Genomic DNA, 139,663 nt, shown 5'->3' with positions numbered 1-139,663 from the left:
GTGACCAATGGCTGTTCAAGTCAGTTGTGGGTGATCATGGCTCTTTATTTCCTACTTGTGGCCCCCAAGGTGCAGGTTAGGAGGGCTTCAGGACACTGGCTGACCCCAGAGGACCCTGGGAGGGCTCCAAGCACCTTGAGTAAGCCCTTGCAGAGAACTGGGGTGGAGGCAAGGATTGTGCTACCCCTCAAAACCTGAAGGGACCCTCTTCTAATTAGTTTATAAACTTAAGACAGGCGTGGTGGCGCACTCGGGAGGCAGAAGTAAGAGCATCACTGTGAGTTCGAGGCCACCCTGAGGCCATATAGTGACTTCCAGGTCAGCCGGAACTAGAGTGATACTCTACCTCGAAAACACAAAAAAATCAAATGAAGGAAAGTTTAACTACGGAGCCCCTGGCACACGCAGATGATGGTGGCTGCTCGGTGGCGAGAGCTCTCCTGGCATGACTGGGTTCCATCCCCAACGCCCCAGAATTCATGCGTGCGTACCTACATGCGTACACGCACACCTTCACACTGCTAACCGTACCTATGCCGACCAGAAAGACACGGCTCACTCCTTTGCCGGGCGGATATGGCAGTGGCACCCCCCCCCCCTCATCGCTGCACAAGCCGGCCAGGTCAGGGCCCTTCCCTGTCAGCAGAGGCTGGTGCCCAGAGAAGCTACCTGCTTGGACATTGGGAGGAGACCCATTAAGAGATCCCAAGGCAGGAACAGGATGTCAGGTGGCAGGGGGAGCTTGTCACAGAGGCAAGGACGTGGGTGGGAGGAGCTGGTATTTTTCTGCAAGGCCAGGCGGCAGACGAGGCCTGGGGTGGCCTTGGGATGCAGGGCAGGGAGCCACCAGGAGCTCTGGGTGCAGAAATGAACTCCTGGGCTTGGTTTGAACTGCTATGGTGGGCAGACACTCTATGGGCACCGGACACATGTTTCCTCTTCCAGAACCTTCTGTGACTCTATACAAGGGACACCAGAAGCCCTTGTGTGGCTGAGACTGGCAGAGCCAGGGTTTGCTTGACCCTGTGACCCTGGAGCTGGCAGGCTGTGAGCTCCCTGTGACCAACCTGGGAGGCAGCGTCTTCTAACCATGGCTGCCTGCCCCAGCCGGAGCTTGGCAGGGTCTCACAGACTCCCATTAACCGTCAGGCAGCTGTCACCTCCTGGGGGCAGGCCTGGCTATGAGGGGACACCAGAGGACCCCACCTCTAGATGCTGGCTCCATTGTCCCTCCCCTGCCTCACGGGTGGCCTGTGGAGCCCGCAAGTCCTGCAGAGCAGCCATGCATGCGGGGCTCCTGAGATGCTGGGAAGCCCTGCGGCCCCGGGGTTCACTCTGTGGGCAGCAGCCTGCTCCGGGCACAAGGACACTCAAGCAGCCTGGAGACAGGCTGGGCACCTGCCTTTCCCTGCACCTGCATCCCAGCCTCACCTCCACACTGCCAGGGGCCTTGGCAGAGAACTTCAGGCACTCAGCAGGCCTGGAACTGAAATTCCTAGCCAGCTCTGCCCACATCCACAGGGAAGCCAGGTACCCCTGGCCTGCACATGGGGGCGTTGAAAGGAAGCTCTGTGCTCTGCCTGCTTTTCACTGCCAGGGCTGAGGCTCAGTTGGTAGAGTTGCTTTCTTAGCTTGCATGAAGCTGCAGGTTCGATCCTCCACTCTGCATAAACCTCAGGTAGGCCAACCCTCTAACTCTCGCTCCGGGGAGGTGGACGCAGGAGGATCAGAAGTTCAAAGACATTCAGCTATACAGTGAGTTCCAAACCACTGTGCACTGACACCCTGTCTTTTAAAAAATGGTGGTGGTGGTGGTAGGGCTGTAGAGATGGCTTAGTGGTTAAGCGCTTGCCTGTGAAGCCTAAGGACTCTGGTTCAAGGCTCAATTCCCAGTACCCACATAAGCCAGATGCACAAGGTGGTGCGTGTATCTAGAGTTCCTTTGCAGTAGTGGCTGGAGGCCCTGGTGCGCCCATTCTCCCCCCCCCCCCCCCCGTCGCTCTCAAATAAATAAATGAAAATAAACAAAAATTAAAAGTAATTTGTTTAAAAAGTAGCATGGGGTCAGGCATGGTGGCACATGCCTTTAATCCCAGTACTAGGGAGGCAAAGGTAGAAGGATTGCCATGAGTTCAAGGCCAGACTGAGACTACAGAGTGAATTCCAGGTCAGCCAGGGCTCTCTGTGTGTCTCAAGTAAATAAACTTTTTTTTTTTTCTAAGGCAAGGTTAGCTGGGTGAGGTTGCCCACACCTTTGATCCCAATACTCAGGAATGTAGAGAGCTAGGAGGATCATTGTGAGTTCAAGGGCAGCCTGGGACTACAAAGTGAGTGCCAGGTCAGGCTGAGCTAGAGAGAGACCCCAACCTCAAAAAACACAAAACAAGCCAGACATGGTGGCACACGCCTTTAATCCCAGCACTCCACTTGGGAGGCCGAGGTAGGAGGATCACTCTGAGTTCCAGGCCAGCCTGGGCTAGAGCAAGACTACCTTGAAAAACAAAAAGCAAATCAAAAAAGACAAACAAACAAAAAACCTAAACAAACAACAATAACAAATTCATGGCTGTTTATGCCCCTAGTCCTAGTAGCTCAGATGCTGGCTGACACAGGAGGACTGGTTGAGCCCAGGAGTTTGAGGTCTGCCTGGACAGCCAGGAGCCTCATCGTATAGATGGGCATGGCGGTGCACGCACCACACTCCCATCACCCGGGAGGCAGAGGTAGGAGGATCGCCGTGAGTTCAAGGCCTGAGACTACATAGTGAATTCCAGGTCAGCCTGGACCTTTGGAAAAACAAAACAAAACAAGAGAAAAAACAGGCTGGAGAATGGCTTGGAGAGACGGCTTGGCGGTTAGGTGCTTGTCTGAGAGACCTGGCCCTCGCGCTGGACTCTCCAGATCCCGTGCGAGCCACGTGCTCAAGGTGACAGAAGGTCGCACATGTGCACAAGACGGTGCATGCGTCTAGAGTTCGACTGCAGTGGCCAGAGACTAAGGTGTGCCAGCTCTCTCTCTCTCATAGAAAAGACCAAAAAACGAATGAATCAATCAAGACTGTCTTGAAACAACATCCTCACACCCTGCCCCAAATCCTTCACTTGCCAGCGCTTGGGAGGCTGAGGTACTGAGACTACATAGTGAATTCCAGGTCAATCTGAGCTACAAGGGGATGCTACCTCGAAAAAGAAAAAAAAAAAAGAAAAAAAAAGAAAAAAAAAAAAAAGGGCTGGAGAGATGGCTTAGTGGTTAAGGCTTGCCTGTGAAGCCTAAAGATCCAGGTTTGATTCCCCAGGTCCCATGTTAGCCAGATACACACATGGTGGCACGTGCGTCTGGAGTTTGTTTGCTGTGTCTAGAGGCCCTGGTGCTCCTATTCTCCCTCTCTCTCGCTTCCCTCCCTCTCTGTCTCTAATAAGTAAAAATAAATTATAAAAAAATTTTTTTAATTTATTTGAGAGAGAGAAAGCAGATAGAGAGATCAATAGAAAGAGGGAGAATGTGTCTTCACTGCTAAGCCATATCTCTAGCCCCCCCCATAATATTTTTCCGTCTTTCTTTTTTCTTTATTTATTAGAGACAAACAGGGTGAGAGAGAATGGGCATGCCAGGGCTGCTAGCCACATCAAACAAACTCCAGATTCATGTGCCACCATGTACATCGGCTTATGTAGGACCTGAAGAATTGAACCTGGATCATTAGGCTTCCTAGGCAAGTGCCTTAACCAGTAATCCATCTCTACAGCTTCATAATAATTTTTATAAAGATACATTTGGGGCTGGAGAGATGGCTTAGTGGTTAAGATTCTTGCCTGCAAAGCCTAAGGACCCAGGTTTGATACGCCAGGATCCACGTAAACCAGATGCACATGGTGATGCATGCATCTGGAGTTTGCTGTGGCTGGAGACCCTGGCACGCACCCTCTCTCTCCCTGTTCTCTCTCAAGTAAATAAATAAAGTATAAATTTTAAAAGATACATTTGGGGCTGGAGGAATGGCTTAGCAGTCAAGGTGTTTGCCTGCAAAGCTAAAGGACCCAGGTTTGATTCCCTAGGATCCACGTAAACCAGATGCACAAGGTGGAACAGGCATCTGTAGTTCATTTGCAGTGGTTGGAGGCCCTGTTGGCCCATTTTTTTCTCTGCCTCTTGCTCTCTGTCAAATAAATAAATAAGCCGGGCGTGGTGGCGCACACCTTTAATTCCAGCACTCGGGAGGCAGAGGTAGGAGGATCTTCGAGACTGCGAGGCCACGCTGAGACCACATAGTGAATTCCAGGTCAGCCTGAGCTAGAGTGAAACCGTACTGTGAAAAACAAACAAAGAAACAAAAACAACAACAAAGAAAACATCAAATAAATAAATAAAAATGTTAAAAAAAAAAGATACATTTGGCATGAAATCCTAACAAAATCCCTCCCACATGGCATTCCTCCAGTAGTGACTGTCCAATTGATATCTTTCTTTAGGATTCATCATGGTGACTTAGAACTAAGTTGGGAGAAAATCAAAGCTCTGGGGGCGTGGGGGGGGTCTCAATCTCCGCTGCCGGTGTTTACCTCAGGTCCATGAAGGGAGCACTGTCCCATGGGGACAGCTCTGAACCCCGGCGCACAGGGACTGCTGGGTCCCCTGCCTCACCCCGCCCTCCCCCAATTAGCTGCTGAGAACTCAGTGTTTATTAAAGAGCAAGTAAAAAAAAAAGTGTTAATGTGAAACTTATGTACGAATTATTAAAAGCCAACTGCACGAAGCGGTTATTGAGGTCTCTAGCCACTGAAAGAATGTGAGGAGGAGGGCGCTGCTTTCTTGAAACTGAGCCTGGACAATAAGGCAGGCTGGCTGTTAGCTGGTGCTTGTTTTTTTTTAAGACAGACACAGACCTTGAACTCTGGCTCCTCCTGCCTCTGACCCTGGGCGCTGGGATTACTCACTCAGGGCCACTCTGCTGTCCCCTGGGAGGTGGGGGCCCCATCACTCGCTGGGCTGGGCTCTGACCCCCGACCCCCGACCCTTTCTTCGGCTCAGCTGTGAGTTGAGTGTGCTTGTGCTGTGACTTGTGTTTCCCAGCTGACTGGGCTGTGTGCGTGGACAGTGGTCACAGCTGTACCCAGCTCCTGGCAGAGGAGAGCATCTCCGTGTGGTTGAAGCAGTGGGCGCGGAGTCTGGGCACAGCATGGCCAGTGACAGGCGCTGCGGTCCTCAGCTTATCGTCCTGAGCCCAAGACTTGCCAGGCAGGTTCAAGGCCAGCAGAAGCTGCCTCTTGCAACATTCATGGCTCTGTTTGGTCTAACCACATCTCCCTCAATCTCTGGGGAAGGGCTGGAGAGATGGCTTCGCGGTTAAGGCGTTTGTCTGCAAAGACAAAGGACCCCTGTTTGATTCCCCAGGACCCACGTAAGCCAGATGCACAAGGGGGTGCATGTGTCTGGAGTTTGTTTGCAATGCTGCAGGCCCTGATGTGCTCTTTCTCTCTCTCTTTCTTCTTTCTCTGTCAAATAACTAAACAAAAATACTTAAATATCTGGGAAAGAAGTCCTGTCTATCCCAACAGATCCCACCTGGAGGGGCTGGAGTCACACTCGTCTCTAGGAGATAATAAACACTCCTTTATTAGTATTAGGTGTTTGTTTGTTTTGGTTTTCCAAGGTAGGGTCTCACACTAACCCAAACGGGCCTGGAATTCACTATGTAGTCTCACAATGGCCTTGAACTCACAGTGATCCTCCTACCTCAGCCTCCCCGGTGCTGGCATTAAAGGCGTGTGCCACCATGCCCTGCTTGGCATTAGTTTGTCAGTATCTAATGCACACCACGCACATGGTTGGTTTGTAGTAGCTGTGACTCCCTGGGGAAGGAGGGCTGGGGGGGCTTGTTCCAGACCACACGGCAGTAACAGCAGAGGTGGCTGCAGTGCATGACCCTGCCCTGTGGGTGACTGCTGCTTCCCAGGACAGGGATTGTGGGGGGTGGAGGAGCCCCTAGGTCAGGGGTGGACTGATTTAGCCTGGCCTTGGCCCCAGCCTGCTCAGCTTGGAGGATCTGACTTCAGGTCAGGCTTGAACTACGTGGCTGGGGGCACCCTGCCAAACAGTGTTCAGTGTGTCTTTCCTTTGACGAGGTGAGGCACCATGGGTGGGCAACGAGGTATGGGTGAGGACACCAGTGCCAACCTGGCCACCAGTGAGCCCTGTAGCCTGGACATGGGGTTGTCCCACAGGTGGGCAGAAGGTTCAGCCCTATTATGATCAGAAAGTTGACCTCGGCAGGACCAGGGCTGTCCTGGGAAGACCCTGCCGCGCGAGCGCCTGCTGTGACTTCTCTGCTGGGTTCTAGTCTCTTCCAGGGCCCGGGGACAACCAGCACCTCGGATGCGGAGACGAGCTGGTGGGATGCTCCGGGCCTGTCCCCTGGGAGTGGCGCGCAAGGCAGAGCGGGACCGGCTTTGGCGGGCTCGACCCGGCGCAGGGCGCTGCCGCCACCTCGTGGTCGTGGCCGGCGTTGCCGCGGCTGCTCCGAAAGTGACGCCGGTCCGGCGGGAGGGACAGGTGCAGCTAGCTTGGGCACTTGGGTTGACGAGATCCCACGATGCTCGCGACTTGGAGAAGAGGCCAAGGCTCCCTGTGGCCTGTCCGAGCCACGGGCTTGGAAGGAAGAAGGGAGTGGAGGAGCCCAGTCTGGGTGAGGTAGGGGTGGGGGTGGTGAAGCTGTCTCTGGCCTCCGGACACCCAGGTATCCAGTGTGGCTCCGTGTACCTCCCATCAAATCCTGGTCTCCGAGGTCCTAACTCCTGCCGAGGACTGAATGCTGAGTGACCAGGGTCCGAGACAAGCCACCCCGCCGCCAGCGCGCTCCAGTCCTGCATCTCGGCAACAGGGAAGGGGCAGCAAGAGGTCAATGGCCCCAGGACACCTCCGGGACCACGCTTTGATTAAGGCAGTCCAGGGCACAGGGCAGTAGTGCAGGGCACTTTGGATCCCCAAGGACCTCCTCCGCGGGGTTCCCAGGACCCTTCGCAGCAGTTGCTGGGGCTGCTCTGGTGCCCTCCACCCCAGAGAGGGATAGTGGGCCTGGGTGATCCCAAGTGGAAGGTGGCGGCATCTGTTGGTCTGTAGGTTAAAGTCCATGTCCCCTGCACCAGCTGCCTTCTGCTGCCCCCCACCTCTGGGCCGTTCTCTCTGTCAGCCAACGATTCTGGATTTGGAGCACTGCTAGTTCAAAGTCAGTCTTGGCTACACAGTGATACCCTGTCTTAAAAAGAAAGAAAGGAAGGAAGGCAGGGAAGGAGAGAGAGAGAGAGGGGGAGAGGAAGACAGGGAACCCTGCCTTAACGGTTCTGGTGGAGCAGATCACCTAATGGCCTCTGTACACTGACCTGTCCCTTGGGTCTGGCTAATGCAGGGGCCACGGGTCAGGGCTGAGGTTCCATCCCATATCCATCCTGCCACTCCAGACATGCCTCCCCCCACAGGGCAGTGGGGGCTGTGCCACATGTGCAGAGGCTCTGAGGATGCCAGCCTGTGTCCTCCCTCCCTCCAGGCTGGTCTGCACGGGTTGAAGATCCCCAGAGCCCAGAACTGAACTGGTAAGAAAGGGTTTTGAAGTGGGACGTGGTGGTGCATGCCAAATCCCAGCATTCGGGAGGCAGAGGTAGGAGGATCACCATGAGTTCGTGAGTTCAAGACCGCCCTGAGACTACATAGTGAATTCCAGGTCAGCCTGAGCTAGAGTGAGATCCTACCTCAAAGAAACAAAACAAAAACAAACAATAACAACAACAAAAAATCAAGCCAGCCTTGGTGGTACCTTTAATCCCAGGAAGCTGAAGTGGAGGCCAGCCTCCTGAGTGCTGGGATTAGGTATGTGCCACTATGCCAAGCTTTAAAATATATTTTATTTTATTTGGCGATCTTCCTACTTCTGTCTCGTGAGGGCAGTTATTAAAGGCATGTGCCACCATGCCTGGCTTAAAATTTTTTTTATTTCCTTATTTGCAAGTAGAGGGAGGGAGAGAGAATTGAGAGAGAGAAAGAGAGAGAGAGAGATGGGAGATGGATGCAGCAGGGCCTCTGGCCACTGCAAAGGAACTCCAGACACATGTGCCACTTTGTGCATCTGGCTTTACATGGGTGCTGGGGAATTGAACCTGGGCTGTCAGGCTTTGTAAGCAAATGCTTTTAACCACTGAGTCTTCTCTCCAGCCCTTAAGGGCTCAGCCTCCAGTGTGCAGCATGGGTGGACGCAGGCCTTTTCCCAGGAGACACCCACTTGGGGACATGTTCCCAGACCTCAGGTTCTGCCTGTAAGTGAGGCAAATCATTTCCTAGAAATGGCTGTTGTGAGGGCAGATGAAGAACAGCCCTTCACAGATACCACAGGGGACAGAGCAGGAGCCCAGCACTTCTCCATCAGCTGCTGTGGGAAGAGGAAGACCTGTGGGAAGAAGGGAGCTGGGGACGAGGACCCGTGATCAAAAGGTGTGCTGCAGCACCCTCTGCTGGTCAGTGGTGGTCAGGATGGAGCCAGAAACCGCAGTCCTCGTGGGGCCAGTGTGGTGCCCGTTTCCTGGGAAGGAGAGAATAAGGGATCATAGCTGTGTGTAGACGCCGGCCATGGCAGGGACACTCCCATACCTGACAGTCTTGCAGAGAGGGTCTCCTGGCCACCAGCTCTTGGTGTAGGTGTGCCTGGAGGGGACATAACCCTGGAACCAGACACATGAGTCTTGTGACGCTCCGCCTTGTCCCACCCTCCCGCTGCTCCGTCCCTTTAGCCTCACCCCCCCACCTCCCAGGCAGGGTCTCTCTCTCTAGCCCAGCTTGACCTGGAGTTGACTCTGTAGACTCAGGGTGGCCTTGACCTGGCAGCGGTCCTTCTACCTCTGCTCCCGAGTGCTGCCAACGACTCACTGCTCCTCAGGGAGTGCGGCAGGGATGGGCGGCTTCCTTTTAGACCCAGGGCTGGAAGCTCCTCGTCTTTTTCCTGCCACCTCTGCTCTCCAGCGGAAAATCTGTCTTCTGTAGCGTCTGTGCCCGCACGCGGTGGTGGGGTCCCTCTGCTCCTGTGAGCGCTGCTGACCCGGGGCTGGCTCGGTGAGGGCTCCTCCGGCCTCTCCTTCGCCCAGGGACCCTGGTGGTGCCCTGCAGGCCCCAGGGTGGACCGTCAGCCGTCCTCCAAGTCAGAGCGCCCTCGTGTGGCTGCCGCCGTGTGTTTTCCCGTGGCTACCTGTGTGCCTGGGCTGGAGGAACAGAGCTTTTTACTTTTTAAAAATTTTTATTATTTGTTTGTTTGTTTGTTTGTTTGTTTTTCTAGGTAGGGTCTCACTCTAGCTCAGGCTGACCTGGAATTCACTCTGTAGTCTCAGGGTGGCCTCAATCTCATGGCGATCCACCTGCCTCTGCCTCCCAAGTGCTGGGATTAAAGGTGTGCACCACCACTCCCGGCAAATATTTCTTTTAAAATATTTATTTCATTTTATTTATTTGAGAGAGAAACAGGGAGAAAGAGAGAGTGCGCAAGAAAGAGAACGGGGGTGGGGTGGGGTGGGGAAGAGACAGAATTGGTGTGCCAGGGCCTCCAGCCACTGAAATCGAACTCCGGATGTGTGCGCCACCTAGTGGGCATGTACAGCCTTGCTCTTGCTTCACCTTTGTGTGTTTGGCTTATGTGGGATCTGAAGAGTTGCACGTGGGCCCTTAGGCTTTGCAGACAAATACCTTAACTGCTAAGCCATCTCTCCAACCCCCAGCTTTTTTTTTTTAATTTTTATTTTTATTAGCCAGATGTGGTGGTGCACGCCTTTAATCTCAGCACTTGGGAGGGACAGGTAGTAGGATCTCCGTGAGTTTGAGGCCACCCTGAGACTAAAGAGTAAATTCCAGGTCAGCCTGAGCTACAGTGAGACCCTACTTCAAAAAAACAAAAAAGGGTTGGAGAGATGGTTTAATGGTTAAATCACTTGCCTGCAAAACCAGAAGACCTATGTTCAATTCACCAAACAAACAAAAAAATACATGGCTGTTTATGCCCCAAGTCCTAGTAGCTCAGATGCTGGCTGACACAGGAGGACTGGTTGAGCCCAGGAGTTTGAGGTCTGCCTGGACAGCCAGGAACCTCATCGTATAGATGGGCATGGCGGTGCACGCCTTTAATCTCAGCATGAGGATGGCAGAGGTAGGAAGATCTCCATGAGTTCGAGGCCCCCCTGAGACTACATAGTGAATTCCAGGTCAGCCTGGGCTAGCCCTACTTCAAAAAAAAAAAAAAAAAGTAGCAGGGCATGGTGGCGCATACCTTTAATCCCAGCAATCGAGAGGCAGAGGTAGGAGGATCACTGTGAGTTTGAGGCCACCCTGAGACTACATAGTGAATTCTAAGTCTGGGCTAAAGACTCTACCTAGGAAAAAAAAAAATTGCTTTTTTTTTTTTTTTTTGAGGTAGGGTCTCACTCTAGCCCAGGCTGACCTGGACCCTGGTGTATCCATTCTCTCTCTCTCTCTCTCTCTCTCTGTCTCTCTCACTCACTCTCTTCCTGTTTCTTTCTCAAATAAATAAATAAAATTTATTAAGAAAGAGAAAGTCTCCTTTAAAAAAATTGTCCAGTGCATGCTCTTCATGGTAATTCTGAGGTGTCCCAGCACTCGTCGGGTCTGTCATGATGCCCTGGGCTGCCGTGTTTTCTGTTGTCATCACAAAATACCTGGGTACTTACGAGGAAAAGAGGTTGGGCTGTGCTGGGGCTCAGCGGTAGTGCTGGCCTAACACGTGTGAGCTCGGAGAGTTACTCACTTCGCAGTGCGGTTTTGCCCCTTGGCTGCATCTCGACACTGTGGGTAGCAGTAGAGGGGGCGGACACACAGCGGGAGGCCACATGGCGAGACAATAAGCTCAAGAAGAGTCAGGGGAGGGCTGGAGAGACGGCTCAGCGGTTAATGCACTTGCCTGGGAAGCCTAAGGACCCAGGTTCTACTCTCTAGATCCCACATAAGCTAGATGCACAGAGGTGAGGCAAGCGCAAGGTCAAACATGCCCACTAGGTGGCGTAAATGTCTGGAGTTTGATTGCAGTGGCTGAAGCCCTGGCACGCCAATTCTCTATCTCTCCTGTCTCTCTCTCTTTCTCTAGTTCTTTCTAAAAATAATAATAAAAAAATAAAAATAAAAAGAAGAATCAGGGCAGACTTGCTCTTCCTTGGCCACTAGGTCTTGTGAACATTTGCCCTCTCTCAGGTCCCCTCCAGAGGTGATTCCCCACAGTGACCTAACCACAACCCAGTAGGTCCTATCTCTTAAAGGTACCGACACCTCTCAGTGTAGTCTTGTGGAGGAGCAGATATCTAGCCGAGAGCCCTGGGGCACACAGAAGAGCCATCAAGCCAAGCGACCTCACTGCTGGACTTGAAGCAGCAGCCTATGGGCTTTTCTCAGCTGAGGGAAGTAGCTTTCCTCAAACTGAGATGCAGATTATTCTGAAAAACCAGGGCTGGAGAGATGGCCTGCAAAGCTGAAGCACCCAGGTTCGATTCCCCAGGACCCATGTAAAGCCAGATGCACTAGGTGGCACATGCATCTGGAGTTCATTTGCAGTGGCTAGAGGCCCTGGTGCGCCCATTTGTCTCTATCTATCTGTCTCTCAAATAAATGAATAAATAAAATTAAAAAATATGGGCTGGAGAAATGGCTTAGCGGTTAAGCGCTTGCCTGTGAAGCCTAAGGACCCAGGTTCGAGGCTCGGTTCCCCAGGTCCCACGTTAGCCAGATGCACAAGGGGGCACACGCGTCTGGAGTTCGTTTGCAGAGGCTGAAAGCCCTGGCGCGCCCATTCTCTCTCTCTCCCTCTATCTGTCTTTCTCTCTGTGTCTGTCACTCTCAAATAAATAAATAAATAAAAACAAAAAATAAAAAATATATATATATAAAAAATCCTGCCCACGGGGATGTGGCTCAGCTTCCCTGGGAGGCACAAGGCCCTGAGTTAGATCCCCAGCACTGGGTAAAAACCGGTGTGGTGGCGCATTCTTGTAATCCCAGCGTTTGGGAGGTGGAGGCAGGAAGCTGAGAGTCCAGGCCATTCTCAGCTGTTTAGCGAGGTTGCGGCCAGCCTGGGGCTCAGGGAAGGCTGCACACACACCCTGCTGCGTGAGCGCTGGCTCCACGGTGCTTTGAGAACAAAGAAACAGGCGGACAGGCATGAGATCCCGAAGAACGCGGTCCACGGGGACTGATGGACCGAGTGTGTCCCGAGAGACCTGAGTTCATGCCATGCGAGCCACCCTGTGCCCGGCTCTCTCAAGCTAACCCGGGGTGTCAGCCACATTCCCGGTGCTGATATCACTGGGACTCGAGTCCCAGCTCCATGCTCACCTGAAGGGTTTGGTTCGTTTGCCAGGGACCTGATGGATGAGCCAGGGACACTCACGCCACGGTGCCCACATAACAGACGGCTGCAGCCAGGCCAAGCGAGATCCACACAGGCATTTCTGGTAAGCTCCATGGCATATTTAATGGCACTGATGCCAGTTTGTCCCTTTGCTGGTGGTGTTGGTTTCCATGGTGAGGGGACTGTCCCTCTTCTCCCTGGTTTCCCACGATGTGACTTAGTGGGCCACTGCAGGGCAACTCGCCTATGCCCTTGACGGGTCTTTCCTCAAGAAGATTCATGTTTTGTTTTTTTTTTTTTTTGAGGTAGGGTTTCACTCTGGTTTAGGCTGACGTGGAATTCACTATGTAGTCTCAGGGTGGCTTTGAACTCTCTGCAATCCTCCTACCTCTGCCTCCCGAGTGCTGGGATTAAAGGCGTGCACCATGACGCCTGGCAAGAAGATTCATGTTTATTTCTGGAAAGTTTTTCTTTCTGGGGAGGGCCTTGTTTGGGAATCATTTCCCTACTGTCTTCTTCAGACACTGCATGTGTTGTGTTTGTATAATGGGCCATCCTGGTTTTCCTCAGCCATCTCCTTATGACATAAAAAAAAAAAAATCTGGTGGCGCACACCTTTAATCCCATCACTAGGGAGGAGAAGTAGGAGAATCGCCGTGAGTTCAAGGCCACCCTGAGACTACAGAGTTAATTCCAGGTCAGCCTGGACCAGAGTGAGACCCTACCTCGAAAAAAAAAAAAAAATCAAGCCAGCTGGGCGTGGTGGCACATGCCTTTAATCCCAGCACTTGGGAGGCAGAGGTAGAAGGATCGCCGTGAGTTCAAGGCCACCCTGAGACTACATAGTGAATTCCAGGTCAGCCTGGGCTAGAGTGAGACCCTACCATGAAAAACAAAACAAAACAAAAACAATCAAGGGCTGGAGAGATGACTTAGTGGTTATGGTGCTTGCCTATGGAGCATAAGGACCTAGGGTTTGATTCCCCAGGACCCACGTAAGCCAGATGCACAAGGTGGTGCATGTGTCTGGAGTTCATTTGAAGTGGCTGGAGGTCCTGGCACATCCAATCTCTCTTTCTGCCTCTTCCTTTTTCTTTCTTCCTCCACCCTTTCTCAAATAAATAAAATATTAAAAATGATTTTTTAAAAATCAAACTACTTTTAGCCAGGTGGTGGTGCATGCCTTTAATCCCAGCACTTGAGAGGCAGAGGTAGGAGGACTGCTGTGAGTTTGAGGCCACGCTGTGCTACAGAGTGAGTTCCAGTTCAGCCTGAGCTACAGTGAAATTCTACCTTGAAAAAAAACCTAAAAACTAAAACAAACAGCCAAACAACAGTAACAACAACAACAAAACTACTTTTAAACTGGGCATGGTGTCACATGTCTGTACTCCCAGCACTTGGGAGGCTGAGGCAGAAGGATTGCTGTGAATTTGGGGTCAGCCTGGGCTACATAAAGAATTTCATCCGGTCTACAGAGTGACATCTTGCCTTAAAACAACAACACTGACAACATTTTTTCAATATTCAGGTAAGCTTGTGCACGCCTATAATTCCAGCATGTGGGATGTTGAGGCAGGAGGATTGTGAGTTTGAGTCCAGCCTGGGCTATACAGGAAGACCCAGTTTTAACAGCAAAGGCGAGAGGCGTCCCTCGGCGGTAGGGCACTGCTCCGGCACGTCCCCCTGGCCCTCGGCCCCATGCGGCACACACTGTCATTTCAGGTGTCACCATCTCTCCCCTTGGCTGGGGACTGGAGGTGACAGCCCTGGTGCTGGTGTCTGGGGGCAAAGCATGGCAGCCTTGTTCATCGTCGTGGAGCTCCGTGTGAGTCGGGGAGGAGCGCAGGCCTTTGATGGCCACTGTGGTCCTGAAGGAGCTAGAAGGTAGCTCAGGTCCTCACAGCCCCTACGCAGAGCGACAGCAAGTTACCCACAAGATGTCTTCGTACTTCTGACTTGCTTTATTTTCACTTTAAGTGAGTGTTTTGGGGCTGGAGGGATGGCTCAGTGATTAAGACGTTTGCCTGCAAAGCCACAGGACCCAGGTTCGAGTCCCCAGGACTCACGTAAGCCAGATGCACAAGGTAGTGCATGCATCTGGAGTTTGTAGCTGCTGAAAGCCCTTGATGCGCCCATTCTTTCTCTCTCTCTATCTGCTTCTTTTTCTCTCAATAAGTATATTAAAAAAAAAGTAACTGGAAAAAAAAATGCAGCTGGGTATCGTGAACCATGCCTTCAATGCCAGCACTCGGGAAAGGGGCAGAGGTAAGAGAACCGCAATTGAGTTTGAGGCCAGCTGAGATGATTATACTGAATTCCAGGTCATGACGCCTGAGCTAGAGTGAAACTCTACCTTGAAAATTCAACAACAACATCAACAAAAAAGTATTTGTGGCTGGAGAGATGTTTCAGCAGTTAAGGGGCTTACCTGCAAAGCCTAACAACCCAAGTTTGATTCTTCAGTTTCTACATAAAGCCAGATGCTTGAAGCATCACATAGGCCTGGAGTTTATTTGCAGTGGCTAGAGGTCCTGGCATGCCCATTCCTCTCTGTCTCTTTTTTCTCTATCTCTCTCTGCTTGCAAATAAATAAATAAGATTTTTTAAATGTGTATTTATTTATTTACATATTTTGGAGAGAGAGAGAGAACATCAGGGCCTCCTGCCACTGTAAACCAACTCTAGATGCACGAGCCGCTTTTTGCATTTGGCTTTATGTGGGTACTGGGGAACTAAATTCTGGCTGGCAGGCTTTGCAAGAAAGTGCCTTTAACAACTGATAACTCTCCCCCCAGCCTTACTTTTTTTTTTTTTTTTTGGTGAGGTAGGGTTTCACTGTAGCCCAGGCTGTCCTGGAATGCGCTTTGTCTAGTCCCAGGCTGGCCTGGAACTCAGGGTGATCCTTCTACCGTTACCTTCTGAGTGCTGGGATGAAAGGTGTGTGCCACCATACCCGTCGTATTTATTTATTGGAGAGAGGGATGGATAGATAGATAGATAAATAGATAGAGAGGTGAGAATGGGAACATCATGGTCTCTTGCTATTGCAAACGAACTCCAGATATGTGCACCACTTTGTGCATATGGCTTTACATGGGTACTGGGGAATCAAACCTGAGCTATCAGGCTTTGCAAGCAAGAGCTTTTAACTGCTGAGCCAAACACCCAGCCCCTATTTCATTAGTTTTTTTTTTTTTTTTTTCGAGGTAGGGTCTCACTCTAGCCCAGGCTGACCTGGAATTCACTATGAAGTCTCAGGGTGGCCTCGAACTCACAGCGATCCTCCTATCGCTGCCTCCCGAGTGCTGGGATTAAAGGCGTGTGCCACCATGCCCAACCTATTTCATTAGTTTTTATTTATTATTTTGAGGCAGGGTCTCACTCTCGTCCAGGATGACCTAGAATTTACTCTGCAGTCCCATTTACTCGGTAGGCTATCCTTGAACTCACAATGATCTACCTCTGCCTCTGCATGCGCCACCACGCCTGATTGCAATTCCAAATTTGTTTTCTTCTTTAATTTGTTTTAAATCCCTGACCCAACCCCACCTCACTGCACCCTCCCAGCACCCATAGATCCCAACGCTTGGACTATGACCCAGCCTGCACTGTCTTATCAGGCTCCATGTGAGTATTTCCTTCTTTCTTTTTTAAAATCTTACTATCCCTTCCCTTCCCATTTAGTTTTTCGAGGTAGGGTCTCACTATTGCAGGCTGACCTGGAATTCTCTATGTAGTCTCAGGGTCACCCCAACTCCCAGTGATCCTCTTACCTCTGCCTCCCCAGCGCTGGGATTAAAAGCGTGCGCTACCACACCCAGCTTTAAAAAAAAAAATTACAGAGAGACAGAGAGAATTGGCATACTAAGGCCTCAGCCACTGCAATCAAACTCCAGATGCTTGTGCCACCTAGTGGGCATGTGCGGCTTTGCACTTGACTCACCTTTGTGCATCTGGCTTATGTGGGATCTAGAGAGTTGAACATGGGTCCTCAGGCTTTGCTGGCAAGCACCTTAACTAAGCCATCTCTCCAGCTCCATCCATGCAAGCCTTGGAGGTCTGCTGCTGCAGCCTTTTGAGTGTGATGGGGATGGCCATGGCTGGGGCCCAAGTGAGCAGTGTGGTGTCCCTCCTCCACCCTCGGGGATCCTCAACGCAACACGCAACTCCACTTCTGAGTTTTATTTTTACTTTGTTTTTGTTTTCAAGGTAGGGTCTCGCTCTAGCCCAGGCTGACCTGGAATTCACTCTGTAGTCTCAGGGTGGCCTCAAACTCACAGCAATCCTCCTACCTCTGCCTCCTGAGTGCTGGGATTAAAGGTGTGCGCTGCCACACCCGGCTCAGACTTCTGAATTTTTGAAAAATATATATATTTTTTCTTTTTCACCCTTTTTTTTGTTCATTTTTTATTTATTTATTTGAGAGCGACAGACATGGAGAGAAAGACAGATGGAGGGAGAGAGAGAGAATGAGCGCGCCAGGGCTTCCAGCCTCTGCAAACGAACTCCAGACGCGTGCGCCCCCTTGTGCATCTGGCTAACGTGGGACCTGGGGAACCGAGCCTTGAACCGGGGTCCTTAGGCTTCACAGGCAAGCGCTTAACCGCTAAGCCATCTCTCCAGCCCTTGAAAAATATTTTTATTTATTTACTTGCAAGCAGAGAGCGATAGAGAGAAGAGAGACAGAGAGAATGGGTGTGCTAGGGTCTCTAGCCACTGCAAACAAACTCCAGACCCATGTGCCACTTTGTGCATCTGGCTTTATGTGGTACTGGGGAGTTGAACCCAGGTTGTTATGCTTTGTAGGCGAATGTCTTAACCACTGAGCCATAACTTCAGCCCCACTCGTGACTTGTGAAACAGTTTCCTCTGTCTGCCTGTCCTAGTGCTGCATATTTTGTCCTCTCAATCTCCACTTTTTGGGCCTCTGGGAAGACATGGCTGTACCATGAGGAAAATGTCACTCAATAGACCCAGCACTCGGGAGGCAGAGGTAGGAGGATGGCTGTGAGTTCGAGGCCACCCTGACACTACACAGTGAATTCCAGGTCAGCCTGGGCTAGAGTGAGACTCTACCTCGAAAAACAAACAAAACAATGTCACACATCATGACGGTGTTAGTGATACTCTTTCTCTGGAGAACGGGGCCTGTGTGTGCACGGACAGGGGGGTGATCTCTCAACCCCCCTCAAACCCTGGCAGAGGGTTCCTGTGCTGTGCTGAGCGCTGGCTGCGTGTACCCAGTCCCCTGCGCTTTGCGCCCCTTGGGACGGCCCCAGGCTGACCTCCTGCAGCTCTGAGTTACCTGGCTGGTGTGCAGCTCGGAGCTGGGCCCGCAGCTCTCAGGTAGCTGGAAGGTGCAGCGAGGCTGAGGACCAGGAGAGCCTGCTTGACGGGGAAGGGCAAGGGCGGCTCTCCTCTCGCACTCCATCCAGGAAACCCTGGGACCCCTCACCTGCTGCCCCTCCCCGTCCCGGGGGGCCCTGTGGGCGCGCGAGCATCCGAGAACGGCCCGCGCTGCCGTCAGAGCAGGTGAGCCTGGCCCCGCACCACTGCGAGGGCGGGGAGGCCCAGCTGGGAAACAGCCCTGAAATAGACCCCCGCCGCCCCCGCCGCCTCCTCCCGGAATCTGCTCAGGTGAAAAACAACCTTCTCCATCCGGCGTCCGTCTGCGCGGGAGCTGAGAGGCGCCGTCCCCCCCCCTCCTGCCGTCCCGCGGCGGGCGTGCACACAGACCCCGGCCCGGTCCCGCAGCTCAGCTCGGCCCACCCGACCCGGGGCGCAGTGCGCACGCTCGGCCACCGGGCGGCGCTGGCGGCCCGCGAAGGCTCGGGCGCGGGGCGGGCGCGGGGCGCGGGGCGGGGCGGGGCGGGCGCGGGGCGGGGCGGGCGCGGCGGGCGCGGGGGGCGCGGGGGGCGCGGGGCGGGCGCGGGGGGCGCAGGTGCAGGACCCGCGAGCTCGTCCCCGCGCTCCCCCGCTGCTGCCGTGCTGCACACGCCGCACGCGGAGCGAGTCGGGACCATCCGTCCACCTAGCCTTGGCATCAGGACGGTCTGCCCGCCCCTACCACCCGTAGAGTTCGGTACCCTTTGCAAGCCCAAGAAACGGGACGCGGAGGGGCGGCCACCGCAGTTCTCCTTTTTTTTTTTTTTTTCGAGTTAGGGTCTCACTGTGCTCCCAGGCTGACCTGGAATACACTATGCCGTCTCAGGGTGGCCTCGAACTCATGGTGATCCTCCTACCTCTGCCTCCCGAGTGCTTGATTAAAGGCGTGGGCCACCACACCCAGCTTAGTTTTTTAAAAAATACATATATTTTATTGACAACTTCTATGCTTACAACAAACCATGGTATTTCCCTCCCCTCCCCCACCTTCCCCTTCGTAACTGCTCTGTCATAAACCCTCCCTCTCTCCATTGGTCTCTCTTTTAATTCCATGCACCTTAGCTCTGGGGACCCAGGCCCAGGATCAGCCCCTGTCCCCTCACAGTCCCTTACACCCCAGCATGGTCTTGGCCTGGTGCTGTTTTTGAGCCGGTGTTTCCCTGTGTAGCCAGCCCAGTGTGGTCGCAAACTTGGAGATGCTCAGTCTAGCCTCCTGAGCAGCTGGCAGTTAAGGTGTGCACGTGACAGGCCCTGCTCCATCGTTGGTCTTTCATGCTCCAGGTGCCTCCTGCGCCATCCTCTTCCCCTTTGGCTTCTGCTCTGGGGTCCCCTGGCTGCCTCGACCTAGCAGCGTCCCAGGAAAGCCTGGAGCCTCCGGGAAGGCAGTCCCAGCTTTGGGGGCAGGCGGGGAAGCAGCCTACACTGCTGCTGCGGGTCTCCAGGACTCTGGGCCCGGGGGACTCAAATCTCAGGTAGGGGATTCAGGGGTGAGCAGTGTATGTGTGTGTGGCTTAGGTCCTCTGCTGGGCTCCGCAGGGATCCGGGGTGGGGTAAAATGTCACGCTGGCGTTGGGCTTGTCCTCAGGGCTGCTCAGCTTCCCTGACTGTAGAATGGGGTCCTGGCACTGATGCCCCCATCTGCCCTGGTGACTTACAAGAGCTCCTGGCCGCCGGGCGACAAGCAATGCTTGCTGCTCCCTCTTCCCTGTTCCCACACCCAGTGACCCCGTCCCGCCCAGAGACTGGCTCTCCACCCTCATCCCTGTTCCCACCGTCTCCTGCCTGTCCCCATCTTGTTCCTTTGGAGGGGCCTCATGCCCCACTCCAGCTGGTTGGAAGTCTATTAATATTTCAGTTTGATGAATTAAAGATTCTTCCCTACCCTCCTCCTTCTGATGTCCCGAGAGGGAATTAAAAGCGCATCCGATCCAATCAAACGCCATTAAAATGCAGCCCACGAGGGTCGGAGCTGGCGAGCGCAGCCTTTCTTCCCCGGCCCTGCCTTGTCCTCTCGGGGGTCTGCCGATGGCTGGGTGGCTGCCAGGCGGTACCTGGAGGAGGGAGGAAGTGGAGGAGGAGGCGAAGGCCACTGCCCAGGGATGTGGGTTCCCAGGTGTGACTCAGGTTTCCCAGGACTGGTGAAGGGGGGATGTCCATGCAGCTGTGACTTCCGCCCAGGACCGGCCGGCAGTCCTCCCCCAGCCTCGCCTCCGTGGAGCTCTGTAGTGAGAGCTGGAGTTGAATCACAGAAAGGATGGGTGCTGTGGAGAAGCCGGACCCATGCTCCTTGGGGTGCCACCAGAGCGAGGTCCTGGGGGGGGTGACATTTCCAGCCATCGCCAAGTCCCCTGAGGAGCAAACGCCCAGAGCTCTGTGGCCGTCCTCCAGCAGCTTGGAAAAGGACCAGGACTGCAGTGAGCTGGTGGTGGGGACATTTAAGAGGGGCCCACAGGGGACTCTCAGCTCTGTGTGGCCCTTGCCTGTCCAGAGGCCTGGGGAGCTGATGGGAGGACTGAGGGCCACCAGCCTACCTTAAGGATTCCTCATTCCTTTTCTCTCATCCCCCGCACAGCCCCAGGGGAGCAGCAGACCACATCATGATTCATCGTGGACAGCCAAGGACATGGAGGCCAGGGGACGCCATGGTTAAGGCAGCGGGCCTGTGGATAATGCTGTGGTCAGGACTGCCGGGGAGTGTGTCCTGAAGTCCCCTGGGGGGGGGGGGTGTGCTGGGGCTGCAAGGGAAGGGCCGGCAAAGTTGGGGGAAGATCAATGGCAAGAGGCCTGCGGAGGTGCGGTGAGGCAGGGCCCTGCCTTCCAGTCCGGCCACAGTTCCCTGCTCATTTCCTTGTCCTGCAGGCTTCTGCCCCCCCCCTCGCCAGCTGGATGGCGTCCCCTCCTGTGCCTGTCACCGGGCTGCTCCCCTGGTGCCCAGAGCCCTGGCACTCAGCTGAAGGAGCTGGCTGGCCTGGAGGCTGAGGCTGTGGGCAGGCGGGGCTTTTAAATGTTAATTGTATTTTGACATCAGGCTTGTGACATCCATCCTAATGACATTTGGCTCACAGCTGACAGCCCCTGGACATGTGGAGAGTAAGAGGGAGAGAGAGAGAGAGAGAGATGATAAGTAGTTTTAAATTGCAGAGTGGCAAAGAGGCTGGAAAAGCCTGAGTCTTAAGAAAAAAGAGAGAGAGGGAAAGGAGGAGGGGCAGGATGAATCCTTTCCCTCTAGGGGAGCCGGTCACTCACTGCTGAACGTCTGGTCTGCTGAATCCACTGTATGTGTGAGCACCTACTATGTGCACTGAGCACCTACTGTGTGCTTGACACAGTGACAGTCCTATGGAAGGTCCAGGCATGTAGGCTCTGTGCCCTACTTCTTGTGTATTTTTTTCCAGATTTTATTTATTTATTTATTTATTTAAATATTTTTATTTACTTATTTGAAAGTGACAGACAGAGAAAGAGGCAGGTAGAGAGAGAGAGAGAATGGGCACGCCAGGGCTTCCAGCCACTGCAAACGAACTCCAGACTCATGTGCCTCCTTGTGCATCTGGCTAACATGGGTCCTGGGGAATGGAGCCTCGAACCGGGGTCCTTAGGCTTCACAGGGAAATGCTTAACTGCTAAGCCATCTCTCCAGCCCTTTATTTTATTTTTGAGGTAGGGTCTCACTAGCCTGGGCTGACTTGGAACTCACCGTGTAGTCCCAAGCTGGCTTCAAACTCATGGTGATCTTTCTACCTCTGCCTCCCAAGTGCTGGGATCAAAGGTGTGCACTGCCGTACACTGCTCTATTTCATTTATTTATTTTTTTAAAGCAGGGTCTCACTGTAGCTCAGGCTGGAATTTACTCCATAGCCCAGGTTGGCTTTGAACTCATGGTGGTTCTCCTACTTCATCCTCCTGAGTATTGGGAATAAAGGTGTGCACCACCATGCCTCCTGGTCTCTGGTCCTGAAACCCACTCGTCCTTCAGACCTTATTCAAGTGCTGCCTGCCCTGGGGGCTACCCACTTTAGTGCCCTCACTCCTGGCCTTCTGAAGCTTGGGCGACAGGTGCTTGGGGCACAGGAGGGGCTCAGTTCCCTGGTGGGTGAGGACCTCTGTCTTCTTACCCAGGGCAGGAGTGATTTCATCCTGGACCCTCTAAACCCTCTGTGCCCAGACTGGCCACTGGAGAAGGCAGTTTCCTAGCATCCCTATTTTTCTTTCCCCAGGGGTGGGGAAACTGAGTCTGAGGAAGAGAAGAAAAGCATCTTTTTTTTTTTTTTTTTTTTCTGAGATGGAGAAGTCACAGAAGAGCTTTGGCTGGAAGAGTGGCCAATGCTGTGGCTGAGGAGGCTGGGTAAGTTCTCTTCTTCACGGGGGAGGCCGGGGTATGAGCCTGGAGAACAAGGTGGAAATCTAGCTCAGGTAGAGCTTCCTGGTGAGCACGAGGCCCTCGGTTTAATCCCTGCTGTTGCACAAAGGGATTTCAAGCAGTGGGTGTGACAGCACAAGCAAGTAACTCCCCGGCACTAGGTGGCTGGGCCAGGAGATTGCTGGGAGTCTGAGGCCAGCCTAGACACATATCCAGACCCTGTCTCAGAAAAACAAAAGCAAGGGCTGGAGAGATGGCTCTGAGGTTAGAGTGCCTGCAAAGCCTAGTAACTTCGGTTCTGTTTCCCAGTACCCACATAAAACCAGGTGCACAGAGTGGCACATGGATCCTGGTATGCCCATTCCCTGTCTGTCTCTCTGTTTGCAAATAAATAAAAATATTTATTTTTGAAAACAAACCAACCTACAAAAACAAAAGCTGGCATGGTGACACATGTCTGTAACTTTTTCTTCTTTGAGGTAGGTTCCCACTCTGAACCAGGCTGACCTGGAATTTACTATGTAGTCTCAGCGTGGCCTCGAACTCACGGTGATCCTCCTACCTCTGCCTCCCAGGTGCTGGGATTAAAGGCGTGTGCCACCATGCCCGGCTTGTTTGTTTTTGAGACAGGGTCTCACTGTAGTGCAGGCTGGTCTCAAACTCACCTTGATCCTCCTACCTGAGCCTCCCAAGAGCTGGGATCCAAGGTGTGTGCTACCATGCTGGGCTTCTGTGTCCATCTGGATCTCAGCAAATCATGGCCTGCATGAATTTTAGTTTCCTCCACCTATCCACCCACCCCACAGAAGAAGGCTGAGTACAATGTTCCGTACAGGAAGCACTGTGGCTTTGACTTGAGTGCTGAAAGCAGCAGCTGATCTGTACACACATCCAATTTTTTTTTTTTTTTTTTTTCAAGATAGGGTCTTCCTCTAGTCCAGGCTGACCTGGAATTCACTATGTTGTCTCAGACTGGCCTTGAACTCACTGCAGTCCTCCTACCTCTGCTTCCCAAGTGCTGGGATTAAAGGCCTGTACCACCACACCTGGCTCTAATTCTCCCTGTTTAAAAAAAGTGTTTTTAGGGCTGGAGAGATGGCTTAGTGGTTAAGCACTTGCCTGTGAAGCCTAAGGACCCCGGTTCGAGGCTCGGTTCCCCAGGTCCCACGTTAGCCAGATGCACAAGGGGGCGCACGCATCTGGAGTTCGTTTGCAGAGGCTGGAAGCCCTGGCGCGCCCATTCTCTCTCTCACCCTCTATCTGTCTTTCTCTTTGTGTCTGTCGCTCAAATAAATAAATAAATAAATAAATAAAAATTTTAAAAAAAAAGTGTTTTTAGGGTTGGAGAGATGGTTCAGTGGTTAAGGTGTTTGCTTGCAAAGCCAAAGGACCTAGGTTCAATTCCCCAGGACCCACATAAGCCAGATGCACAAGGGAGCACACACATTCTCTCTCTACCTGCCTATTTCTGTATCTCTCTTTCAATAAATAAATACAAATAAAATATTTTTAAAAGTGTTTTTATTTATTTATTTGAAAGGAGAAGACAGGAGAGAGAGGGAGGGAGAGAAAGAATGGACATGGCAGAATCTCTTGACCCTGCAGATGAATGAACTCTAGATGCATGCATCACTTTGGGCATTTGGCTTCTCTCTCTCTCTCTCTCTCTCTCTTTTCCTCAAGATAGGGTCTCACTGTAGCCCAGGCTAACCTGGAACTCACTCTGTAGTCCCAGGCTGGCCTCGAACTCACAACAATCCTCCTAGCTCTGCCTCCCAAGTGCTGAGATCAAAGGTGTGCACCACCACTTGTGGCAGCTCTGGTGGTTGCTCCCTAGGACACAGCCTCTGTGGGAAAGACTTGAGTTTCCTAGAAGCCTGGAGCCGTGCACACTTGTCTGGGATGGGGGAGAGCTCCCCTGGCCTTGCTTCTGTCTCTAAACTGCTTCCTCCTGAGGTGGGAATGGTGGCTAGTGCCCTCGTCCAGGGCTGCGTGGCTGCTGGTTCTGTGTGTGTCCCCAGCGCTGAGAGTGAGGCAGTATATCTGTGTGCGTTGCACACACACACGCACGCACGCACGCACACATGGCAGGAATGAACGAACAAGTGATGTGGACCCTTCCATAAGAGATTACAGATGATTGGGTACACACTGACTGAGTAAATGAGACATGTGTCTGGGTCATTTCATGAGACAGCAACAAGAGTCTGTGCTTTGCCAACAGTTATTCATTCACCAAACACTCCTGAGCTCACTGTGGTCTAGGCGTGGTGCCAGGCACTGAATGAAAGATGGTCAACAAGACGATGCTCTGTCCTGCGCAGTCCGGAGAGCTGGAGGGGAGGGGGACCTGCTCTGGCAGCGTGCCCTGGAGGAGAAAAGGCAGACCCGCGCAAGCTCGGTCCCTTGTCCTGGACTCCTGCGGGAACTCCTCTATAGGGTTCTCTGGTACGTCAAGGTGGCAGAGTGCCCCAGGCCTGGGCACAGTGAACACCAGGTGGCACTCTGTCGAAGGTGGAAGGAGGGCCCTGGCCGTCCGTCCTCTTCCCCTAGCTAGCTCCTCGGTGTGGCGTGGCGTGGCGTACCTCTATGGCACAAGGACAGTCACGCACGCCACGGCTCCCAAAGAAGCCACTTCTGTTGTCTGCGCCAAGATGTCCTAAAGGGTTGTGTGGACCGTCCTGTCCTTCCAGGTCTCTAAGGCGCTCTGCTCCCGGGATCCCCAAAGCCTTGGGAAGGGGAAAGAGCATAGCCGGGCACTTCAGAGCTGACGACTCTCCTCTGGGCTTGCTACAGGCCACCTGTTACACGTGAACCAAGCTGTGCCAAGGCCTGGGGGAGGCGCTACTGCCCTAGCCTAGAGGGTCCTAGTGACTCAGGGGCCAAGTGTCCCCTACAGGCTATAAGACGTGAGCAAGGGAGTCACCTCACAGGGCCTCAGTTTCCTCCCTTGTCATAGGCTTGAACCAGGAGCAGTGGGGTGTGCAAGTGAACATGCCACAGGGGGGCACACGCCACGTGTGGGAGGCGGAGAGCATTGGCCCTGCGAGTGGGGGTTCCCGGGAGGCGCGGGGTGAGGCAGCAGGCCCCGCTGCATTCCTGCTCCGCCGTACTTTGCAGGCTGTGCGTTGGGAGCGAGGCTGCGCTTCCAGACCCTCGACCTGCGGGGGTGAGGAGGGCGGGGGGGGGGTGAGCCGGGGCGGGCACGGGGCTGGAGGTGGATGGGAGGAGAGGCTTCTGCGATGGTTGGGCGTGGGGAGGGGTGGCGGGGCCGCGGGAGGCGGAGGTGCTGGGTTGGGTGACCCCCCCCCTTACCAGGAGCTCGCTCTTTAAAAAGGCCGGCGGAAGCGCCCCGCACTCGGGGCGCAAACTTGCGGGCCGGGCGGGCGCCTGCGGTGCGGCAGGGCCCGGGGCGCCGGGAGCGGTGCGGCCCCCTCGGCCCTCGGCCTGCGCTCCCGGCGCTCGCGCCCCTCCCGCGCCGCCGCCGCGCCGCCCGTCCCTCGCTCGCTCGCTCGCGCTCTCTCTCTCTCTGGCTCGCTCGCGCTCATTCTCTCCCCGCCGCCGCCGGGGCGCCCGCATCCCGGCCGGCTGCGCTGTCCGCCGGCTCCCGCTCCGCCCGCTTCCCAGCCCGGAGCCCCGGCGCGCGCCGCGCCGTGCCCCGCACCGCCCCGCACCGCCTGGCCCGCGCTCTCGGGCTCGCACGCCGGCCTCGGCGGCGGCGTCTCCGCCCGCTGCCACCTCCATCTCGCGCCCGAGCTGCCGCCGGCTCACCATCCCCCGCGCGGCGTCCGGGACTCCGGGCGGCTCCGCGCCCCGGGCTCGGTCCGCAGCGTCAGCGCCTCCCGCCGCGGCCCGGGCTCCGTGGGCACCGCGAGAACCGAGCGTCCGGCTCCCGGGGCGCAGCCGACCCCTCGCCGCCGCGTCCGCCTGGCCCGCGTGCGGTGAGTTGTGGCCCGAGGGGGACGGGCGGAGGGAACCGTGCCCTTCGGCCTCCGGAGCGCGGGATGCGGCTGGGGGAATCCCGGCGCCTGGGGAGGTGGCCTCCGCCAGCCGCCGCGCGGAGGGCTCGGGTGGGACCCGGCTGGAGGCTCTCCCCTTGGGGCCGCCCCTCGACGCCTCCGAGGGAGGGGACGGGGCCCCGCTCTTAGCAGGTCTGGGAGAAAGTCGAGTGGGGGGCCGTGTCAGGTTTGCACGGGCGGAGGGGTGTTGCCAGCCCAGGTGGGGGCGGCGACATCCGCGCGCCCCTCTGCGGAGACGCCGGGCGGCGGGGGCGCGGACGGGTGTTTGCGCCGCTGCTCCGCGGTCCCCGGCCGGCCCGGGGCTCCTTTCCCCGGCATCGCGTCCGTCCGGCTCCGGCTCCCGCCCCAGCGCTGCTTTTGCCTCCAGCCAGAGCCCAACCACCGTCGGTCTGCAGCCGCCGCGGTGGCTTGCGGTGGTGCTGCAGGTCTGGGGTCTTCCCGCGGCCCCGGGACTTTGGGGTCGGACGCCCTGGACTCTGGGGACCGTCCCTTCCCGAGACCGTGATGAGCGGAGCGTGTCGGCCGTGGGTACGTGTGTGTGTGTGTGTGTGTGTGTGTGTGTGTGTGTGTCGGGGGAGGACCCTGCTCCGGGGTCGCCGGCCGGGCTCCCGCGGGCGGGGGCGGGGTCCGGAGGTGGAGGCCCGGCTGCGCGCCGCGCCCCCGCACCCCGCGGCGGGAGCCTGTTGGTGCAGGGACGGGGCAGCAGCGGGGAGTCCCGAGTCCGTAGGACGAGCGCCCTCTGCCCCTGGGCCCTGAGCGACACCCTCGCCGCTAGGCGGTCCTTTATAAAGGGGGCACCTCACTCCCCCACCACCATGCTTACTATCCCTGCTCTTTGCCGGGGAGAAAGCTGGTTTTGGGGACACCAGCTGAGCTGAGTGTTCAGGGCTACCACGTGTGTGTGTGTGTGTGTGTGTGTGTGTGTGTGTGAGTGGTGGGCACCCCACCGTGAGTCTGACGTGAGTGACAGTGAGGAGCCCGGGCAGGCAGGGAGGGCAGTACCCCCAGGGTGTCCCTGCTGAATAGCCCGGACATCCCACCCAGCTGCGAGGGGAAGTCTCCTGTCTTGCGGCCTCCAGGGTCCCCTGGGTGGGCCAGGCCTGGGCTCTGGTGCTTGGGAAGTGGTGGAGGCGGTTTTGGTGCATAGCTGAGGACTCGGGTTCGGAGCTGCAGAGCGCTTCCCAGGGGAGCCGGCAGTCTCTCTCAGTGGGGCCCAAAGGCAGGGGGTCGTCACCGAGAGCCACTGTGCTCCTGGACGGGCTGCAGGGTGCTGAGCTGGTCCAAGCTCCACTTCTTGACTTGAGTCTCCTCTTGAGTGTGGGTCTGGTGGTGTGGTGTCCCTGAGCCTCTGCTCAGCCATGTGATGGGCACATCTGCTCCCCTGGGAAATAGATGGCCACAGTCTTCCCCTGCAACTACCCTCACCTGCCAACATCCTCATACCTCTTAGGAACAAATACTGAATTCCCTACCAGGAAGCTAGCAGTGTCTAACCCGAGGAATGCCTTATTGATGGTGGCTTTTTTTTTTTTTTTTTTCCCCAGCCACTTTCTGAGGGGATCTGGGAACACAGCTTGTCACTGAACTGATTCTAGCGGGCGGGTCAGGAGCTGCTGTCAGCCTCAGTGGCAGAGTGTAGGCGCTCCCCCACATCCTCTGACCTGTGTCTGGGAGGGCTCAGCTCCCTTCTGTTGGAAACTTGGGAAGGAGGGAGTGCAGGCAGCCAGCCTGTGAGCCTACAGCGTGCCAGGCAGAAGGACCTGGAAGGGCTCGGCATCCCTGTTCCCAATGATGAGGTGGCCACAGCCCAGCCTGGGGCTCCTGGGCCATACCCACGCCTGTCCTGCCACAGGGGACAGCTGGTAGGAAGACAGCGGCAGAACCCATGGGCGCCAGCACCTTATAATTATAGCCGACAGGCACGTCCTCTCCCTGAGACAAGTGTGGAGCCAGCAGCCCCTAATTACCACCCACCCCGAGACATCTGCCCACCCCTGCTGTCCTCCCGGGCTCGGCCTAGAACCCATCTTTCCAGTGGGAAGGTCCTGCTGGCAGCCTGGGCAGCTGGGCCTGTCAGCTGCCTGCTGGCTGGAAGGTTCTCTCACTTCTGCAGAGTGGCACTGCCTCTCTGCCTGGAGAAGGCTTGGGGAAGCTGGCATCTGGGACTGGCCCTGCTCCCGGGGCTGGCGGGAGGGCTGCTGGCTGAGCATTTGAGGGAGAAGCAGAGGGGTCTCCAGTGGGGGTTCCCACCTACTTCTGAGGAGAATGGGGGTGGGCTTGTTTCCATCAGGGTCCATTTTGCCCCAGTCAGCTGGGACTTGATGTGAGAGGCCTGTCTCTGGCTCGGGAGAGGGCAGGTCGGAAGCTTCCTTGGTCCTCTGTCTGCACGTGGGTCCTGTTTCTCTCCTCCCCGTGACTCGGCCGCCCTTCCCACTCCCCTCTCTCCCCCCCAGACGGTGTCTTCTCCCAGCCAGCTTCCTGTCCTCGCTGGAAGTGTTCTCTCCCAGCCTGAGTTGCTCCTACAGGGAGGACACTAAAGAGACCTGCCTAGAGAGAAGGACCCAGGGTCCAAGTCAGCCTGGAGTGGCCACCTCTTCCCAGTCCCCTGGGCCCAGAGTCTGAGTGGCTCTCTCAGCGTGTCCCTGTCCTCTTGGTTCTTCTGAAAACCCAGCACCATAGAGATAGTAAAAGTCACCCTTAAACGAAAGCTGATGACTCCCGTCAAAATGTTTTATGACCGAGCTCCGTGTAGAACAGCTTCACGGTGGCCCCGAGGCCCTAATGTGTGTGTGTGCATCTATTAAATGAATCGGGTAACGCGGTGCGTAATAGCATTATCGGGACCCCGTTCAATTAAGGTAGATATTATCTGCAGTAATTGGGAAATGACAGTCTATAATGACATCCTGTGCCATTTTAGGCCCGAGTGACGCCGTCTAGTTAAGCCACCACTCTCCTAGGAGGAGGCTTGGTCACAGTCACTGGTGGTGACAGTGGGGCCCAGAGAGCTCAGTAGAAGCTACGCTTTCACAAGGTGCCCAGAGCTCTGGGTTCCGCCGGGGCCACCTCCCTACGCCCTTGGGTGACAGAAAGCAGCCTCTACACCTGCTCTGCGGTTGGAGCAGCACTTGTAGTGAAAACCCTGCTCAGGCTACAGTGCTGCCTTGTCCAGGTTTAAACATAGAGAAGATCTGGAGTTGACCTGAATTCTGAGGGTTCTGGCAGGGTCTGCCACAGGCATGGTCATGTCCCCTGTGGCGGTGGCCTCGGCGTGGCCTAGCGCTGGGAGTCTTGCCCTCAGCTGTGGCCGTGTCCCCGGCTGTGCAGACCCCCAGGGCAAGGTCCAGGGCCCGGATGGGAGGGGACGGGACACAGGGAGGTCCTGCGGTCATGCCTGTTGGGAGCTCACTCTCTCGCCCGAGCCTTGCCAAGAAGCGAGGAAGCACGGTGGCGCTGAGAGGTGGGGTGGGGTGGGAGGGAGCGCCCTGGCGTCGCCCGGCGGGGCGGCCTGCCACAGGGGCTGGGCAGTGGGAACTTCGCAGCTCAGCAAGAGGAAGGGCTAGGCTGGAGAGCCTCTGGCAGATGGCCGCGTGCTCCGGTGGCAGCTCACTGATGAGCCCTCTTTCTGCCGTGACCTGCAGGCGCTGCCCTTCTGGTCCTCAGGCGTCTTGCGGTCAGAGTGCTTGAGCATCCTTTGCTTTTCTGTCTGCGCAGTGACCACGGAGTCTGGCTTGACGGTGGAAGGCTGCGCTTCCTGGCCCTAGCCCTCCTCCCTCTGTCGCAGGCACCGGCTTCGGGGCTTATCACTGACCGCTGCGCAGGCCTGCCTCAGGGCCTTTGCACTGTGGCTCTCTTCCCGGAAGGTGCTTCTCCCAGAGGGCCGCAGGGCTCACACTGCCCCTGCTTTTGACTTTTTTTCAAATGCCACCTTCCCAGAGACATTTCCCCCTTTCCATTTTCCCTCTTCCGTGACAGCCCTTCTGGGCACCTGCCCCTGATGCCCTGAAGTGCCACACATTTCTTGTGTTCTCACCACTGGGATGCCAGCTCCCTCTGCCAGATCAGGGCAGGGCTCACAGCCTATGTTTGAGGGCCACGCTGAGTGGCTGAATGTTCATGGCAGATGCCACACTTGGCCATGCATGAGGGTGGCAAGAGCCTGGTAGGAGTGAGCCTCTCCGTGGACTTCACGTGCTGCCGTGACCCCCTGTTGTGGGCCCTGTCCTGCTGGGGGCCTGGCTCTGCCTGCCATTTATCCCAATCCTAGATGAGTCACGGGGGTTGGGGGGGGGGAGGGTGTGCATGGAGAAGGAGGGGCTGATCACATGGACTTTTTTTTTTTTTTGGTTTTCCGAGGTAGGGTCTCACTCTAGCTCAGGCTGATCTGCAATTCACTCTGTATTCTCAGGATGGTCTCGAACTCATGGTGATCCTCATACCTCTGCCTCCCGAGTGCTGGGATTAAAGGCATGCGCCCCCACGCGGGCTCACATGGACTTTTAACATGTCCCCAGGTCATCAACATCCCACAGTGTGAAGGTGCGACCAATAATGAAAATGGGACAGATCAGGGTGGGCTTCCTGGAGGAGGGCTGCTCAGCTGCCTGGTGGGGTGGGTAGCACTGGGGGGAAATGGACTTGAAGGATCCCTCTGTCATCAAGCTAAGGAGTTCTTTTCTTTTTAAGATTTATTTTTAATTATTTATTTGAGACAGTGGGGCAGGGAGAGAGAGGAGAGAAAGAGAATGGGTATGCCAGGGCCTCTAGCCACTGCAAACGAACTCCGGACACATGCAACACCATGTGCGCCTGGCTTACGAGGGACATGGAAAGTCAAACCTGGGCCCTTAGGCTTTGCAGGCAAGTGCCTTAACCACTAAGCCATCTCTCCAGCTCAGGAATTCTTTTAATAAAAACAATTATCTTTATTTGAGACAGTGAAGAGAGGAGGAGAGAGAGGGAGGGAGAGAGAGAAAATGGGTGCACCAGGGCCTCCAGCTGCTGCAGACAAACTCCAGACGCATGTGCCACCATGGCCTCTGGCTTACATGGGACCTGGAGAATCGAACCTGGGTCCTTAAGCTTTGCAGGCATTGTGCCTTAACTACTGAGCCATCTTTCCAGCCCAGGAACAACTCCTTGTATCCCTTGCACACACTTCTCCTGTGCTTTCCGTCCTACAGAGAACCAGTGGCCTCTGGGAGGGACAGCTTGGGAGGACGGGCTGGGCTTTAGAATCTGAAGGGGCCCCAGTCTGGGCTGGTGGGCTGGAGCAGCTAGGGGCCATGCCAAACCGGGTGCCCACAGCTCCCCTCTTCCTTGCTCTTAGATGGAGTTGTGTAGGGGGGCGGTGCTGAAGATAGGAGGGGCCACTCTCCAGAACGAGCCCCAGCCAGCTGAGTGGATGGAAGGTTCTGGATGCCACGCTGCCCATCAGTTCTGTTTCCTGGCCTGAAACCCTTCCCAAGTGCCATCGTTACAGGCGCTCTGGTGGTTGCAGGGTCGGCTGCATGAGCTTTCCCAACTACAGAGAGCTGCCTGGCATGGAGGGCAGCCCCTTCCCTCATAGCAGCCGTTCTCCAAGCTCTGCTGGAGGTGGCGGGCTGGCAGAGGCCACAGGGAACGTAGCCTGCCCCCCTCCATGTGGGAGGTGGCTGTGGGCAGGGCCAGGGTGAAAGGCAGGGGCATGGTGGGCATGGTGATTTCTCTCCAGGGCAGCTGTGAGGTTGGGCAGGCCTTGTCTCTTTGGGATGAGACGGTCCAACGAGCCACCCCTGTCCTGCGGGCTAGAGGGTTCCGCAGTGGGGTCCCCAGCAGGTGACGGGCCCAGGGAGACGTCTCTGGTTCCACCTCATTTTGCTGTTGGGTGTGTGAGGCGTGGGTGAGGACGCATCTGCACAGCTCAGGAGATTGAGGACAGCCCCTGCGCAGCCATCCACAGCCCCCAGCTTCCCGAGCTCCTGGACCAGGTTGGATGGGAGCCAGGGTACCCAGTGGTAGGAATGGTGGCGGAGAGGACACGGGCAGGATGCTGGGGGGGGGGACAAAGGCATGGCCCAGGAAGGCCAAGCGTGTGGCCAGGGCTTTGTGGGCTTGCCCTGCCCTCCCCTGGGACTAGCTGGGTCCCTTTGAGTGCCCAGTGCTGCCTGGAGCGCACCCCTCAGAGGACCCGGTCCAGTGGCTTTCCCACCCTGGGAGCAAGGTGCCAGGCGGCTCTCGGTTTTCTGCCTTTTCTTCTGGTGTTTGGGTTCTGTTCTGGCTCATTGGTTTTGGAAGACTCAGAATGAACTCCATGAAAGCTAATTGGAGGGTTAGTGACTCACGGCAGCTTTCCTGGTCAGGTTGTTCTGTGGTTTGTGGTTCTCTCCGGCTTGGGCCGTGGCTGGGGAGGAAGGGCTGAGGTCAGAGAAGCGTGACGCATCTGCTGTCTGGAACTGCAGTGCCTCTGAGGCCGGGCCCTGAGACCCTCCGCATGGCCCTTTGGTGGCAGAGGCCCTCAGTTTCTGCAGACCTCTCCGGACTGCAGCGCACCCTCAGTTACCCTCACGTCTCCCTCCATTTACTGGAAGGAATGTTCAGGAAAGCACCGTTGGCTACGAACTGATGCTGTGTAGAGGTGGCTGACCCCTCTGCTCCTTGTTAGTTACCCTGTCCTTTCTGGAGTCAGAGGCCATCCCCCCACAGGGAGTGAGGGTGGGACAGAGAAAACCAAGCCTGGGAGAGGGACCCGTGGGGTAGCGGGGCCTCCTGGACCCAAAGCCATCCTGATGGCTTATGGGGAAGGCTCTCCCCCCCCCCCCCGCCAGCTGCCCTGGTTTGAACTTTCCTGGCTATTTTGGAACACACACACACTCTCTCTTTCTCTCTGTGTGTGTGTGTAGTCTGGGAGCTGGGGATTGGACTTCAAAGGAAGTCCCCATCCCCTTTCCCCGCAGGTGGAGACAGGCTCCCCCCCCAGGCTGCTGCTCCCCTGGCCCCTTTTGGGGTATTTTAACTTCCTGCTTGTCCCTGTTACAGCATCAAAGGAAGGGGAGGCTAAAGGCGGTCTGTCTGCCCCTCTCACGGAGGAGCTCAGGAAAGAAAGGGGTGCTGGGGCTGAGGGCCGGGGACCCACTGTGGCCAGGGACCCCAGCTCCTAGAGGGAAAGCCAGGTGGGGGATCTGGCCAGCTGGGTCAGCACCTGAGGCCCTGGAGCTCCCGATTCTGATCCTCAGGCACTGGCCTCGCTCTGGGGCCTGTGTGGCCTGCCCTTCCTTGCGTGTGTGGATAGGTGGCTGAGCCCCCGGGAGAGGCTGGCCCTGAATCCCTAGGCAGGGTCTGTGGTCTGCTCACGGCCTGGCTTTCAGGAGCAGCTGTGTGCTGTCGCGCATCCCCAGGTGGCCCTGCTGTGGTTGGTCAGGGTGCCGTCGCCCCTCAGGACACTCATGCAAACAGCCGTGACCTCACCAGGCCGGAGGGATTGCTTGTGCCAGGTAGTGAGGTGACGGGCCTGGGCGGCCTGTGTGCAGCCGGTCTCTGGACTCCGCGTGGCTCAAGTACCTGGTGTCTCTGCTGCCTCCTCTGTGAGACAGGCCTAAAAGTGCCACCCAGCTCCAGGGCCTGAGCGTTCCATGGGGTCCCTGGGCAGAGCCGGTGAGCAGCAGTGCGCTGTCCTCTCCCTCCACCGGCCCTGCGTTGGACTGGGGACAGTGCAGCAAGCCCCAGTGGCTGTGTGGAATCTTCTCACCCTGCCTGTACACAGGTGGGGACACAGCCCTCCCTCAGCCTCTCAATGACGCCTGCAAATGTGCCCGAGGGGCAGCGTGGAGCCCGGCTGGCATTTCCTGCGGCTGACCCAACCCTCAGATCCCGGACGGAGGCTCCGAGGCTGTGGTTGCCTCTAGCAAGGTGTCTGGCCTGTTCTGACTTGCCTGATTTCTGGCATGAGCCATCTAGTGCCCCCATCTGCCAGTCCCACAGCCATGCAGAAAGTGGCCTGACAGACCCAGTCACACGAGGGGTGAGAGGTTAGGGCAGTGTGGGACAGGTGCAGTCCTCAGCCCTCCTCAAGGCCCTGGCCCTGGGTCATGGATCCTGGAGGAGGTAGACACCTTTTTTTTTTTTTTTTTTTTGGTTTTTTGAGGCAGAGTCTCACTCTAGCCCAGGCTGACCTTTGAACTCATGGTGACCCTCCTGCCTCTCTGCCTCCATGTGCCACCATGCCCGGCCCCTGACACCTTTCCATTTGCTGGATGACTATGGGAGAGTTATGGGATGCCTCGACTGCTGGTCTGGGGGTTAAGGGGAATTAGTCACTTACCGTATGCTGCTGAGGAGCAGAGGGGACACGACACGGGCTGTAGCTCGTGGTGTAGTTAACGTAGGCAAGGCCCTGGGTTCAATCCCCAGTACCAGAAAAAAGAAAAAAGATCTGGTGGTGTATGCTTGTAATACTGAAACAGGAGGATTGCCACGAGCTCAAGGCCAGTCTGGACTACATAACCAATTCTAGGACAACTTAGACTCTGGAGTGAGAACCTGTCTTAAAAAGAAAAAGTGGGCTGGAGGGATGGCTTAGTGGTTAAGGCGTTTGCCTACAAAGCCAAAGGACCCAGGTTCGATCCCCCAGGACCCACGTTAGCCAGATGCACAAGGGGCGTACACATCTGGAGTTCGTTTGCAGTGGCTGGAGGCCCTGGCACACCCATTCTCTCTCTCTCCCTCTTTCTCTGTCAATAAATAAATAAAATAATTTTTTTAAAAAAAAGTAAAAGAAGGAAAAAACAGGATGCCAGCACTTGGGAGACAGAGGTAGGAGAATCACTATAACCTGGAGCTGTAGAGTGAGTTCCAGGTCAGCTTGGGCTAGAGTGAGACCCTACCCCCTACCTCAACAAATTAAAAACATAGCCGGGCGCGGTGGCCCATGCCTTTAATCTCAGCACTCTGGAGGCAGAGGTAGGAGGATCGCCTTGAGTTCGAGGCCACCCTGGGACTACAGAGTGAATTCCAGGTCAGCCTGGGCTAGAGTGAGACCCTACCTTGAAAAACCAAAACCAAAAATAAACAAACAGACAAACAAACAGGGAAAAATGGCTGAGTCGCCGCCCTGTTATTTTTATTTTTCTCTTTCCTCCTGTGGGGGTGTGGGGCCTCAGAAGGTAAAGTAGTGGGTGGGGGAGGGGTGACTCCGAGACCCCTGTGGGAAGTGATGGAGGCACAGTAACTGCAGGGGACGTCCCCACTCCAAACCTCAGCTCCTCTTCCAGTTGCTGGGGAAACTGAGGCACAGAGTGGCCAAGCGGCTAGCTGGCCTTCATTGATGCACCCCTGGAAAAGAGGCCTTGGGGTTGCCTCCTAGCCCAGCCCTGACTCAGCTTCTAGTCCTTCTCCCTGAGCACATCCCCCCCGCCAAAAGTGGCGGGGTGGAGGCTGTTGGGGGGAAAGGAAGGAACCCCAGGGGAAATTAGCCCAGATTAGCTGTGAGAACGAGGAAGAGCTGGCGTTCTCTGCCCGTGCAAATAAATATTTAATCACAACGACAACAGTAATGGCGACGGTCACAGTAATGTGCCGCGGCTGGGGCTGTAACCTGAGCCCCACCGGGGTGCGGCGGGATGGGGAGGGTTAGAAAGAGGCGGGGAAGGCTGGGTTTGCCCCCTGCCCAGGCACTTGTGTGTGGAAGTGGACGGTCACCTCATGTTCCCTGAACCTCCCAAGCCCCACTTCTCTCCAGTGTTCAGAGTCACTGTGGCAAGCCTGGGCTCAGAAGGCACAACAGCCTCGTCAGGCAGGCTGCTGGCCTCCCAGCTCTGAACCCTAAACAGCTCTGAGCGAGGAACCCGGGTGCTCGTCAGCGTCTGTGGGACTCGGGTGGAACGTTCTCTCAGGGCCTCAGTCTCCCCATCTCTACTATGGGGTCGTTCTGACAGGATTGGCTTTCTCCGCGTAACTCCAGTGGCATGTTGGAGAGGCCTGTTCCTCTCCAGCCTGTCCTGCTGTCACTAGGAGCGCTATCTTAGAGGCCTAGCCCCTGAAGGCACCGGCCCGGAACCTCGAAGTCTTCGACTCGACCTAGTTTCCTTCCCCAGCTCTCTGTTCCACCCCGAGCTGGGCCGCAGCGGAGACACGGTGTTGAGGTTTGTGGCTTCTTTGGAGATGACCTCCTGGCTTCCTTTCCCAGGCTCCTGATGAGAGATTGGAATAGCCACTGTCTTCTTCAGGCTGGGGTTTGATATTCTCTCTCTCTCTCCCTTTCACAGGTCGGTAGGAGGAGAGGATCAGAGCTGTTTTCTCTTGATGCCAAGATACGCTGGACTGGGCACCCACTTCCCTTACGACAGCCAAGCACCACGACTGGGCCTGCCGGACCCGGGGGCAAGGGTCCACGGGCTCCTGCAGCCCGTGCCACTCGGTGGGCCTGGCCTGTGCAGGCCACTGAGCACCATCCGGCTGCAGAGGAGGAGGAGGAGGAGGAAGAGGGGGGAGCTCTGACATGGGCTGCCCCACTGGCTCTCCTTGGCTGCCCTGCTGCTGAGACTGCCCGGCACATGTGTTCCCAGGCTGTGGGGCCTGGGGCCTGCCAGGGCTAGGAGTGAGACCTGCTGTTTGTTCATGGGTCTCTAGGCCCTTCCGAGATGCCTGGGAAGAGAGGCCTGGGCTGGTGGGGGGCCCGGCTACCGCTCTGCCTGCTCCTCAACCTTTATGGTCCCTGGGTGTCTTCTACCATGGGGAAGCCCAAGGGTCACCCCCACATGAACTCCATCCGCATCGATGGGGACATCACTCTGGGAGGCCTGTTCCCAGTGCACGGCCGGGGCTCTGAGGGCAAAGCCTGTGGGGAGCTGAAGAAGGAGAAAGGCATCCACCGGCTGGAGGCCATGCTGTTTGCCCTGGATCGCATCAACAACGACCCGGACCTGCTGCCCAACATCACGCTGGGCGCCCGCATTCTGGACACCTGCTCGAGGGACACCCACGCCCTCGAGCAGTCACTGACCTTTGTGCAGGCGCTCATCGAGAAGGACGGCACGGAGGTCCGCTGCGGCAGTGGTGGCCCGCCCATCATCACCAAGCCCGAACGGGTGGTGGGCGTCATCGGTGCTTCGGGGAGCTCGGTCTCCATCATGGTGGCCAACATCCTCCGCCTCTTTAAGGTTAGTGCGGGCCAGCCCCGTCCTTCCATGGACCAGGGCTCCGTCTTCCTCTTCCGGCCGCCCCAGGAGAGCGGTCTCCCCAGGAGCTGAGTGTGAGAATGGGGGCAGGCCTCTCCCTGGGGACTCCTGGGAGCAGAGCGTGGGCGCAGTGGATGGAAGGCCGCCCCAGAGACCCCGCGGGGCGCTGGCCGTGGTGCTGAGCCAGTGCCCGCCCCCCACCTCGGTTGGGGAGACCCTGACCTGGAGGGGCTGGAAGATCAGAAAGGAGGGAGAAGAGGGCAGATAGAAAGGCAGGTGGAGGGATGGGAGGGCAGATAGACTGGAACTAGCAACATTGGAGAGATCGCAGTGAGAAACGCAAGACTTTTGTTTTGACATTGTTTCCAGATAACAGCAATTCCCGTGAAAGATGTGTTTTCCTTCTGGGTAGTTGAGGGAGACCCTGGTGGCCCTCCAGGCCCACCCCATAGTTCTGGCTGAAGAATCCTCGCCTTGGGTTTTTTATTTAATTTTTTTTTTAAATTTTTGGATGGGGCTGGGGCTGTGGGCCCACAGAGAATGCAGAGAAGGGAAACAGGCCCTGTTTTTGGTCCAGGGCCTCAACCACACCCCACCCTCTCTTCACCCTCCTCTCTGCCCTTCCTCCTCGAACACCTTCCTCCTGATCCCTCAGGAACCCCGCCCTGCCCCCTCCTCCGCCTCCCTTCCTCTCTTCCTGGGGCAAGAGCTGCTGATTTGCAATTCAATTGGAGCCAAGTGCTTCGCTAAGCTGCTAAAACAACTGAAAGCTACCAGGGAGAGGGAAAAACGGTACAAGCGTTTTACCAATAATTATGTGCCCGCTCCTGTCTCTCCCAGCCTGCCTGGTCTGCTCTGTGAGCAGGGTGTTAGTGGGGGGAGGATGGGAGGGAAAGGAGAGGACCGAGGAGGCTGTGGGGTCCTCCCGTGGCCTGCTGTCCCGACTCTGGAGCTGGCCGAGGCTGGGAGAGGTGCCCAGCCGCTGAGGTGGTGAGGAGCAGTGCAGATCCCTCTCGCCTAGTCCCTTTTTGGGCCCAGTGACCAACTCCCAGGATGTATCAGTACCTGGGGGGTGTTTCTGGGGGCTGGGGTAGGGGGTGCGTGGTGAGAAGGGTCTGAGTGTGGGAGTGAGGAAGCTGTTGGGGGATGGGCAAGCAAAGAGGCCACTGTTGCCTGTCAGATGGGGCAGGATTTAGCCATGGCTGGTCTGGGGAGGGGGGTCCCCCTACTGAAGAACATGCACTCCACCAATGTGTGGCGGCGCGCGGCCATGGTGCGTGTGTGGATGTGCAGGAGAGGACGGGGGAGGGGGAGAAAGAATCCTGTGCTTTTGTTCTAAGGGTGGCCTTTTCCTGGGCTGTTGGTTTTACCTGGGTTTTGGGAAACACCAGGATGTTTCACACAGATGTGTGTGTGTGCGCGCTCGCGGCAAGTTTGTGTGCTCTTCTAGGACCTGCAGGAGGCACCAAGGGAATTCCTCCCTTGGGGTTCAATTAGTATTCGTCTCTGGGGACTGTGTTGCCCTGGTCAGCTCTGGGGTTCTTGGGAGTCAAGGTCTTCTCACCCTTCCTGACTCACAGCTAGGAGGTGACGGCAGGGGAGCTGAGCCTGGCTCTTGCAGGCCGGGCTAGCTGAGTCATCCTTGGCCTGAGGAGGCAGCCTGGTCCACTCATCCAGCGGAGGGGGTGGTTCCTGGGTACCCTGTCAGGCTGCCCCGGATCCTGTCCTCTGGGAAGAGACACTGCCTTCTAAGTCTGAGCTTTACATTAAGTATCGTGACTCTGTGCCCAGGGCTGGAGCTAGGGTACCAGTGAACGTCCCCCACTGTCTAGTTCATGCATGCGGAGGGGCCCCTTGAGCCAAGAGGCGCTGGTCCCCCGACCCAGGGAAGCTCACAGAACCCCTCTGGAGGTTAGGGTCCAAAGCGTGCTGGTGGGGATGCAAGTATTTGGAGTTCAAGGTACTGAGGGCCTCAGTGCGGGGATGGGAGTGGCTTCTGCACTGTTCTCCCTGGGGATGGGGAAGGTCAGGTGGGAGAGAGGCCAGGCTCGTGGGGTTTCTGGTCCCGTGTTCCTCAGGCAGACGTGAGTGGGGACTGGCTCAGTTTGGCCTGTATTCTTGAGTCCCTGGAATAGGTAGGGGTCAGAGCCCCAGGCTGAGCGGACAGTGATACAGGGAAGCCTGAGGAGAGAAGGGATGGATGTGACCAAGGGAGTGCTGGGAAGCAGGGCGGGGTGGGGGTGGGGAGGCAGACACCGTGATCCGCCTTCCCGGAATCCATTTAGAGGTGTTCATGCTCTGGCTAGAGGCCTTCTCAAGAGTTACACTCATAGATACGGATGCTGGGTGAGAAACTTAAAAGCCATTTATGGAGGCATGAAGGTTGAACTTTGGGGAGGGCTGGCAGGGCAGGAGCCCCAAGAGGAGGGATGGCTGTGGGCACTGGGCCTGGCAGTCCCTGGGTGCTGCACTGCCTAGCTGGGCACCAGGAGGGCCAGGAACTCGGCCTGCAGGGAGCTGGGCTCCAGTTGTGGCCACCGCTTCCTACCAGCCAGGGGAGCAGGGTCCTCTCCAGGAGGAGATTTGGGCTTGGGGATATCTGTCCTGGCTTCAGGGGCCAGCTCTCTGTCCTTCAGATGCCTGATGTTGGCAGGCCAGGGCTGTGTCCCCTGTACGCAAGCCAGCTCTCACAAGCTGAGTGAGAAATGGGGTCTGAACCCAGGCTTTCTTTTGGGATTCTGGGGTTCTATAGGCCCGGCAACTTACTCCTCTGACTTTCTGTTCCTTCAGCCTCAGTGTGGCCCATTATCCTAGGAGAGGGGCCGTTGACGTTGCTAAGGATGCCTTAATTCCACCCCCATGTGGCTTGTGCACGCCATGCTGAGGAGCCTAAGCTCTGGAGCTAAATTCTCTCTTTGAAAAATTTTTGAGCTGGAGAGATATGGCTTAGCGGTTAAGGCGTTTGCCTGCAAAACCAAAGGACCTTGGTTCAATTCTCCAGGACCTAAGTAAGCCAGATGCACAAGGTGGAGTATGCATCTGGAGTCTGTTTGTAGTGGCTGGAGGCCCTGGCACACCCATTCTCTCTCTCTCTCTCTGCTTCTTTCTCTCTTGCTCTCTCAAATAAAAAAAAATTAAATTGAAAACAAACAAACAAACCAAGCCAGGTGCATGCCTTTAATCCAAGCACTTGGGAGGCAGAGATAAGAGGATTGCACTGAGTTCAAGGCCATCCTGGGACTACATGGTGAATTCCAGGTCAGCCTGAGCTAGAGTGAGACCCTACCTCGAAAAAACAAACAAATAAAAAATTATTTGCAAGCAGAGATAGAAGAGAGACAGAGAGAATGGGCACACCAGGGCATCCAACCACTGCAGAGGAACTCCAAATGCGTGTGCCATATACATGGGAACTGGGGAATCAAACCTGGGTCCTCAGACTTTGCAGGCAAGCACCTTAATCACTGAGTCATCTCTCCAGCCCTCTAGAACTAAATTCTAATTCTTGTTCTTTCATTTTCAGCTCACGATATCAGTCATCAACACTACAGTGTGAATCATTGACATGAAAATATGAATGGGCCAATGAGGTCGTGACCTGGGGACAGCTGCTGCTGGGGGTGGGGTGGGGGAGAACAGAGTACACAGAGAAAACAGTGTGAAAAACGAGTTCCAGGCCAGCTTGGACTACAGAGAGAGACCCTACCTCAAAAAACAAAACAACCAGGGCTGGAGAGATGGCTTAGTGGTTAAGACACTTGCTTGTGAAACCTGGAGACCCATGTTCCCCTCTCTAGATCCCACATAAGACAGACACCCAAAGGTGAGGCAACCACAAGGTTGCACATGCCCACTAGGTGGCGCAAGCATCTGAAATTCAATATCAGTGGCTGAGGACCTGGCACGCCAATTCTCTCTCTCCTCTCTCTCCCTGTCTCTCTCTCTCTCTCTAAAAAAAGTAAAAAAAAAAAGATAATTTTAAAAAAGCTATATTTAAAATGCACAGCACCATTAACAGCTCAGGAATCCCACAGACTATTTCTCTGATGCTGTTCATTCTGCACTGGAGAGAACAGAAGTCCAGAGGAGAAGCTACGTGGTTGGTGATGAACTTAGACTCGGCAGCTGTGTGATCTGAGGACAGCCGTGGTGTGCTGTTTAGCTTTGCTCTGTTAAATTGTAAATGAGGTGCCAGCTTCTCAGGCCAGGCAAGGGGGTTAGGAGTGAGGAGGGTGTGGGCAAGACCAGCTCAGTGCCTGGCACATAGCTCACAGGAAATGTCACACACAGCTTGGGGTTGAGCCTCAAGTCAGCCTGAGAGACTCCACCCAAGCGTAAGAGCATGGCACAGGCATGTGACAGACGGTGACCTTTGAGGCTGATCCCTGAGAATTCCCACCATCTGCTGGGCTCTGCACTCCCAGGACTGAAGGAGCAGCCCGTGTCTCCATGGGTAGTGACGGTGCTCTTGCTGGGCCTGGTGGGGTCCGGTGGGGCAGGAGGGGGCGTCCGAGCTGCTCTGGCCTGGACATGCGGGTTCTGTCCTCACGTGGGCTGTGTGTATGTTCAGGGCCCTTGGCGGGTCCAAGGTAACGGCCCTCACCCAGGCCTTTCAGGAATGCTTTGGGGCTGAGGTGACAGCAGATTTCCGTGGAAGGTGTGGTTTGTGTACCTTCAGAGAGTTTCAAGAAAGCCCCCCCCCCCACTTCCCACAGCCACTCATGTCTCTTTCTGGGCCCAGGGCCGAGAGGCCTTTAGACCCACCTCTGCCTTAACAGCCTGGCTTGATCTGCGGGCCCCCGCCGGCCCCTGTGCCCACCCTCTCACCTGGCCTGGCAGCAGAACCTTTTCCCTTCTCCTTGCCGTCACTTGCATCCTCCACTCCTCCTTCCCTGTCTCCCGTCCTCCCTTCCTCCCCCATGCTTCCCTTCCTCCCTTGGAATTACAGGCATGCCTTACCATGTCGAGTTTAGTTTATGCGATACTGGGGGTTGAAACCAGGGCTTCCTGCATGTTAGTCAAGCACTCTACCAACTAAGCCACATCCCAGTCCCTGGAACCATCTTTCTAAAACCATAATCAAATCTGTTCTCCTGGCTACTTAAACCTTATATTAACTTCCCACAGGAGTTGGACCAAAACTCAAGCTCCTGCCCATCTGACATCTTCCCTCGGGGTACACTCACAACAATCACACTGTGTTCATGTCCCTTGGAGACACCATGTTAGTTCCCACCCCAAGGACCTTTGCACTTGCTAATCCCTGACTGGAATCTTCTTCCCAGTTTTTGAAGCTGGGTCTTTTTAAAAATTTTATTTTAGGGCTGGAGAGATGGCTTAGTGGTTAAGCGTTTGCCTGTGAAGCCAAAGGACCCCAGTTCAAGGCTCAGTTCCCCAGGACCCACGTAAGCCACATGCACAAGGGGGCGCACACGTCTGGAGCTTGTTTGCAGTGCCTGGAGGCCTTGGCGCGCCCATTCTCTCTTGGTCTGTCTCTCTATCTCTCTCTGTATGTCTATGTGATTGCAAATAAGTAAAATAAATTTAAAAATTATTTAAAAAAATTTTAATTATTTATTTACTTGAAATAGAGAAAGAAAGAAGCAGATGGAGAAAATGGGCATGCCAGGGACTCTAGCCACTGCTAATGAATGGCTAACACACACACCACCTTGTGCATCCGGCTCTATCTGGGTATTGGAGAATTGAACCCGGGTCATAAGGCTTGGCAGGGAAGCACCTTAAAGGCTGAGCCATCTCTGAAGCTGAACCTTTCTCATGCAGCCTTCACCTTAAGGCTGCTTCTGATATCCAACCTCCCTTCCTTCCTGACACCTTATCCATCATTCATCATTCACATAATTCTTGTCTGTGTTCCCTATCAGCCGCCTTGGCTCCTCTTCCAGACCAAGAGTTACAAACAGCCCAGGCGCTTCATCTGGTCTGCCCTGTTTTTGTATGGTCTTTAAGCTAAGGAAGGTCTTTGTGATTTAAATGGAAGGGAAAAAAACACCTCAAAATAACTTGTGTCATGCCATGAGAAAATTCTGTGTAGTTCACATTTCAGGGTCCATAAATAAAATTTTATGAGAACAGTCACACCTGTCCACTTCCCACTGTTTTGTCTACAGCCTCTAGGCTGAGCAGCTAAGCTGGGGACAGAGCCTCCTTTTGGGGCTAACTCCATCTGTAGGACTCTCTGAGGAGTGCTGTGTGCTCATTAGGCCCCTAGATGTCCCACTGTGGGCTCCTGGAGACATGGGAACATGGGGGTCGGGGCCCAGTTTGCAGCACCAGCAGCAAACCTGGCAAAGCTCTCAGTGTGATGGGTGTGGCTGGGGCCACCTTACCTCCAGGCCAAGCCAGTGGCCACCACCTGGATGTGTTTCCTCCCCAGACACCTTCTCCAGGTTCACCCGGTGCTCTGTCCTTGGTGAAATTGTTACTAGGTTCCATCTGAGGCCGGAACTGGAGGTCTGTCCCAACAGGGCTCACAGCCAGTGCTGGGGGAGAGCCGGCAGGAGCAGGAGGAGTCACGGCCGTGCCCACAGGGCACACCCTGGGTGGGCCCGCTCCCATCCTCCATGTAGCCCCGGGAGCAGGAGCATACTTACTGTCCCCATTTTACAGTCTTGGATGCCGAGGCACAGAAAAACGAAGTAATGTGCCCAGGGCCTCAGAGCCGGGGAGTGTGGGAACTTCTGTGGACCGAGCTGTCTGGCCCTGATTCCATCCTCTTCCCCTCGTTTCCCTGTCCCTTGACCGTGAGGTAGGTGAGGTTTCAAGCCCACCCCTGCCTCAGGATAGTCATCGGGGGAGAGGGTGTGATATTTCTCACAGCTGCATGTTCAGACCCCTTTGTAGTGGTCTAAGGACACTGATATCCCAGAACAGTTTGAAAAAAGTAAAATAAAAAAAATAGAAATATAAATAAATAAATAAATAAATAAATAAATATATATATATATATATATATATATATATATATATATATATATATATATATATATTCATTCCAGGTAGGGGCTCACTCTAGCCCAGGCTGACGTGGAAATCACTATGTAGTCTCAGAGTGGCCTTAAACTCACTGCAATCCTCTGACCTCTGCCTCCAGAGAGAATGGGCACACCAGGACCTTTAGCCTCTGCAAATGAACTCCAGATGCACGTGCCGCTTTGTGCATCTGCCTTACGTGGGTCCTGGGGAATTGAACCTGGGCCAGCTCTGTGAGTTAGGGTGGTTTAGGGAAGGCTCTCGACAGTGAAGTCTTCGGTAGACCCACATTCAGGACCTGGCTTGGTGGCCAACTCACTGTGGGACGTTGGGTGGGCCAGGTACGGCTTTGGATTAGGTGGTCCCCCACGGCACCCCTACGTGGGACGCTCCTGACCTAGCACGTGAGCTGGCTGTCTCCTCCAAGGCCCAGTTTAACCTGCCAGCCTTTTCCCAATCCTTAAGGACGGATGGGGGCTGTGGGGGCTCTAGCATGGCCCTTGCAAGCACACAGGGGCGGGCAGGATCGGAGCCACCTTTCTCGGAGGAGCCTGGCTATGGGCAGGCAGGCCGGCAGATCAGAGGTCCGACAGCTTTGGGTGGAGCTGGGGGACAGGGCTGTGCTTGCCGGAGCTTCCACACACTTCCCTGCTGGCCTGTCTGCTAATGAGCTGTGAGGCATGATCCCCAATTTACTGAGCTGCCTTTTATATGACCCTCTCATGGTGGGGAGACAGAGTAAGCCAGCTCTAATTTGTATTCCAGTTACCTGTCCACACACCCCCTTGGGGCCTAATGGGGGTGAGGGAGACACAGGCTAACTTACTCTGGGTTCTAGGGCTGCCTGGGAGTTGTAGCCTTCAGCTCTGCTGCGGTATGGGCAGGGATCCTCTTAACTTCACCCCCTCCTTCTCTGTAGCTCTGTCTGTCCTCATTCTGTCGGACAGCCTCTGCCCTTGGACTCCCTCCTCTGTCCTCTCAGGCTCTCTCCTCCAGGCGGCGGGGGACAGCCGCCTCCCTCGAGGGCCGCCGTTAAGGGGTGAGACCAGAATCAGCCGCTTTTTTGCCTGTCTTTTGCTGGGCCTCCTCCTGTCCACCCTTCTGCCCCGTACGGACTCACACCTTGGTAGTGGCCTTGGGTACCTCAGTACCAAGCTCCTCCTGGCTGGCACCGGCCCACCCAGAACCCTTCTGTGACGCAGGGCACCCTTCATCTCCGTCGCCCTAGAAACTTCCTTGTCCTGGCTTGGTACTGCTGGGGGCTGCGTGGCTGCCTCTGGGGTGGTGAGGGTTGGTCACAGCTTGATTTCTCAGGGATGTGTCGTCCAGGCCGGGCCACAGGCATGAGCCTGCTTCAGAAGGGGAAATTGCCGCCTGGTCAAACCTTGGCTCTGCCATCTGCTCCGAGCCCAGTTTCCAGGCCCACGAGCCGAGCTGGGAAGGAAGTCCTACCGTGCGCAGCGGGCACTCCGACGCAGGGGCCAGGGCCTGAGGTTCAGGTCGAGGCTGGCCTCTCCTGGCCGTCCCTTTGCATTGTGTCTCTCCAGGCCTCAGTTTCTCCCCAGGATCTGTGCTCAGCCCACCGTGGTCCAGCGAGAACCGTGAGGTCGCTGCTACTCTGCGGCCGCCCCCAGGGGCCGGGGTGAGCCTGAGACCTGTGCAGGGAAGGCCTGGGGCCGAGCCGCTCCAATGGGTCCTCTGGTGTCGGGGTCCAGGGCTGGGAGTGCGGAAGCAGCGCTTAGCGCCACTTGTCCCGGCGGGGGGTGGGGGCTGTGTCTGGGTGGGAGAGGGGCAGCACTAACCTCTGTCCAGTTCTAAACTACAATAAGGTTGTTCTATTTTTTATTTTTTAGCTCTTCCTTCTCTCCCTTCCTAGCCTAAGTTTTGGAAGCTGTCAGCAATCACCACATGATGCTAGTTTAGGAGGGATGTTGGGGGTACCCACAGCCCGACATGTATGTATGTATGTATGTATGTATGTATGTATGTATGTATCTATATCTATGTATCGATCTCTATATCTATTTATCTCTATCTCTATCTATATATCTATATCATCTATGTTATCTATATCTATATCTATATCTTCTATATCTATATCATCTATATCTGTATCTGTATCTGTTTGGTTTTTTTCGAGGTAGGGTTTCACTCTAGTCCAGACTAACCTGAAATTCACTATATAGTCTCAGGGTGGTCTTGAACTCACGGCAGTACTCCTACCTCTGCTTCCCAAATGCTGGGATTAAAGGCGTGCACCACCATGCCCGGCTAGTTTGTTTTTTGAGGTAGGGTCTCCCTGTAGCTCAGGCTGGCCTGGAATTCACTGTGCAGTCTCAGGATGGCCTCAAACTCCCAGTGATCCTCCTACCTCTACCTCCCAAGTGCTGGGATTAAAGGCATGCACCACCATGCTTGGCTTAAAAAAAATTACTTATTTGCCAGCAGAGAGAGCTAGAGAGAAGAGAGACAGAGAGAATGAGTGTGGCAGGGCCTCCAGCTTCTGCAAATAAACTCCAGATGCATGTTCCACTTTGTGCCCCTGGTTTTACGTGGGCACTGAGGAATTGAACCTGGGTCGTTAGGGTTTGCAGGCAAGCACCTCAACCGCTGAGCCATCTCTGTAGCCCTAGCCTGACTGTCTTGTTCATATCTCTTTGCCCATGGTTGGCTCCTCTCCTCTCCTTGGCTGCGTAGTGCTCTGTGGTGGGACCTTGCCCCTGTGCGTTTGCTTATTCCCCCTCCTGCCTGGCTCAGGGTCCCTGGACTTGTGTCTGGAATCAGCCCGGTCCTGCTGTCTTTCTGGCTCTCATGACCCTCCTGGCTCGCCTCTCCCTTCCCAAGGAACTTGGGGTGCTGCTGGAGCTCCCTGAGCCTGGCTGTCCTCATTTGTGAGCTGTGGTCAGGATGCTGGGTGGCTCCCTAGAGGGAAATGACAACTGTTGGCACTCCGGGGCCCTGGTCACTAGGTTGGGGTCTGGCTGGGATGGGGACAGGCAGCACAAGTCCTGGCGGTCAGAGCAAGCATGGCGTGAGGAGGCTGCTGGGGCTCATGGTCTCTGTGGCTGCGATGCCAGCGGGGCGATGTGCCAGGAGCTGGGGACACAACAGGTCCCCCCTTCCAGGAGTGATGGTTCCTGATGGGGAGCCCCCTCCCCACCTTGGCTTCACAGGAAGTCTGAAGTGTGAGGACGTGTGGAGTGCCTTGTAAGTACTCTGATTATTTTAAATTGCTTAAGAGGCTTGCTAAGATGGCTCTAAGCTTCTGGGGACACAGACACAAGATCAGTTAATAAAGTACAACAAACCCAACAAGAGGGACACAGAGGCCTCAGAGGCCCCTCCTCCCTCCTCCCACCCTGACCTGGACCTGGCTCGTCCTCTTTGGTCATGCAGGGAATCCACTGGTCTCCAAGACCTGGGGGAGTCTGGAGGGTCTTTTTCTAAAAAGAATAAATTATTTATTTATTTGAGAGAGAAAGTGGTAGAGAGTGAGAGAGAAAGGGCACGCCAGGGCCTCCAGCCACTGCAAATGAACTCCAGACATGTGTGCCCCCTTGTGCATCTGGCTTATATGAGCCCTGGAGAATCAAACTGGGATCCTTTGGCTTTATAGGCAAGTACCTTAACCACTAAGCCATATCTCCAGCCCCCATCTTTTTTTTCTTTGAAGTAGGGTCTCACTCTAGCCCATATTGACCTGGAAGTCACTATGTAGTCTTAGGGTGGCCTCGAACTCACGGTGATCCTCCTACCTCTGCCTCCCGAGTGCTGGGGTTAAAGACGTGCGCCGCCATGCCCGGCTGGAGGGTCTCTTTAACGGACTCTTTGAAGTAGTGCTCTGGGCTGGCACTGTGTTCAGTGACGGTGTTACTGTTGAGCACCTGGCACAACCGCGGTTCAGTTTTCAAGGCTCTGAGATCTTACCTGTGGAGACCTTCTCAGCAGCTGGGGCAGGATGGGGTCATACGTGCAGGCCTGAGTCCCCCCCCCTCCCCGGCCGCTGTGCCTGCTTGGTCCCAGGGGACTGCTTTCCTTGGCATGCAAGGCCCTTTTCTTGTGTGGCCCTGTGGACTTCCTGGCTCCCAGGGCCTCTCTTATCCTGTGTGGGATGGATGTGCGGCACCTGCGACTGGCTTGTCCCCGTGGCCAACGTCTCCGTGCAAGGCATGGGTCAGAGGCCAGGGGTGTTTTCCTTCCCGATGTAACCGTCTTGCCTGCCAGGAGCTGGGAGCACAGGAGTGTGCCCCGCTGTCTGGTTTATGTGCTGCAGGGCTTTGGGCACGCTGGGCAAGCCCTGTACCCGCCCAGCCCCAGCCCCAGCTCCTCAGTCATGTCGCGGTTGTCCTGTGCGACGGGCACAGCCACCAGGACAGCGGCTCTGTTTTAGAGCTGACACGGAGGCCCAGAGAAGGCGGGAGGTCACACAGCCTGTTAGAACCGTAGCTGGGTTCAAGTCAGCCCTCATTCGACCCCTCCCCCCACCTACAAGTCCAGATCACGGTCTTTCTGGCCAGTGGCTTCCACGCGGGAGCTGCTGGTGGCTGCTCGTTAGGTCTGTCTCCCGAGGATAGGACAGTCAGCCTTGAGTCCCTGTGTGTAAGCTGGCCTGGTCACCCATGGTTCCTTCCTGGTGTGGTTATAAAAGCCCATAGTGTGCTGGAGAGATGGTTTAGCAGTTAGGGTGCTTGTGTGTGAAGCCTAAGGACCCAGGTTTGATTCCCCAGGACCCACATGAGCCATGTGCACAAGGTGGCACATGCATCTAGAGTTTGTTTGTAGTGACTGGAGGCTCTGGCATGCCCATTCTCTCTCTCTATCTGCCTCTCTCTCATAAATAAATAAAGTATATATATATATATATAAAAGCCCACATGTTCGTTGTTGATTGGAAAGCAAACAGGAAAATGAAAGAAAACAGGAAAATGTTAAGAAACAAGTAAAAGGCTGGGGAGAAAGCCAGGCGTGGTGGCGCACGCCTGTAATCCCAGCACTTGGGAGGCAGAGGTAGGAGGATCACCATGAGTTCAAGGCCACCCTGAGACTACAGAGTGAATTCCAGGTCAGCCAGGGCTAGAGTGAGAGCCTACCTTGAAAAATCAAGACAAACAAGAGGCTGTGGAGATGGCTTGGGGGTACAGAACTTTGGGGCCCCAGAATCCACATAAAATGTGGTGTGTGCCTGGGGAGGTGGCGACAGGAGGATCTCGGGGACTTACTGGATACCTGGTCTAACTGAATCAGTGAGCTCTAGGTTCAGCAAGAGACCCTATCTAGAAGAAAAGTATGCCCTCTGGCTTCATGCACATGTGTGTCTTTATACATAAAAACAGGCATTTAGGGGCTGAGAGATGGCTTAGTGGTTAAGGCGCTTGGCTCTGAAGCCTAAGGACCCATGTTCAACCCTCCAGATCCCAAGTAAGCCAGGTGCATGAAGGTGCGGCAAGCACAAGGCTTCACATGCCAACCAGGTGGCGCAAGCATCTGAGTTCAATTGTGGTTACTGAGGCCCTGGTGTACCAATTCTCTTTCTCTTTCTGTCTCCAGTTCTCTCTGTAAACAAAAAGAAAGAAAGAAAGAAAGAAAGAAAGAAAGAAAGAAAGAAAGAAAGAAAGAAAGAAAAAGAAAAAACAAACACAGGCATAAACTGAGGTGAGGTGGCACACGCCTTTAATCCCAGCACTCAGGAGGCTGGGGTAGGAGGATTGCTGTGATTTCGAGGCCAGCCTGAGACTACATAGTAAATTTCAGATCAACTTGGGATAGAGTGAGACCTTACCTTGAAAAACCAAAAACCCAAAACTAAAAATCCCCCAAAGCAGGCATTAATACATGCATGCATAACACACACACACACACACACACACACACACACACACACACACACACACAACTAAACGTTACTCAGCCCCCTCTTTAGGCGGCAGCTTGGTTGTGTGTCCTTCCTCCCAGACTGCCTATGTCGCCTGCCAGGTTGAGATTACCGTCTGTACCAGCACTTGTCCAAGACCAGTGGCCGGCGTTTTTGAATGTCCTTGGCCAGTTTTTGAAATGTGCCGTCCCGTGGCTGTGCAGTCACCACCGGTCACCCTCGCCGGGGCCCTGGCAACAGAGTGGTTGCCCCCACCCCCGCGGGTGGCTGGCTATGAGGCCGAGGGGAGGGGGCTACGTCTGCATTTCCAGCGGCCTGCCAGTGGGCACAGGGGTAGGATGCTCCCTCATCAGAGCAGTTCGTGGGAGGCAGGTGCGCAGGTGAGCTCCTGGGAGGGTGGAGGAAGGTGGACACGGCAGGTGCAGAGTAGGAGGCAGAGCAGGCGTCTCTGGAAAGGTCATGGGTATGGATTCGGCTGGCTTCCTCCCAGCAGGGGGCTGATCAGAAAGCCGCGCTGAAATTAAGCTTCGAGGTTCAAATTGAATATGCTTGCCAAGGGCGGGGTGGGTGGGGGGCCAGGCTGGCAGGGGGGAGATGATCTCCCCGGGACCAGGTGGCATGCCTCGCAGGAGGGGCCGGGAGGAGGAGGTCGGAGCCCCAGGGCTGTCAGTGCCTTGGAAGCCCTCTAGGGCTGGGCTGCGCACGTGTGGTCACTGCCTTTTCCGTTCCCCCCCTTGGCCCTGCCTCTCCGTCTTAGCTTCTTGGGCTTCTCAGTTCCCCATCAGCTGGCTTCTGCTCAATGGCAGATTGGAAGACTGCTGTAAAGATCTCTGTGGGCCGGGCGTGATGGCACACGTTTTTAATCCCAGTGCTCAGGAGGCAGAGGTAGGAAGACTGCTATGAGTTCAAGGCCACCCTGAGACTATGTAGTGAATTCCAGGTCAGCCTGGGCTAGAGCAAAACCGTACCTCAAAAACAAAACAAAAGATTGCTCTGTCTTCTTTTGTGTTTTTGTATATCTTTGCTGTTTATTTCATTCATTTGAGATAGAAAAAAACATGGGTGATGCCAGTGCCTCTTGCCACTGCAGGGGAACTCCAAAAGCCAGTGCCATTTTGTGCATCTGGCTTTACATGTGTATTGGGGAGTCGATCTTGGGCCATCAGGCTTTACAAGCAAGCGTCTTTAACCACTGGGCCACCTCTCCTGCCCTCTGTACCTCTTTAAAAAACAAGCTGTGTCTTCTTTTCCACAAAGCATACATTTCAGATGTGTTGCCTGATGGGGTTTGATGAATGCAGGTGCCTGGTTCACCCTCACCACAGAGCATCTTCAGGGTCCAGGTTCCCTGGAGTCTCTCTGGCAGTTACTGCCCCTCCTGCCCATGGCTAAGCCACAGCTGGTGTCATGCAGCGTGGCTCTGTGTGGTCTGCTACTCACTGTGCGTGAGACCCGCCCTCCGGGCTAGGGGTACAGATAGCTCCCTCTTCTTTTAACATTTATTTTTTTATATTTATTTGAGAGAGAGAGGCAGAGGGAGAGAATATGAATGGGTGTTCCAGGGCCTCTAGCCACTGCAAAACGAACGCCACCTTGTGCATCTGGTTTACCCGGGTTCTGGGGAGTCGGACCTTGGTCCTTAAGCTTTGCAGGCAAGTGCCTTAACCACTAAGCCATTTCTCCAACCCACTCCTCTCTTTTCTATGCCTCGGTACTATTCCACGATGCCATGATTTGGACAGTTCATAATTTGTGTTTCTATTCCAGCGCCGCTGAGCACTTGGGCTGGATCCGGCGTTTGGCTGTCTTGAGGAAAGCGGCTCTGAGCGCCTGTGAACAAGTCTTAGTGAGAGGCCAGCTTTCTGCCCGCCTGTGTACACTTCAGATGGAAGTGCTGGCTCCTGGGCTTTAGGAGGAACTGCCAGTCCTGTTGCCAGAGAGGTGCCACCTTCTTACCTCCTGCTCTGGACATCCCATCAGTACTCTGAGGTCTGTCTGGAATGCCACTGTCCCACACCCTGGGGGCAGTGCTGGTCTCAGTCAGCTCCTCCGCATGGCGGCAATCTTCCCTTCTCAGCTGTTGTCTAGGGCACCTGGAAGGTAGTAGGGTTGGGCTACGTGCTGGCATGTGGCATCAACGTCACTATAAGGAATATGACATAAGTCGTCTATTTCACCGTGCCCCCCCCCAGCAGGTGGGGAAACTGAGGCTTGATGAACAGCAGGGCCCGCAGCCCCACCCACCCTTGGCGTCTGGCTGCTTCCCCGCTCCTCGTGGCATGTGCCGACAGTTTGCTGCTCTTTTTCAGTTCGCCCACTTGGATTTCTCTGGCCTCCTGTTCTGATCCGGGGGCTGTTGAATTGGATCTCGCGGGTGACCCAGTTATCTCGCACCAGACAGTTCTGTGCGGGTCCGCTGGCTTTTGTCATTCCCAGTCTGTGCTATGGAGTCAGGGGCTTCTGGCTTGGGTAGGAACCATGAGATCATGGGAACCCACTTATGAACAAGTCGCCTCTCCTCTGGCATGGCTGATGTGCTCCCACTTTTACCTTTTCGAAGTTCCATTCTGCAGTCATGCCCGTCACTGGTGGTCCCAGTCTGGCTGTGCCAGCTGCATCTTCTTGTGTCTGGAGGATAGGTTCACCATAGGGCAGTGCCTCCTGGAGCCCCGTCTTTCGGCCACAGGCTGTGTTGTCTCAGCAAGGTGCAGAGGACAAGGTGTGGCTTAATCCTCAAGCCCAACAAGGCTGGTACCAGGCCCTTTGGGGAAAGCAGAAAGGCTCTTTCAGGCTGTGCATTGACTGAGTGGTCCCGGAGAGAGGGGGCTGAAAGGTTTATACGGTGTTTCAGGCGAGCTTCTGGGGTGGGGGTTGGAGCCTCCGCGGACGCTGTCCATGGTTCCGAAACAGGACTGCCTTGGGTGACAGAGCTGGCTGCTGGTGGCTCCCTGCCCAAGGGCCTCTCCTGCCTGCGTGGATGGGAGCCGGGCATGTGGCTGGGCAGACGGTGCGGGTGCCTTGATATTTTAATTGAAGCCTGGAGACACTGGTTGCTCTCTCCACCGCGCTAACAATGTACGGAATAAATAATTCAGCCGTGGCAGTGTTGTGCCTGCTGTCCTCACCCGCGGGGGTGGCCACACATGAGCTTGCCCATGTGGGCAGCCGGGGGGGGGGGCGACAGCTGCGGGGCTGGACATCTCTCCACCCAAGTGCATGGGTCTCCTCCGCGGAAGACCCCGAGGAGAGGTTAGTGGGGCGTGGGACTGACTGCTCAGGTATGGAGTGGCGGCGCACACCTTTAGTTCAGCACTTGGGAGGCTGAGGTAGGAGGATCGCCGTGCGTTTGAGGCCAGCCGGAGTCTCCCTTTTAATGGCCATGCTTCCCAGACTGCTTTTGCATTGGTTCCCTTTGACTCAGCAGATGTTTGTGAAGCTCTGAGTTCAAGGGAGACACCCATGCAGGCGTTGGGGTGACCAGAGTGAACAAATCTGGGTGTGGAGGGCTGTGGTGAACGTGCAGGCGAGGGTGGGGCTCCGAGGAGGACAGCGTCAGCTCTGTTGAGGGCCACTTCCAGGAGCAGGCGGCTGGGGTTTTGCAGGCAGAGAGACACACAGCGTGTCTGAGGGCACACGGCAGAGCTCGTGGCGTGGGGGCGGCGTGAGGAGTGATGGACAGGTGGAGATGGGGCTGGACATGGGCAGATGGAGGTTAAAGCCAACAGCATGCACTTCACCCCTGTCGCGTTGAGTCCTGCTTGGATTTGGGGTGAGATGGAATTTTGGGGTGTGGAGTGCAGTGTCAATTGCAGGGTGAGGCCTGGGGACTGAGACCGTGACGAGGAGACTGGTGGACGGTCCAGAGTGGAAGGGACAGCGGCCTTAAGCATAGTGACCTCACCCGCCCATCCGTCTATCCATCCGTGTGTCCCTCAAGTAGCATGAACCTAATATTGGGCTCGACTGTGATCCACCAGTAAGCAGAATCTTCCTGAGGGGAGAAGGACGGCGAAGATGGTTAAGTCCCAGCCCCAGGGGGGACAGCGGCTGTGCAGGTGGGAGCAGACGGTGGAGCCGCAGGCGCAGAGCGTGAGCTCAAGGCCGCCAGGGAAGAAGGGGTGCCAGGACTGGGGTGGTGTTTTTTTGTAAATATTTATTTTATTTCATTTTTATTTGTGAGAGAGAATGAGTGGGTACGGCAGGGCCTCTTGCTACTGCACATGAGCTCCGGACACATGTGCCACTCTTTGGGTTCTGGGGAATTGAAACTGGGCCTTCAAGTTTGGCAGGCAAGCACCTTTAACTGCTGAGCCGTCTCCTCAGGCCCCTGGATGGTGTTTTGGATGGAGGTTTTAGCCAGTGCAAAGGCCCTGTGGCAGAAACATGCCTGGCTCATTTGAACAGTCATAAGAAGGGTGACAGTGTGGCAGGGGCTGGCAGTGCCTCCTGGGATCCACGACAGACTTTGACCCCATGTTGTAATGGAGGCTTTGAAGGTTCTAAGCCCAGATCATGGGGTCAGATTGATGTGTTTTGTTGCTGTTTGGGGCAGGACTGTACTGTAGCCCAGAGTGGCCTGGAACTCACTTTATAGCCCAGGCTGGCCTTGGGCTCATGGCAATCTTCCTGCCTCAGTCTCCCTGGTGCTGGAATTATAGGTGTGTGCCTGCAGATTTATTTATTATTTGCTTGGCTTTTTTTTTTTTTTTAATTTTTCGAGGTAGGGTCTCACTCTAGTCCAGGCTGACTTGAAACTCACTGTGTAGTCTCACGGTGGGCTTGAACTCACAGTGATCCACCTACCTCTGCCTCCTGAGTGCTGGGATTAAAGGCGTGTGCCACCATGCCTAGCTTTTTTTTGTTGTTGTTGTTGAGGCAGGGTCTCACTTTAGCCCTGGCTGACCTGGAACTCACTCTGTAGCCTCAGGCTGGCCTTGAATTCACAGCGATCCTACCTGGCTACCTCAGCCAGCGCAGTGCTGGGATTAAAGGCATGCACCACCATCCCTGGCCCCTGTGTGTTTGTTTCTGAGACAGAGACTTGATGAGTAGCCCAGGCTGGCCCCAAACTACCAAGTTCTCTTGCCTCAGCCTCCCCAGTGCTGGGGTCACACGGGTGCACACCACTATGCCTGGGTCAGATGTGTTCTGGAAGGCTCCTCTCCAGGAACCTGGTGAGGTCCCCACTCCATCAAACAGGCCTATTAGCAGGGGTCTCCCTGTCTCTGGAGTGAAATAGCTGCAGAGATTCAAACAGTGGGTGTGGTATTTGGGGGTTCCTTCTGGGAGCTCTCTTTTGCCCTACACTTCAACTGCCACGACCCCCATCCCATGCCATTATAAAGCTGTACGCGGGACGTTGCCTCCCTGGGGCGGGGAGAGGAGGAACAAAGGGCTTGTTTAATTTAATTCTGTGTTTTATTGCTCGTTGGATAAATAACCTTCATTAAGATGGAAGGCGGGAGAACGGACAGGGAGAAGTTTGATTAATTTCGAGCTGGTTTCTCATTTGTTAATTTTCTTCCAGTTCAGCAGGATTATTTAAACAAATTGCAAACACCGCAGCCCTCAGGGGGCTGTCCTGCCCCCCCCACCCCCCGCCTCTTTCCACAACAGTTGTTGAGGTGTGATTTGGGGTGAGGAGGGAGGCCTCCCTCCATTGTTGGTTTGTTGGTGAGGGCTTCTACCTTCTGTTTTTTTTTGAGGTAGGGTCTCGCTTTAGTCCAGGCTGACCTGGAATTCACTATGTAGTCTCAGGGTGGCCTCAAACTCACGGCGATCCTCCTGCCTCTGCCTCCCGAGTGCTAGGATTGAAGGCGTGCGCCACCATGCCCGGCTCCTGCATTCTTGAAGCCTCATGGAAAAGCAGGAGGTGGGCCAAGACGGGGGTGGGCTGTGCTGGGGGGGGGGAGGACAAACATGAAGCGTGTGGGCACACCTGTGTGGCAGGCGTGCCAAAGCCTCTGCTTTCCTCCAGCCCTCCGCCTCCTGGCCACACCCTCTCACCCCTAGCTGCCCAGGAGTTCTCTCTTGACCTGGTCCTCTGCTCCCGCAACACTGCCCTCCCCGCCTGGCATGCTGACGGAGAAGAAGCTCTGCTGCCTGGGGCAGCTGAATATTTTATTTATTTTGGTTTTTCGAGGTAGGGTCTCACTGTAGTGCTGGCTGACCTGGGATTCACGATGTAGTCTCGGGGTGGCCTGGAGCTCACGGCGATCGCCTACCTCTGCCTCCTGAGTGCTGGGATTAAAGGTGTGCGCCACCACGCCCAGCCACTTTTCTATTGAAAATGTTTTTATTTATTTATCTGCAAGCAGAGAGAGATAGAGAAAAGAGAGGAAGACAGTATGGACACACCATGGCCTCCGGCTGCTGTAAATGAACTCCAGATGCGTGGGCCACATCGGACATCCAGCTTTATGTGGGTGTTGGGGAATTGCACCCGGGTCATTAGGCTTTGCAGGCATGCACCTTGACTGCTGAGACATCTCATTTCTGCAGCCCCGCTCTCTCTTTTTTAATGGCATTGGGAATGGGACTCAGGGCCTCACACATGCTAGACAAATGCTCTCTAACTGAGCCACAAGCCAGCCCTCTTTTGACTCTATTTGAGACACAGTTTCACTAAGCTGCCTGACCTTTGAACTTTCTACCTCGGCTTCCTAAGTACCTGGGATGACAGCCCTGTGTCACCGGACCTGGTAAGTTAGGGGCACTCTTTTTTTCCTTCCTTCCTTCCTTCCTTCCTTCCTTCCTTTCTTTTTTCTTTCTGAGGTAGGGTCTCACTTTAGCCAAGGCTGACCTGAAATTCACTATGTAATCTCAGGTGGCCTCGAACTCACAGCGATTCTTCTACCTCGGCTTCCGGAGTGCTGGAACTAAAGGCGAGGGACACTCTTATGATACAGCAAATGGATGGTCAGTTTGCTGCCCCAGTGGCCTGTGTGCCTGCATGTGTGTGTGTGTGTGTGTGTGCACGCACCGTGTGTATAGTGTGCACATACACAAGTTGGTGGTCAGAGTGGATGTACGCACATGGTGTGTGTGTGCAGTCTGTTCACAAAGTGAACATGTGTGCATACAGAAAGCATATGTGCAGGCATGCGAGCGTGCAGATTGTACATGTGTGTGTTGTCCCAGCCGGCTGTGTCAGTCACCGCGAGCCTGGCCTTGAACTTGTGATCCTCCTGTCTTAGCCTCCCAAGCGCTGGGATTCCAGCCACCATGTCCATCTCTTGCTCTTTTTTGAATGTCATTAAGAGGCCTGGTTGTGCCTGCTGTGGGGTCTCAGGCCCTTCTCCAGTCCTTCTCCCTGAGCTGGCCTGTGAGGAATCCCCTGAGTCCTGGGGTCACTGGCTGTTACGGGAATTCTGGGGCCTGAGGCATGGAGGGCTGGTCTACCTGGAGCCCCCTCTTTGCAGGAAGTGTCTGCTTCCGCCACCTGCTGCTGACGACAGAGGTTCCCATGGGCACCCACTTCCCACCCCCACATTGTCTGGACAGGACTCAGATGTGCTGGCGGCCCTCTCTGTGGGCCTGGAGGGAGGCCAGGCATCAAGGCCACGTGTCTGTCTTTGGGGCTCTGGGGCCTGGGCTTCAGAGGCATCTGAACCATGTAGAGCACTGCTTTCTTGAAATCTCACTTCTGTCTCAGGGTGGGCCACAGGCTCCACTTTGGGGTTGTCAGGCTAACGAACTAAGGTTCCTGAGCGGAGGTCGCACCGCCTTCGTGGATGGTAACCTTGAGACCCACACGGAGGAAAAAGAGTGGGAAGGAGACAGACCAGGGCCCTGGTGTCTCCGGTGGGAGCTGGGGGTCTTTGTAGGGCGAGACAGGACTTCCCTGTGCCCTGCTGTGTCTCAGTATATGTATGGTGCATTGTGGGCACGTGGAATGTTGTGGCCCAAGTAGCTCTGAGAGTTTTGAAGGGGGAGCAACACCTCACATCGTGCCTGCCGTCCCCTGGGAGAAGCCGGCTTCGTAGGCTAGATGCAGCATTTCTGGGCTGACACTCCTCTGCCTACGTCCTGGCCCACAGGGCTAAGAGGTGACTGAGGCCTGGGCTTGTCTCCTGTGGAGGTGGCAGAGCACAATGGCGGGCGGGGGGGTGCAGGTGGCCTTACCACCTGACTTTGGAGACACCCCTGACCTCACAGAGGGGCCTTCTGCCACTGGCTTCTGGTGAGTGCTGACGGCTTGCTTGGTGCTTAGCACTGCAGCCAGGGAGGTGGCATTGTGAGTGATGGGTGAGGACGTAGCTCCTCTCCTCCACCCAGCCACAGAGGGTGACGACGAAGATGGCAAGGAAGCGGGTCGCTGGCTCCTCGGGGCTGGGTCATTGGGGTGGCTTGTCTTGAAGGACTGGGCCTCTGAAGGAGCCAGGATCCAGGCCCTCCTCTGCTCCTGTTGGGCCCAGAGCTCAGGGACGGCTCCTCCAGGGTCTGTTAAGAGAGGGACACCCTTGGGACATGCCTCTTTTCATCTCCATAGTCACCCCACCATAGGCACCGGGCCCTGTCGCCTGGCCCTTCACGGCAGCTGGTCTGCCACCTCTTGGACTGTGCACATCTGTCTTCAGGGCCTTTGCTCTTGGCCTCAGGGCCTTTGCATCTGCCGTCTCTTCGCCTAAGACAGTCGTCCTTCTTCCAGTTCCTCCCTTAGACGCTGCTCACCTCCTCACAGGTTAGCTAGCAACCTAGAGCCCAGGCTCGACTTTCAGCGTTCGCAGTCGCTCAGTTCCTGGGTGTGGTGGCTGCCCGTGTTGGGTGGTGCTTGTGGAGTTGGTCTCTCTCCCACCTCTCCCTCGCTCTGCCGTGCCAAGGCTCCCTCTGGTTTTCTTTTCTCTGGCATTGGTGTGCCTGCTTCTACTCCAGGGGTGTGGCGGATATTCTCTAAGTGTATCTTGAATGCTCATGTGACAGGTGGGGTGTGTCACCTCCACACTTGCCAGGGGGCCCTGGAGCCTTCCTCTCACTGGCAGAGATGAGACCGCCTCAACAAACGTTTCCCGTCTCCCCAGAGGGCAGTGGTGTGCCAGTCCGACAATTGCTGTCTGCAGGCTGGAGAGTCTTAGAACCCTGTAGCTAGGTGCCCAGACTGAGACTGGATGCCTCGGCGGTCCTCAGCGGACACTGACGGCCAGGAGGGTTCTGGAGGGATGCTGGTCTTCAGTCCTCACTGGAGGCTAAAGGAACTGTTTCTCTGGCAGCAACAGGGTGGAGGTGTATGCTCACCAGCCAGTGTCAAGGGCAGCCAGGCAAGGGCACGGTGGCTTCCTGGAGCCCCTTTACACACAGACCACCACCAGAAGAGCTGCCCACTGTGGGGGGCATCTTTCCTTTCAGTTAATTCTGCCTGGAAATACTCTCCCAGCTGCCCAAGAAAGTTGATTCCTGATCCCATCAAGTTGACAATAAAGGTTCACGCTTGCAGGACCCTTCCTGAGGGTCGTGAGGACAGCAGCAGGGATCAGCCTGGGAGGGAAGAGAGGCCCTGGGAGCCTCTTGCTTCTGTAGGCTGTGTGCCCCCTGGGGCGGGGCTGGCTGCGTGCGGCAGAGAGGGCGAGAGGGGAGCCCAGAGGTGTCAGCTGCCAGCCAGCTCTGTGGTCCTGCTGACTCGAACTTGGCCATCTATCCCTGGATGTCCGAGGTGGACCAGGTCTGTGGTCTTCAGATATTTTCTTTCTTTTTTAAAAATAGCTTATTTATTTATTTATGAGAGGAGGGGGCAGATCGAGAGATTGAGAGAATGGACACACCAGGGCCTTTGGCCACTGCGAAGGAACTTCAGACGCATCCACCCCTTTGTGCATTTGGCTTCATGTGGGTCCTGGGGAATTGAACCTGGGTCCTTAGGCTTTGCAGGCAAGGGCCTTTACCACTGAGCAATCTCTCTAGCACCCCCCTTTTTTTTCTTTTCTTATTTCCTTTATTTTAGAGAGATCAAGAGAGCGAAAGAGACAGAGCACAAGAGAGAATTGGCACGCCAGGGCCTCAGCCACTGCAATTGAATTCCAGACACTTGCACCACCCAGTGGGCATGTGCGACCATGCATTTGCCTTACCATTTTGCATCTGGCTAACATGGGATCTGGAGAGTTGAACATGGGTCCTTGGGCTTCGCAGGAAAGTGCCTTAACCACTAAGCCATCTCTCCAGCTCCCCCCATGGTTTCTTTAGAAGCACATACTTTTCCCCATGAGAGTTCTAGTAAACGGGTCCACTGTCATCACATTTCTGTCCATCCTGGGGCTAGAGTATGGAAAAGGCATGCAGAATAGCTGCCCTCAGGACCGAAGAGATGCACCTGGGTCCCTGGAAGAGCTGGGCTGGCTTCAGGAGGATTGTGGCTCAGGGCCTCCGCTTTGGACCTGCAGACACAGTTAGTTGATCCTCTTCCTCACTTGAGGTCGAGGGCACAGCAGCTGAGTGGGAGCCTGGAGTTAAGGGTGAGGTCTCTGAGCCCTGGGGTCTGGGGGAGCCTATGTAGGGAGGGGCTTGGCCTGGGGGCCCATGGCACATCTGGGCACTTGGCCAAAGACTTTGGGGTGGTGCCAACTGGGCCATGTCTTCCCGTCCCCCAGCTGGTTCTGTTGGCCCTCCACTCAGGGCTCAGCCCCTTCCCCTAGGGAGAGCCCAGAGCTCCAGTGCCGGCTCCTCCCTGCAGCCTGGCCAGCCTGACTCTGGCCTGGCTGATATAAATTATGGGGCGTGATGGCGGTGTGACTTTTATCGGCTCATGTGTTCAATGATGTTAATACCTCCCATTATATCATCTTATATTAATACAGTGCAATATATTACACATGCACCACACATTAGCTCGACTCGGGAGAGCAGTGGGCAGACAGCCTGGTTCATTTCCTCAGGTTGGCCACGGCCCCATCACTGGCGCTTTGCAGTGAAGTGGGGCCTTAGGACATGGGCACAATGGCAGGCACCCTGTGTACCTCACTCCGAGGTTCTCTTGGCCCTCCCTCTGCCTCTTGCAGCCCTGCAGGGGCTTGTGGCATGGTGGTTCCACCCTCCGCCCTGTCCCGAGAGCCGGGCCATTGATCTTCACGCACAGATATGGTGCACTGTGGGGGGATGGGCTTCAGACTCCCAGCCAGGCTGCTTCCCAGACTTGAGGTGGTGTGGGCAAAGGGAAGGAGGCTGGGGGTGCACACAGGGTATCGCTAGGTGGGGAGCAGAGGCTGAGACCACTCACATGGAGTCAGAGGGACCCATGTTCGAATCCTGCCTTGCCACTTGCCACTTGTGCCATATTTTCCTGGGTTTCAGTTTCTCACTGCAAAAATGAGGGTATCGCATGTCCCCGTTATCACGGGCTGGCCCTTGTGAGGCTGGGAGGGAGCTGGCTTTCCTGACATGGCAGCTCACAGTCCTGGATCATGGCCCTCTAGTCCCAGCCCTGGCACATTCCCCTCATGGGGCTCTGGGGTCCTAGGGCTGCCTGGACTAGCCTTCCACCCTACAGGAGACACTGCATGGAGAGGGGCCAGCTCTTCCAGAGACCCATGTGGGTCTCTTCGCTTTATAAACCTGGCAAAGCCTCCTCCCCTCAGGCTGTGGCGAGAATTAACAACAAGAGACAAGAGCCGGCCTGCCTCGGCTCTGTGGATAGCCCCTGACACCTTGCCCAATTGCTTCCCTTCTTCCCATCGTCTTTCTCACTTCTGCCTTTGTAAAGCCTGGCTTCCCATCATGGTCCCCACATCACAAATGAGGGCAGCGAGGCCCCCCGAGGGCTGCCCCTGACCCAGAGTCATCGGGCGGCCTGTAGCCTGCGTGACCTCTGGGCATCTGAGCCATCCTTGCAAGAGGGGCACAGGATCTGTGGCCTATGCTGTACATGGCCCAGGCCCTCCCCACTGGGCCTTGGGGCTCCTGCCACCCCATGAATTGCCATTGACAAGGTCCATGGTCAGCATGTGAACCTGTTAACGTGAGTGTAATGTATTGATCCACAGTTTGCTCATGAGACAGGACAGGACAGGTGTTGATTTGAGGATCGAGCTTGCTCTGGGCCCTGCGCCCCCCCGCCCCACCCGCTCTTACCTGTCGCCGGCTCTGCCTCCAACGCACGCCCAGCCCTGCTCCTTTGTCACGGCCCCTCTTCCCTCCCTCCCTCTCTTCTCTCTTCCCTCCCTCTCTCTACGACCCAAGGGGGTGGTGCTGGGCTCCAGAGAAAACATACAGTGTTTGAAAGGGTGAGACACGGGACTGAATAGCACGCCTTCCGGGGAAATATTTGTTCAAAGGCCCGTTGCCTGCGTCTGTCTGGTTCTTTCCCGGAAAACATAATTCAGAGCAGGTCTGGAAATTAATCCACATGCCCGCTTCCTCTTCTGATAAGAGACTGGGCCACCAGGCAGGGGAGACTGAGGTGCTGGGGGATGGCTCTCAGCTGTTCCCTTCCAGCCTGCCACTACTGAGTCCGGGGCACCGTCGAGCCCAGGAGGTGAGGGGCGCCCTGGAGGGTGCTGGGAGGCGTGAGAGGATTTCGCGGCGTGGGGCAGCCTCCTCACGCAGCCGCGTGTTACCTGGCCCAGGCCGGGCGTCAGGCCACACGAGGACAGGATTCTGAGGCTGACTGACTGCCATTAGCGAGGCTCTGTGATGCAAAGCCTCAGTTTCCCCAGCTGTAGCACTGTGGGGCTTGTCCTGCGGGCTGGGGAGCAGGGAGTGCAGAGGGACTGTCTGAGGGTGGGGTGGGGCGTACCACCACGTCTCCAAGCTGATGTTTGGGGAGGGGAGAAGGTGATCCTTGAAATCAGTGAATGGAATGTTGGGGGAGATCAGAGCAGGGCAGGGAGTGGTGGGCAGGGGAGGGAAGCGGGCTCACTGGTGTGGTCAGGGGAGGCCTTCCTGAGCCCAGCCTAAGAGGGAAGGATTAAAGAGAAGAGCCACTTGCCTCGCTGGCATCCAGCAGCAGGAGCAGCCAGCGCAAGGGCCCTGGGGTGGGGCGTGTGCTCGAGCTCTGGAGCGAGGCTGCTCTGGCAGAAGCTTCTGTGAGGCCAGGGTGGGTGTGGGAAAGATGAGGTCAGAGGTCACGTGGGTGAAATCACATTGTTAAAACTGTGGTAAGGGCTGGTGAGATGGCTTAGCAGTTAAGGAGCTTGCCTGTAAAGCCAAAGGACCCAGGCTCGATTCCCCAGGACCCATGTAAGCCAGATGCACAGGGGGCACGTGAGTCCGAGATTCATTTGCAGTGGCTGGAGGCCCTGGCACACCTGTTTTCTCTCTCCCTTTGCCTATTTCTCTGTCTCATAAACAAGCAAAGAAACAGTGTTAAAACCGCATGTTGGTTATTTTGACAGGCTGAGCTGAGCTGGCAGGTGTGGGGCTCTGAGAGGAAGGCATTGTGGAGGGATGGCGATCCAATGCTCACCTAAGTGACCAGGACCCTGGCAGCAAGACGATTCCAACTCTTTCCAAGCCATTTTCCCTGCTGTGCGGCTGACAGGATGGAAAGGCTGCTTGTGACTCGTGCCGTGCTGCAGGGGTCAGGGACAAGCAAGGGCTATGGTGAAGGGAGCTGGCCTGGCCCATGGGCACTGGCAGTGGTAGAGGAGCCCCACACCCCAGCCAGACCCATGGCTTTGGAGAGAGAAGTCGGGGCTGGAGCCCCTCTGGCAGCCAAGGGTAGGGTTTGGGATCTTAATTAAAAGCTTGGATCCAAAAGGGTTGATGATGGAATTTCTAATTAAATCAATTTCATCTCGTCAGGGAGACAGAGGTTCACATAGGATAAGCATGAAATTAATAATTATGTTTAGAAATTAGCTGTTGCGCAAAGCAGAGTCATTAGCACAACTCTCGGGGGCCCCGGTCCCCACCCCTGCCCTGTCCTTTGTGTTAGAGACAGATGGGCCACTCCAGCCCGTGCGGTGACAGGCCTGAGCCAGGAGAGGAAGCGGGCTTTGTCCTGCAGGAGATGGAGGTGGCCACCTGTCACAGGAGGCCACGGGCATCACCCTCAGCCTCCGGGTGTGCGTATGGAAGGCCGCCTGTGTAAGGGGAGACTGAGGTGGGGTTCACACAGCAGTGCTGGCGTGGGGCCCCCTTGAATCCAAAGCCTGGCTCAGCCAGTCCCCACTTGGATACTGTGGACTCGAACCTTGGTCATCAGGCATTGCAAGAAAGTGCCTTTAACTACTGGACCTCAGCTTAACTGCTCGTGATGGTCCGCGTCTGTACAGGGTGGCTTAGGGGCAGAGGAGGGTCAGGGTTCTCTGGGGTCCAGCTGAGAGGCTCCCAGGAAGGAGACCAGGCAGGGCAACCGGTGGGCGGGTCTAGGGCCAGGCGGGAGGCCTGGCCTGGCCCAGAGAATCAAGATGGCTGTGAGGGCGGACATCTGATGAGTTGTGGGGCTGGTTGCAGGTGTGGTCTGGGTGGGGCCCGCAGTCTCCTTGTCCTCCCCATCTGAGGCCTCTCCTGGTCCTTCCACAGACGCGGGGTGCGCCCCAGCCCTGCCCAGAGCCCCTGCTGCGTTTTCAGTTCCCTGTGACTGGTGGGTATGTGGAGGTACAGGGCCTCCTGGTGCACCCCACGTGGGCATGTGCGACCTTGGGCGCTTGTGTCACCTTGTGCGTCTGGCTTATGCGGATCTGGAGAGTTGAACATGGGTTGCTTGGCAGGCAAGTGCCTTCCTCAACTGCTAAGCCATCTCTCCAGCCCTACCTTATCCTTTGAGACAGGGTCAAAGGAACCTGGAGCTCACCAGCTTCAGCTAGACTGGCTAGCCAGTTAGCCCTCCTGTGGCCTCCTCCCTAGCACTGGGATTACAGGCACATGCCATGTGTCAGTGCTGGGGATTGAACTCAGGTCCTCATGCTTGTGTGGCAAGCATTTTACCTGCTGAGCCATCTCCCCAGCCTCCATCCTTCTAGTAAATAGTCTCTAAATACTGTGAGTCTTTTCAAAGTGCCTCCTGGTCTCCCCTCTGCCCCAGCCCCCTTGCCCTGTAGGTGGTCACCTCCTGCTGCTCTGCCACCTCCTCCCTTCTGACTGCTGTATGTCCCTAGCCAGGCTTCCTGGGGCCCTTTCTTGGGCCTGGCCTGTGAGGTCCTTGTGTTTGGACCATCTGCTGCCCAGCTTGGCGCCTAACTTTTCTGGTATGGGCCCCTCACACCCATGGCTGCTCCCTTCAGACAGATGCCCAGCCCTGCCTGGCCGGCCCTCTGAAGCTGTCTACGTCTGGGTCCTCTGGCCCAGCCAGCCGAAGCTTAGAACAGCGGCTGCAGAGGGCAGAGAGGTGGCAACCTTAGCTTCTCTGGGCCCAGGTCCCACGGCAGAGGCCAAGGGGAGGACGCGGCTGGGGCAGGTGGGGTGCGACGGGAACAGTGCAGGCAGGCGGGCAGGGCCTTTGGATTCGGGCCTCTCTCCCCTCACCTGCTTCTCTGAAGTGAGGTCCTGCCGTCTGCCTTTCATGTAGCTGAAAGCATCACCGCCTTTCATCTGAGCAGAAAACAGCCCCGAGAGCTGGGTGGGCGGCCCCCAGCCTGAGCCTGGCCCCGCAGGGTCTCCTGCTGCACTGGCGAGAGGCGCTGCCTGGCGGACGCGGCTTTCCGAGGACAGCCTCGGTCTGGACCGGGCTGGGCCGTGCGGGCTGGGGTCGCGTTGGCCTGTGGGCCAACAGAGTCTGCAGGGCTGGGTGCGTCTGGCTTGCGTCCAGGGCGGCGTGGCCAGCGCCTTCTTCTTCTTTATACTGTTGTATACATTTTTATTAACAACCTCCATGATCATAAGCAATATCCCATGGTAATGCCCTCTCTCCCCCATTCTCCGTCATATCCCCTCCCTTCTCACGGCTCATGGCCGGGACACTCAGCCCGTCATCAGCAATCGTGAGCCTGTCTCCTCCTCAGCAAGGTGACCACAGTGGTCCTCGCCCTGCTCCCTCTGCAGAAAGACTCTGTCAGACATTTCCCTAAGGCCTTCCTGTGTGCTCACGGAGGCCGTCCTCTGTCCCTGTCCTTCCCGCACAGGCTCAGAGCCGGTGGCCTTGGTCTTGGATACACAGCTGAATAGCCAGGCAGGTTTGTGTAGCTGGTGGGCGACACCTGGGTGCTGTGGCGAGTGTCAGGGACCGAAGCTAGCAGAAAGAGGGACGGCTCCTGCCGGGTGGCCTTTGAAGGGTCTGTTTGTGGTGATACGGCTCTGGTACGCCGGGTGAGGATTCCACCTCCACTGCTCTGAGGGGCCCCAGGGATGGTGCAGCTCTGAGATACAGGCAGACCCCAGCCCAGCTGCTCCCCCAGGGTGTGTGTGACCCTGATGGCTGCTCTCATGGGGCCTTAGATTTTGATGCTCAGGGAGCCAGTGTCCCTGAGCCTGGGCTGGTGGCAGGCTGGCACTGCCCATGTGCCAGCTGGGGTTGGCTCACCTGGGCTGGTGGCCTGCTACAGTCCTAAGCACGTATGTCCCCCCAACGCACATGCACACCCGAGTACCACCACTGCCCCTGCTGCCTGGAAGACCCCCCCTCCAATACCTACACGTCCTCCTCCCGCTCTCCTGGGGTCTGAAGTAAGTGTCACCCTGGCAGGGGCTGCCTGCCCTCTCTCCTTCACACCTGGCTTCCTTTCTTTCCTGATCCTCCTCCCCTCCCCCTTCAGATAGGGTCTTGGGCGTAGCAGACTGACCTGCAACTCACTGTGTATCCCACACTGACCTGGAATGCATGGAGTTCCTGCCGCCTCTGCTTCCCCAGTGCTGGGATTAAGGTGTGTGCCCCACGCTCACTTCCCCTGCTAGGATTACAGGTGCGTGCACCCATGCCCACTTCCCGCTGCTCTGTGCACCCCAAAGCTTTCTGAGCCTGCTCTTCTCCCTCTTCCAAACTTGGTGAGGCTGGAGCCCTGGAGGGCAGGTGTCTGTCCACTGGGGTAGCTGGCCCCACAGGCTGTGGAGTGGGAGCAGAGGGTGTTTTCAGGAGGAATAACTGAATGAGCATGCTGTGCCCGTTGGCTTGGGGCACACTCAGCACGTGTTGCTGCACGTGCACACACGCTCAGATGCACTGGGAATCCGGCTTCATTGTTGCTCAAGCTTGGAGGCAGCTTTTGTCTTTCCCCACGTGGTGGCATGGACCTCCTTGTCATTCCAGGAGAGGCGAGGAGAGGAGAGGAGAGAGAGAGAGGGGGGTGGGGTGGGGAGACTGACTTATCAGTGTCCCTGCAGCCATCATTTCTTCCTTAAGCCTGAGCTCTCCTAGGGGTCATCTGCAGTCACACTGTGTCACAGGGGCTGTGACCTTTCCCGTCCCGAGGTGGCCAAGCCAGCAAGAACACTGGAGAGAGAGAGAGAGAGAGAGAGAGAGAGAGAGAGAGAGAGAGAGATTGAGAGAAAGAGAGAGAGAGAGAAAGAGGGCCTTCTGTCTCTCTTGCCTGGTCTCCCATCTTGTGGGGAGTGTTCACCACTGCCTGGGGTGACATGAGTCACCCACTTTTACATCTGTCCAGTGGCCAGCCCTGTACAACGTGGGACTTAAAAGAGGATCATGATATTAGGGGACTTGGTGCCGTGGGAGGCCGAGGGGACCCTGGAGGACTCAGGAGGACCACTTGGAAGAGGTGACTGTGCCTGGGGCCATGAAGACAAGAGGTGGGGTGTAGGGAGACGGGTCACGAATGGGGGCCACAGCTCTGAGGGAAGTGGCGGGGGGCGCTGCCGGAGCGGGGCGACTGTGAGGCTTGCCGCTGCGGCTTGAGCAGTGTCGCGGTGCGCGGTGGTGCTCGACGCGGGGGCCAGGCGAAGTTGAGAGAAGCAGCTGATGCCCCTGTTGGCTGTTGTCACGAGAACTGAGAGGACGTCTCTGAGGAGCACATCAACAGTGTCCCCTCCCTCTGCAGCCAAGGCTGAGGAGGGTGCTCCGAGTGGAGGCGTCGGCACAGCCCCCGGCCCCTCCGCCAGGTTCTCTGGTCACCTGCTGGCATGCAGACCCAGAGGCAGGTCCTGGCCCAGTGGGTGTCCCTGTCCCTCCCCCTCCTGCCTGGGGCGGGTGTGGGAGGGAGGAGGGGGAGCAGTGAGCATTCACGATGTTCCCTTGACAATGACGGCCATGTGGTTATGGAGGCAGGTGCAGAGAGAGCGAGAGCGAGAGCGGGCGAGCTCAGGCGTCAGGGCAGCTCTGGAGACAGCCAGCCTCTGTGCTTCCAGGAACCCTTGCCTGACCCTCCCAGCCTTACTGTTGTCGCTCCATTGCGCAGCTGGAGAGACTGAGGCTGCCTGGGGAGGGGAGGGGGCTGGCCTGAACTTACCCAGCTGGTGAGTGGCACTGCTGGGACTTGAACCTTGCGCTTAGCTCCCGAACCTCAGCCTGGAACCTTCTAGCGAGCATGGGGCTCTGAGAGAGGTGCAGAGAGGGGGCTGCCTCACTGGGGCTCCCTTCCCCGGGCTCCTTCACAGAGCCTCAGGAGGGCCTGCCGGAGCCGAGTAGGCCTGAGCTCCCCCGTGACCCCCGTGCCTAGGGGAATCCCGGGCCAGCCCTCCACCTGTGTGGGAACGAGTGTGTGCGGTGGGGGGGTGGTCGGTGTGACTGGACCCCTCTCTGGGTATGGACTTGAGTCTGAAGCTGCTGAAGGGGGCTGGAACCACTGGGCCTGGGCCTGGCCTGACACCCAGACACCCAGCTGTCCTGCACGGAAGGCCTGACTGGGAAGGTGGCGGCCTGGGTGGAGGGATGGAGGCCACATGGGCAGCGGTAGCCTGGCCGGGGCACGCCTCAGCCAAGTAGGCATCCTGTACGTGGCATCAGACTTTGGTTCCTGCTGAAACCCCAGGTGGAAAACGGATCAGACAAGCCACCAAATGGACATCCAGCACAGTGGCCTCGCTGGGACCATGTGGAAGACGCCTGATGGGCGTGTTGAGCCCCAGGAGCCTCTGCCACTCGCCCTAGCTTCACGTTAGGCATGTCTGTTGGGAGAGTGACATGTATTTTGTTTTGTTTTATACAAAATCTTTTTTTTAATTTTAATTTTTATTAGCATTTTCCATGATTATAAAAAAAAATCCCATGGTAATTCCCTCCCTCCCCCCCCCCCGTTTTATACAAAATCTTTAAAAAATATTTTATTTGTTTATCTAAGACAGAGAGAAAGAGGGAGAGAGGGAAAGGGAGAGAGAGAACGAGAGAAAGAGAATAGGCACATCAGTGCGTCCAGTCACTGCAAACAAACTCCAGATGTGTGTTCAACCACCTTGTGCATCTGGCTTACTTGGGTCCTGGGGAATTGAACCTGGGTCCTTTGGCTTTGCAGGCAAGCACCTTAATGGCTAAGCCATTTCTCATCTCTCCAGCCCCAACATCTTTTTTTTTTTTTTTTGGCTTTTCTAGGTAGGGCTTCACTCTAGCCCAGGCTGACCTGGAATTCACTCTGTAGTTTCAGGCTGGCTTCAAACTCAATGGTCCTCCTACCTTGGCCTCCCTCGCGAGTGCTGGGATTAAAGGCCGTGCACAGTCTTTTCAAGGGCTGGGGGGATAGCTCAGCCGGTCACGTGCTCATCTCATGATCATGAGGACCTGACTCGTCCTTTTTGCTGCTGCCCTTGGTTTTGAGGTCGGCTCTCACGCTAGCCCAGGCTGACCTGGAACTCTCACTCTACAGGCCAGGCGACCTTGGACTCATGATGTGTTCTGCCCAGTTCTCGGCACCCCCAGTGACCGCCAAGGAGAACCAAACACTATGCAAGGGCAAGGAGCTTTAATTCAGACTTAAGCTCGGTCTCTTGACTTCACCAACACACTGGGTCCGTACAAGAGCCCCGAGTAGCGGGAGGGTAGGGTTTTTATAGGGATTTGAACATAGAAGAAGGGGATGGTACATGATTGGTTGATTTAAACAGTCTACTCTTCTGGTTGGTTTAGGATTTTGGCGGGCTGGAGCTAGGGGAATTGAGCTCATCCATGACGATAGGAATGTCTCATGACTTCAGGACTGTATGGCATAATGTATGGCATAACCGGTTTAACTGTTAAGCCTACCCTTACGGCAAGGTCGGCGGGCTGAGCTAGGGGAATTGAACTTTATGACTTCAGGAATGTATGGCATGATCAGTTTCCAGTATCTGTTAAGCCCATCCTTACCAGAAGATTAAAAAAAAAAAAACTTAGATTTTGCTGGGAAACAGAAACTTAGGCCTACTGAGGCCTCTGAGGCCTGTCATGGCGTCCATCTGGTTCCTGGGTCCTTCAGGTGAACTTCTGTGTCAGCCTCTCGAGTGCTGAGATGACATGAGTGAGCCACCATATCTGGCCAGGATCTGAGTTTGAACCCCAACAGCCATGTGAAAATTCTGGGTGTGTGTCTGTAATCCCAGCTCTGAGAGGCAGAGACTGCAGGATCCCTACGCTTAGCTAGTCTAGCCTATGTGCTGAGTTCCAGGCCAGCAAGAGACCCTGTCTCAAGAAAATAAAATAACATAACATAAAATGAAAAGACAGATGGTACCTGAGGTTAATAATAGAGGTTGTCCTCTGGTCTCTACACGCACCCACACACACCCCAATTTTGTTAAGAAAATGGACACTTGTGGGCTAGAGAGATGGCTTATCAGTTAAGGCGTTTGCCTGCAAAGAAAATGGACACTTTAGTTATATGAAATCTCAGCAAATAGGGCAGTGAGTCCCCAGTACCTGTCACCAAACAGCTGTCAGCTCTCAGCCCATTGGCGTCTTCAGCTCCCCCCTCAGTTCTTGTGAGGCGGTCCTCCCTGCCTCTCTAAACAGTGGTTCCCACCCGGGATAGAGGGTTAGTCCTCTCCGTGGTCCTGGGGACATTTACATCTGACTGTGACTGGAGACATTCCAGTGGTCATGGGAGTGGTAGCAGGAGGGGAGGGGGTGCTCCTGGCACTTGAAGTTTAGGCCTGGGTGCGGCTGGCTAGCCACAGGGCCAGGGCAGCCGCAGCCAGGAGCCGGCTCTCTCCCCAGGCCAGCGTGTCCCCCGCTCTCAGAACACTGCCTCTGGACCCCAGCCGCAGCGCCTGCACCGCCCCCTGCACACAGCTGTCACTTTTGCGTCTCTGTGGCTGTCCCACAGTATCTCACACAGCACATCTGGAAGGGCCTGAATTTGGGTGGCTTGTTACCCAGTGGCAGAGTTGGGCCAGGCTTCCAACCGAGCTCAGGGATGTGGGGAAGATGGGTGTCTGCTCGTGGGCGCTTGAGTGTGTCATGGTGGGTGGCTCCACAGTCCGAAGACACAGGAGCGGAGGTGAGGGCCTCTTCCATGTTCCCGGTCAGCGGCATCAGTGTTCTGAGTTGGGGCAGCCCGAGGGTGGAGTCCCGCCCCACCCCAAGCCCCCGCCTGGTGGTCCCAGGTCACTGTGGTTCTTCACTCTCCTTGTTTGCTCTGCCGTGGCCTGGAGACCCTTCCATAGAAATACGGGACACTGCCTTGTTCTGCCCCACAGTACCCGTGTGTGGCTGAAGCCACTTTAACCATCCCTTGCTTGTTTCCAAAGTTGTACCCAGTGCCAAAGCCAATGGTGTAGTGCATTGATTTTTTAAAAAATAATTTATTTATTTGAGAGACACACAGAGAGGAACAGGCAGAGAGAAAGACAGAATGAGTGCACCAGGGCCTCCAGCCACTGCAAACAAACTCCAGATGCATGCACTACCTTGTGCAACTGGCTTACGTGGGTCCTGGGGGATTGAACCTGGGTCCTTAGGCTTTGCAAGCAAACGTCTTAACCACTCATCCATTTTCCCAGCCCCGATTTTTTTTTTTTTTTTTTTGAGGTATGTCTCTCTCTAGCTGACCTGGAGTTCACTATGTAGTCTCAGGCTAGCCTCGAGCTCACAGCAATCCTCATACTTCTGCCTCCTGAGTGCTGTGCTGGGTTTAAAGGTATGCGCCCCACACCTGGCATATGTTCTGTTTTTTTAAAACATATATATATATATATTTATTTAAGAGAGAATGAGAATGGGCGCATCAGGGCCTCTATCCACTGCAAACGAACTCCGTGCGCGTGCACCACCTTGTGCATCTGGCTTACATGGGTCCTGGGGAATCAGACCCTGGTTGTTAGTCTTTGTAGGCACTACCTTTTGCTTTATGTTGGAACTAGAGAATCAAACCCAGACTTTGTAGGCAAGTGTCTTATCCACTGAGCTATCTCTTCAGCCCACATTCTGTTTTTTTTTTTTTTTTTAGTTTTCGAGGTAGGGTCTCACTCTGGTCCAGGCTGACCTGGAATTAACTCTGTAGTCTCAGGGTGGCCTTGAACTCACGGCGATTCTCCTACCTCTGCCTCCCGAGTGCTGGGATTAAAGGCATGCGCCACCACGCCCGGCTGTTTTTTTTTTTTTTTTAAACACATATTTATTTGAGAGAATATGGGCACACCAGGGTCTCCTGCCCCTGCAAATGAACTCCAGATGCTTTTGTGCATCTGGTTTTTTGTGGGCACTGGGAAATAAAATCTGGGCCATTTAGGAATCAAACCTGGGCCATCAGGCTTTATAAGCAACCACCTTCAGCCCTGAACCATTTCTCAACCCTCAGTAATGCATGATGTCTTATAAAGATTCCCAAGAGCTACAGAGAGAGTTCTTGGGAGCTCACACTCAGTTGCTCAGAAAACCCCAAACTTTTTTTTATTTTCGAGGTAGGGTCCCACTCTGGTCCAGGCTGACCTGGGATTGACTATGTAGTCTCAGGGTGGCCTTGAACTCATGGCGATCCTCCTACCTATGGCTACCAAGTGCTGGGATTAAAGGCATGTGCCACGACGCCCAGCTACCCCAAACTTTTGTCCTACCTCCCTCTTCCTCATGAAGGCCCCAAGAATCTGAGCCTTTCCTGCCAGCCAGTTCACTGAGGGGCAGGGTAGTGAGGGGCCAGTGGGGTGGAGTGGCAGGGAAGGTGTCCCAGGGGGCTGCTGGATGATGTCCTTTGGCAATGGGCATCCTTGGAAGGGAGGGCCCCACTGTCCTGTGGTAACCTTCCCTTTAGTTTACTCCTCATTAAATGACCCTCTCCCCCAATTCCACTTCTGTCACCCTGTCCTCTCACTCTGCCACCAGGCTCATTTTCCTGGGCATCTGTCATTCTCTGGGCTCAAACGCTTTCCCCATGCTTATGGTGGCTCTGCTCAGTTGTTGCCCATTCTGCTGCCCTGTCTTCTGCGCCCTTGAGGGGTCCTATGGGAGTCACCATGGTCACTTATTGGCTGGCCGGGCTCCTGTGTCCCCTAGCAGGGACACTGTAATGCTTTCCCGGCCCTCCTCAGCACTTAGCACATTACAGAGGCTCGGCATGGTCCCTAGGGAAGACCAGAATGGCAGCCCCTGGCCCGAGACCCCCCACCTGAGGAAGGGAGCCATCTGGTCTGGGAGGTAGTCCCTGGGAGTGGGGACACCTTAAAGGCATTGTCCAGGAAGATAGCCCCTTGTCCAGGTGTGCCCTCCTCCTAGGACATGTTCCTAACTCAGTTCCTTAGTTGCCTAAATCCTAGAAGCTTCATGATTCCTTTTGGGGTGAAATCCCACTCTGGCACCTACACAGGTCAGCCTGGCCGCGCCTCTTCCCTGTCACCTCAGAAGCATGATGGAGACACAGGTGTTAGCCAGCCCTAGGGAGGGAGCAGTAGTCTGGATCTCCCAGGAACTGGGGCCACGTGTGGCCCTGTGAGATTGGGAGGAGGGGACAGTGAGGAGGGTCCACATGGGATGGCTGTGAGCAGTTGCAGGAGGCAAGGGTCACTTAGGGGTTCCCAGTGTGGCCTCAGCCTGAGAGGCCTGTGTCGGAGCTGGAGCCAGGAGCGCCTCGTGGCTGGAGGGTGGCCGTGAGGGGACAGAGGCCTGGGCAGCCCTGCAGGTGCTCGCGAGCTGGGCTCTGCTTGTCCAGCCTGCGCCCAGGCAGTGGAGAGAAGGTGCCTCCCCAGGGCCCCTGCCCTGCCACCTGAGCCACCCTCCATTGCAGGCTGGAGGGGAGCTGGTGGCGGGGCTGTGTCCTCCCAGCTGGACAGGAGGAAGGACCCAGAGCCCATGAGGAGTTGTGGGGTTTGCTGAATGCATGGTGGCCAGAGGTTCTTTGTGCCTTCTGGATGTGTGGCTGAGGTATCTTTGGGGACCATGGGTCACAGACCCTGCGAGGCAGACTGGGGACTGTCTGTAGCTTTCTAGGGAAGGAGGCGTGGTGCTGACCTGCCGTCTCTGGTCGGCCACAAGCCTCACCCTGCAAGGGGCAGTGAGTGGCCTCATGCCCTGGCTGGGGCTAGACACACAGCCAAGCCTCTTTTAACCTGTTTTCTCTTCCACCCAGTGGGACGGGATCTATTCTGTTATGCCACAGGGTGTCTCTCCCCTCGGCGAAGGGAGTTGGTGCCTTTTGGAGGGGTGGCCTTTAACCCCAAGACTGTGGGACAGGTGGGCGGAGGTTGGCATGCAGGTTAGAGAACAGCTTTCCCATCTACACATCTGTCCATCTGCCTGTCTGTTCATCTATCCATGGATTCCTCTGTCCGTCTGTGCATCCCTCCATCCATCTGCATGTCCCTTTCGCCCCCAGATCCCGCAGATCAGCTACGCCTCCACAGCCCCCGACCTGAGTGACAACAGCCGCTACGACTTCTTCTCCCGCGTGGTGCCCTCGGACACGTACCAGGCCCAGGCCATGGTTGACATCGTCCGTGCCCTCAAGTGGAACTACGTGTCCACGCTGGCCTCCGAGGGCAGCTATGGTGAGAGCGGTGTGGAGGCTTTCATCCAAAAGTCCCGCGAGAATGGTGAGTCACGGTGGGACTGGGGTCCCGCGCCGAGCGGGGTCCTGGAATGTGGCCAGGGTCGGGGGGGCTGAGCAGTGGCTGAACACTGGAGTAGGCCTCGGTTCTTCTCAGAATGGGCTGGGCTGGTGGCCTTTGGGAAGATCCTTCGATCTTCCAAGATGAGGGACATCTGTGGACAGAGCTGGGAGTGGGGGAAGAATGAGGCCTGGATTCAGGACACCAGGGATCCTGGGAGACGGCGGCCCATGGGAGGCTTTTGGAGGGGGAGGTGTCTGAGGGAGGGGTCCTTTTGTGCTCTCTCGGACAGGGGGCCGGGGCTGCTGGGGCTGCTTCTGTAGTGGGGGATCCATCTCTGCGCTCACACGGTCCTGAGATCCTGAGACGGTTGCTTGGGAGGCTGCAGCAGCCAGTGTTAACTCTGTGGCCCGAGGCCCAACCACTGAGAGGGTGGGGTGGTGGCAAGAGCGTCCCTGGGTTGGGGGACTCCAAGCTCTGTGGATTCCTGCGGTGTCCTGAGAAAAAGGGGGACCTGGGAGGTCCCAGCCCCTCCCAGCAGTGGTCTCTAAGTAGCTCCCTGGCTCCTGACCTTGGCAAGGCGTACATTTCTACCCGCAGGGCCTGGGACTCTAATTGGTTTTTCTAAGACCTCAGAGTGTTGGCCGTGTTGGTGACACCCTGTGGCCGTAATCCTGCTGTAAGTCTCCGATAAGTCCTTTTAATTGTACAGGGACACGGCCTTGGTGTCACAGCTCGGTGCAGGGGTGGCAGAAAGTAGAGTGGCCCTGATGAATGGCCACTGACTCACCTCCACCCCCTCAGCTGGGGAGAGAGGGGGGCGCTAGGCAGCCCATCTTTGCCTGCGGGGCCCTGGGCGACCGAGTGGGAGTCCCAGTGCCCCCAGCCCAGTGCCCTCCCTCCTTTACGGGATTTGGGATGAAGTTGCCGGCGTGGGGTGGGGGAAAGAGAGAATCCACAGTCCAGTGTTCAGAACCTGCCCCGGGGGACCCAGAGGAGCCCTCAGGACTCACCCACGTGCCGACACCTGCAGTTGGGTGACCCCTCACCCCAGAGGGGAGTGTCCCCGTTTTCCAGGAGAGGAGCCGAGGCAGACAGGAGACCTGAGGTAGCCACATCCGCTCGCACAGGCCAGAGGGGCGGAGGAGGGATTTGACCCAAGGCTTCAGGGCAAGAAGTAGCATCTGGCTTCGTGTCTTGTCTTTTGTACTGAGATCCAACGGGGCCAACCTCTGTGTGAGGACTGGGGCAAGATGGAAACACAGACAGATACACAGACATACATGTACAATACCTGCAGGCAAGGAAGCTGGGCACGGGCTGGGGTCTGGCCTTGAGTTCTGCTGATGGAAACTACACTGGTGTGTTCACAAGCACTTAATCAGCTGTGGCAGTTATGAGGCCACGGGATACTGAAAGAGGATCTCACAGCCCAGGTCCATGGGAGAACGGCTCCTGTGCCGGGCTCTGCTTGCTCTCCGGCTCTAGCAAGGAGCCCCCCACGTGTCTGCTGCCCCCGACCATCCCCATGCCACTGAGGCCCAGCTGCCCGCCAGCCCGGCCTCCCACCCTTCTGCTGCCACCTGGGCTGCTGGGTCCCTGCCTTGCCCATTTGCTAAATGGAATTTGATTTGGAGGACAGCTCTCAGTGCGTGAAAAGGAGAGAGAAAGAGAGAGAGAGAGGGAGAGAGAGCCTGCTGCAGCCGACCAAATTGAAATCAGAATTGTGAGGCTGAGAGAGAGAGGCTGCGGTACCTTGTAGCCTAATCCCCACGAAAGATTAAAGATGTCTCTGGCCGCATGTTGTATCGATTTGTCCTCTGAAGTTGAAGTCATCTGTGGGTTGCTCAGAGGCACTAGAGGCCAGGAGGTGGGAGAGGAGGGGAAAGGGAGGGCACACTTGGTCATTGGACACTAGCCGGGGTGGCACATCACCATAGTGGTCAGCAGGTCAGGCCCGTATCCTGAATAGGGCTCCAGGGTCTTCATAGGGTGCAGTTTTGAACATTTCACAGGAGGAGATGTGCCAGAGAAGGCAGGTGGCTTTCCCAAGGCCACACGACAGGAAGATGGACCTGGAGTCTGTCAGATGGTGTCGCAGCCCACTCGCCATGGAGGAGGATGAGGGTCAGCTGCGGCAGGAGTCTCTCTATATGACCACCCTGGGCATTTGGCCTGGCCTTCTTAGGTGGGCACATCCACAAGCATGTGCCCTAGGATGGGAACAAGGTAGCCTCTGAGCCTTGGCAAATCCCTGGACAATGTCCTGTCTTGAGCCCTGCTTTACAATTGGGTTCATTTCATACCTGCTGGGTGCCAGCTCTGTGGGCGAGGAGCCACATGAGTGACCACTCCTAGCACTTCGTCTCAGACCCGGGAGGAGTGGGGTGCAGCCCTGCACATGGTCACCCTGGCTGGGGTCCCAGCTGCATGGTGAGATGCCTCTTGGGTCGCACGCAGGGCCAGCCCAGCAGGGCCTGGAGGAGAGCCCACTGGGAAGGCCCGGCCAGTTGGGGCGCAGTGCCCTGAGGATCCGGAGGCAGGACCAAGTTAGGTGGGAGCAAAGCGGGGTCTGGACGGCAGAGCCGCTGGACCAGGAGCCCTGTGGCTGGGAGAGTGGCTTTCAGAGCAAGCCTGCATTTTATCTATTTATGAGAAGAGAGAGAGAGAAATGGGCACGCCAGGGCTTCCTGCCATTGCAAACAAACTCCAGACACATGTGCCACTTGGAAGATCTGGTGTTGTGTGGGTCCTGGGGAATCGAGTCAGAGTCCACCAGGCTTTGCAGGCCTTCAACTCCTTTAACTGCTGAGCTCTTTCTCCAGCACCCCCAAACCTGAAATTTTTAAAATAACTCATTCCTGTTTTATTTTATTTTAATTTATTTATTATTAGAGAGAGAGAGAGAGAGAATGGGCACACCAGGGCCTGTAGACAAAGCAAATGAATTTCAAACACATGCACTACCTTGCACACCTGGCTTATGTGGGACCTGGAGAATCGAACTTGGGTCCTTTGCAGGCAAACACCTTAACCACTGAACCATCTCTCTAGCCTGAAACCTGCATTTTTAGTATGTATGGTATACATGTGTTTCTATGTTTTTTTTTTTAGCTTTTACTTTTATTTATCTATTTTATTGACAACTTCTGTAATCCTAGACAATAAACCATGGTGCTTCCGTCCCGTTTCCATGTTTGAATGTGTATGGGTGAATGTGTATGTGTGCAGGGGTGTGCACATGTATGAATGTGTGTAGAGGCCCGAGGAGCACCTGGGGTGTCTCTTCTCAGAAATGTTGTCTGCCTATTTTTAAATTAAATTTAATTTAATTGAGAGACACACAGAGAGAGACAGAGAGACAGCAAGAGAAACAGAGAGAGAGAATGGGCGTTCCAGGGACTCCAGCCACTGCAAATGAATTCTAGACACATGCTCCACCTTGTGTATCTGGCTTTACATGGCTACTGGGGAATTGAACCTGGGTCCTTTGGCTTTGTAGGCAAGTACCTCAACCATTAAGCCATCTCTCTGGCCCATTGTCCACCTCTTTAAAAAAAAATATTTTTTTGAGGCAGAGTCTCGCTAGCTCAGGCTGACGCGGAACTCATGGGTGGCTTTGGACTCATGGCCTTTCTCCAATCTCAACCTCCCAAGTGCTGGGATTTAAGGCTTGTACCGCCACACCTGGTCTGTTCACATGTTTTGAGAGAGGGTCTCTCAATGGCTTCGAACTTGCCGGTTAGATAAGACTGGCTGGCCAGCAAACTTCAGGGTCCTCCAGTCTCCACCTCTCTGGTGCCGGTGCCGGGAAGACGGGGAACAGCACCACACCCAGCTTTTGTCATGGGTTCTGGGGAACCAAACTCAGGTCCTCTTGATTGCAGGGTAAGAACTTTACCCATCAATCATCTCCCCAACCCCTTAGCCAGCATTCTGGACAACTTTGGCACTTGAGATCATGCCCGAGTGACCAGGGAGGGTGTTCTCCCACACCAGCCCTGCCTGCTGACCTGAGCCACACAGGCCATCCCGTCCCACGGGCCATCTCACCCAGGGCTCCTGAGAACAGGCACCAGGGCTGCTCTCAGCTCTGGGCCCCTTATACGCCCCGTGGATGTTTGCATGGTGACGAGTGACCAGCTCTGGCCCCTTGGGCCCTGTCACCACCTGCCAGGGGTCTTCCTTGTCTGCTCGGCCCAGCTCCAGGCATTCTTCACGTAAGCAAGCATCCCCTGTGGCCTGCGGCAGATGTTAACCAGCAGGTACTTGGTGCTCTCAGAGGGGTGCTGGGGGAGGTATCCCAAGGCCACAGATAGGGGGCCTGAATGGGGGGGGGGTTAGGGGCTTTTGGAATCCCAGGGCCGAGAGTACAGGTTCTTAGAAGCACGGGGTTCAATGGAGAGGGACAGGGCCTGGAAGCCATGCGGGGTGGGGGGGACAGGAGCTCGAGCTTGGGGCCTCTGCCTGTTGGCTTTGGCAAGTTCGAGGCTGTTCTTGGGGTGGCAACCCGAGGCCCAGCGTTCAGCTCCTTTCAGGGAGAATAGAGCAGGGGCATGGGCGTGGTCACAAGGCAGGGCCCTGCCATCCCAGGTGAGCCACGCAACCCCGAGCCTCAGACCCACGGTGGCTTCCTTCCTCTCTGGCACTCTGCCATCAGAGGGCCTGGGCACCCCCTGCCGAGCTATGACGTTCACCTGACCCCAGCTGGGCCTCCATGCTTGGCTGGAGAGTGGCAAGGTGTCAGTGCTAATGTGACTGACTGCCAGGTCAATTCTGCTGGAAGAAAGATGAACCCCTGCGTCTGCCTGGCCAGCCTCAGGGACTTTGCCTGTCCACTGTGATTTCTAGGTTGATCTGGCCTGTGGCAGGGTGTGACACCTCTCGACTTTGTCACTTGCCAGGGCTGGGTGTTGCAGAGCGGGCCCTGCCACTTCCCTTTTACTGCGGCCACCTTCCCTGTGCTCTCTGGCTGGCGTCTGGCATGTGTGCCCTGCCTCTCGCAGCAAGGACAGGCTCCCTGTGCTTTTGTCTTTGAACTCGATGGCAGTGGCAGGAGGAAGATGTCACAGGCTGAGCTGTCTGGTTCAATCCAGTAGGGCTTGGAGGTGTGCGAACGAAAGGTGAGTGCAGAGGTCAAGGTGGAGGCTGGAGGGCAGACGAAGAGGCGCCCCACTGCCCTCCCTGCTGGCCATGGCCCCCTGGGCCAGGCACTGAGGGGCCTCTGGTCCCAAACTTCAACCTCTGAGGCCTTAGAAGCCCAGAAGCTTGAGAAGTGGCTTCCAGGGAGCATGAAAAGTCTCTCTCTGTCTCTCACACACGCCCCTCTGCTGACAACTTCTGAGGATCTGAGCGGGCCCTGAAGTGTCTTGAGCTGCCATCACCTGCTCTGTAAAAAGGGGGTATTCTCCAGGAAACTGTCCAGGGGCTGAGGCAGGGGCCAGAGTCTGGTGGCTTCCAATCTGCTGGTCAATGACTATGCCTGAAAATACGTGCAGTAACACAAGAGCAGCTGGCTGGAGGGCCCACGCAGCGTGCAGGGCCTGTTCGGCCTTAAGGACTCCGAGAAGGCGATCTAGGGGTGGGCGGAGGGTAGCAACACAAGTAGTTTCAGGGACCCAGTGTGCCCATGGGCCTGAGCCTCGGGAGGGGGCACACGGCCCCCCTTCTAGTCCTCCAGATAAAAACTGGAGGATCCACGAGGGAACTCACCTAAGGTCACAGAGTGTGGGGGTAGGCTAGGGAGGGAAGAGGCTAAAACCCTCCACTAGAACCCAGGCCTAAAGTGGGGTCCCAGGGAGAGCCAAGGAACCGGACATTGAACCAGGATGTTGGGAACAGCCACGGACGTGCGTAGATGCAGTTCACACTGGCGGACGGGCCCGAGGCAGCTAATAGTGGGCAAGTCAACACAGCATGGTTAGTGTAATTGTGGACAGGAGCTGGTGCACCCTGCCTGGAGTGTTTGTGGACAGAGGTTGGTTAGGGAGACTGCCTCAGGCATTGGTAACCATCTTTGGGCACCTGTCCTACCTTTCTGACGGGGTGGCATTTGCCAGAGACTCTCATTGAGGAAAGGGCGAGGAGTGGGGATCCGTGGGAAGACCTATGGGTCCCGACACAGTACCCGCGAGAGCAAAGGCCCTGTGGCAGAGCCCTCCTGGCATTTGGGGGACAGCCATCAGGTGGGCACAGGAAGAGAGAGGGCAAAGAAGAGGCTGAGGGGCACACTCACGTGGGCCTCAGGGAAGGTGCTGGCTTTGGCTTTGAGTGGGATGGGAACCCCAGAAGACTGTGAGCAGAGGGCACAGGAAGGGACTCGGTAAAGGACTTACTTTGGTTAGTGTGTGGGAGATAGACTGGGCTCCTGGGCCCCGAGGAGGGCACTGTGGTTGGCAAGCAAGAGGTGAAGGCTTGGACCAAGGGGCGAATGTGGTGAGAAGAGACAGGTCTGGGTTATGTGGTGCAGCTTGAGCCCACAGGGTGTGTTCCTGAGCTCGGTGGACAGCGAGCAGGCAGGGTGTGCCCCCGGCAGGCGAGGCCAGCCCTGCAGAGAGCCCTGCGGGGAGCGGACCTGCCGCCAGGCTGGCTGCTCGGGGAAGGGGGGTTGGCTCTGCAGACGCCTCGCACCTGTGCTGTGCAGGCCCCTTCCCCTCGGCTTTGTTACCGGTTTCTTTCTTACGCAAACACGTTTATTCCTGGCAGCCTGGGAAGCGGGGCTGAGAAGGCCGAGGCAGTCTGTCCCCGCAATCTCTAGTGCCTCTGCAGAGCTCTGCCAGTGAGGGGCGCGCGGGGGGCGGGGGTGGGGGAACTCCTTCCTTTAGAAGAGCCTTGGCCCCAGGCTGGACCCGGTCCAGGGGTGTCCTGGGAGGGCACGGCTCTTCTGCTGCCTTCTGAGGGGGACTTGGGCCATGTCCCCACCAGTGGCAATCCGGGTGAGGCAGAGTGTATTTCCTCAGACTACAAGGCAGGCTTCATTCATATCAGGGGAACACCCCACTGAGCCTCTGGGCTCTTGGTTTCCGTACAGTAGAGACGATCTAGCCTGTGCTGGTTGTTGTAAGAAGGATGAGAGCAGGTAGTTAGCAAGGCCAAACGAGGGCTGGAGGGGCAGGGCTGCCCACACCCCCGGGTCAGTGCTGGGCTCCTGGTGGTTGGACTTCTGCCTCCTCCGCTGCCTCCCTCTTCTTCCTCCCTGACTTCCACGCTGTGTCGTAGCCTTGCCCTGATTTGCTCGAGACACAATGATCATATGGATTTCTATGCAAATTCTCACTTTTAATGAGCCAGAAGGAAGCTAACGATGCCTTGGGACCCAAGGGAGGCCTGGGGTGGAGGGAAGGAGGAGGACAAAGTGGCAAGCAGGAGAGAGGAAGGGGAGGGATGGGCAGAGGGCCCAGGAGGCTTGGGCCAACCCAGAGGCCCTTCTTTTCTAGAGCTCCCTCCCAGTCCTCCAGGCCCATGGCACAGGCTGAAGTGGGACAGGACCTCCGAACGGTGATTTCCTGGGAAGCAGAGGAGAGAGAGGCAAGGGAGGGGCGGGGCCTCGTGTAGGGAAGGGGCAGCCGCAGATGCCTGCCCAGGCTCTGGTTCAGAGGTGCGCCTTGGTCTCCTCAACTGCCACACTTACTTTCCGATCTCTGGGAGAAAACAGCCGACCAGGAGCAGCACATGGAAGGAAAGGTTTATTTCTGGCCCTCACATCGGAGGGGGGCATGGCCGTGGCGGGGAAGCGCTGCAGGGGCAGAAGCTGGCTCACGTGGTCACGCAGCAGCAGCAACAGCTAGGAGCCGTGACGTGGAACTGGATTTTAAAACCCCAGTGCCCACCGCCGTGACTTCCAGGGGGTCTTGACCTCCCAAAGACTCCATGAGCTGGGGATTGGGTAGGAGGCCTGACCTAGGGTGGTCGTTTCACATCCAAACCTCCGCAGTCATGGTGCACTTTGGAGGGGCTGGGAGGTGGGGGCAAGGTGGTGGTGGGGGAGGGGATTAGCCGGCTGTGAAGTGCTGTGTGGAAATGAGGCTAATGGGGCAGGAGGGGGCGGGTGGAGAGGATGAGTAGGGAGTGAGTGGAGAAAAGTGGGAGGAGATGCAGGAGGAGCTGGAGATGGGCCCAGGGGCTTCTAGAGACCCAGCTGGCCCTTAATGGAGGCCTCGGCCCAGGAGCGCATTCACTTAGCGGCTCTTCCTTCCTTGGCAGCCGCAGGATGCAGGGAGCTCTCTGCGGCGAGGCGGCGCTCGTCCGTCCTCTCGAGGGTGGCCAGCGGGAGTGAGCAGGGGTTTGGGTGAATTGGTGGGATCAGCTGGGCAGACGGAGGTTAGCGTGGAAGGCTTGGTCTAAGGGGTGGGTTTGATAGGAGAAGGGGGTACATGGGGGTCAGGGCCTCAGTGGTCAGCTGCCCCATGAAACTGGGTCCCCAGAGTGCTGAGCTGTCTGGGCTCCAGGGCCTTGGGAGAGGGTGTGTAGAGCACGCTGGTTAGCCTCAGGCAAATGGAGAGTCTGGCTGGGCTTTGGCTTAGATCAGAAAGGTGCTGTCAACCCTGGACAGCCCCATCCTGCCCCTGAAGACATGGAAAAGCCTGTAAGGTTGCCGCCACATAGGCCCACTAACACTCAGTGTGCAGGTTCCCAGGGCGCCCTGGTACTGCAGGGTGCGAGTCGAGGGTCCTATGCTGGGAAAAGTTGTCCCCCCCCCCATGAGGAAACCCAGCACATACTCCTTACTCCATCTGATTATTCAGGAAGGACCCCCACCATTCTGGGACTGAGGCCTGGAGCCCCCTCCTCCCTGCCCAGCCTGGCTCCTCACTCCCAGGGCTGTCTGAGCCAGCCCTAGCTTTGGAGCTGCAAGCTTTCTCCAGTGACGAGGAGTTTTGAAGGGGAGAAGGTACTTTGTTAGCTCAAGGCCCAAATCTGGGCCTCTCAGCCCCTAGCAACCAAAGCCCCAGGCAGTCCTGGCTTCCTGATGCCCCCTCCGCCCCGCTCCATTAGGGCTGCTGGATCAGGTTGGTTTTTGTTGCTGTGGGCAAATGCCACCCTTGCTGCCACCCACAAGGCCAGCTGATGGTCCTTGTGCACAAGCGTGGGTTTGCATTCCCGTCTTCTGGATGTGAGAGCCGACGCCGGGAGGGACGAAGGGATCACCTTGTTACATCGTGCCTGAGTCTGCCCAGACCCCGATTCTACAGCTCTGCCATCCCTGCCCCTTCCCTGCCGGTCTGTGGAGAAGCCAGGTTGCCTGGTGCGGGAGGGTCCGTGAGGACTTCGTTACCAGTGCCGGTAACCCGCTGGCGGCAGGGGAGACATGCCCGGCCTGCCTGCGTAATTACATCTCAACATTTCATTTTGCTTGTCAGTTTCCACTTCCTGGGGATGTGGGCTCCTAAATATTTCATTCTGGCCTGCAGCTGCCCGCTCTTCTCAGGCCAAACCACCGGCCTTCTGCTGCTGGTCCCTGATCCAGCCCCTTGCTTCTGCTCTGAGCTTTGCTCCCGCTGGGAGTGGAGCTGGCCAGGGGAGGAGTCACAGGCTCTGCATAAACCAGGGTCTGTAACATTAACCTGCCGGCCTCTCTGAAGAGGCCTACAGGCAACATTGCTGGAAATCAGGATCCATTCATTTCGCCCTCCTGTGTGCCTGGTTCGTGGATGCGGAGGAGGCCGGCCACAGGACGTTACGGCAAGCACTGCTGGGCGTGGCTGTGCCTGGCTCCCTGTGTCAACCCGGCTGACCTCAAGTCTGCAGTGATCTTCCTGCCTCTGCCTCCGAAGCGCTGGGATTACAGACATGGGCTACGATGCCTGGCTTATTATTCTGTTTTAAAAGAGACAAGGAGACATGGAGAGAGAGAATTTGCACACCAGACCCCCCAGACACTGTAATTTAACTCCAGACACTTGTGCCACCTGGTGAGCATGTGTGACCTTGCGCTTGCCTCACTTTTGTGCATCTGATTTACATGGGATCTGGAGAGTTGAACATGGGTCCTTAGGCTTCGCAGGCAAGCACCTTAGCCACTAAGCCATCTCTCCAGCCATTATTTCTTTCTTTTCTGTTTTTTTTTTTTTTTTTTTTTTTCGAGGTAGGGTCTCACTGTAGCCCAAACTTACATGGAATTCACTATGTAGTCTCAGGGTGGCCTTGAACTCATGGCAATCCTTCTTCTGCCTCCCGAGTGCTGGGATTAAAGGTGTGCGCCACCATGAATTCACTATGTTGTCTCAGGCTGGCCTCGAACTCACAGCAATCCTCCTACCTCTGCCTCTCGAGTGCTGAGATTAAAGGCACGCGCCACCACGCCTGGCTAATTCTTATTTCTTTTTGAGATAGGGTCTCACCAGGTGGCCCAGGCTGGCCAGGAGCAAGCACATGGCAATCCTCCTCCCTCAGCCTCCCACATGCTGGGATTACAGGTGTGTACCACCGTGTGCTGAATGGTTTGTTGTTCACACTGCTGTGGACATGATCAAGAGAGTGAAGTACTTTGTCCAAAGACACATAGCTGCTGGGCGGGTGGCTCACGCCTTTAATCCCAGTACCCAGGAGGCTGATGTGAAAGGATCACTGTGAGTTCGAGGCCAGCCTAAGACTACGTAGTGAATTCCAGGTCAGCCTGGACTAGAAAGGCTGCGGAACGAGGTTTGAACCCTGGCATCTAGCTCGGTGCTTGCTCTGAAGCAGACGAGTTATAGAAGTGATGGCACACGAGACGGGTGGCCGGCGCCAGCACCAGTGGAGAGGGGCACGGGCTGTGATGAGCCCCGCTGAGGAGAGGCGCGGGGAGAGTTTGTGGAGGAAGAGTGGAAGGGGATCGGATTCCAAGACTGGGCAGATATTGAGGGTGCTTTGGCAGTTGGGCCAGGGTGGCAAAGGCTTTGGGGTGGGGGGTCTTGTAGCAGGAGGTGGAGAGGCGGAGGGCGGGGTGGGGAGGTGGAGCAGGAGGACCGACAGGCCTGTGCGGCCTCAGTGCCCAGCTGTCACTGGAGCTGGGGGTGGTGGGGAGGGAGGAGGGGTCTTGTTCTGCATGTGGCTCCTTGAATGTGGCTGAGGCGGGCACAGAGCCATGGCCAGACTATCAGGCCCTGCTTAGCATAGCCTCCCCCATCCCAGTCCACAGCTGGACAGGTGACCAAGGCAGGGACCTAGAACTGCATTCAGCAGTGTGGGTCTTTAGGGCCTCGAGGGAACCTCCTTCCCTGTGGTGAATCTGGGGAACAGCTAGGTCTCCTCCATCAGTGGACCCCTGCTTACCAGTGCTGCTGAGAGGGGGATGTGGGGGGGCTGGGCGCCGCCCCAGCCTGTGCCTCCTCAGTCAGTCCCCTCTGTCCCCTGCCTACAGCACCTCACCTTCCTTTTCTGTGTTAATTTTTCTGCCATCCTCGTTTCAGAGGCATTTTGCCTAAATGGGTTTGTGTTAACCTATTAGGATGATCGCTCAGATTTCTTTCCTCAGAGCCCGATGTCAGGAATAATAGCTCTGAACAATGCAGCTGAGACAGCTGGGCTCACTGAAGCCCGTGTCCTCCCCCACTCCAGGGGGACAGCCTGGCCTGGCCCGGGGTGGATTATCCCATTCTATAGCAAGGATCTGTGGCGTTCTAGGGCTGTGTGACTGTGAGTTGTGTACATGCCTGAGTGGAGTTGTGTGAGTTTGGGTGTGATTTATGGGACTGTGTACAGAGCTGTGACTGGTATGGCCATATGACTTTCTGTGGTGTGTGTGTGTGTGTGATGAGGTGTGTGTGATGGTGTGTCTGTGGCCTACGTAATGGAGGCCATTGTGCATCTGGGTGGGTTTTGCCCGACTTGCGGCAGGTGTGCTCTGTTGTGTGGCGTGGAGGCTTTGGGGTGGGCAGGTTAGGTCTGGTTGCTGTGTGAGCTCACGAGGGATTGAGTGAGGCGTGGCCATGCAGGGTGTGTGGCCCTGTGTGAGTTATGTCTGCTTCTTGTGTGAGCTCACGTGGGATTGAGTGAAGTATGGTCATGTAGGGTGTGTGGCCTGATGTGAGCCCTTGTGCAAGAGGTTGTGAGCTCCAAGGGTTCCTTTGTGGGCTGGGAGACCTGCGGACCCTAGCTGTGTGTCTGTGAGGTCTGGGTGTGTGACAGTGGGGGTGGGGCTGGTGATGGGTGCTGAGGGTCTCAGGGGGATGCTGGTGTTTCCTTACATAGCCTCTGGGTCTCTGGGCTATAGCCTGCACTCTGTTTTATTTTTTAAATTTATTTTTGTTTATTTATTTTATATTGACAGACAGAGGAAGAGGTAGATAGAGGGAGAGAGAGAGAGAGGGAGAGAATGGGCATGCCAGGGCCTCCAGCCACTGCAAATGAATTTCAGACATGTGCTCCCCCTTGTGCATCTGGCTGGTCCTGGGGAATTGAGCCTCCAATGGATGTGTGTATGGGGGGGTTCTACAGGCAAGTGCTTAACCGCTAAGCCATCTCTCCAGCCCTCTTTTTTTAATATTTTATTTATTTATATGAGAGAGAAAGAGGGAGAGAGAGAGAGAGAGAGAGAGAGAGAGACCGAGGGAGAAAGAGAGGGAGAGAGAGACAATGAGAATGGGTGTGCCAGGACCTCTTGCCACTGCAAACGAACTCCAGGTGCAAGCGCCACTTTATGCATCTGGCTTTATGTGGGTTCTGGGGAATCAAACCCTGATTGTTAGTCTTTTCAGGCAAGCACCTTAACTGCTGAGCCGTCTCTCCAGCCCACAGCCCGGCTTCTTCCATCACCCCTGTGAGACCTCGTTGTGCCCAGGACCCAGGACCTCTAGATCCAAGAGACCTGGGTTCTTTCTGCTCCTGCCTGAGCAGCCGCACCTGCTGAGCCTTGCCTGCTCCCCCAGAGGCTGTAGCTGTGGGGGCAGCCCCAGGCCCTTGGGGGCTCTCCCGCTAGACCCGCCCCAGGCCCCCAGGCCCTCGGGGGCACTCCCGCTACACCCGCCCCAGGCCCCCAGGCCCTCGGGGGCACTCCCGCTAGACCCGCCCCAGGTCCTGGGGGGGGGCACTCCCGATAGACCCGCCGCCACCACAACCAGTGGGAGCCCACGTCCTTCCCTGTGTCACAGGCCGTGAGATCTGACTCTCCAGGAGGCTCAGCAACGTGTCCAAAGCCATACAGCCCTAGGCTGGACGCGAAGAGGCCCTGAACACAGGCAGGGTGTTCCCCTGCCACAAACCAAGCCCTCCGGGGTGCACTGGAAACCCTGCATTACCCCTTAGCACCTGGCCTTCCTGCCAAGTCTCTCCTCTGTGGACCTGCTGCATGCATGGCCTGGAGCCCCGCTGCAGGGAGGGAGGCCCCATGTTACACCTCTCTATGCTGGCCCTGGGGACTGGCTGGTGGCACACATGTGCCACCTTGTGCCTCTGGTTTTACATAGGTACCGAGGAATCAAACCAGGGTCCTTCAGCTCTGTAGGCAAGTGCCTCAATTGCTTGGCTGTCTCTTTAGCCCCACACTCACATCTTCCTAGCTATTTCTCCAGCCCTTGTGCAGGGGATTTGAATGCAGATGGAGAAAGCAAGTGGCAAAAAGCCAGGCCTGAGCGAACGGCCACTTGGCAGGAGCTGCAGTTCCGCGCAGCCCCGCAGCCCGGCCTGTGATGCCCCTCGTGTGCCCCGTGCCCAGCGGAGCATACTCTGAGGGCAGACTGCACTGAACGTGAATCATGTGCTGGCGCAGAGCTCCGACCCTCTGCAGCGTAAACCTCAGGTACCCTGTGGGTGCCCAGCGCCTGTGTGACCAGGAGGCCTCTATGGGCCCTGCAGTTAGAGAGGGTCCCCAGAGGAGCATGTGTTGGTGGGATTCTTCCGAAGCCTGTCCTCAACTTGTGCTCACAGGTGTCCCCTGCTTGGGAGTCCTCAGTCGCCTATCTCTCAGCATGTGTGGGCCACCTCCTGTCCCCAGCAGGAGTAGCAGGTCCCGGGCAGAAAGGCAAGCCAGAGAAGGAAGGGCTGGTGAGCCTGGGCAGGGTGCTCCTGACCGAGGGTCAACCCGTGCAAAGACCCACTGGGGAGCAGACACCGTGGTGAGGGGAGGCTTGTGACAGGGCTGGAGGCTTCAGACCCGCGTAGGTGACAGTGTCCTGCATTCATACACACACAGGGAGGAGCCACCAGAGGTGCACAGGGGCCAGGAGTCAGGCAGGAGCACAGAGGGCGCAGTTCTGCGCCCGGCTACACTTGGAGTTCCCTGCAGACCCAGTCCCAGGAGAGCTGGGTCTAGCCTTCCCATTCCCTACCTGGCTTACTCTGAAGCAGCTTCTAGGGAAGGGACAGTTGCTCAGGACCTGGAAAATCCTCCCCACCCCAAATATACTCCTGGGCCTGGCTGAACCACGTTGGCCACCAACCCCCTGAATGTTTTTGAACCTTTTTCCTTTCTTAAAATTTTTTTTTTTGCTTGTTGTTTTGTTATAAATAAGGCTGGAGAGATGGCTTAGCAGTTAAGGCTCTTGCCTGCAAAGCCAAAGGGCCCAGGTTTGATGACCCAGAATCTATGTAAGCCAGATGCAAAAGGCAGCGCATGTGTCTGGAGTTCGTTTGCAGTAACTAGAGGCCCTGAAGCTCCCATTCTCTCTCTCTCTCCTACCTCTCTCTCTGATAAGCAAGTAAATAAATAAAATTAAAGATAAGATAAAATAAAATAAATAAAAGAGAAGAAATGGGTGTACCAGGGCCTCTTGCACTGCAAATGAATTCCAGACACATGCTACCTTGTGCATCTGGTTTTACTTGGGCACTGGAGCATTGAACCCAGGCCATTAAGCTTTGCTAGCAAGCACCTTTAACTGCCGGGCCATCTCCCCAGCTCCCTGAACCTTTTTTTCTGAGAGCAGGTTTGGGACTGGGTTTGGTGGGGGAAAGAGGGAAGGAGGGAAGAGAGCTGTGTGTGTGTGACTCAGCCACCTCCTGCCTGCCCCCACCCCAGAGGGAACCCGGGGCAGCCTGTGCCCCCCTGCCCTCCCCCACCCTCCCCTGCTCCCGCGTATGGGCTATGTGACTTCCACCTCCTCCCTGCTGTAGTTTAACTAGTAGTTCTTGCTGCAATGTAGATTTTTCCACTTGACTTCCGAGGGTTTGCCTTTTCCTTGTTTTTCTCTGTTTTTACATGTAAAGGGATAAAAGAAGGAGAGGGAGGAGAGGAGCCAGTGTTTCTGCTGGTCATAGGCCTGGACAGCCCTCCCGGGGCTCTGGTCTTTCCTTTCTTGGAGCCCAGGGTCCCTGGTGCTGTCAGGGTGACAGTGGCTAGCAGCCTGGTGACTGTGTCATGTGGGTCCTGGCGCTGGAGCACAGCGTGGAAGCCAGTCGGGACCCATGCATTTTTGGTTCAGCTGCTTCTGTGGGGAAGGGGACATGTCTTGCCCTGGCCAGACCATGGAGAGCAGGAGAGAGAGAGAAAAAACAAGGAGTTTGAGGAAACCACAGGAGGAAGGCTGAGAGACTTTTCAAGCCAGCTGGACATGGCTGCCAGCTGAGCTCAGAGGACCCTGGCAGTTCCTGGACTCAGGGTGGGTGAGGCAGGGCATAGGAGGTTAGGCACCTCCCCAGTTTGGGCCACTACAGGCAGAGGAAGTGGGTGGCCTCACAGATGGGGGGAGCGAGGAGAGTCTTGAAGAGCATGGGAAGGGGTCTGCTGGCCACAGTGGAGGTCGCAGGGTCCTGCCTGCCCCAGGCTGGAGAGAGGAGGCTGCACACACATGAGGGTCACACTGCATGGACGATCTCAGGGAGTGGAGGACCAAAATAAGAATTCACTCTATCCATAACTCCTCACTTTCAATTCTCTGGGTCCAGAGCAAGGCACCTGGGGGGTGGTTCAGAGTGAGGCCTCCTGGTCAGCCTTGTGCCTAGCCCAGTGTCCCTGTCCTGTGCATAGAGGAAGGGCAGCCTCCCCTCTGCACAGCAGGGCTTCCTCTGCCTCTGCTCCCTCCTGAGACGGTCTCCATCCTCCCCTGCCCCAGTGGCATGGCGGGAGCAGGTTCACTGGCTCCTGGAGTTTGGTTCTGGGGGTCAGCATTTATTTATTTGTTTCGTTTTTTCAAGGTAAGGCCTCACTCTGGCTCAGGCTGACCTGGAATTCACTATGGAGTCTCAGGGTGGCCTCGAACTCACAGTGATCCTCCTACCTCTGCCTCCTGAGTGCTGGGATCAAAGGCGTGCGCTACCACGCCCCGGCTTGGAGGTTGTTTCTGATTCAGGTTCATTTCAAGAGAAAGCAAGTTTTTTGAGCCTGGGAAGGTGGTTCACCAGTTAAAGGGGCCTGCCACTCAGGGTTCAGTTCCCCAGCACCTTGCAAAGGCGGATGCAAAGTGGAGCATGCGCCTGCGATCTGAATGCGTCCTATGACGAGGGGCGGAGCCAAAGGAGTCCCAGAGCTCAGGAGCCCCTAGACGGTCCTTTGCTGGCTGGTAGTTCATTTGCAATGCCAAGAGAGCCTGTCTGAAAAAGGTGGAGCACAGACACCTTGAAGTTGTCCTCCTGCCTGCACATGTGCACAGTGGAAAGCACACACACACACACACGCACACACACACAACTATAAGTAAAATTTAAATTAAAATTTTTAATTTTTTAAAATTTTTATTAGAGAGAGAGAGAAAGAGAGGGAGGGAGAGAATATATGGGTGCGCCAGGGCCTCTAACTGCTGCAAATGAACTCCAGACGCATGTGTCCCTCCCTTGTGCATCTGGCTTATGTGCATGGGTCCTGGGGAATTGAACCTGGGTCTTTTGGCAAATGCCTTAACTGATAAGCCATCCAGCCCTTAATTTTTTTTTTTTTGTTTTTTGAGGTAGGGTCTCTAGTCCAGGCTGACCTGGAATTCACTCTGTATTCTCAGGGTGGCCTTGAACTCATGGTGATCCTCCTATCTCTGCCTCCCGGGTGCTGGGATTAAAGGCTTGCGCCACCATGCCCGGCTAAAAGTAAAATACTTTTAAAAAAGCAATCAAGCTTTGTGGGTTAAGCGACGGCTCGGCTGTGGGACCCTTGGTCCTGTCCCTTTCGTTCCTTGCTTTGAGGAAACCTTGGTGCTGAAGGTGGTGGGCCCCTGCCTGTCTTGCTCAGTCATTCGGCAGACGCTCCCTGAGCGGGTGCTGTGTGCCAAGCGGCGCCAGGCGCTGGGAGAGCACAGCAAGGACAGAGGTGACACTCCCGCCTCGCACAGCTTTCACGCCCACGACGCGAATGTGGGTCTGTCCAGAAACGGCGGGTGTTGCAGTCTTTTGATTGTATGTAAATAGGGCGGCTCAAGCCTTTTTCATACACTTTATGCTCTCAGGACTTGTCATGCTGACAGGGTAACTGTCTTATTAATCTTACCTACCTCAGATCCCGCTGGACAAACTCCCCACAGCACATGCCTTCTGCTGTGAGGCACTTAGGGTTCCTTTGTTGTTAGTCCCCTGATACTGCTGTGGCACTGTCTGTGTGTGCCCACATCCCGAGTCCCCCTGAAGATGTGCAGAGGGGGAAGGCGGGCTTGGAGGGGGCGGGCACAGGCAGCTGCTAGAGGGAGTGTCATGGGTGCTTCATGCCAGTTTCAATGGGTGAGATGGAAGACGGGCGTCAGATTGCAGTGGCTGGGGAAGAGCTTGAGAGGGTGGGGCGCAGTTACAGAGGAGGGGTCTACCTTCTAAACCTCCCATGGCAGTGACCAGTCTCTTGTTCCAGCTGCTCAGTGCCCTGGGGAGAGGCACTGCTCCTCTCTGGCCTTGGCCCCGCTGTTCTTCTGGTGTGGTCTGGTTGCTGTCAGATGTCCTTGGCAAGTGTCTGTGGCGTCCTGCTTCTGGCCAGCAAACAGAGGCCCTGGCCTGTGGGATGGCAGGGCTTGTGGCTGGCACATGGTCGCTGGGTTCTGGTTTGGGGTCTGGCTGCCAGGATTCTGGCAGGAGGCTGGGGAGTGGGCTGAGGAGGTCCTGTAAGGGGGTCTGAGGAGGGCCTCAAGGGCCATGGGACCCCCAGACTCCTCCAGCCCCCATGCTCCTTCCTGTGGCTGCTCATGGCGGGAGCAGCTTTCCTGTCACTCTCAAAGCCTCCCCTTGGCCATGTGGTCCACTACATAGAGGACTGTGGACTCTAGCTGTGTCCAGTGAGAGTCTGAGGGCAACGGGCTGGGGAGAGAAGATGTGCCCCAAGGAGTGTGGTGTGTCCTATGGTGACAGCAGGGGTGGACGTGGGTGCTCTGTAGCCTGTGGTCTGTGGCCACGTGGGTCCAGATGTGCAGGGGTAGGCCACATGATCATGCGTGCTCGTATGCTCTGGTGTGTATAGCCCCAACTGTACGTGCACACACCCGGGTGCAACCACCGCAGTGCGGAGGCCCTGGTGTCGGGAATGTTGGGTTTTATTCCTGGTGGCTGCGGTGGGGACCACGTTTTTCAGCTGAAGTGGTGACGAGAAAGGGGATTTCCTGAGGTGGAGAGGGCTTCTGCAGAGAGGACCGTGGTCTGAGGAGCCTGTGGACGCTGAGCAGGATTGCTACCCCATTTACTGGCTGGGTGACCTTCTCTGAGCTGTGGCCACCTTTGGGCTTTGGTTTCCATGTCTGTCAGAAGGGGCTCTTAGCACCAGCCCCGCAGGGGAGTGTGAGGACACAAGGAGGTGGGGGCGCAGCTGCCAGGCACGGGATGGGGTGCCAACTGGTGCTGGCCCTCTCTGGGGCCACTCCAGTCCTCTCTGGTTGTGTCAGGGTACCAGGAAGGGAGCAAAGCGGAGGCTGCAATCAGCAGGACTTGTGTCCCTAGAGTCCCTGTGAGCCAGCCCTTGGTCTCCATTTCCCCGGCCACCATAGCATGGACAGTGAATCCATGCCACCTGCAGGCACTCGATTTCTTGTCTCGAATCAGCAACACAGAAGACATCCACTCAGGGCATTCAGCCCCTCTCCCCACCCCATGACCACAGCAAATGCCTTCCCCACATGACAGCCTCATAAGTGGCCCTGAAGCCAGATGGCCTGAGTGTTGTGTATGGGCACAAATATGTGTGTGTGTGTGTGTGTGTGTGTGTATGGAAGCTAGAGGTTGAGATCAGGTGTCTTCCTCAATTACTGTCTACCTTATTCATTTATTTTTAAATTTTATTTATTTATTTGAGAGTGACAGACAGAGAGAGAAAGAGGTGGACAGAGAGAGAGAGGGAAGAGAGAATGGACACAGTGGGGCCTCCAGCCATTGCAATCGAACTCCAGACATATGCGCCCCCTTGTACATCTGGCTTACGTGGGTCCTGGAGATTCAAACTGGGATCCTTTGGCTTTGCAGGCACGCACCTTAACCACTAAGCCATCTTTTCTCTCCAGCCCCGTCTTAGTGTTTTGAGGCAGGGTCTCTCACTGAGCCTGGAGCTCAGTGACAGGCTTCATCAGCCAGTGAGCGTGGGGATTCCCTGTGTCCAGCTCTGCAGTGCTGGGTTACAGAGACCACACCTGTTTTTACATGGGTGCTGGGATCTGAACTCAGCTCTTCATGCTTGTGTGGCCAGGGCTTTACCATCTGGGCCATTTCCCTAGGCCCTGGTTTGAGTTTAAACCTCCCCTCCACATCTGACTGTCTTGGTGATGAGGGGAAGCAGCTTAGCCTTTAGAAGCCTCAGTTTTGCCATCCGTCCGTTGGCATTGCAGTCCCAGATGCCTGGGTTCCTGAGACGTTTGCAGGTCGCACTGGGCTCATGCTGTCATCCGCTGTCTGTGTGGCTGATGCGTAAACACGCCCGTCCCAGCACGTCACAGCCTCCTCAGACTACACAGCACCTCGCCTCCCTGTGACTCACTCATACCCTTCACCGAGCCACAGTCACCTAGGCTGGTCACCAGCAAATGAGGCACTCAGTTGAGCCCATGGAGCCCAGCTTGATGCTTTGGACCAAATGTAGTCCAGGAGCGCAACTACACTCAGCAGTTTCTCCCCGTTTGAGAGCAGTGAGCTCCCACCCATCTCCTCACTCCCTCCTGGAGCCAGGTGGCCTGCAGCCCCCCAGGCCAGCCTCTTCCTTTTGTCCATCTGTCTCCCCAGATGGGGGAGAAATGTCGCCGTTGGCCCACTCTCTAACCGGAGAGAAAGCATATGGCGAGGTTGGCCGGGAGCTGAATGCCACTGTGAGCTCACGGCTGGCCAGCGCGGGCAGCAGGCCGTTCCCTTGGGGCTGTGACCTGGGTTGGGAGGGGCGGGGTGCTGGCCAGTGACCCTGGCCCCAGCGTCCCTGCCCATGTGCTCCTGGATGCCCTACTCTTCTTGGTACTTTCTGGATGTCCAAGAGAGACCTTAGGCGTGGCGCGCGCGCCTTCCCAGAGCAGATGCCAGGGATCTAGCCGCAGCGCTCCCGCCTTCTCAGGCTCGGCTCGCTGCTCCACAGAGCAACCCGTGCAGGTGCCTCCGCCGAGTCTGTGGTGTGGCTGCTGGAGGGTTCTGTCCTTTGCACTGCGAGCTCCTCACAGCCAGGACCCTGCAGAGAGGGGCCCCGAGTGTATGTACAGAAGACCCACAATAGCAGATGGGGCCCGACCAAGGTGCAGGCTTGAGAAGGGGCTGGACCTGGGAGGAACCTGTGTTTAGGGGCTCCTAGAGGAGGACAGAGGTTCTACAAACGCTCAGCTTCCCGGGTGCTCCCCACGTGCTTTTCTACTGACAGCACTGTGACGCCATCCCAGGGACCCCAGGGGTCTTGTTCTCTGGGGTCTCCAGCTCCCAGGGCCAGGCAGGGCAGGGAAGACCCATCTTAGGGCTCTGCCTTTGTCTGCTGGACAAAGTGAGTGATCACGTGTGGTTCCAGGGCCAGTAGCCTGGCTGTGGCCAGAACCTGGCTGGGTTCATTGTGCCCTAAGGTGTTTGGTGGCCGCAAAGCTTAGGTCCAGATCCCAGCAGCTGGCCTCTGTCCCTCTCAGTCCACTCCCGCCAGCAGTCGTGTATGAGGTCCCCACCTAGGACCCCTGGCGGGCTGGGCCTCGGGAACCCTGGGAGATATACGGATATGATTGCGGGGACACCAATGACCAGGGTAGCCGTTCTCAAAGTTAATCTTTCACAGAACCTTCTGAGACGGTGACAGTAAAAATATCCAACATTTGCAGGCGCTTGCTGTGTGCCAGACAGGGCTGTGTTTGTACACACTGACTCACTGGTTTCGTAACAATCCCAGAAGTAGGTCGTCTCATATCTCTGCTTTGTGAGTGAAGCATGTGAGGCACAGAGACATTCAGTGACCGCTCTGAGGTCACCCAGCAGTAACTGGCAGATAATCTGGCTCTGGCTGGCCACTTACACCAGCTGTAGCGTCTGTCTGTGGACACGGAGGCACAGAGTACTTAAGCGACACATCTTGAGTCACCTGCTGGTACGTGGAGACAGCATTTGCATGGCCATCATGATTGTGACCAGGGCCCTGGGAGCTGCGGGTCAGGCTAGGACCTTGGCCACACTCTCCTGGGGCGTGTTGCAAGGGGAACCCAGGCTCCCCCAGCCACGGGGGCTGATGACACCTCTCTTGCAGGGGGTGTGTGCATAGCCCAGTCAGTGAAGATCCCACGGGAACCTAAGATGGGCGAGTTTGACAAGATCATCAAACGCCTCCTGGAGACATCCAACGCCAGGGCCGTCATCATCTTCGCCAATGAGGATGACATCAGGTAGGCCTGGCGGGGGTGGGTGGGGTGGGTCGGGTCCTGCTGGAGTCCTTGCCAGGCAAGCTGTCTAGAGAGGTCCAGGGAAGGAGAAGAGTGAGAGAGAGTGGGGGCAGGCTTCTTCTCCTCCCTGTCTGGTTCCTGCCTCCATTCCACAAGCTAGGGATGGTAAGCTTGCTGCCTAGGAGAGGGCCAAGGCTATGAACTTGAGGCCAGACCACCTACTAGTTGTATAACCTTAGCCAAGTTCCTTAACCTCTCTGGGCCTTTTTGCTACTTTAAAAAAAGAAAAGAAAGGGGGCTGGAAGGATGGCTTAGCGGTTAAGGTGTTTGTCTACAAAGCCAAAGGACCTTGGTTTGATTCCCCAGGACTCACGTAAGCCAAATGCAGAAGGGGGGCACACGCATCTGGAGTTCGTTTGAAGTGGCTAGAGGCCTTGGTGCGCCCATTCACTCTCTCTCTCTTTCCTGCCTATTTCTCTCTCTCAAATAAATAAAGAAAAATAAAATATGCAAAAAAAGAAGAAAAGAAAGGGACTGGAGAGATGGTTCAGTGGTTAAGGCACTTGCCTATAAAGCCTAAGACCCGGGTTCAATTCCCCAGTACCCATGTAAAGCCAGATGCACAAAGTGGTGCATGCAGTGGTTAGAGGCCCTGGCATGCCCATATACGTTCTCTTTCTGTCTGTCTGTAAATGAATGAATGAATGAATGAAAATATTTTAAAAAAGAGCTAAGGATATCTGTCTGGTAGTGCTGGAGAACTGAGGGCACTTGCTGTGTAAGGTTCACACGTCACAGCTTGAGGGCCCTTGAGGACGGCCTCTGTCGACTCCTCTGGGCTTCCCTCATTGCCTCCTGCCCCACCTTGGTCCGGAGTGTGACACTTGGTATCAGGCCATGAAGGATCTCCTTCGAAGGAAGACCTCACCCTTGACAGGAATTTGTGGGAGAGCCAGGTGAGCCCCTGGCTACAAGTTCCTCCTCCTTCTGGACCTCCAACCCTGTTCTCTCTTTCAACTTTTTTCCCTCCTTCTCATAAAGCCCCCACTCCAGTGACCTCAGTCATAGCAATTTGGATAAAACCTAGGGCTACTGCGGGCCCCTGGAAGGCTGGAGGGGGGACCCGCTCAAATAAGATGTACAGGCAGACAAAGGCCCACGCTAATGCCCTCCAGACCACAGGAGGCGGTTCTGACCCCCTTAGGTATGTAAGTCCCTTAGATACTGGCTCTGGCACTCCCCAGGCCCTTGGGGGAGCTGTTGCCAGTGACTGGAGCTCCTTTGAGAGCGCCTGTCTCCTGGCTCCTGCCCCACACCTCCAAAGTCAGCTCTGCATCCCGTGGCAGGCCCACTGCTTGTGGGACACCCCCAGTTCCCAGGGGCCGCCTGCCTGGAGTGGAGAAGGCAGGTCTGGGTCCTCAGTCTCTACAGAACGGGTAGGAAGAGCTACGGTGGGCTCCAGAAGCATGTGGGCAGTCTGGCTGGAGGCGGGCTGTTTCTGGAAATCCACTTGCATTTCCTGAAGGCTACAGAGTTAAAAATAAACACAGGTGACTTTGTAGGGATGTGGGGCAGGGCTCTCTGGTCCTTGATGGCTGCTGGAGGGAGGCAGCTTAATAGGGCTGTGGCTGCAGGTCCCAAGAGCCTCACCAACCACCATTAGTGGTGGCTTGAGGTAGAGGGTTTGTCCACCTGGGGGATGGGAGATGGAGGGAGGGGCCAGGGTAACAGCAGGCCAACTCTGAGGCCTGGAGACAGGGTTTTCTCTCTAGAAGTCCCGGTCTTGCTGACCATGTGGGCTAATTTCTGGAGCAGCCAAGCACTGTTGGGGCCCTGGACCTGGATCCTGGCCCAGTGGGAAAGATAGGGCCAGTGTCTGGGGCCGCAGCCTCTTCCACACAAGTGACTGCCTCCTCTCTCTCCCTGTGGTAAAGGGACTTCTGTCTCTCCTCCCCTCTCTCCTCCTGAGAGTCATCCTGAGGACTAGCCGGTTCACACCCAGTAATACTGGTGGAGTGCTCCGTGGACCCCTTGGTCCTGCTGTTTGGTTAAGACCACTGTCTGGGGTGGGCGAGTCTGGGCAGCCCTACCTCACATCATGTAACTATCCACACGTGGCTGTCCTGGATAGTCTCAGGGCAGGGGGTGGCAGGGTGCCAGGAGACTACGAGTCTGAGGAGTCAGGGGCTGGGCAGAGGTCATGGGGGCCCGAGTGAGATGTGGGGCAGGGATGGCTCTGGGGAGGCAGATGTGGTCTTTGCAGGGACAGATGAGGACACAGGACAGGCTTGGGCCAGACCGGCAGCTATGGACCTGTGGGTAGGTATGGCCAGGAGACGGGAACCACAGGTCTGAGGGTTCAGGCGCCGAGGCAGCTCTGAGCACGGGCAGGAATGCGGGCTCAGAGACAGGCACGGGCTGTGAGGGAGCCATCCCGTGGGAGGGCAGCTGGGAGGCCAGACACGCATGGGCTAGGCTGGTGTGTGTCCCCACAGGCGGGTGCTGGAGGCGGCACGCAGGGCCAACCAGACGGGCCACTTCTTCTGGATGGGCTCTGACAGCTGGGGCTCCAAGAGTGCCCCTGTGCTGCGCCTGGAGGAGGTGGCCGAGGGTGCTGTCACCATACTCCCAAAGAGGATGTCAGTGCGAGGTAGGCCTGCCAGGTCCAGATAGCAGGACTGTCCCCCGCCCCTGCCTGTGTGACCATCCCACACTGTTCTTACTCTCCCTCCTCCGCGTCCTTCCTCTCCTGCTCCCTGTCTGCTCGCACCTCGTCTCGCCTCCTTGGCCCATAGCTCCTGCATGCAGAGGTCTCTCAGCTCACACCCTACGCAGAACAGGATTACCTTCACTTCTCAGATCCATGCGTTGTGGTCCAAGTGGGAGACTCAGTGACAAAGGAGTGTCACTCACTGGTCCAGTCCCACCGCATCCCATTTGGGACCCTTGCCCTTGCCTGGAGAGTCCTCTGTCCGAGAGGGAAGGAGTAGTCTGGGTATGGCAGGCTCAGGAGGCCCAGTGGTGTTGGGTGGGCTGCTCTGTGCCATACCCCTTCCTCCAGGGCGAAGGTCACAGTCACCTTGGGCAGGAGCAAAAGGGCTGTGGTCAGCACCATGCAGGGTTTGAGGCGTGAAGTTCCCGTCAAGGTCTGCTTGGTGGGGACCCACAGCCCCGTAGCCTTCTCGTCTGCTCTCTGTGCCTGGTGGAACAAGGGGCCCCTCCATAACGCTTCCCAGGACTGGGGCCTGGCAAGGGAGGGACTGCCAAGGTCACACGTCACTGTCCTCTCTTCACGGAGCCAGAGCCTGCAGAATAGAAGGTTCCAGAGAACACAGAACAACAATGGCAGTTGGCCCCTGGATGTGACACATAGATGCCGCCCTGGTCAGCAGCCTTGTTTGGCCTCCATCAATACTGAGTGACCCAGGTCTCCTGATGGAATGGTGCAGTCTGCACTGAGGGTAGACCTGGGACTTGAAGCCAAGACGTAACCCTTTTCTTTGGGGAGGTAGCTCAGTTGGTAAAGTGTTTGCTTTGTAATCCCGAGGACCTGGGTTCTTCAGAACCCACATAGCGTGGGGTGCACACTAGGAATCTCGACACTTGGGAGGCGGAGGTATCCCTGGGCCTTGGTGATCAACAAGTTTAGCCTATTTGGTGAGTCCTGGGGGAAAAAAAAGGTATTCCTGAGGAACATCTGACATTGTCCTCTGGCCGTCACACACCTGCACACCTGCATCTACACACATAGGTCTCCACACACATGCATGCACACCTGCATCCACACCCAGATATGCATCCACACACATGCAAAAGAAAGAAAACCAAGTATTTTCTGTGGGACATTGGAGAAGCTTTGAGGAGAGCGGCTCACATCTGTGTACACTTGGTTGTCACAGTTAGAGGGTGGTACTCCTGACAAGGCATGTTGTTGAACCCCACAAGTTAACAGGCCGCTCCTTCACAGCAAAGACTTCCCCATCCTAGAGTGTCCGTGTTGGCAAGGCTGAGAAGCCCCGCGGCCGGCAGGACCCCATCCTCCTCCATGCCACTTTACGCCTGGAGTGCTGACGGCTTTCGCTTGGAGGGCATCTGTGCTAGAGGGCCCTGCTTACCGGTAGTGCCAGCCCTGGGCAGGGTCTCTTCGTAGGAGCAGACCTGAGTATCTTATGACGTGTGATGGAGCCGAGGGCACGTGTCAGCGTTAGGGATAGAGTCTCGCGAGAACCTAGGTCCTGGATTTGGGTGTGCCCTGGGCAAACCTCAGGCCAGATCTCTTCTCCCGGTGTGCCCAGGCTGGACGTGAGCTGGGGAAACCGCAAAGCTTGCTCCTCTACCATAAGGGCATCGGCCGTAGACTGCGCACCCTCCCCTGGGCCTTAACCCTGCTCTTTGCATTTTTGAGCGGCACCATAGTGCTCCACGTTTTGATCACAGGAGGCCCCTCCTGAGTCTGTGGGGAGGTGGGGAAAGGGGGGAGCGAGGACCTGACGGCCCGGTTTCCTGCCAGGTTTCGACCGCTACTTCTCCAGTCGCACGCTGGACAACAACCGGCGCAACATCTGGTTTGCTGAGTTCTGGGAAGACAACTTCCACTGCAAGCTGAGCCGCCACGCGCTCAAGAAGGGCAGCCACGTCAAGAAGTGCACCAGTGAGCATGCGCGGCGGGCGCGGTCTGCGGGCGGGGCGGGGCCTCTGGCGGGGGCGGGGCCTCTGGCGGGGGCGGGGCCTCGGGGAGGGGCGGGGCTTGGGCGAGCCGAGCTGGGGCGGCTTAGGGGTGGTACAGGGGCCTGGGCCCTGGCGGGCATGCATGTGCACGGGAGTGGGGTGGTGAGGTCCTGGGGGCCTCACGGGGTCGGTGCTACCTCCAGCCGGGGCGTAGAAACCACTGTCTCCTGCAGACACTGTCTCAACGCCCGGGGGTCGGGCCTCAGAACTCTCTGGGGTTCCCCGAGCCTGACCCGTGCCCGCTGCGGGCAGCACTGCCACCTCTCAGGCCGGGGGGGGGGGCTCCCCCGTCACTCCACAGCGTAGGCTGCCTTGTAGGACCGCCTGGCTGTCTTCTAGGCCCGGGGCATCTGACGGAGAACAAAGAGAATGCGCTCGGAGTTTGTATTCTAATAGAGAGACCTACGATCAACAAGATAAATAAATCATGGATGTGTCAGAAGAGGGATTGTGCAGTAGAGACAAGGCCTCCAGGAGCAGAAACTGGAGTGCTGTGGGGGTGGGCAGCCGCCACTCAGTGGCCAGCAGCTCCCTCCCTGCACAGGGCAGTGGCCTGAGCCCCAGAGGAGGCCCGCGGGGAGTCACTCAAGGGACCCATCTTTCCAGAGATGCCAGGTGCCATTTGAACCCAAGCCTGAGCTCTGGGCCCTCAGCCTGGAAGTAGTCATCTCTCTTCAGATACCTTTGAACGTGGGTCCTGTGTGCTCCCGGTCTTCACAGCAGGACCCCTCAGTGACATGAGGGCCTCTGGGCACCTCACCAAGGATGAGTTACTCTGTGTCCTTCAGAGTGGCTCTAGGCAGCTTTGGCAGATAGCCACAGCCAGGACATTGATGCATGGAATCTTTGGCAGATAGGGTCCCCTCAGGGCCACAGGAGGGAGCTAGATGGGCAGGGGCGGGAAGGGGGCGTGGTCAGGGAGGAGTATGCTGCCCTCTAGTGGCTATAGTGACCTGCAGCCACTGGACCCTGGGTATCTCCTGGGGATCTAGACAGCTGGCAGCCCAAGCGGATTTGCCTGATTTGCAGAGTGAGTGCGGCAGGCCAGTGTGCTAGGGGACAGTGTGTGTGACCGACGGTGGTGGGTCTTGCGTGTGTGTGTTATGTGGAGGCTGTGGACCTCGTGTAGATCGTCTACATCCTAGGCTAGTCTGGAACTTGCAGCGATCCTCCTACCTCAGCCACCGTAGCACTGGCATGACAGGCAAACTATGCCATGCCCAGCACGCCAGAGTTCTTCAAAAGTGCCTACGTGTTTGTGTGGGCATAGCAGTCTGGGTCTCTGTGGCTCAGTGGCGGGGGGGAGCATGATAGGAGGAGAGTGCCAGGGGTTGGCACAGGCAGATGGACACCAGGAGACTTGGAGGGGCGGCGCCTGACAGAGGACTGCCCACCTCCGTGGATAGCTGTGCGGCCATGGCCAGCAGAGCCTGGCCAGAAGACGGAGCCCTGAGCCCTGAGCCTCTCGCTTCTTTCAGCCCCCCCGAACTCTTTGTTGTTGGTGTTAGAAATAGGGTCTCATGTAGCTCAGGCTGGCCTTGAAGTTCATGAGTAGCCAAGGATGACCTTGAACTTCGGATCCTCCTGCCCCTGCCTCTCAAGTGCTGGGACTGCAGACATGCGCCACTGTGCTTGGTTTATGCAGTGCTGGGAGCAAATGCAGGGCTCGATGCATGCTGGGTAACCAGTCCACCAACTAAACTCCATCCTCAGTCCAGACCCGTCTTTTGTTCTCAGCCAGCCCAGGCAGCCTGGAGTGTCAGGGGGCTTGAGTCCCCACCTCCCCACGGTTTAGAACCCTGCTCCCAGCAGCTCTGCCCCTTGCTGACGGACTCCAGGGTGGCTTCTGCCGGTTTCTGCCCCATGGCCCCACTGGCCACTGCACCAGGTCTCTCAGGGAACAAAGGCCATTCCTGTAGCTCTCTCTCTCTCTCTTTCGAGGTAGGGTCTCACTCTAGCCCAGGCTGACCTGGCATTTACTATGTATTCTCAGGGTGGCCTCAAACTCATGGTGATCCTCCTACCTCTGCCTCCCGAGTGCTGGGATTTAAGGTGTGCAACCCCCCACACCACACTTGGTTTTCCTCTTTTTTATTTTTAATTTTTGTTTTTTCGAGGTAGGGTCTCACTCTAGCTCAGAGTGACCTGGAATTCACTATGTAGTTTCAGTCTGGCCTCAAACTCACAACAATCCTCCCACCTCTGCCTTCCAAATGCTGGGATTAAAGGCGTGTGCCACCATGCCCAGCTCTTTTTTTAAAAAATATTTTATTTATTTATTTGACAGAGAGAGAAAGAGGAAGATAGATAGAAAGAATGGGCACATCAGGGCCTCTAGCCATTGCAAAGGGATTCCAGTCACATATGTCACCTTGTGCATCTGGCTTACATGGGTACTGAGGAATCAAACCCGGGTCCTTAGGCTTTGCAGGCAAGCACCTTAACCACTAAGCAAGCAATCTCTCCAACCCTGTAATCCTCTCATGCTTTGCCAAGTCTATACCTTCCCATTCCTGATGATAGGACTGATGAGCTGCTGACAGGGTGGGAAAGGCCATTTCATGCTGAGGTCCTCTGGCGGTAAGTTGGTTTCCCCAGAGAGGTGGGTGTATTTGGGAAGGGTTACAGGAACGAGGCGAGGAAGCAGCGAGCGAGGGACACTGGGGACAGAGAAGCCAGTTGCTGTCATCCCCCAGGGGTGTGAGGAGCTGGGTTTAGTGGTGGGGTGCTGACTGTGTTGCCTGAGATGTGGCGAGGATGACAGGATGGGGCTGTGTGGACACAGGCAGGCAGAGCTCCAGTGGAACCCACATTTCTCCCAGACTGCGGCTGTGGGAGCTTGCAGACCCACGTGCGAATCCCGCTGCCGCCACTTGCTGGCCGTGTGACCTTGGGCAGGCTCCTCAGCTGCGCCGTCTGTAATGGGACTCTTGTCGCCACACTCGGCGGCCCTGCCTCTCAGCTTCCTCGAGATGAGGGCAGCTGACCTGCAGGCTGGGCTCGCAGATGGCCCACGTACCACCCACGCCAAGTGAGATGGGTCACCGTGAGGGGTGTCCCCGCGGTTGTCAGCCCCTGGAGGACAGTACTGCCACCTGCCGCCTCCGTGCCCAGCCCCTCCAGCCCCTCCCAGGAGCACAGCAAGCAGGGAATTAAAGTCATAAACAAAGCAGATGTGGCATCCGTCTTTTTGACAGCACTGCCAGCCAGGTGATGACTGAGCGGAGGAAGGCTGGGTTTATGAGGAGATAGGAAAAATGTACTGTTGCCTGTTCCCAGGGGCTGGGAGCCCGGAGAGGGATGGAGGTCAGGCTGGTGGAGGCTATTCAAGGAGATGCCAGTCACCTGTTGTGCTAGCCACAGTCACAACCAGAAAGCAGGACAATCCCATTAGCTAATATTTAAATGGTGGTCCATTGTCAACTTTGTCCTTGGGTTTTGTGGCTCATTTTTATAACAGTCCATTTTACAGATGAAGACAGTGAAGTTCAGAGAGGTTAAAGACTTGCCCAAGGTCGTGCCCAGAGTAACTGGCAAAGCTGGGATTTGAACCTGGGGTCATCTGACTCCGGAGATATCCTGTCTCTGGCTTTCCTGGCCTTTATTTGAAGGGTGGTCCCGCCTCCAAGCTCCCAGAGGCCCTGGGGTGGGCTCCTGCCTGGCAGCGCTGGGGAGTGGTGAGGAGGCTGCTGGAGCCCAGTAATAGACAGACGAAGGTAAACGCTGGGCGGGGCGGGGGGGGGGTCGGCCTGTACTGTGCTGCGGGTCTTTCACGTCTTTGTTTCTGGTGGAGGAGATAAAGCCACTGGCAAGATGCGGGAGAGGATGGTGGGGCACGTTGATGTTCTGACTGTCCTACCCACTCTGCTGGGGAAGGAGGCCGGTGGGGGCAGATTGGTAGACGGGGTAGGCCGGCACTGTGACCTGGGCGGGAGCAGCGTGGCAGTGGTGCCCAGGGGTTAGGCTCTTGGCTTTTTTTTTTATTTTGTGTTTTTTTTCCAGGTAGGGTCTTGCTGTAGCCCCGGCTGACCTGGAATTCACTATGTAGCCTCAGGGTGGCCTCGAACTCACAGTGGTCCCCCTACCTATCTGCCTCTCGAGTGCTGGGATTGGCATTTTCAATGTGGCTATGGATTTTATTTTATTTATTTATTTGAGTGAGAATGAGAGAAAGAGGCAAATAGAGAGAATGGGCATGCCAGGGTCTCTAGCCATTGCAAAGGAACCCTAGACATGTGCACCACCTTGTGCATCTGGCTTTATGTGGGTACTGGGGAATTGAACTCAGGTCCTTAGGCTTTCCAAGCAAGCACCTTAACCACTGAGCCATCTTCAGCCTCCAGTTTTTTCGAGGTAGTGTCTCACTCTAGCCCAGGCTGACCAGTGGCCTTGAACTCATAGCAATCCTCCTACCTCTGCCTCCTGAGTGCTGGGGATCCCAGATTTTATTTGCCTGTGTATACAGGTATGTGGGTGTTCCAGGGTCTCTTGCCATTGCATGTGAATGCCAGACACGTGCTACTTATTATTTTATTTTATTTTGAGGCAAGCCCAACAGACTGTTTTTTTTTTTTAAGACACACACACACACACACACACACACACACACACACACAGAGAGAATTGGTACACCAGGGCCTTCAGCTACTGTAATTTTTGAACTCCAGATGTGTGTGCCACTTGGTGGGCATGTGCGACCTTGTGCATGTATCATCTTGTGCATCTGGGTTATGTGGGTTCTGGGGAGTTGAACATGGGTCCTTAGGTTTCACAGCCAAGCATCTTAACCGCTAAGCTGTCTCTTCATCCCCACTTGCTGCTTTTTGTGTCTGGATTTATGTTGGTGTGTGGTTTTACCTGGGTATGTGGCTTTACCTAGGTGTCTGGGGAATTTAACCCATGCCAAAAAGTTTTGCAAGCAAGTGCCTTTAACCACTGAGCCATCTCCTTGGTCTTGTGGCTGTGGAGTTAGCTAAATTTGGTGAAATCTGGCAGAAAAACAGGGATGGTGCTAAGGTTCTTGGTCTGAGCGGGAGGTAGAGAAAACGCGGGCTGGGAGGAGAGGCAGGGGCATGGTCTAAGAGGGCGGGGAGATGCCAGGCCAGGGCACTGGTGCTGGCGGAGAGCTCTGGCATTGAGTATGAGAGAAGAGGTGTAAGGACGGAGGTGTGGGCACTGTTGGGGGTAGGGAGAGGAGAAGGCCTGTAAGAGTGAGTGGGAGAAAAAGGATGACCTCACAGTGGTGTGACGTCACAGGAAGACGGGGTGGTGTGACGTCACAGGAAGACGGGGTGGTGTGACGTCACAGGAAGACGGGGTGGTGTGACGTCACAGGAAGATGGGGTGGGCACTGGCTTCAGCCAGCTGGGGTTCCCAGTGATCTCGAGAGAGATGGGTGCAGAACCCACACTGGAGGGAGAAAGAACATGCGTGCATGATGAGGGCTTTAGCCGGGCCACACATAGCTCATGGTTGGCAAAACTGCTCAAGCCCAGAGCTAACTCCAGTGCCCCCAGCCTGGCCTCCCTGCCAGGGAGTCGTCACCTGATCTGGGCCAAGGCTCAGGGCACTGATCATTTTGGGGTTGAGGACCGGCCTTTCCCAGGAGGTGGTCATTGCAGTGCCGGACGTGGCCTCTGCTGTCTTTGATTGTCCCACGTGCCAGCTGCACTTCAGACAATGCCCGTGTGTTCAGGGGTACTAAGCAACAGGCCCAGCCAGGGCCCATGGGGCAGCCACATGGTCCCACCAGAACAGGCGCTCATGCCCTCCTTCTCTGGGGCACAGGGACATTTACTGGGGTTTGAGAAGTCATTTTGATACCTCCAGGAGAGACACCGCCCATGGCAGACCCCACACCCTGTTCTCCACTGCTGTGACCGTCCGCAGCAGCGGGCCGCCATGCGTGCTGGTCCTTCAGCTTCTCTTGTGTCCTCTGACACGTGTGCTGTGGCCTGCACATGTCCACACTCACACAGGAACACACACACACACACCAAATAAATAAATGAATAAAGTGAAAAAGATAAACTGGGCATGGTGGCGTACGCCTTTAATCCCAGCACTCTGGAGGCAGAGGTAGGAAGATTACCGTGAGTTCAAGGCCACCCTGAGCGTACAGACTGCATTCCAGGTCAGCCTGAGCTAGAGTGAGACTCTACTTTGAAAAACCAAAATAACAATAAAACAACAATAATGATAATAACCTGAGAGGAACTGAAGGCCCAGCCTCCCTAGTTACTCCCCCCCCCTCAGACTCAATACCTTCCCCCAACATGGTGACCACCTCTGTCCCAACAATTCTCATCCCCCAAACACTGGATGCAGCATGTAGGAGGCCGGGAGGGAGTGGCTGAGTGTGGTGGGCAGAGCTGGGGATGAAGGAGAGATGGCTGAGCCGCTCAGAGTTGGGGAGGTGGCTTGGGACTTTAAGAGGAGGGGCCCACAGCACTCGGGAGGCAGAGACTAGGAGGAATGCTTTAAGTTCAAGGCCTGCCTGGGACTCCAGAGTGAATTCCAGGTCAGTCTGGGATAGAGTGAGACCCAACCTCGAAAAAAGCAACAAACACACAAAACACCTGAAATCCCCAATCCAAAACAATACCTGCCCCCTCTGCCTTGTTGGCACCTAACTGTGGTGCTGCCCAGCGTTAAAGGCTACAGGGGTTTTGGCCCGTTGTTGTGCCGGGTTAAGTGTGTGGCTGTGTACGTACTAGATGTGTGTTTACACAGATGGCCGGGGCTGAGCCCGTGTGTGTGTGTGTGTGTGTGTGTGTGTGTGTGTGTGTGTGTGTCTCACATGCATGGGTGTGTGAGTGTGTGTGCGTCTGGGGCTGACCGAGGATGCTCGCTTGTGCGTGCAGGAGTCCAGCGCCTGGCTGGGCGGTGCGTGGGGGAGGGAGGGAACAAGGACCGATTATTTCAACCTTGAAAACTCATTCCCATTACAATTTACAACCCAGCGACAGAGGCTGCCTTCACCTCAGTAACCACCTCTACCGCTTGGGGCTTTAAGAGAGAAAAACCTCCCGAAGGTCCCCGGCTGCCTGTTACCCATGGCTGAGCCAAACACATCTCTGCTTCCTGGTGCCCCGGGACACAATTAGGATGTCTTCACACCATTGCTGCTGTCACCTGGTCATGCACTTAGGATTTATCTCCTCCAGCAGCTCTCAGACCTGGTGTCTTGTCTCCTCGCACAGCTGTGGGCCCCTGCCTGGGCCTGGAGCCCCACCCATCAGTGAGAGGGACCCTGACCCTGCCTCCATGGCCACCTCTTTTCTCCAGACAGGAAGTCCTTGTTGCTGCTCTAGGCCTGCCTGGTCAGGCAAGGAGATAGGACCTAGGTCCTGTGTGGACACCTGGAGCAAGGATGCCTTTTTTTAAAAAAAAAAATTTATTATATTTTTGTTTTATTTTTATTTATTTATTTGAGAGAGACAGACACAGAGAGAAGAAGGCAGATATATATATATAGAGAGAATGGGAGCATCCGGGCCTCCAGCCACTGCAAATGAACTCAAGATGCTTGCGCCCCCTTATGCATCTGGCTAATGTGGGTCCTGGAATTGAGCCTCGAACCCGTATCCTTAGGCTACACAGGCAAGTGCTTAACTGCTAAGCCATCTCTCCAGCCCATTATTGTTATTTTTAAGGCAGGGTCTTACTCTATCTAGGCCAGGCTAACCTAGAACTCACTCTGTAGACTGAGCTGGCATCAGACTCATGGCAATCCTCCTGTCTCAGCCTCCTAAGTGCTGGGGCTTAATTACATGAGTCACCAAGCCTGGCTTTTTATTTAGAGCAAAATTTGGGTGCAGACCCCTTCCCCCATGGGTGCCCACTTTGATCTGTCACCATTATTGCCTCCTGAGGGGTGCTTGGTGTAGAGCCCAAGGTTGGAGAGAGAGTAGGAACGAAAGAGAGAGAGAGAGAGAAAGAGAGAGAGAGAGAGAGAGAGAGACATATTCTTGGCCTGACATTCCCTTCATAAGGCACCTGGGGAGGCATGGGGAAGGGTCTGCAGGAGTCCATGCCAGCCTCCTACATCTCTAGCTGGGCAGTCAGTCGGGTGGGCTGGGCTGAGGGCTCTTCTGAGGCTCCTAGAGCCCAGGTGGACGTGGGCGGCACGAGGTTTCTGTGAGAGGGGTCCTGAGAGCCTGGGGCAGGAGAGGTTCGGGCACCTTAGATGGGAGTGTCTCCCCAGAGGGGCAGCGGCCTCTGACTTCCAGAGAGCCTTGGTTCAGGGGGAGCTGCCTCCTCTGCCCAGGCGGTCCCCTGCTGCATGTAACTGACCTGTCAGGGGAGCCCTGAGCAGAGATGGCATGGGAGCTGTGGGAAAGTGGTGGTACGGGGTGCTGGGGTGGGGTACAGGCTGCTATCCTGAGTGGAGTCCTGGCTCGAGGACAGGCTTTCGGGGGACTTTGCCTCTCAGCCCCCCTATTGCCTTTTGGGGACAGGATTGCTTTTGCTCTTTCCTTCCTAGCTCTCAGCGCCCTGCGATCAGAGGCCTTGGACCAGAAGGCAGGATGGGGAAGGGGAGAATTTGTGTCCCACGTTCAACCCAGCCGCTTTTGTCTTGGCCTAGAAATGATATCCCCGGTTAGCAAAGTGGACAGCCAGGCTCAGATGCTACCCTGGGCTAAGTTGGCCGGGGAGAGCTGGCTGGCTGGTTCTGGCCATACTGTCACCCAGGGGCTCTGCCTGCCTGGGTGACTGGGCCTTGCCTCCCCTGCCCTCTCTTTTCTCATCTGTGAAACGACACTTCAGGCAGACATTTGCCTGGTGGTGTTGATATCCAAGTGGTCTGTAATGTCCACTCCTAGTGAGCTCTACATCTACTTGATAACCCACGAACACCTACCTGCACAAGGTTAAGGATGGGTTTTCTCCTGGCCAACAGGACCAGCCAAAGTGGTCAGGGCAGCAGGGCATCGTTCACTGTTCTTCCTGGGCCGAGGGGATCGGATGGCAGGGCCACCCCAGGAAGGGCCAGTCAGCGACTGCACCCCTCTGTCTGCTTCTGAGGGTGGCCCTAGTGCTCACCCAGCCCAGCTGAGCCCCACCCGTGGGGCTGGCACTCTGGGGAATGAGCTGTCTCTGTGGCTTGTGCCCTCCTGCGGCCCCTAAGCACGGGCTGGGGTCGAGGAGCTGAGGTCAGTGCTTTTGCTCAGCCTTGCAACGGGGGCTGTGCAGGCATGGTGGTACACACGTGTCATCCCAGCCCTGGGGAGGTGCAGACTGGCATCCCTGGGGTTGGCTGGCCAGCCTCTCTAACCTAATCAGGCAAGTGCCAGGCCAATGAGAGACCCCGTCTCAAAAATGGTGGGTGACAAAGAAAGAAAGAAAAGCAAAAAGCCAGGCGTGGAGGTGCATGCCTTTAATCCCAGTACTCAGGAGGCAGAGGTAGGAGGATCGCTGTGAGTTCAAGGCCATCCTGAGACTACATAGTGAATTCCAGGTCAGCCTGGGCTAGAGTGAGACCCTACCTTGAAAAACCAAAATAAATAAGTAAATAAAGTAAGTAAATAAATTTTAAAAAGGTGGATAAAGGGCTGGAGAGATGGCTTAGCAGTTAAGGCGCTTGTCTGAGAAGCCTAAGAACCCATGTTCAACTCTTCAGATCCCATGTAAGCCAGATGCACAAAGTGACACAAGTGTCTGGAGTTATAGTGTCTGGAGGCTCTAGCATGGCAATTCTCTCTCTCTGTCACTCTCTCTCTTCTCTCTTGCTTTTACGCTCACATAGGAAAAGGCTAGTCTGTAGGGCTTGCCTTAAAAAAATAAAAATAATAAAAAATAATAAAAATGGATGGAGCCTGAGGAACAACACACACACACACACACACACACACACACACACACACACACAGAGGTGGCCTTGAGTGGCCACAGGTTCTCCGAGGGCTCTGTGCTTGTCACCCTTTCCCGCTGTCTTGCTGTCACTTGTGGGCTTTCAGGCCGTCTTCCAAGCTTTTTTTTTTTTTTTTTTTTTAATATTTTTTGTTCATTTTTATTTACTTATTTGAGAGTGACAGAGAGAGAGGAAGAGAAAGAGGCAGATAGAGAATGGGCATGTCAGGGCCTCCAGCCATTGCAAACGAACTCCAGATGCGTGCACCCCTTGTGCATCTGGCTAACATGGGTCCTGGGGAATCGAGCCTCAAACCAGGGTCCTTAGGCTTCACAGGCAAGCGCTCAACCACTAAGCCATCTCTCCAGCCCTTCTAAGCTTTTTTGCTCATGTCCTTTCCCACCAGCGTCTGAGGACAGGTGTGGGGCAGGGTAGCCTTGCCTGGCTTTCCTGCGCATGCCCCGTCTCTCCGTCTTGGCGGCGGAGTTAATCACTCGCACCACAGCGCGGCGAGACCCCCTGAGCCCATCCGTGTGGCGCTCAGCACGCAGCAGGTGCTCACCACGCTCTGGAAGCTGCTTTTCATTCTCATCACTGTCACCCGGGCCTGGCCGAGAGCCACTGCTTCCAGAAAGACCTCCTGACCGTTCCATCCAGGAGCCACTTCAGAAGCCTCCAATCTGGCCACTTGTACCCCGATGAAGCAGGCTGTGTGCCTTACCTCCCTGTAGCCTTGCAGCCTCCTGGGTGGGGGCAGGCTCCCTCCCTCATGACAGGACACCGAGCCCGCTGGCCGCTGAGGGTCCTGTACAGGGGCCACCGTGGGGAGGGATGTGGAGGCCAGTGCCCCAAGGCCTGGGGAGCTACCATAGCTGTCGGGAAGAAGGCAGTGGGATGGAACCCCGCTTGCCAAGCTCATCCCAGCCGTGGGGAAGTTGTTTCTGAGGTGGAGGAGTGGGCAGGGATGGTGGTGGCTCGTGGTGTCAGGTGGCTGGAAGGCACTGAGGGCTTCATGAGTCTAGATGTAGCTTCTCTGAGCCTCAGTTTCCTCGCTTGTACTCTAGGAGAGAGAGCGAGCGGGCGAGCGCACAGCTTGCTCTGGCTGGAGTGGTTGTCCGTGGAGCCCTGCTTTAGGGACACCATAACCTGTAGGAGGGACACAGCTTCTGTCCTGGTTGTCTCCAACTTGTGAGCTGGGTAACTGTTTCCTTGACAACCCCAGGATGGCTTAGGAGGACAGTAAATATCAGAGCCACAGGGAAGACCCCAAGTCACTGCCTACTAAAAGTGGCAGGGGCCGTGGGAACTGACCTGGCTGCTCTGGAGCCTTGGGGACACGGTGGAGGACAGCAGGCTCTCCCTTCCTGCCCCTGGGACCACCTGCCAGGTGTTTTCATTGGATTACCCCCAACCCCAGTGGGGTGGGGCCGGTGGCACTGGGCTGCAGTTCAGGAGACCCTGGGGTGGGCCTGGCGCCCACTGCCCTGCGGTGAGACCCCAGGCTTCACAGGTTCCCGGATGCGGTGTTTCCTCACAGACCGCGAGCGCATCGGGCAGGACTCCGCCTACGAGCAGGAGGGGAAGGTGCAGTTCGTGATAGATGCCGTGTACGCCATGGGCCACGCGCTGCACGCCATGCACCGCGACCTGTGTCCTGGCCGAGTGGGGCTCTGCCCTCGCATGGACCCTGTGGATGGCACCCAGCTGCTGAAGTACATCAGAAACGTCAACTTCTCAGGTGGGGCATGGTGCAGAGCATCGCTCGGCCCCGGGGTGCCCTGAGCCATACTCTTGTGGGGGGTGGCGGCAAGGGTTCTGTGGGATGGGGATGGAGGGAAAGGTCTTCCCAGAGATGTCTCTGTCCTGAGCCCATAATTCTCCTTGTCCCTTGGGTAAAGGCTCAGCAAAGATCCCCCCATCCCCAGGCATAGCAGGGAACCCCGTGACCTTCAGTGAGAACGGGGACGCGCCCGGACGTTACGACATCTACCAGTACCAGCTGCGCAACGGCTCCGCTGAGTACAAGGCCGTCGGCTCCTGGACGGACCAGCTGCACCTCAGAGTGAGTGAGAGGGAAGGGAGGGCCATCGTGAGGACAGAGTCTGGGCAGCGGTCTGGGTGGGCAGGAGGGCACTGACTAGGCCTAGGAGCTAGGAAGGGCATCTTGGCCCCTCAGACCTCACTACAAGGCTGTCGTTTTCCTGGGTGCCCATGTCATGCTATCCCAAGTGGCAATGTCATGGGGATGGAGTGGCTTGCCTGTGGTCCTCAGCTGTGTAACAGAGGCACGGCTGTAGAGAGAAAGCGTCTACGTGGAGTTGTCGGGGGCTTGGCCTCTGTCCCTGCAAGGGTGAACTGTGCCCAGTGCAGGCCCCGAGTGACGCCTAGCCAGCCTGTGCTCCTCCTCCAGAGCTGGAGAGCTGTGCTGGCCCCTAGCCCTCTCCTGTCATAGTTCGTGGGCAAGGAGCCCCTCCTGCACCGCCCCATGGTCTTGTCTGGCCCCCAGAGCCTTCTGAGCCAGAGGAGTCCACCCGACCTGGAGGTACAGAGCGCGCTCCTGCAGTGAGCTCCCCGGGTGCTGCGTGGAGAGAGAGGGCAGAGCAGGGTGGTAGGCACACTGGCAAGATGGACGGACCCCCAAGACCAGGCACAGGCATGTAGGACGGTGCAGAGCAGAGTGTGACCAGAGCCCCTCATTTACAGTAGCAGCCTAACAGATGCGTGTGACCAGCTGTGGTTCTGATTATGTGACCTGGTAGGAGGTGGCAGCTCTGTGAGGCAGGCGCCATCAGTACCCGGTTCACAGATACAGAGCCTTAGAGGCAGAAGTAGGTATGGCCTTGAGGTCCCCTCTTCCTTATCCAGCCAGTCTGTCTTCAAGTCCCAGTCTGGCCCAGGCTACAATGTCCTTCAAAAACCCCATCCTGGGAGGTCAGGCGTGGTGGTGCATGCCTTTAATCCCCAGCACTCAGGAGGCAGAGGTGGGAGGATCGCCATGAGTTCGAGGCCATAGTGGTTAAGGTGCTTGCTTGCAAAGCCTACAGACCCAGATTTGGTTCCCCAGTACTCACATAATCCAGATGTACAAGGTGGCACATGTATTTGGCATTCATTTGCAGTGGCTAGAGGCCCTGGAATGCACATTTTCTATTTCTCTTTCTTTCTTTTTTTTTTTTTTTCCTCAATTTTTATTAACATTTTCCATGATTATAAAAAAATCCCATGGTAATACCCTCCCTCCCCCTCTTTCTTTCTTTTTTGAGGTAGGGTCTCACTGTGGCCCAAGCTGACCTGGAATCCACTATGTAGTCTTAGGATGGCCCCAAACTCACAGCGAGCCTCCTACCTCTGCTTCCCAAGTGCTGGGATTAAAGGCGTGTGCCACCACATCCGTCTGTTTCTCTTTCTTAAATAAATAAAATTTAAAAAGGAATCCCTGGGCTGTAAGACAGGACGGGTTCATAGCAGTGGGAGGACAGGTGGGCTGGACTGTCCTGCTTCCTACTTGAATGGCTACGCTTGGGCTATTCCCAGGGGCTGGCCGTTACCTCCCTGCGGGGTCTGAGGCTCTTGGCCTAGGTACCCCAGTCTCACTATTTCACAATTGGCCGGAGGTCCTGGACCCCGTCAGGTACTGGCCCTGGGAGATGCACGCTTAGCTTCCTCTGGGAGCTGTTTCAAGTGAGATGGTGACAGTATTCCTGTGGGGGTCACGAGAAAAAGCAAGGAGGCTTCGTGTCTGCTCTTGTTGGGTCAGATGGGCACACAGAGGGCAGGGAGGGCAGGATGAGTTGATTTCTCGAGGGTCGACAGCTCCCCAGCCACAGCACTGGCCCTGGGAGGTGGCCACTGTCGGAGGGTCTCCAGAGCGTCCACCGCCCCGGGCCCTCTTCACTCCCTCGTGGCTGCTGCACAGCCTCTCCTCCCTTTGGCAGCTGGGGAGACGTACCCCATAATACTCAGAGCCACAAGGCAACTTTTGTGTAAAGTTTTTTTTTTTCAACTTTTATTTATTTCTTTGCAAGCAGAGAGAGATAGAAGAGAGACTAACAGAGAGAGAATGGGTGCACCAGGGCCTCCAGCTATTGCAAATGAACTCCAGATGCATGCCCCACTTTGTGCATCTGGGTACTGGGGAATCAAACCTGCATCCTTTGGCTTTGCAGGCAAATGCTTTAACCTCTAAGCCATCTCTCCAGCCCCAAGGCAACTTTTCAACGGAGGTTTCCTTCAGGCCTTGCCTTCACCTCACTCCTTTCCTCAATTCGGGAACTGGCCCTGTTGTAGGCAACTTCACATTGCTGAGACAAAGCACTTGACCAAAAGCAGCTGGTGGGAGGAAAGTTGTTTATTTTGGCTTACCATCTCGAGGGGAAGCTCCATGGTGCCAGGGGAAAGCATGGCATGAGCAGAAGCAAGAAGTCACCTCTGCCACAGCAGGCAGAAAATTGCAGCAGGAGAGTGAGCCAGACTCTAGCAGAGAGGAGCTGGTCTGTAGCACCCCTAAGCCTGCCCCCAACAACACACCTCCTCCAGCAAGGTTCCACCTCCCAGATTGTCATTTAGGCATTCAGAACACATGGGCTGAAGGGGGACGCCTAATTGAACCCCCTCACAGACCCAAACCAGCCAGACACATGTCTATAAGAGGGAGCACCGTGTGCACATGGGCAGGGCCCTGCTGGCCAGGCTGTGGCTCTAAGAAGGCTCTTCCTGAGAGTGGCTTGCTGCATAGAGCGCGTCCTCTGACCAGGCCAGGCAGGCTCCCTTGGCCTATCCACTTGCAGCAATTCTGGGCCATAGACTTTTCCCCACAATATTGTAACTCGTTCAGTAGGGCATGGCAACACTCCTGTAGTCCCTCCACTCCCAGCAATTGAATCTTTAGAGAGACAGAACTGAGAGTTGCTCATTGGAGGAGCCGGATGTAAAGGAATGTTCACCCTGGGCGCCCTAAGGGTCCTCTGATTAAATCTTTGCTGGATGGCTGGGTGGAGGCTCGGGGCTGAGCTGTGGGGTAGTGAGCCTCAAGCAAGCACAGACATCATGCGGGAGGGGCTCAGGGAAAGATTCGGAGGCCAAGGGCTGCACCAGGAGGCTGAGATGAGCAGTTCCAGCCAATTCCAGACTCCCGGCTTCTCTCTGTACCGTTCCCTGAGCTTCACCTCTGCTCCCTGGGCATCGTTTTTCTAGATGCATGCCCACAGTTTGGGATTCCCCCTAGCTCAGGAGTCTGAGTCACGTGGGGAAGCCGAGTCCAGCCGTCACAGAAAGTTCTGGTGGGGTCCAGGCAGCTGGCCTTTTAGCCAAGTCATCCTGGCCGTCGGCTGGTTCGGGTTTGGAGCTGCAGGGTAGCTTCGGGGGCGGGCAGCCTGTGCTAAGGCCGGCCCTGCGCTGCTGTCGTTGTCAGATAGAGCGGATGCACTGGCCGGGGAGTGGGCAGCAGCTGCCCCGCTCCATCTGCAGCCTGCCCTGCCAGCCAGGCGAGCGGAAGAAGACTGTGAAGGGCATGGCTTGCTGCTGGCACTGCGAGCCCTGCACGGGGTACCAGTACCAGGTGGACCGCTACACCTGTAAGACCTGCCCCTACGACATGCGGCCCACGGAGAACCGCACGGGCTGCCGCCCCATCCCCATCGTCAAGCTCGAGTGGGACTCGCCCTGGGCCGTGCTGCCCCTCTTCCTAGCCGTGCTGGGCATCGCCGCCACGCTGTTCGTGGTGGTCACCTTCGTGCGCTACAACGACACGCCCATTGTCAAGGCCTCGGGCCGCGAGCTGAGCTACGTGCTGCTGGCTGGCATCTTTCTGTGCTACGCCACCACCTTCCTCATGATCGCCGAGCCGGACCTGGGCACCTGCTCGCTGCGACGCGTCTTCCTGGGGCTGGGCATGAGCATCAGCTACGCCGCCCTGCTCACCAAGACCAACCGCATCTACCGCATCTTCGAGCAGGGCAAGCGGTCGGTGAGCGCCCCGCGCTTCATCAGCCCGGCCTCGCAGCTGGCCATCACCTTCAGCCTCATCTCCCTGCAGCTGCTGGGCATCTGTGTGTGGTTCGTGGTGGACCCGTCCCGCTCGGTGGTGGACTTCCAGGACCAGCGGACGCTCGACCCCCGCTTCGCCAGGGGCGTGCTCAAGTGCGACATCTCAGACCTGTCGCTCATCTGCCTGCTGGGCTACAGCATGCTGCTCATGGTCACGTGCACGGTGTACGCCATCAAGACACGCGGCGTGCCCGAGACCTTCAACGAGGCCAAGCCCATCGGCCTCACCATGTACACCACGTGCATCGTCTGGCTGGCTTTCATCCCCATCTTCTTTGGAACGTCGCAGTCGGCCGACAAGGTGGGTGGGGGCTCGGGGGGGGGGCAGCGGCAGGCTGGGGAGGAGAGGGCAGGAGCCCGGCAGCCTCTGCACACGTCTTCCGTGCTCTACTCTGACTCTTCTCTCCCAGTTGCGATTTTTTTTTTTTCTCCAGGTTCTGGGTTTTCCTTGATCTCTCTGTTTTCCCACTCCTCTGCCTTCTCTCTCTCCATGTCATCTTTTCCCTCCTTCTGGGCCCCTCCTTCCCTCCCACTTCTCTTCCCGCCCTCCCCATCCAGTGTCTCCCACCTCCCTCCTTTTGCTGTTCTCTCTGCTAGTTTCAGATGCTGTATCCTCTTTCAGTCTTTATTTCTTCTAAACTCGACTCTGGTCTCTGCCCTCTGACCAATTCCAGTCTCCTTTGAATCTATTGGCTCTCTTCTCCCTCCTCCATCCGCCCTTCCAAAGATCCCCCGGGACTCAGAATCCTCTTCCCAGCCTTGAGCTGTCCTGAGGACCAGGAGTCCAGGGCTGGCAGTGCTGTCCAGGGCCCTTTCCTCCTACACTGGTCCTGCCTCTGCATCTCACTGGCCTGGCCTGAGAGGGTGTGTGGTGGTTTGGGCTCTGTTCACTTCCCAGCTGGGGCTGGGGACATGGCTTAGTGGTTAAGACACTTGCCTGCAAAGCCAAAGGACCTAGGCTTGATTCCCCAGGACCCACATAAGCCAGATGCACAAGGAGGCACATGCATCTGGAGTTTGTTTTCAGTGGCTGGAGGTCCTGATGCACCATTCTCTCTATCTACCCCACCCCCAGAAAATAAATGAATAAAATATTTCTTAAAAGTATATTTAAAATAAGAAAGATTTTGGGACTGGAGAAATGGCTTAGCAGTTAAAGCACTTGTTTGCAAAGCCTGATGGCCTCTGTTTGATTGCTCAGTACCCACATAAAGCCAGATACACAAAGTGGCACGTGCATCTGGAGGTTTGCAGTGGCTGGAGGCTCTGGCATACCCATTCTCTGTCTTCTATTTCTCTGCTTGCAACTAAATAAATAAATTTAAAAAAGAAATATTTGTATTTATTTATTTGCAAGGAGAGAGAGAGGGAGAGAGAGAGAGGATAGAGAGAAGATGGGCATTCCAGGGCTTCTAGCCACTGCAAACAATCTCAGTTGTCAGGCTTTGTAGGCAAGTGCCATACTGCTGAGCTGTCTATCCAGCCCCAGAGCCCATGGTTTCTTTTCAGCAGCTCCTTAAAGGTGGGAGATGTGTCTTGTATCCTGCACCTATCAAGCATGGCTCAGGGAGGCCTGTGGTATTTTCTACTGTCGTCACTGTGGGCTGTGAGATTCCAAGAAGCAGCCCATGGAGCTGGCCTCCACCAGGCCTGGCCTCTGCAGGGGACACCTGGAGTCAGACATGCTACCTGTCCCACACTGCACGCTGCTCTGTGTTCCTGAGCCCAGGAGCTCCCTGACCCAGTCCATACCCAGAGTTGTGGAGGCTCCCCTACTGAGGGCAGATGCAGCTGGAGGCCCCACTCCCCTGTAGGGTGCCCCGGAGTGGAGAATCCCACACACAGGAAGCCGACAGCTGGAAAAATTTCTCTGGGCCTTCCTAGGGGGTCCCTTCTCTCCTGGAGAGCCTAGGTCTGCAGCTGGGTGGAAGGCCCTCGGAAAGGGTTGAGGCCCCGCCTCTGCCTCCTCCCTTCCTGTCCTCCCAGGGGAGTTCTTGTGCTCCCTGGGGGGAGACCTCCCACCTGCCTCCCTGTGGGAGGCTGTTCTCAGCACTGACTATGGAAAGTCCCTGCAGCATCTGTAGGGGACCAGGATGTGTCCTGGGTGCACACTGGCCACCACCCTGGCGTGTGGCCATGCTGTCCTGCTTGGGCCCTTCCTCGCTGGGCTTCTAGGTGGAGCTGGGTGCCGAGGTTGCCACTGAATCCTTGCTGCTCCTTAGAGGCTCCGGCAGCCCAGGGCGCAGGAACACCCCCATGCAAGCTCTGGGTGCTGCTGCATGTTGGGAGTGTGGGAAGGTGGAGTGGGGTAGGGCTGGGTCAGGAGCCACACGGTGTGGAGACGAAAATGTGCGTGCGAAGATGTAAGTGTGCCCTGCGCTCAAGTACGCTCAGCAGTGGATGGGCAGGTGTGCACCTCAGCACCCCAGCGTGTAGAATGGACGCCCATGTGCTTAGGGGTTCAAGATGCCAGTCTGCCGAGGGGTGTGTGTGTGCCCAGGAGTGTGTGCACACGCGGGAATGCAGGTGTTGACTATGTCATTATCAGAATGCGTCTCCATGTACATGCACACGCTTGGCTGTGGGAAGAGGGCGGTGTGTGAGTACCAGCGTGCGCCCGTGTGCGGCTCCGAGTGCAGGTGCACACGGGCTCCCAGGTGTGCTGGCAGAGGCACTTCTGCACGCTCAGCTGCAGGGACCCCCAGGGTGCGGTGTGATATCTGGGCCTCTGGTGAGCCAGCGCGGCTTTCCCGCGCTAGCCCGGATTCCCAGGGCGTAACACACAGCGGCAGGGCGCTTGAGCACGCTTCTCCTCTGGGCCAGGTTGCTGCCCAGCCAGGCTTGGGCAGGACATGGCTGTGGAGAGGGTCAGGGTGTGGGACGTTCATCGGTTTGTACAGACTCTGAGGGTCTCAGGCCCCACCAGGGACTGCCTGAGTGGAAACTCCAAACCGGAAGCTCTCTCAGGCCCCCAGGGAACTTGTGGTCCACCCCGTTCCTGCTCCTCAACATGGCCTGCCCACCGTCAAGCCCCACTTTTCACTCAGGGAGCCCATGTCCGTATTGCAGGCAGGACTCACTGGGGCTTCGTTACGCCTGAGGCCCGCCTGGTAGCAGGATGGTGGCAGGTCAGGTCCCAGCGTGCTGAGCGATGGTCAGCTGTGCTGAGCGATGGTCAGCTGTGCTGAGAGATGGCCAGCTGTGCTGAGCGATGATCAGCTGTGCTGAGAGATGGTCAGCTGGTGAAGCAGTATTGTGAGACCTTCTCACTGTATTAACCCCTCCCCACGCTGGGGTCTGGAGGACCCTTGCACCAGGGAACACCAGGAACAGTGTGGGAGCCAGAGGCAGGCTCTGGGTGCAGTGGGAACTCCAGGCCCTGGGGCTAGGAGACAACAGGGAGTGGAGCCCCACCTCTGCCGGAGGGTGCCTAGCGGAGCTGTGCTGGAAGGGAAGGGAACGCCCCAGCCGACCTGTTGGTGGTGGTGGGGGACAGCTTTGTTACGTCTGACCTGCTCAACCATCCTGTACTCCTGGGCTGAAAAACAAAATGGGGCAGAGTGCCAACGACTGGGCTCAACATTAGTGCCATCATTTCCATGCCCCATGGGATGCCCTGTGATGTGTGCAGAGTCCAAGGTGCCGTGGACTCTGTGCTGATGAATAGTGGGGCTCTGATCTTAAGAGAGGGAGCAGGCTTGCCCAGCGTCCTGTCATGGGCCAGGGTGGAAGGTCCCTACTCTCTTGTCTCATGACCTCAGGAAAAAGGTGCAAACCCATGTCCCACATAGGCAGGTTGGCTACAGGAAGTGCAGGAATCACTGGGAATCAGGCAGCCTTCCTGGAGGAGGCAAAGCAGCCACTTCCGAGGGGAGGGACCCAGGCTAGGCCCTGTGGGTCTGAAGGCAGGATGTTTCCTGCATCCTCCGTGCCAAGACCTGGGAGCCCAACTTGGGTCTCTTGGCCCCAGCCTGGCTGAGGGGGGCAGAGGAGCAGCTGGCAGGAGGGAGGGAAGCTGGGAGGGGCCGTGGAATTGGTAGGCCTGACCCAGAGAGCCTCACCATCGAGGAGTAGATTACTGGACACCTAGATTCAGGGGCTTTCACTTTGCTAAGCATCTGTCACCGTCAGCGCTTCGCCTGCCACTGCTGCTTGTGTCCTGTGTGGGGCCGCTCCCCTCGGGTGATGCATGGAGTACGGCCACAAGGCCAAGGGCACCGACAGTGGACGCCATCTCAGTGCACCAGTGGGTGTCCACATCACCCGCAGCCCTGTGCAGGGACTGCTCCTGGGAAGGCCAGACGTAGTCCCCAGGGACAGGTCCCCAGGTAGAGCACAGTGGGGTGGGGCGCCCCAGGCTCCATGACGCTCCCATGCACACCCAGCGTTGTTAACCCAGTGCTCACCGTGGCCCTGTTAGGTAAGTGCTGTGAATATCAGGCCCTTTATGGCGCATAAGGAAACTGAGGCCCAAGGCCTGATTTGTCCAAGCTCACGCAGATGAAGTCAGGATTTGACTCTGGGAATTCTCAGGCCCCATCCCCGTGCCACGACTCCCTTCATCCAGAGTTCAGTGGGTCCGGAGTGGGTCTGTGCTGGCTGGCTGCAGCCTGGGTGGGTGGTGGGGGGGGGTGCCGCACAGGGTCAGAGCTGGCCAGGCGGAGGCAAAGCCCACACGAGTGAGGGCACAGCCGGGGTGGGCGGGGCCTGGGCGTCGAGGGGGCGGGGCCACGCGGAGGGGGCGGGGCCCAGGTGAGGGGCGGGGCCGGCTCTGACCTGCCCCTGGCTGCCCCGCAGCTGTACATCCAGACGACCACGCTGACGGTGTCGGTGAGTCTGAGCGCCTCGGTGTCCCTGGGAATGCTGTACATGCCCAAAGTCTACATCATCCTCTTCCACCCGGAGCAGAACGTGCCCAAGCGCAAGCGCAGCCTCAAAGCCGTGGTCACCGCCGCCACCATGTCCAACAAGTTCACGCAGAAGGGCAACTTCCGGCCCAACGGCGAGGCCAAGTCGGAGCTGTGCGAGAACCTGGAGGCCCCGGGTGAGAGGCCCGCCCTGCCCGCGAGCTGCTGCTCGCACACCGTGCCTTTGTTCAGCCCCCGAGGGATGGGACCCAGGCCATGGCTCAGATGGGTGAGGGCTGGGTTGGGTTTTGGGACTGGCGATCCCAAGTGACAGCGTCTCCCAAGGGCTTGTCAGGAGTCCTTAGTGGGAAGACCAGCAGGTGGTGGGGCGCTGGGCTGGCCTGGGGGTTTGTGGCCCAGAGAGGGCCAGAGCCTGTCCGGAGATGACTCGGTACAGCAGTGTGGTGCCTTCTTTCCATTCTGATTTCGCATGGCCCCTTATCTTGGGGTCCCCATCCTCTGCATGCAGCATTATACCTGCCTTCAGACACGCCCCCACCTAGGTGGATAGCCGGATGCCCCCTCACTTCAGCCCATTTTTGCTCCTCCCATAGCAGCAGCTAACCCCTAACCTATGCCCTCAGGGCTCCAATCAGGTGCCCCCTGAATATGGGGAGGGGCAATGGGTCCTTACCGGACTGTGTCTATGGCCTCCATGGCTGTTTGAATGTCCAGAGGCCCCAGTACAGCCATGTCCTTATTACTGACGTGGGCGTGGGGACGCCTTGCTCCTTCCCAGGGACACACCCATTCTGACATCGTTCATCCGAAGCCCTGTGTGCTAGGGCTCTGCACGCGGCCTCACCCTTGCACACACACATACATACACACGCACAAACACATGCGTGTCTGCATGTACATGACACATGCACACACTGTCTACTCAAAACGGTACATGCCTACTCCTCCCAGCGGGCACGCTGGAGTCCATGAGGCGACACTATGCTGCCGAGAAACCAGAGAGACCATGGAGGCACGGCCTCCACAGAGCTCTGAGTCCCCCAGTGATGTCTCTGCCCTCTCAGGCCGGCTGCCCAATCAGATGAGGAGGTATGGCAGCGTGAGTGGCGTCCCTAACCCTACCTCCTGCGAGGGAGGATGGGCCCAGCCATCCCTGTCACGAGGGCCAGAGGCGGCCGCTCCCTGTCCTCTGTCTCTCAGCCCCATGATGGCCCATGGAGACGTATGGTGATTAATTCCAGGGACAGCCCAATCCCGGGGTGCGTGTAGGAGGAGTGAGGAGGTGTCACTTCCATGGAATAGGAACATTTTTCATTCTGTCAGGTGTACGTATCTTTGAACAAACAGCAGAATAAATAATTTAAGGGCCCCGATTGCAGGCGATCGGTGCGGATTCACAGGGCAACGAAAGGTGACTGTCAGCTTGTCAGCTTGTGTCCCAGCTACAGGCCTGTTGCTGAGCCTCGGGGTGGCTGGCGGCAGGAGAGGGCGAGTCAGCAAGGAGGGGCTGCCGCGCCCTTGTCCCTTGCTCACCCCTGAGGACGCTCCTGCAGCACCCACCCCATCCTGGCCTCAGCGCTGCCCGCCCGCGTGAGTTCTGCCCTGTCCTGCGTTTTGTGCTTGGTGGTCTCATCCACTCTCAGGCAGCTGCGGCAGGTTTGCCGGAGGGAGAGCCGCTGTTCAACTCAGAGATGTTCAGATGCTCTGTGACCCTAGTGGCGAGGACTGCTGGCTGACCCTCCATGGAGCCTCACCATTAGCTGACCCACTTCTCCCATTTTCCAGATGGTGAGGCTGAGGCTCCAGCTAACCCTCGGGGCTTAGGGTTCTTGCTTGTAGCTGAGGACCCAGCACCCCTCCTCAAACTCCGGCACCCACGAATGAAATTTTCTCTTTCTTTTTTAAAAATTTTTAAAAATATATTTTATTCTTATTTGACAGAGAGAGAGGGGGAGAGAGAGAGAGAGGGAGGGAGAGAGAGAGGGAGAATGGGTGTGCCAGGGCCTCCAGCCACTGCAACCAAACTCCAGACGCATGTGCCACCTTGTGCATCTGGCTTATGTGGGTCCTGGGGAACCAAACCTTGGTCCTTTGGCTTTGCAGGCAAGCGCCTTAACCGCTAAGTCGTTTCTCCAGCCCTCTTTTCTATTTTTTGTTTTTTTGTTTTTTTGAGGTAGGGTCTCACTCTAGCTCAGGCTGACCTGAATTCACTATGTAGTCTCAGGGTGGCCTTGAACTCACAGTGATTCTCCTTCCTCTGACTCCTGAGTGCTGGGATTAAAGGCATGTACCATCATACCCATCCTCTTTTCTATTTTCTAAAAATATTTTTATTTGTTCATTTGCAAGGGGAGAGAGTGAGTGTGTATGGGCACACCAGGGTCTCTTGCCGTTGGAAATGAACTCCAGATGTCTGTGCTGCTTTGTGCATCTGGCTTTCCATGAGTACTGGGGAATTGAACCTGGGCTGTCAGGTGATGCAAGCTAGCATTTTTAACCATTGGGCTATTTCTCCAGCTCCATGAATGGGATTTTTTTTTTAAAGTTTTTTTTTTTTGGTTCATTTTTATTTATTTATTTGAGAGTAACAGAGAGAAAAAGGGAGGGGAGGAGAGGGAGAAAATAGGTGCGCCAGGGCCTCCAGCCACTGCAAACAAACTCTAGATGCATGCACCCCCTTGTGCATCTGGCTAATGTGGGTCCTGGGGAATTGAGCCTCGAACCAGGGGCCTTAGGCTTCATAGGCAAGCACTTAACTGCTAAGCCATCTCTCCAGATCCCCCCTTTAAAAAAATATATCTTATTTATTTATTTGAGAGAAAGAGGTAGAGAGAGAGAGAGAGAGAGGGAGAGAATGGACATGCCAGGGCCTCCAGCCACTGCAAACGAACTCCAGATTCATGTGCCCCTTTGTGCATCTGGCTTACATGGGTTCTGGAGAACCGAACCTGGATTTTTTTGTCTTTATAGGTAAACGCCTTAACCACTAAGCCATCTCTCCAGACTGGGATTTTCATTTTTAAATATTTTTATTTATTTAAGAGAAAGAGAGGCTAAGTATGGCTACACCAGGGTCTCCAGCTGCTGCAGATGCAGATGCAGGTGCTACTTTGCGGGTCTGGCTTTACGTAGCTCCTGGGGAATTGAACTTGGGTTGTGAGGCTTTGCAAACAAGCAATTTTAACAGCAAAAATGGGCCACTGGTTTTCTCTTGCTACAGCAGGGAAACGAAGGCCTGGTAGAAAAGGAACTGCTTCAGGCCACGCAGGGAGGGGCGGCTTCCTGAGACTAGAGAGGGCCTCCCTTGTTCTCCCTCCCCTTCTGCCCACCTGCACCTTGTGTCCAGGTCTCTTCTCCCTAGTGCACCTGGCCCAGGCCCAAGTCACTCCCAGTGCTGTCCAGTGGTCCCCTGATCCAGGGTTACCCCTCTTGGGGCACATGGGGATTCTGGGCACACTAGAAGATTCTGTGCCATGTCCTTATCTTTTTCTGGATGCCAGGGCACCACTTCCTCCCACCAGCAGCCTCCCTGGAAACGTCCTCAGCCACGCGATGATCACCCTCTGCTTGACGGCTTCAGTAATCAGGGAGCTCACTACCTCAGAGGGCCACTGCTCCTCCCTTAGCTCTGGCTGGGGAAGGTTCTTCCTTCAAGGGCTGGAGAGATTGCACAGTGCTTAATGCACCTCCTGCATGAGGGCCTGAGACCGCCAGAGTCCGAATCTCCAGATCACATGTAACAGCTGGGCGTGGCCACGTGTGCCTGTCGTCCCGGTCCCAGATGGGAGAATGTCAGAGCCCGTGAGCTCCGGAATCAGCGAGAGACTCTGGTTCCAAACAACACTGGATGGGGGGACACAAGATATTCTCTAGTCACCAGCCATTGTAGGCTAGTGCCCCCTGCTGCATTAGAGCTTTTGGGGCACCACAGCCCCCCTCTACACACACACACACACACACACACACACACACACACACACACACACACGCGCGCAGAAAAAGGAAAAAAGACAAAAGAATTCTTTTAAGGTGTGGAGCTGGGAGGTGGTGGGGAGCACTTCAAGGGTGTGGAGTTGGGGGGCGGTATTAAAAATGAAGTGACTTCAGTGACACGGTGGGGGGTAGCTGGGTGGGGGACAGTCAGCACATCATTGGGGGTGCTTCTGTCTGAACCTAGGCTGGGTACTGTGACGGGCTCCTACGCCAGGCGGCCCTGCCAGGAAGTGCTGTTAGCAGCAGGCCTGACTCGCGACTCTGGTTCTCTCCCTCCAGCGCTGGCCACGAAACAGACCTATGTCACCTATAGCAACCATGCAATCTAGCAGGGCTACCCGAGCCGAGCAGTGGAAGAGCCTCTGAGGACGGTGCACTGGACCAGGGCCACGCCCGTGGGCCCAGCTGATGTCCTGCCTGCCCGTGGGTACCCACGGATTGTGGCTTGGTGCTGAGAACAGTAGAGCCCCCCCCCCCCCCCGGCTGTCACCGCGGAGGAAGTCAGGGTGGGGTGGCAGGAGGAAGCCGAGGGGCCAGGCAGCTCGAGACCAGCACGGAGGCCTGAGTCCTGGACAGCTGTCCCACAGGCCTCCGCGTACAGGGGCTCAGTCGCGAGAGCCCAGCACTGGCTTCCTCCCCTCCTTGTGCCTCTGCCTGTCCTGTGGGTGACCTCAGCGGGTCCTCACCCTGTGGCCGTGCCCTCGTCTCTCTGCATGTCTTGTCTGTTTGGGTTCTGCACTTCTGTGTCTTCTTTCTGCTCCTGCCTTCGCTCGCTCTGCCCCTCCGGCTCCCTCTGGGCCCCACCCAGGTCACTTTTGTCCTGCGCTTTTCTTTCCTGTCCTTGACTTCATTTTTACCAGCCTCCCCCCTCCCTTCCACTCCATCAAATCATCCATGTTGCAAAAGAGAGAAAAAAAAAAAAAAGAGGAAAAAAATCAAAACACAAAAACAAAGCCCAAACAAATCTCGAGTGTTTTGCGAAGTGCCGCATCCTCCTGGTGGCCTCTGTGTGTCCCCGTGGCCCGCAACCTGCTCGCCTGCCCGTCTGCCGTGTGTCCTGCCCGCCTGCCCGCGTGCCCCTCCTGCTGAACACGGAGTTCAGTGCCTGGGTGTTTGGTGGAGGCCGTTGATGACGATGTGTAGCATGGTTGTTTTTTACCAAGAACATTTCTAATAAAGATAAACTCATGGTTTTGCACGTGGCCTCCACATCACTGAGGGTCACATGCCCAGCTGCAGCCGGTGGCCTGGGGTCACAGGGGAGGAGGGGCTGCACGATGGTCTGTGGCGGCTTTGGACAGGGAAGACCAGTGTCCCAGGTGAGGGCCAGGGACACTGAAGAACATTCCAGAAATCAACACCAAATCAAGGGGCGTGTTCTGCCCATAACATTTCTGTCACTGCTCTGCCCCTGTAGCAAACTTCTCCTTCCAGCTAGGAGTCTCGAGCCTCTTGTCCTGCTTATCCAAGTGCCAACTTGCCCTCTGAGGGAGGCTTGTAATCACTGACCCTAGCACCCTGGCGCTGTGGGAGTGGGGCTCCCTGAAGTCCATCTAGCTGTCCCAGCAGTCCCCTAAGAGGCTCCTGGAGGTAGGCACCCATTTCATAAGGATGCCCATCCCAGGCTGGCTGCAGGAAGGGAGGGTGCTGTGGCAGGGGCCTGCCTGGGGAAAGCTGCAGGGCCCAGGCTGCCCACATGGTTCCCTCCCACCCCTGCTGCTGACGATGCGTGGCGAACCCCGGGTCCCTGCGTGAGGAGGAAGGCAGGGACCGAGTGTGGGAACGGAGACAAGACCACCGCATGGTGGGGGTCTGCTGTGCTCAGTCTCCTCTTGGGTCTGTGCCCAGCACTCAGTGTGTGCTCAGCAAACACCTGTGTAAAGGATGGAGCGAGGAGGGGTGTCTCCCACTGGCCGTCTTGTGGGATGGCTCCAAGACCCTTCTGAATAGATTCTGCTCAGCCCTCAGACCCGGGCCAGCAAGAGTAGGCAGACAGGTCAGTGTGTGTCAGTGTGTGTGTGTGTGTGTGTGGGGGGGTGTGATTGGACCAGAAGGGGTGTGGCCAGTCCCCCTTGGGGCTTTCCTACCACACCTCTGTGTGCCTGGCATCTTTCCCCTTGAAGTGACTGCGGTGCTCAGCCCAGAACTTGCCCAGCGCTTCTTTACCAGGAATGGGGTCACTATCTAGGTCCCAGGTGGAATTTCCTCCCTAAGGGAAGCTCTGTCACTCTGCTCCCCTCAGCACTCAGAACGGGGTAGTGGGAAGTTAAGGGGGTCCATGGTAGTGGTGCTTCCCCATCAGTAGGGAGAGCAAGCCTCACCCTCAGGGAACTTTTGGCTTGCGCTAAGTAGGACAGGGTGTCCTCTGCACTCCTGAAGCTGGGATGTAGGTGCAAAGAATAGTGGGGGCTCCATGACCTGAGGTGGGCGGGAGGGACCTGCACATCAGGTGTGAGCCAGGTGTAAGCAGGGAAGATGGTGGGGGCCCAGCAGTGCCCGCTCCGATGATGACAGGGGAGGGTAATCTGAGGCTCCTCCTGGGACAGCTGGCTGCTCCCGTCCTGAATTATTTTTGCACGTGTGTATGTGTGTGGTGTTCACATATGTGTGGGCACGTGCACACGCGTGTGTGTGCTGGGGGCAGAAGTGATGTTAGGTGTTTTCAATCTCTGTCTTTTTGGCATGTTTGTATGTCTGTGTGTGTGAGTATGTGTACATCCTGTGTGCACGTGTGCAGAGGACACTGTCACTTCACACTACTTCCCCCGACACCTTGTTTCCTGTTAGGCTGGCTGACCGGGGAGCCCCAGCAACCTTCTGCCTCCCTGCACCTCAGCGCCGGGGTCACAGGCATGTGTGGCGCTGTCTGTCATTTTATGTGGGTGTTGGTGACTAGGCTCAGGTCCTCATGCTCTGGCAGCGAGAGCTCTTACTGAGCCGCCTCCCTGGCCCGTCCACCTTACTTCCTGAGACAGGATCCCTCACAGGACCTGAAGCGCTCCAGCACCACGAGAACGGCAGTCAGCGAGCCCCGAGCCTCCCGTCTCCTGCTCCGCAGCGCTGGGGTCACAGCGCACAGCTGCACCTGGCTTCCATGCGAGCGCTGAGGGTCTACATTCAGGTCCTCACGCTTGCCCGGTAAGCACTTTACCAACTGAGCCGTTTCCTGAACTGTATTACTGTAATTATTACCATATATATATATATATATATATATATAATTTTAATTTCTTTTTTAAGACTTATTTTTATTTATTTATTTGAGAGACAGAGAGCCAGAGAGAGGGAGAGAGAATGGGTGCACCAGGGCCTCTAGCCACTGGAAATGAACTCTAGACACTGTGCCCCTTGTGCATCAGGCTTATGTGAGTCCTGGGGAATTGAACTGAGGTCCTTTGGTTTTGCCTGCAAACGCCTAACCGCTAAGCCATCTCTCCAGCCCTGTAGTTATTACTATTAAGACGATTGTTCCCTGTACTGGGGTGCAGAGAATCTTGGGTCTCATGTATGCTAAGCTTGTGCTCCACCTCCAAACTACATTTTCTGCTCTCTCCTTTCTTAAAAAAATTTAAAAGTATTTTATTTTTATTTATTTATTTGGGAGAGAGACAGAGAGAGGCTGAGAATGGGTGCAGTGGGGCCTCCAGTCGCTGCAAATGAACTCCAGATGCATGCACCACCTTGTGCGTTTGGCTTATGTGGGTCTTGGGAATTCAACCTGGGTACTTTGGCTTTGCAGGCAAGTGCCTTAATGGTTAATCCATCTCGCCAGCCTACTTTTTAAATTTTGAGAAGGGGCCAGGTTTGGTGGCACTGGGGAGGCAGAGGTAGGAGGACTGCTGTGAGTTTGAAGCCAGCCTGAGACATTTAGTGAATTCTAGGTCAGCCTGGGATAGAGCGAGACCCTACCTCAAAATAACCAAACAAAAATTTTGGGGGGTCTGGAGAGATGGCTTGAGGTAATTGCCTATGAAGCCTAAGGATCCATGTTCGATTCTCCAGGTCCCACGTAAGCCAGATGTACATGACGGCACATACATCTGGAGTTTGTTTGAAGTGAATTGAGGCCTTGGTGCACCCATTCTCTCTCTAATAAATAAATAAAAAATAAAATATTTTTAAAAATTAAAAAATTTTTTGAGACAGTCTCACTACTTGCTCAGTCAGGCCTTGGACTTTCTGTTCTTCCTCCCATGGGAGGCCTGCGCTTCCAGATCCTCTCTTCCTGTTACCCTCAGTCCATGTGGGACACCGTGACAAAAGGGACATTACCCCGGGTGTTCAGGGTTTTACACTTCAGCGAGACTGGAGAGACAGGCGGGAGCGATCTGCTCTGTCATCCAGGCAGGCTCAGTTCCCCCTCCTCGACCTTGAGGGAGCCAAGGAGCAGCGGCCCAGTGCCCTTTCTGACCTGGGGCAGGTGTTGCTGCCCCCCCCCCCCCCCCCCCCCCCCCCCGCCGCCCCAGTGTGCCTGGGAGGCTGGCAGAGGGTGGAGCGTCTGGTGTGGGTCAGGCCTCAGAACTGGAGGAGAGGGGGCAGCACGGCCCACTTTAGGGCTTACCTGCAGATGGCTGCTCACCCCAGGAGCCCAGGGCTCCAGGCCCTTTGCACGCCTCCCAGGACTCTGGAGGCCAGCTGAACTCCGAGGGGCCTCCGGCCAGGGACTGGTCCTTGTTCTAATTCCCGTGCTCTGCCCTCCTGTGTGTCTCTGGTCCTGGAGTCATGGGGACTCGGAACCCATGGGGTCCCCGGGCAGTAGTATGCCATTAGACCCTGTCGCTGCTTCTGTCCCCAGGCCGCCAAGGGGCTTAGGAAGCCCAAGGAGAGGTACGGTCTGCAGGATGCTGGGTGGCCCCTGCTCCCCGGGTGGAGGATGGGCCATGGGCTCTCTTCCGATCCTCTGACCCAGGCTCCATGGCGCTCTCCTTCCAGCCCCTCAGTCTAGGTGCCCACTGAGCTCTCAGGAGAAACTGAGGCCTCTCCCCGGCTCCTGTACTGCCTTGTAGTCCCGAGGACCCAGTCCTGGCCCTCTGAGCCTCATTTCTCTGGGCTCCCCCAGACAGCACAGGACTGAATGGCACACACGCCAGGAACTCACTGTAGTTGGCAAAAGTAGCAATTAGCATCTAATGAGACTTCTTGCTTTATTTTTAGGCAACCTCTCAGGCCCTGCCTGTGGAACCCAGCCCGCCATTGCTCGCTCATAATTAAAGCATGTCATCATAATTTGCCTTTTTTTCCCTGGTAAAGCCCGTAATTATGTTTTTCTTGTAAGTGAGGGAAGAAGGGCAGGAAGAGGAAACAAAGAGAAGGTGGGGTTGGGGCAGGAAAGAGGCCTGGCTCCCTCAGCCTGGGGCCTTTCCGCCTCGAGGCCCAGCTGCCTCCTGGGACCCACTTAACTTCCGGGGTCTCCTCCAGGGCTGCCCAAGCTTCTCCTTGTGGCTTTCCTTAGGGTAGAGCCAGAGCCTGATGATTCTTGGGTGGGAGAGATTCTTGGGTGGGAGTTCCTCCCACGTTCTCCTTCTGCATGTGCTATAAAATTCATAATGAAAAGTATAATGTATTGTATTGCTTCTTGGCCTTTTGGCTAAGATCAAATATAAAAAGCTGAATGAAACTCTACTCCCAGAAAGGGGTCTGCTGCTGCCCCCGTGGCTCTCTTCCCTCTAACTATGGCCACGGGCTGTCTGTGCAGCATCTCCATCATTCGTTGGCACAGGTGAGTGGGGTGGGCGCTCCTTCCTGGAGCCTCTAACTATTCTCCCAGCCCCAAACATCTTCCTACTTGCCAACTTCGGTGGTCCACACCCCAAGGCAGGTTCACCCGAAACACACCAACGACCTCCCAACCCTGTTGGACTCCTATCCCAGCCAGTATCTGGGCGGTAAGGAATGGAGGCAGGTGTTTTACAAAGGGTCCCAAGCAGCTGTCCCCGAAGGCTGTCTGAATCCCACCTCAGCCCAGATGTCAGGTTAGACGCGTCCCTCCCAGCAGATGCCAGATTCTAACCCCCAGGCCGGGGAATCCACAGCCTGGCACGTGGTGGGCACGCAATGAATGTTGGTGGAATGAATGGACCCCAGCCGCCAGCAACCGCTCCGCCCAGTCTCTGTGACAACCCATTGGGAACTTTTCTTCACTTACCCCAAGGGCGCCCCTTGGAGGCCTGGGGAGACGGGGTACATCAGTTCTGTCTGTCCCCCAACTCCCGCCCAGCGTGAGAGCCACGTTGCGGGAAACCTCGGTTCCAGGGGAGGCCCAGGAATTCCGCTGTGCGCTCTTGGACAAGTTGCCCCCCTCCGGATCTCCCCTCATCCTTCGGAGAGGAGTGGGGCGCCGGGCTCTCGGCAGCCCGCATTCCCCGTACAGAAAAGGGGAGGAAACCGCAGAGAAGAGTCTAGTGGGGCCCGTTACTATGGCAACTGTGCCCAGGATCAGGGCGGGGGAGGGGCTGGGCATGCAAATCAGACCCTTCCTTCAGCTTCCGGGCTCTGCGCTGGAACAGGAAGAGGGGCTGCTAATGTGCCGCCCAGGCTGGTTCTGAAGTTGGCAATCCTCCTGCATGGGTCTCCCATGGGCCGGGATTGCAGGCCTGCGCCACCATATGGGGCTCTGAACTTCACCTTCTGCGACTGTGAAATAGAGCCCAATGAGCACGGGAAGAGATTAAAAAAATATTTTTTGTTTATTTTTATTTATTTATTTGAGAGCGACAGACATAGAGAGAAAGACACATAGAGGGAAAGAGAGAGAATGGGTGCGCCAGGGCTTCCAGCCACTGCAAACGAACTCCAGACACGTGCGCCCCCTTGTGCATCTGGCTAACGTGGGTCCTGGGGAATCGAGCCTCGAACCAGGGTCCTTAGGCTTCACAGGCAAGCGCTTAACCGCTAAGCCATCTCTCCAGCCCACGGGGAAAGATTTTGACACCCCATCCCTGGGGAAGGTGGTGTGCTCCCCGAGGGCTCCCTCCTCTGCAGCTCTGGCGGTGTCCCCTCTCCTCCTCAGGGGCAGAGGCGCCGTGGGCTCCAGGCCTGCGTCCCTACTCCTTCCTCCACTGCAAAAGTTCCCAGACCTCCCATTTAAACCATGGCCTTGGTGCTGGGCGACGGTTCATTCCAGGCCGCTCTGGATTTCCCAGCCTGCCTTGCTGAGTCACATGATGGTGCTGGACCATTACTGCGCAGAGATGACGCTGAGGGCTCGGGAGGAGGCTAGGTGTGCCTCCTGATGTGTGTCCTCCTTGGAAGTCCCACCCGGAGGATGACACCTATGAGGGAGGCCACCAATTTGTGACTAACTTTCTGTGAATAAGAAATCAGCTTCATGCTGGGCTGGAGAGATGGCTTAGCGGTTAAGCGCTTGCCTGTGAAGCCTAAGGACCCCAGTTCGAGGCTCGGTTCCCCAGGTCCCACGTTAGCCAGATGCACAAGGGGGCGCACGCGTCTGGAGGTCGTTTGCAGAGGCTGGAAGCCCTGGCACGCCCATTCTCTCTCTCTCCCTCTGTCTTTCTCTCTCTGTCTGTCGCTCTCAAATAAATAAATAAATTAATTAAAAAAAAAAAAAAAGAAATCAACTTCATGCTAAAATGCTGTGACCTCAGAGGCTGTTACTAAGTGACAGCGTTTCCTACTGTAATCAACATACACCTGATAAGTGCCCAAGTCATGCACGGTGCCAGCATCCTGGGCACTGCACTGGCCACTTGTCCACAGTGGAGCCCATCATCTCCCTTAGGTGCACCTTCCCCTGCTCCAGGCTCCGCTCCTGGATAATCACGGGACACGAGTAGAAATTCACCCCACCTGAGCCCCTCCCAGGACCACTTGACCCCATGGCTCTGCCCGCTCCTCGCGCACCCACATCACCTTCCCCGTTCATTCCCTGCACGCTGCCCCCGCCACTGTGGACAGCCTCCAGCTCCCTGGCCAGCTGCCAGACTTTAAGGCCCCAGTTTTCCCATGATGCACCTAGCTTCAGAGTGGCTTTGCTTCCAAAGAGTGTCCTTTCCACTGCCCTCATTGCCCAAGTCCCTTTGTATGATGTGTCTCTTTCTCCTGGCCACATTCCTTGCTGGTTTGGGACAAGCCAGTGATGGGCTGTGGGGCAGCCAACCTCACGTTGCTTGTGCTTGGTTGAGAGAGAAAGAGAGAGTGAGCATGGGCAAACAGGGCCTCCTGCCACGGAAGTGAATTCCAGACTCGTGTGTCGTTTGAGTGTCTGGCTTTACCTGGGTAGTGGGGAATGGAAACAGGGCTGTCAGGCTTCACAAGCAAGTGTCTTTAACTGCTGAGCCATCTCTCCAGCCCAGTCTTGAACTCTTGCTCCTCATGCCTACACCTCCCCCTCCAAGTGCTGGGATTCCAGGATAATTTCACCACACCAGATTTCTGTGGTGTTGGGAATTGAACCCAGGACTTCTTCGTGCATACTCGGTAAGCACTCTACCCCCTGAGCCGCGCCCCAGCCCCACATATAGTCACCATTATACTTGTAAGCCAGAGGAGAACATTGGGTATCTTCCTCTTCTCCCTCATCCATGTGCTTCCTGACGTGATCTCCGCTGCCACTGGCTTTACAGATGTGAGTGGCCACGCCCAGCAGGAGTGGTTATTTCTCTAAAAATATTTCAGTGTCATCCTTATTTCCACTCCTCTAGAGACTTAATTTTTTTTAATTTTTGTATTTATTTGAGATAGAGTGAGTTTGGGTATGCCAGGGCCTCTTGCCAATGCAAAGAAACCCCATATGCATGCCCCACTTTGTGCATCTGGCTTTATGTGGGTTCTGGGAAGTCAAGCCCAGGTGAACAGGCTTTGCAAGCAAGTGCCTGTAACTGCTGAGCCATCTCTTCAGCCTGAGAGTTTGTACACGTACATCAGCCCAAAAGGCTCTCCTCCACCTGTATGACACCTTCTTTCCATGTTTGGTTTTGTATTCTTTTCTCCTCTCCTCCCCTCCCCTCTCCTTCCTTCACTCTCCCACTCCCCTCCACTCTCTTCTCTTTTCTCTGTTCTCTCCCAATCTGTCAGGCAGGGTCTCGGATAACTCAGGCTACCTTTGGCTTTGCTATGTAGCCAAGGATAGCTTTGAACTCCTGACCCTCTTGCCTCTACCTTCTGAGTACTATGGTGACAGACATATGCCACCAATGCCTGGCATTGTTTTTTGTCATTTCACTGGCTGACCTTAACCTTACTATTTAATCTCCACCACCCAATCTGCCTTTAATCATATCCAATGAACTGAAACAACCTCAGTGTTGTGGCTCCCATCCTTAGGAGCTTGGTTGGGTCTTTTGAATGTCTTCCACATCTCTAGTTAAGTGCTGGTGTTCCTCCCTGGAGCCTATAAATACATGGAGTCCGGTGCTCATAGATGTTCGGACATCCTTGGCTCCTAACTGCCATCTGGCCACTTCCTGACTGGTTTCCCGGATGATTGCTGCTCACGGCCACACCTTCCCCTGCTCCGTTCTCTGTTCCAGTTGTGCTGGCTGCCAGGCCTTGCAGACCTTGCTTCCTGGGGCGCTAGGTATTTTTGTCTACAAAGCTCTGGGCTGTGGCTGGGATGTGGTCAGATGCTTTCCCAGTCCCCTCGCAGCTCTGCAACAGAAGAGGAGTATTTCATCCAGGGCCCACAGACCCAGTAGGGAGGGCTTGCGCCCGCTCTCGCTGCTGTCTGGGAGCTCAAATGGTCCTTAGGGGCTCTGAGGATTGTTGAGCCAGAAGCCCTGGGCCTCTTGGGGGTTTCTCCGTGTGATTTCCCTTCTCTGGCCTCTATCCCATGACCCCACAGGCCTCGTGGCCTCCCTGGACTCCAGCTGGGTCCCCTTGGCCTGGATTGCCCCTGAGCATGCTGCAAGCACTGTGGGCTCGGCACATTTGTCCTCTTCTTGTGAGGACCCTGGAGTCTGAGTCTTAGGAGCCGTGGCTTCTTATCTTCAATCCCCCTTCCTCCTTTTTCCAGTCATTGAAGGAAGGCAGTCTCCCCTGGCCCCTTGCCCCTTGCCCCTTGTGACCACAGGGCTCCGCTGTTAAAACTTACTCTCTCCAGATTGGAATTAGGAGGTGGGCCCCCCTTTATCAAATGCTTAGGGTTAGATGTGGCTGGAGGTCTGAGCCCTTGGGCATGGAATTGGTAGCCTCCTGAGGGTCCCAGGGGAGCTGCTTGCCTCTGCTCTGTGCCACATATGGGAGGCCCCAGCAGAAGTCAGTGTCCACACCCGAAAGAAGGTGAACCCCAGCTGCACTGCACTGTGCACGGTCCAGCCTCCAGAGTGGGGGAAATACCTTTCTGTTGATTATAGGCTGCCGGTCCCCGGAAATGTGCCGCAGCAGCCGGAACCGACTAAGCCACTCCTGTGACCCCACTGCAGCTGGAAGTGGGCATGGGTCCTTCCCATGCTAAGACAGAGCTGCCCAGCCTCAGCCCCTGCCCTGCACAGCTGAGCTTTCTGACTGCCCTTAGCCGGATACCCAGAGCCTCTCCTCATTGTGAGGCTCTCTTCTAAGCTTTTCAGGCACTGCAGTTTTGAATCTTTACAACTGTGTGAGGGAAGTCCTCTTTTTGTTCCCATTTTACAAATGGAGACATTCCATAAAGCTCAGGGAGGTTAAGTAACTTGCTCCATACAGCCAGGAGGTGGTGGAGATGGCAGCTGAACCCAGCTGTGTAGTGCCAGTCCCAGCCTCGGCTTCTGCCCCTCCCTCCTCTTCAAGACCCTCCCCATGGCTCTTGCCACTATACCACTCTGACCACCCCTGTGGATGGAGAGAAGGGTGGATGGGTGGGTGGATGGCACATCAGTGACTTTCTTGTCATTGGGACAAAGTACCAGACCATAATCAGTGTGTGGAAGGAAAGGGTTTACCTTGGCTCACAGTTCCTGGGGGGAGTGGCCATAGCATGGCAGAGACATCATGGCAGGAGCAGACGGCTGGTGACACATCATCACATCAGCATAAAGGAAGTGGAGAGGGAACAGCAGGGCCTCTGGACTGTAAAACCTCAAGGCCCGCCCCACCCGATTTCCTCTAGCAATGCTTCCCCATCACCTTCCCGAACAGCGACATCAGCTGGGCACTGAGGGCCTCGCTTACTGGTCCCTGGGCTGTTTCTCGTGTTGTAGGGAACTACGCATCTGCAAACCACTTATGCCAGGAGCTCCCCCTGTGTAGGTGTCAGACACACCTACCGACCTTGCCAAATGTCTCCTAGGGGAAGAAGCTGTTGGTGTGGAGAAACCCGCCCAGAGCTTGGTTGTTAAGGGAGGCAGTTGTGATTATGAGCGTCATTAAAAACCAGAGGGCTGGGGCTGGAGAGGTGGCTTAGCGGTTAAGGCGTTTGCCAGAAAAGCCAAAGGATCCTGGTTTGACTCTCCAGTACCCATGCAAGCCAGATGTACAAAGGGGCGCAGGCATCTGGAGTTCATTTGCAGTGGCTGGAGGCCCTGGCACACCCATTCTCTCTCATTCACTCTCTCTTTCTCTGTCAAATAAATAAATAAATAAAATATACTTAAAGAAAAAAAAATAGGGCTGGAGAGATGGCTTAGTGGTTAAGCGCTTGCCTGTGAAGCCTAAGGACCCCGGTTCGAGGCTCGGTTCCCCAGGTCCCACATTAGCCAGATGCACAAGGGGGCGCACGCGTCTGGAGTTCGTTTGCAGTGGCTGGAAGCCCTGGCGCGCCCATGCTCTCTCTCCCTCTGTCTTTCTCTCTGTGTCACTCTCAAATAAATAAATAAATAGACAAAAAAATTTAAAAAAATACAGAGGGCTGGAGAGATGACTTAGTGGTTAAAGTGCTTGCCTGCAAAGCCAAAGGACCCAGGTTCTATTCCCCAGGACCCACGTAAGCCAGATACACAAGCTGGTGCATATCTGGAGTTTGTTTGCAGTGGCTAGAGTCCCTGAGTGTCCATCCTCTCTCTGTTTCTTTCTCTCCCAAATAAATAAATAAATAAACAAATAGATAAATAAATCAGAGAATTGGAGAGATGGCTTAGTAGTTAAGGACCCGGTTTGAGTTCGTTTGCAGTGGCTAGAGGTCCTGGTGTGCCCATTCTCTCTCTCTCCCCTCTCAAATAAATAAATAAATAAATAAATATATAAATAAATAAATAAAATATAGAAACAAACAAGAACAGCTGGGTGTGGTGGTGCATACCTGTAGTCCCAGTACTCAGGAGGTGGAAGCAGCAGGATCAGAAATTCCAGGTCAGCGTAGGCTAGCTATAAGAGAGCACCTTTTAAAAAGCAAGCATGAGCCGGGCGTGGTGGCGCACGCCTTTAATATCCCAGTGCTCGGGAGGCAGAGGTAGGAGGATTGCCAAGAGTTCGAGGCCACCCTGAGACTGCGTAGTGAATTCCAGGTCAGCCTGAGCCAGAGTGAGACCCTACCTCGAAAAACCAAAAAAAAAAAAAAAAAAAAAAAAAAAGAAAAAGCAAGCATCAGAGACAAAACCAAAGAGGAATATCAAAGGGTTATACTTTCTGTGAAAGGACAGAGGCAAAACAAAACAAAATCCACCAAAACCCAGTGAGTGGCAAAGACAGTGCTAGGCACACTCACTTGCCTGGCTTGTGCCCTGGGAGGCTGAGCCAGGGAGACTTCTCCGACTCTGATCTGAGCCAGCTGCGCAGGCTGGGCCCGTTTGCATCGCCCACCTCTGTGTTCCAAGCGGTGGGATCAGCACTGTGTGGTGTGTCACCTGCTCCCCTGGCTCCAGAAATGAAAGTGAGTTCCTGGGAGGAGGTCACATCCCGACTTCTGAGCCGAGCTCCCAGGAAGCTTGAGTTTACAAAGCAAAGTCACAGAGCAGAGGAGGAAAACATCGTGAGTGAGTCAGCGAAAAGAACCTATGGCAGAGCTAGACCTCTAAGGCAAGATAGTGAAGCTTCTCCGTGCAGGGCGGGAATTGCGGCTCATGCCTGGACTCCCAGCACTTGGGAGGCTGAGAAGGGGGTTTGAGTGTATGAGGCCAACCTGGGCTACAAGGGGGTTCCATGCAAGCCTGGGCTATATAGCTAGACCCTGTCTCAAGAAAGAGAGAGGAGTGAATTAATTTCCAAGTCCAGACTATATTCATAGTCACTTAAAACGGCACATTTAAGGCTGGAGAGATGGCTCAGCACTTAAGGAGCTCACCTGCAAAGCTTAGTAACCTGGGTTTGATTCCCCAGTCGCCACGTAAAGCTAGATGCACAAAGTAGTGCATGCATCTGGAGGTCATTTGAGTTGGCCAGAGACCCTGGCATGCCCATTTTCTCTGTCGCTCTTCCCTCCCTCTCTTTTCCTCTGCTTGCAAATAAATAAAAAATATTTATTTATTTGAGAGATACAGAAATAGGCAGATAGAGAGAATGGGTGTGCCAGGGCCTTTAGCCATTGCAAACAAACTCCAGATGCATGCACCCCCTTGTGAACCTGGCTTATGTGGGTCCTGGGGAGTCGAACCTAGGTCCTTTGGCTTTGCAGGCAAGCACCTCAACCACTAAACCATCTCTCCCGTCCAATAAAAATATATTTGAGGGCTGGAGAGATGGCTTAGCGGTTAAGCGCTTGCCTGTGAAGCCTAAGAACCCTGGTTCGAGGCTCGGTTCCCCAGGTCCCACGTTA

General features: G+C 55.9%; 1 protein-coding gene across 5 annotated transcripts; it reads left to right on the top strand.

The window, feature by feature from the left end:
• Positions 1–24,773: 24,773 nt before the first annotated feature.
• Positions 24,774–127,238, top strand: Grm4 (glutamate metabotropic receptor 4). Of its 5 annotated transcripts, none has more exons than XM_045157662.1 (11): positions 24,774–24,820; positions 36,388–37,281; positions 74,695–74,911; positions 96,423–96,558; positions 99,051–99,205; positions 101,066–101,206; positions 112,674–112,874; positions 113,035–113,198; positions 116,547–117,482; positions 121,979–122,225; positions 126,322–127,238. In XM_045157662.1, exons 2-11 carry the CDS (start codon positions 36,763–36,765, stop codon positions 126,369–126,371), a joined length of 2,766 nt encoding a protein of 921 aa, XP_045013597.1. In that variant the 5' UTR covers positions 24,774–24,820; positions 36,388–36,762; the 3' UTR covers positions 126,372–127,238. The 5 variants fall into 5 exon arrangements, with proteins under 5 accessions (XP_045013597.1, XP_045013598.1, XP_045013599.1 ...); XM_045157663.1 differs by lacking the exon at positions 24,774–24,820 and adding an exon at positions 25,177–25,296 and having other exon boundaries at positions 113,062–113,198; XM_045157664.1 differs by lacking the exon at positions 24,774–24,820 and adding an exon at positions 25,177–25,296 and having other exon boundaries at positions 117,171–117,482.
• The last annotated feature ends 12,425 nt before the right edge of the window (positions 127,239–139,663 follow it).

The sequence above is a fragment of the Jaculus jaculus genome, chromosome 8 (genome assembly GCF_020740685.1).
Source record: "Jaculus jaculus isolate mJacJac1 chromosome 8, mJacJac1.mat.Y.cur, whole genome shotgun sequence".
NCBI lineage: Eukaryota > Metazoa > Chordata > Mammalia > Rodentia > Dipodidae > Jaculus > Jaculus jaculus.
The sequence above is the reverse complement of the archived record's forward strand: the minus strand, read 5'-3'. Positions and strand labels throughout refer to the sequence as shown.

Excerpts from the sequence above, each read along its gene's own strand:
- Grm4 (XM_045157662.1), top strand. The coding sequence starts at position 36,763 with ATGCCTGGGAAGAGAGGCCTGGGCTGGTGGGGGGCCCGGCTACCGCTC. Across the intron at positions 101,207-112,673 it reads CCACGTCAAGAAGTGCACCA|ACCGCGAGCGCATCGGGCAG; the intron begins GTGAGCATGCGC and ends GTTTCCTCACAG. Across the intron at positions 112,875-113,034 it reads CAGAAACGTCAACTTCTCAG|GCTCAGCAAAGATCCCCCCA; the intron begins GTGGGGCATGGT and ends CCTTGGGTAAAG.